Consider the following 112,500-nt stretch of genomic DNA (forward strand, 5'->3'; position numbering starts at 1 on the left):
TTCTGTCCTTAAATTGCAATACCAAGGCATTTTTTTTTTATGATGTCGTCTTGATGAACATTTTCTTTAAGATTCATCACTTTCAACCTCGCCATCGTCATCACCAGTTCAGCAGCTGGTATGTTTTTTAAATAGACATTTACCGTTTTTATGCATGTCGCTTTTCAGGATCTTCTCTGTTTACAAATGTGACAGACATTAATTTTTATTCCAGGCGAAGGAGTATGTTTCAAAATTTGGCGAAATAAATATTATCAGAAGAACTTCCATACAGGTGTGTAATTTTCATAACTTAAAGGCTTTTAAACTGTGATATATGTTTTTAAATTACAAAAAGTAAATATCTGACCTTTAATGATAAACCACCATTAAGCCATATAAGTTGGAAATGCCGAGGCTTAAAAAATAATCCAGGCTCCTTTAAAAAGAGTTCTTTGGCCAATGAATACCCTGGACACCATCGGAAGCCTCCTGCTAGACTTTTTTCGAATTTTCAATATGAATTGTATATATGAGACTGACTAGTTAATGACCTGGAAGTATTTTATGTAATTGATTAACTAATTGAGGGAGGCTGTAACTTTGTTTAAAGATTTCACCATAAAAATTAAGAACGTCACAAAAGACGGTAAAACACTACAAAAATCATCTTTGAGGTGGCAGAGGCCGTCGAGAAATTTGTTCTAAATTGTGGAAAGCGACACCTGAGTGGAATGAGGCCTTCAGCATGGATCGTTTTCCCAAAATTGGGTGAGGTTGCGGCCTTCAATCTCGTTTAGTTTCAAAGTCTATTCCTTTTTTACTTAGTAACTTGCTGACTGACCGACTTATTTTATTTCCTATAACTAGATGTGTAAGAACTCAGTTATAGAAACGTTATTGTTGAATGTCATCGATTCATCTTTTTTTTTTAATTTGTCTAATACTTTGATTTTTTGCGGCGTAAAAAAAATTCAAGGTATTCTTGAACAATCAACAAAAGAGAATCGGAATCCTTCAAATTGTGAAACCTTTCTTCTCGCTTTGTTTATTGAAACTTTTCTTAAATAACAGATTGGTGAGTAACACTTTACTAACTGAAATTGTCAAATCTGACAAATACTTTCCGCTTACTTCATACTATCAACTGAGCTCAAAATTGGCCTACATCTGCGATGCATGTAAATGCAAGCTTTTCAACAGCACTCGTAAAAACTCCCTCATGAACTCTATAGTTCTAGATCTCTAAGGAAACGGTTCGAGAACGAATTGAGTTTTCAAAATTTTAATCCGCCTAGTATAACTCACTGTTTCATAAGTTTTACACTGAATAAACGTTTTAAAATGGGATGAAATCGTCGCATACTAGACTCATAGTCTTTGAAGGGCAAATAAGATACGAACAATACTCGCCCATCCAATAACATTATGAAATATTTGTGTACATCGCAAAACGCATGTTTCTCTACACGTGCTATTGTAAATTTAGCCGTAGGTGTCTCCATTTGTCATATTTTTTTCCGACAGTTTTGGCCACTCAAAAAGCCTATCGCAAGGACGCTAGTAACTTCCACTTTGAGGAACAACGATAGCAAGCGAGAATCGATATCGCTTCTTCAAATTTTTAGGAAAATGGTTCGTAACTATTTTGGTAACTTTACAACATTTAACTACCTTAGTTTCTCCGATCGAAATTTCTCTATTGAAATAAAGCCTGCTATTAATGCGCTTTCTTAGTTAAGATATTTTATTTTATTTAATCATTCGCCTTCCTTCTAATGTCACATACCTCAGAGCCTGATAAAAATTTAAATTTTGTTTGTTCTTTTGTTGTTTTTTGATAACTTTTTATTGTTAATTCCCCAAGCCGGAGAAATTGCGAGACAATGTCATCTTAAAGTTTAAAAACCTAAAAGTAACATTAAAATTAGTTGCCATACTTTGTTTTGATTTATTCTGACAAGATAAAATATATTTTTAGGTCTTGACAGCAAAGAAGCGCTGTATGTTTTGGAGTGGCTTCAGCAAAAAGTAAAAAATTACAATATATTATTGTATGGTATTTATTCCTTCTCAAATTCAATTAAGTACGGAGGAGAAAGAATGAACTTTCTCAGATATTTTTGTCCAGATTGACACTTTCCTGTTGTCTTTTTTAGAGAGGGGAAGTCAGATTGAAATGTTCTCGCAACTAAGACCACAATGGAGGAAAAACTAAGCGGAAAATCGTCAAACATCACCTTTCCCCCCAATATAATTTGGGCACTTTGTTAATTTACTTTTTTTCAGGTCTGAGTGTGTTGTTGTTGCTTTTATATAATTTATTTTTTTTGTTTTTACAATTATTTTATCAGAGATGTTCGTCAACCTCTCTCTCAAACTCGATTGAGTGTTTCTATGTCCCTTGAAGCTGGACAGATCATCATCCTCGCCGGGATAAACGCCACAGAAAGCAAAGTTAGTGTCCTCCCTTTCTATCCATGGAATGAATTAACTCTTTGCACCGTGAATATCTTGTCGAAGGAGCAAGATGAGAATATAAAAAAACCTTTCACTTCACAGGCTGCCTGTGTTACAAAAGCAGCTCTGATGCAGTATTTCTTGATGGCCGCTTTCTGTTAGATGCTGATCAAGGGAATTTCTCTCTACTTCTCCGTTGCGAAAGTTTGCAACATCAACACTAAGATTTACATGTATCACGTCATTTCGTGGTAACTATAACCATGCTTTCGGATCACCAAATATGGTGTTGTCATGCAGTAAAGTGTTTGGATTTCCTTCCTTTCTTATGGGTAGGTCTTCCAGTGATCATGGTGGCCATTTCACTCGGATTCCCTGCTGGAAAAGAAGGGTTACAGAGCTATACGAGTGATAAATAGTAAGAAAAAAATTCAAGGGTTTCTTCTTGCTCTTCTCCTTTTAATATGTTGCATTCAACTCTTTGTTTTGTTTTTGTGTACATTTTGAGACAGGTATCATTTCATTTGCTGACAATTTGTGTTTCTTTCATGTCCCTCACCTCTTCGAGTTTAGTTGCTGGCTTTCCTCAACTAACAACCTGATCTGGATATTCATCCCCTTTGTGTCTTTCATTGAAGTTGTGAGTTTATGATTAGTGTTGGTGATTGTGATTGGTATACCTGGACTTATTGCTGCCACAGACTTTTATCTGTGCTCTTTAAAAAAGCAAATTAAATATTTATGATATGACCCCCCACAATATTTACCATTTCCCTTATGCCACTTACTCGCCAAAAACTGTGGACGTTGTTGGTATTTGCAAGGTTGCTGACCAATTTTAAGTTAATGATCACCTTCAATTGCGAGAAAAACCTCTCGAGGCAATGTCTTCAGAGGCGTAAGATAGCTTCATAAATTCTTCACCTTTTACTACATGATACGAAAAAAAGTCATTCTTCCCTCTCCTTGTTGATTTTTTCTTTCTATTTCACATTGATATGCCAAGATATGTTTTCGCCCAAAAATAACTAATAAAAAAACCTTGAAAAATATGAATGGAGCAGGAAGAGTAGAAGATTTTGAGTTTATATTTTTAACATGAGGCTTCACTTGGCGTGGTTCACCCAATTTAAATTTTAATGGCTCAGTATGTTGATGACTTCCCTTCAAACAAGACCACAGTCTGCTAGACGAGGCGGGAATTTATGCCAGGAAATCAAGACTCTTCTTTCTTTAAAAAGCGCGCTAACACGCAGCTTTAATTGAAAGTATTTATCTTTGATTCTTATGCGCTAGCTTTCTGTGCCTACTGCATGATTGTGTGATGTTCGACTTTTCACTTACTGAGTTTCAAACATCTCATCAAACACTGTTACTACTACTAACAATAGTTATGGGTATTTCTATAAGTTTCTAGAAATTTCTAGAATGCTGACAAGGAACTTTCTAAAGCATTTTATTAGGTTACGTAGCCATGGTGTAACGCTACCAAAATAGTTGTGTTGTAAGCTTCCAGAAGTTTCTGGAATACTTTGTATATAAGGACTCAGTCGTGCAGAAGCAGTACTTATTGTTGTAAGGATGGATTGACTTTTCGGAAAGTTATACCGAAAGAAAGCTGCTGTAAGAGATTGTTAATTTTGAGGAACTTTGTTGACAACTGTGAAATTGTGTCACTGGTAAGCTAAGATATAATCTGTAGTGGGCCTCAATAAGTTTATTTAAGGATAATTACTCTACTTCCTTTAAAACTTGCCCCTTAATAAGAATATTACAAGTTGTTTAATGAAGTAGTTGGATTTGTTGGAAAATAATGCTCTTCCTGTCAGTTAAATTGTACAGTAAAAATAATACTAATAGTCTTAGCAGCTAAAGTTGAGGTTCAGAATTGTTGCTTAATGAATAAATGGATGACTAATTAAAAAAAAAAACAAAAAAAGCCCCTAATGGCTAATTACATTTACCTTTTTTCCTGCATCCCTTTAATAAGGAGTATCGTTTTAAATCGTAAATACATCGATTAATTTGGAATTAAATTGGGGCAATGTTAGCCGGAAATGGCATAAACCAGGAGATCAAAAACTATTCGGCACATATCATTAAACAATAATTAAAGAACTTTTATACAGAGTATACAAATTAAAGGAAAAAGCTTAGCGATAGAAATGCGGAATATTGCCATGGATTTGGTCTTCAAATATCACTACAGCGGAGACGTAGCATTGAAGAGGAATTTCAACGAACCAGAGAAAAAGTCGATTATGTAGATGTGCCTAACAGTTTAAAACAGTCTAGGTTGCGTCATACACATTTATAAATAAACATGGATGACGAAGCGCACGATTTAGGCGGAAGAAATAAAAAAAAAGAATTATTCTAGAATATACAAGTACTTGTATACTCTCTACACTGCTAAAACGCGATAGGTCAAAACGCTTCAAGCTTCGATTGACTAAATATTGCAGCTAAGAACAGGGAATATTTTTATTCAAGAATAAATAATCAATTATTCCATGAGCGTGGAGAGATACTGTGAGAGCAGAATGTCTCGCCCACGAAGCACATCACAGTGACCCAGGAACGTCTCGCACTCAGACCTTTAGACCCCACCGCTCCTTCTAAAATGTTGGAATTGAAACATTTGGACACCAAAGTGATGGTCTACATGAAGCTTTTGCAGGGAAGAGTTGTTTTTGAGGCTGTACAATAAACTATGGCCGTTAGCCTCCGATGGTTTTCAATCAAAAAAAAAAACCGAGAAGAAATCCTTTGACTCTAAGTTTGCTGCGCTATTAATATAATGAATTAAAATGATGATATATGTTAATTAACCCATGAGCGAGTTAGTCCATCAAAGTTAAAGGCATGCGAAGTAATTATGCCCACAAACTGAAACGTGCAGCATGTCATCGGCGAGATGAATGAATAATAATCTTTTCCATTATTGTATGCATACGAACAGATGGCATACTAACTTTAGCTGCCAGTTGATAAAACAGAAGTTTGTTTAGACAACTTTCATTTAACAGAGTTCAAAAAGAAATTATCATTCTGAACATCAATTATTTTTAGCTACTTCTTTACAAAACGTCAACTACAAAAAGTGTTTTAATGCCATGAGGTTTTTCGATTGTATTAAGAAGAACAATGCTCCGCATCTGATTGCTTTATGTCTATTGGTCCATCTTTGACAGAAAAATAAAAATGAAGACTAACGCCATGAATATGCGATCACATATCATGATTTGCATTAAACTCAAACTCCTACGAAAGCGTTTCATGAGTATGCTGCAAATTCAAAACTCTCAAGCGGTGTGAATCACATTTAAGTGCAACGATAGCTCCTAAGAGCAACCTTTGCATATCTTGGGCGTGATGAAGTGGATGATAGATGGAGCTGAATCCGGCAAAATTTTCAAAACCCTTTTAATATGTTGGGTGCTGGGTAAGTACGACGCTAGTTATTCCGCATTGTTCTGCTCTAGCTACGAAACCGTCGAAACTAACTTTCCAATTTGTGAAACATTTATTTCCGTTTTAAACCTACGGAACTCTAATAACGAAACATACCAACTCTACACATGTCCTTTCTAAACTATTTTTAAATCATTATGGCAAAACTTTGGGATCTTTGCATCATCATAATTATCATTATTATTAGTTTCTCGATATTAATCACTTTCCTTACAATGCCAAATGATTGAAAAAGTGTAAAGACAGCTTACTGACAGCAACTTATAATAATTTCGTGAGCTTAATGAATTGTATGATCAGTTCAACTAAATCCATCAAATTGTGAAAAACTCATTTTAAAAGTTGTGCGCCAGGTAAGTACCACCTTAATAATATCTTGACTTTCCATTTGCAAAACATTTATATCGATTTTGGAATGTCCCGTGAAATTCAGCCAAACCAAACAGAGAAAAGATGTCAGGTGGCGGATAGTTATCTTTGTTAATTAAAACAAAACAAACCAGACTCTAAAGACGTCCGCATTAAACTCTTAGTTCATAATCAGAGAAGGATCTCTGATAAATTGGATTCCTGAAGCCTTTCAGATTCCTTATAGTGCAAAGTAATTAGAGATCAAATAGCATAGGCGAGACATTCATGCGGTGGTCATACGTTATGGTTGTCTGCACAACAGTTTTGACAGCCATATTTAGGATAACAGGAACACAATAGCTTAGTTTTTATCTTTCTTATGCCACAATGACAAGATGTCAAAGGGTAAAACGTCTACTCTTCAGATAGCTGCTTAACGTTCGACGTGCTTAGACAAGGGATCGAACTTAATCATCAGGGTCCGCTTAAAATGGCATTAAGTTAGACAGATACAAAGTTTAACATTCGATCAGGGGTTTGGAATAAAAATGGTTGAATTGGTGTACTTTTTCCTTTCTCATCGCAAGTTAAAACACCATTAGTATTTATGAATTTCGATAGCTGATTTTATGAATGAGCTGAGGGGGTTAAAGTGACTCGCACTTACAGAAAAATTAAACGATTTTTATGTATTAAAATTGAGCAATGGAACTCCCCACAGTCTCATGGAGACAGTCCCTTTCTTTTTAATTTTAAGCTTAATTAAAAAATGTTGCCTTTGGCTTCTAATGAAGTCCTCTAATTAGTAATGTTTAATGGATCACCCCGAAATTCTACGGGTACTCCGAATAGCCCGTTCAAAGATTTTTGTCCGAAAGACATTCACGAAAGTCTACCGTATCCTTAAAAATGTTTCCCACATGTAACAAGTTTTCAGCTGGTTGATAAATTGCGGAGATTCTGCATTGTGTAAAATTTCTTCGCCAGCTCTCTAGGGATGAGAATAAAAGTCATGGGTACATGTTCAAGGGCATGTAGCGAATAAAATGCAGTTGTACTTGTCTAACTCGAAATCTAGTAAACTTTTTCATTGTTTCAAATGTTATTCTTGAGATGGCAATCTATTTATTTGCTCATTTTCTCTACTACAGTCATCCTTCCTTTCTCGGTGGAATCGCCAGGAACAGGTAAGGCAGTGTAATTACAATTTTAACATTGATGTACCTTAACATAAACTGCAAAAAAAAAAAAAGATAATATGTGACTGATTATAATAATAATTAGTCATACACTTCCTGTTAGAATTACATGTGATTCAAAACGTAAGTTGGAAAGCAAAACAAAAAGGTCGTAGAATAACGTTGCTATTACCCTGATCTCCCTAATTTCCACTTTAAAAACCTAGCCTAATTTTAATTTTCGCTTCAGGGATGTAGAGGGTTTTGATGCCCATTGTTTGTTATGAAATTAATAGTGTCAAAAATACTTTCTCGTCCCCATCATTATCGTTATCCCAGTTGTTATGATCAGTATACATTTTTTCGTTCATTTATTTATTCATTTATTTCCTTCTCATAAAGTGCCAACCAACATGTTTCAAAATATAATTTAATCCCTCTAGAATTGCCCTTGCCACAAGTCACAAGGCGTGTTCACTGAGATCAGTGAGTGCGTGCATCTTTTTTTAACATAACACACCGAAGTAATTTTATTTTGTGCGTGTGTGCGCGCGTGTGCGGTTTTGCGTTTCTTGTACGAGTCAGTGATAAATATGTTATTCATTGAGTAAGACTGTGCCTAAGGTTTTGAGCACTGGTGCTTAGGACAGAATGCATAGTTTTTCCCAATACGGACCTTAAACTCAACGAAATGTTTTCAAAAATAACCCTGATTTAGGGCTATAATTACGGTAGGATCCTCCATAAACTGAGCAATTTTTGAGCGAGTAAATGGTAGTTGAAAAAGACTGAGGGAATGCAGATTAAAGAGAGGCTTTACCGAAATATTTATAGTTGTGTAGTGAAAGAGATGGTTTAAAACGCTTCCAAACAAACTTTGACACAATCAGACTCGTGTCAATTAGAGATTGCGTAAGAAAAAAAAAGCGCATGCACGCCTTAAAACAACAACACCAACGGCGCTGGTTTGGCGAATAAACTTAAGTGGAAAGTAATCGTAACTAAAATTAAATCTACGTTTTGAAGTTGTGGGAGTTTGCTCGTTTGTTTGGTACAGTTGCATGTGTAACTCTGGTCTTTCACCAAAAGGGGAATTTAATGCAGCGTTTTCTCGTTGAATTCCTTCGTTTACTGCTGTGAAATTTACGGTGCCAATGTCCAACTTGAACAGACTTGCAAAGACTGACTGAAAGCGTATTTGAAGTATAGAAGTTCACTGTTCTTCAAGGAACAAATTGTTTGAGAGAGGCTTCAGACATATAATGAATGAAACTTCCATTAATGAATTCAATTGTAAACAAATACCTCACGTTTTAACTTTCTGAGTTACTTCTGGTGACGGTTTAGTTTAATTACAAACGGTTTTTTAGGCAACCCATTTAATGACATATTTGCTACAAAAATGTATTTCAAAATCAATTGTTTTGCAGATAAACAAAGTGATTTGAGAAAGAGAGGATTAATAATTCAAATGATTGAATCAATTAATTCAAATTTTTGCTCTTTTGTCTGACATCCTTTCCCGTAATAACTGTATACGGTTAACCTAATATCTCCACTTGCATATTTATGAAAACTTAATAGTAAATAAAGTTCTTTGGAGAAAGGTTGTCGGAAAAAAGCGTGTCGGAAGTGCAGGCAATAACCCGAAAGGTATTGTGGGTATCTTTCAGGTATAGACTTGACCTCAGGATTTCTAAGAAATTGTCAGTTTAAGGAAGAGGCATCATAAGTTTGATGAACCCATTTTATGTATAACACTGACTCTAAATTCTAAACTGCTGAAAACGAAAACAAGAGCGAGCTTACTCAAATCGATTTATCTGTCTATATCGATTACCGTTACCCAGATAATCTTTTGAGATTGTTGCGCGCACTTGAAATGTTTGCTCTTTTGTCCAACAACTTTTCCCGTAACATGTGTATACGGTTAACCTAATATCTCCAGTTGCAAATTTATGAAAACTTACATTCACATTTAATTCTACTGTTCTTAAATCTGATTAGATGGGGGAAGAAGAATAGGATGGGGGGGGGGGGAGGAAGGTGTAAGTTCAACGAGGAACTAATTAATATTCGAAAACTCAACTACCAAAATTACATGAACTCACAGATAGTCTAGTGCCTTTGTCAGGGGTGATCTAAACGCTGTAACAAGAGGTCCTTTTACTAATTAGCGGCCTTTTTTCTGACGAGGTGTAAATAGGCGTCAGGAAGCAAAGCGCCATTGTCACGATTTAAAGGAGCGTGGTCGGAGTTGATAAGCCAAACCTCCAAACAAAGGCGCTGGTGGTAACGCCGATTAGTGGTGATAATTTTAGAATTATCCCACCCAATTGTATGGTTAGTTAGGCATGTGTGCTCCGACAAAGCTGAATTTGGCCACAGACTTTTTATGGCAAATATGGTGGTGAGAATCGAAAGCGAGGTATTTGTCGGTGTGGGTAGGTTTACGGTAGACACTTGTCTATAAGTTACCCTGAACCCCTCTGGACACATTTAAACCAAGAGAGGGCAAATGTCTATCCTTTTCACGCTTAAGGGTGAATTGGATCGACGGCTTTACTGAATTCAAATGCGTCAGGAGACGCTCCGTTTGTTTCCGGATACCGCAAAGATAACATCATCAACATATCGTTTAGCCGGTGAAGTGGCTAAGGCCCTTTGCTCCACGTCTTCCATTACCATGTTAGCAATGACAGCAGAGACGGGCGAACCCATAGCTGTACCAAAAATTTGTTGATAGTAGGTGCCATTGTATGCAAATTGCGTGGTTTTGAGGCAAAAAGACATGTACAGCAGATAAATAATATCCTCCACAGGCAAAGAAGTTCTTTGTCCTAGGGAAGCATCTTCTCTGAGTCTCCGCAACCTTAACGGCAAGATCAACTGGAATTTTAGTGAAGAGCGAAACAACGTCGAAATATACTAATTCTTCACAAGCGTTAAGAGTTTTATCACATGAAATCCGCAAATTCGCAGGAATTTTTGACAGTGTAATCAGTATTAATTAGTGATCATATAAAAGGACCTCTTGTTGCAGTGTTTAGATCACCCCTGACAAAGGCACTAGACAGGAGTGTCGAAACGTTGGGTCTGTGAGTTGTAACTTCTTCGGTTACATTCATTAAATCTGTAACGCAGAGTAGCATCAAACGATGTATTTTTTTTTGTATTTGTTCTTTAAAACGATAATTGGCATGTATCTTTACCGACACGAGTCACTAGCTCTTCACAGAAGATAACGCACTAAACATCATCACGCGTTATCATCTTACAAAGTAATCGGACTGATGATTCTTTGCAATTGGTATTCACTACCATTTTATTCAAATGAAGGGATATATTAACTACATGAAAAACATGTGCAGTGAGCGTAATAAACGGATCGTCCTGCATCTAATTCGAATATGGCGGGCATTTCGATCGACCTAGCAACCATTACTCTATAACGTGGTTAATAAGGGTTACGTCAATTCTTAAATGTCACGAGAGGGCGTAGATACATTTCAAAAACGGTCAATATTGAGTTGGAGTTGAATTCATGTTCTGCTCACCGAAAAGATAAACTAGGCATGTGTAGCGTTCAAGAGTTATTATTTTTGCTGAAAAGGTTGAGATAGGACACTTTCAGTTTTGTAACAGAAAAAGAGCATAACTTTTAAAGTAAAGAAAATATCGCATTACTTCACCGTGAAAGAAAACAAAAATTTAGCTGAACTCACACAGCTACTGTCTAAAAATCCTCTGCGCAAAAATAAAATGCATCGGTGCCACGTTTAACGTTGTCTTCTTTGCAGCTATTGTTTGGTCTCGATACATAACGCCTTCTATTCCCCGTTATAGAGAGAGCGCGTTGGCGATGGAATCTGATTGAAGGAATACAATTCATACACGTGAAAAATTGCAGTTCAATGATTGGGGATGTTTGCGCGTTTTTTTCATCGTACGTGACGGAAGTAAGTTGTTCGGCGTGTGCGTTGTGAGAAAAGGAGCGAATAAAACACCTTTGAACTTAAAAATGATACAAAAGGATGAATGCAAACCTTTCATATCCCGATAAATCTCGACCTCAATCGACGAGGCTCTTGCGAAAGCCACAAATCATTACACTTATTACATGAGTCCAAAATTTCTGGTTTACGTCATTCTTTGTGCACAGCTCCCTGATTCCATAACATCATTTACGAGATAATAATACCCGAACTCTGTGATTAGTGCAAGATATCCAAATGCTCTGATGTGATGGGTGCGAGATACATGCCCTAATGCAGCAACCTAATTAGTGTGAGATACATACCAAAACAGCGATAATCTGATTGCTGCGAAATAAATACTCCTATGCGGCGATATGATTAGTGCAAGCAACATATCATTCTACACGCAAAAATAATTATTTATTAAAAATTACTAACAAATCATTATTTCCGGTGCAGGTGCAAAGCAGCGCTTAACTTAATAACAATTAAATCCAAAGGAAATTCTCAAAGGACTTGGAAAACTATTAACAACTGCATGTCTCGTCGTCAGAACAATCAGATAGTAAAGGATGTGAAAGTATTTGTCATATCTATCTGTAACTTTAACGAGATTTCCAACGCCTTTTAACGAACACTTTTCAACTATTGGGCCCAGGCTAGCCCGTGACAACTCAGGTCAGAAAACTGCCTGCAGGTTGATCAACATAAAAGAATGCCAGCCTGTAAACATTCTCAGCACTACAATGAATTTCAAGTGCATTCTGAAAACTTTCTTAGATGCCTGTGACTATAATATTTCTGTTATGGCCACAAACGCTGTTGGAAGTGCACAAAGTCTAATTTACCTGCCATATATCTCTATAAGTTCAGGTATTTTTTTCAAAGTGCTTCTTCATTAATTTAGGATAATTTTAGTATTGCTAATAATATCACAATCCCCATAATGATTTCAGTCATTAAACCTTCAACTCCTAGAATCTGATTGTTAATTGTCTCATCCAGCTCAGTGTTACACATTTCCTGGTGAATTAGTTACAAGAATTTGGTGTTAGATCAAGATGACAGCTTCTGCCTGATAATTTTGAGTAATCTCATTACCTGTTTGCTGTATTAAATATTTTGATAATTTAACAAGACGTTACATGTTATTGTCACTGCTGGAAAATTAAAAGGTTAATGTTTGTCTTTCAGTTACACCCAAGCCTCCTCAAAATTTTAGTGTTGAGCGCACAGATAAAGAGGGTGAATTACGTGTGCGTTTGAAAGCCAGACTATCTTGGGCTCTAGCCGACCAAAATTATACAGTGCTCTATCATGCCAAAGGGGAGATTAAAAATAGGGTATGTTTAGGTAAACATTTTCTAACTAATATTTCACACATCACCCATTGTAAATGAAATGTTACTGACTAAGAGAACTGTCCTCAAAGCTTTAATGAAATTAAATGATCAAATCCAATTTACATGTCAAGATAAAAAACTGCATCAGTAATTTGTGAAGAAAGAGAGGGGGGAGGAGAGGAGTGGGAGAAGTTATAGCTCAAGACAGGTGATTGAAAATTGGCAGAAAGAGTGGGAGAATGAAAATTGGCGGAAAGAGTGGGAGAATGGAAATTGGAAGAAAGAGTGGGAGAATGAAAATTGGTAGAAAGAGTGGGAGAATGGAAATTGGCAGAAAGAGTGGGAGAATGGAAATTGGTAGAAAGAGTGGGAGAATGGAAATTGGCAGAAAGAGTGGGAGAACGGAAATTGACAGAAAGAGTGGGAGAATGGAAATTGGCAGAAAGAGTGGGAGAATGGAAATTGGCAGAAAGAGTGGGAGAATGGAAATTGGCAGAAAGAGTGGGAGAATGGAAATTGGCAGAAAGAGTGGGAGAATGGAAATTGGCAGAAAGAGTGGGAGAATGGAAATTGGCAGAAAGAGTGGGAGAATGGAAATTGGCAGAAAGAGTGGGAGAATGGAAATTGGCAGAGAGAGTGGGAGAATGGAAATTGGCAGAGAGAGTGGGAGAATGGAAATTGGCAGAAAGAGTGGGAGAATGGAAATTGGCAGAAAGAGTGGGAGAATGGAAATTGGCAGAAAGAGTGGGAGAATGGAAATTGGCAGAAAGAGTGGGAGAATGGAAATTGGCAGAAAGAGTGGGAGAATGAAAACTGGCAGAGAGAGTGGGAGAATGAAAATTGGCAGAAAGAGTGGGAGAATGAAAATTGGCAGAAAGAGTGGGAGAATGGAAATTGGCAGAAAGAGTGGGAGAATGGAAATTGGCAGAAAGAGTGGGAGAATGGAAATTGGCAGAAAGAGTGGGAGAATGAAAATTGGCAGAAAGAGTGGGAGAATGGAAACTGGCAGAAAGAGTGGGAGAATGGAAATTGGCAGAAAGAGTGGGAGAATGGAACGAAAACTTGTGGTCTCCTGGTCTGAGAAACCTATGTCAGTAGCATAAAAAATGATTTAAAAATTGTTTTTTATGTATTGATTTATTTTTCATGTTTCAAAATGGCTATTCACTGTTTTTATTTATGCACAAGTCAAACTATTTATTCATTCAGTTGGACATTTATTTCTTTAATCATCATGGCCAATTTTATCACGATTACTAAATTAGTTAATGTCATTATTATTAAATTAAGAGAATATCAAAGTTATTTTTTAAATTAATATTAATACACATACTTTTTAAATGTTTGTTTCATTTCAGACAAGCACTAGATCCAATGAAGAATTTACACTGCTCACTGGACTGAACGACTTTACAGAGTATTATGTTTATGTTGTGGTCAGATCAGATGAATCAGCCAGGAGTGAAGCCACTGGGCCAAAAATTGTCAGGACAAAAGCAGGCTGTATGTCTTTTTAATAGTTGTTGCCCTTGTATCTATGTAGTCCAGGCCATAATTTCTCATTTCTTCTACAACCCACACTTGGTTACAGAAATGTTCCCTGTTATTTGCAAACTGTTGAGCCACCTTGCACATTGTCTAAATATGAATCATTTTCATGGGTTTATTTGCAATGGCATCCAATATGAGTAAGCAATTCTTGTTTTTCTTGAGAGTATAAAGTGCCATGTCTCTTTAACCTTTTAAGTGCCATGTACCTATCATTATGCTCATTTTTCTCTTTTGCCATTGGTTACTCTGACTCTTCTTTTCTAAGGACTTCCTTATCACCCTCTCCCTCTTGTCTTCCACCTTCTTGCACACATTGCCTCTTTGTTTCTTTTCTCATCAGCTTAATTGTCTCGTGGGACCTGTTTCTCTAGAGCAAGTTCTAGCACCCTAACCAGTCCATTTTGTTTCTTTAGCTGATAGTTTTGTTTGTATAGTTTTAAAAACTTTTGAAACTCCCATCTGGAATGAAAACAGAACAGCCATAGGGGCCCATAAAGTACAAGGACCTTCGAGAAACAGGCCCCTGGCAGGTCACTTCCCTGTCTTGATTAACCCTTTCTCCAATCTCGCAATCCTTTAGCATATTCTTCCATTCCCTCCACCCCTCTACAGCTGTAGATGACATCAATCATTTTGATTACAGATCCAGTCAATCTTCCCAAGGTGATAAGAGATTATTCGATATCCTTTCCGGGCAATTCTGGTCTCAGGAATGTATCAGTGGAATGGGAGGTGGGTTTTAAACCTTAATTCTTGATACCTAAAATTTCTTTTTAGAACACATGTCTGGGTGTGTACACTTCAAACTGGACTTTTTTCAATTTGAAAATTGTTCATCATTGAGTCTGCTATACTTCAATTTGAAAATCATTCAGGCACAAAACTTGTGGTCTAAGGCTAAATAATCGTGGTAAATTCATAGTTTACAGGCTTTATATTTTTCTCTAATGATTGAGATAGTCTGAGTGATTTTTTTCTTTCGGGAAAGGCTTTTCTGAAAAAAAATTCAATATATTGTCTGAAGTAAAGCAAGATTTCATGGGTTTTGTTTTATCTATCCACTGTGATTAGTCTAGAAAAATCATGCCATTTTCTTTACTATTCAGATGCAAAACTAGAAACCAATGGTGCCTTGGCTACACACATTTCCAAGGCTTTTAACACTTTAATTGTTTTTACTTTGAGTTCTGATTTGCTCCTTGTGATTTTTTGTTCCATGATTGGGCAATTTAATTGTTATCACCGGTACTTGGTTTTGGTTTTTACCACACTCAGATGAGATGGGGCCCTCTTGGCTGCCTCATGAAATAATTTGTTTGTTTGTTCTTTGCTATTATTCATCATTCGATCTCTTTGGGAGGGGAGTGCTTCTCATAGTGATGTCTGGTAATAGAGATTTGATCTAATGCCACCATGATGATGACAAAAGGTAATTGTCTCTCAGCCGGCAGATACCTCATCATGGCGGGGCAATCCTGGTCAGTACGTGATTTCATGCGCATACCATGTTGACCAGAGGGAAGTTAAAGGTTGTAGTTATACTACTGATGCCAAAGCAACCAGCATTACTTTACCAAGATTGGAAAATGCGCACAGCTATGATGTCTTCATGATCATGCGTAATATGGAAGGAAAGTCCAGCACATGCATATTGTTTCATGTCATTAAGAAAGTGCAAGGTGAGTGATGAAAAAGAGCAGAATGTCATGTGGGGAAAATGCAAATGAAGTGCAAAGCATGAATCTTCATTGCCACTCACCCCTTGATATGATTCTTCTTTGCATAAATGTGGTATTACCTGCCTGAGTGTGATTGTTATGAGTTCAATGTTTTGGCACTGGCGACTCTACTCAGGATTATTGGTTAAAAAAAAAAAACAAACAAGTTTAATATCACAACAGCTACATAACATCCTGAATCCAACAACATGAATCACAATGAACCCTGGAATGTAGAAAAGTCAGCATATTTAACCTTATACACCCTAACTGGATCATTATGCATATTCTCCATTCTGTTTTCAATACATTACCTAAGTTCTAACAAGGAGAATTTGTAAAACCATCAAGAGCTTTCAAAATGAATTACCAAATGTAACCATATACATCTCGTTTTGACTTTCTAGGCACTTTCTGTGAACGATTAATATTAATTGCAGACGGTTTTTAGGCCGCTTGTCAACCAACGTCATGACACTACTGTTTAGACAAATTCATTCTGAAACCAATATTTTTCTGTCAACAAAAGTGATTTGAGAGAGAGAAAAAAGAAGGGATTAATAAGATATTTATCGGCTTGCGGTGGTGACCGACGTCCTTGCTCAAAAATACTACCCAGCCGGAAAAACGAGATTTATATATGAAAAATGGCAACGGAAGTAGGAATGTACTCATGGACTCACGAATGCGTTATCGTTGCCCGTGGGCAGAGATAGGAAAATACTGATCGGGTAAAGAACCAATCAGATTGCAGGATTCGTTACCGTGCCTTCTGAAAAAAAAAATAATAGGGCAATTTTTTGTAAGATGTGGTCGTGATCAACATTTTTCTTTGAAGATTCATCATTTGCAACATCGCCATCGCCATCGCCATCGCAATCGTCATCGCCCCCGCCATCGTCATTGCCCTCGCCATCGCCATCGTCATCGCCCTCGCCATCGCCATCGTCATCGCCCTCGCCATCGCCATCGTCATCGCCCTCGCCCTCGCCCTCGCCCTCGCCCTCGCCCTCGCCCTCGCCCTCGCCCTCGCCCTCGCCCTCGCCCTCGCCCTCGCCCTCGCCCTCGCCCTCGCCCTCGCCCTCGCCCTCGCCCTCGCCCTCGCCCTCGCCCTCGCCCTCGCCCTCGCCCTCGCCCTCGTCCTCGCCCTCGCCCTCGCCCTCGCCCTCGCCCTCGCCCTCGCCCTCGCCCTCGCCCTCGCCCTCGCCCTCGCCCTCGCCCTCGCCCTCGCCCTCGCCCTCGCCCTCGCCCTCGCCCTCGCCCTCGCCCTCGCCCTCGCCCTCGCCCTCGCCCTCGCCCTCGCCCTCGCCCTCGCCCTCGCCCTCGCCCTCGCCCTCGCCCTCGCCCTCGCCCTCGCCCTCGCCCTCGCCCTCGCCCTCGCCCTCGCCCTCGCCCTCGCCCTCGCCCTCGCCCTCGCTTTCGCCGTCGCCGTCGCCGTCGCCGTCGCCGTCGCCGTCCCTATCGCCATCGCCAGTTGAGCAGCTGGTATGTTTTTATAACAGTCATTTACTCTTTTTACACATCTCGCTTTCAAGGGTATTCTCTGTTTGAAAATGTGACAGTCATTTTTTTTTAATTTTAGGCAAAGGAGTATGTTTCAAAATTTGGCGGAATAAATATTACCGAAAGGACTTCCATGCAGGTATTTAGTTTTTGCAACTCAAAGGATTTTTAACTTTGATATATGTTTTTAAACCATAAAAACTAAATATCTGACCTTACAGGAAAAACCATCATTCTAGCCATATGAGGTGAAAATGACGAGGCTTAAAAATAGTCCAGGCTCGTAAAAGAGTTCGCTAGCCAATGAATACCCTGAACACGATTTGGGGCCTCCTGCGGGACTTTTTTCGCATTTCTAATATCAATTGTACATTTGAGACTGGCTGGTTAAGGACCTAAAATATTTTATGCAATTGTAGGAGGCTGTAACTGTGTTTGAAGATTTCATCATAAAAATCAAGAACGTCCCAAAAGACAAGGCCGACATGGAAGAGGTTAAAACTCTGAAAAAATCCATCTTTGAGGTGGCAGAAGCCGTCGAGAAATTTGCTCTTAACTTTGGCGAGCGACACCTAAGTGAAGGGTGGCCTTCAGAAAAGATCGTTTCCCCAAAAATGGGTAAGGTTGTGGCCTTCAATCCTGTTTAGTTTCAAGGTCTATTCCTTTGTTACTTACAGACTTGCTGACTGACCGACTGCGTTGTCAATTTTCCTAGATGATGTAAGGACTCAGTTATAAGCCCAACCTATTAGAATCGTTATTGTTCGATGTCATCGATTCATCTGTTCCTGTAATTTCTTTGATACTTTGATTTTTGCGGTGGAGAAAGAAATTCAAGGTATTCTTGAACAATCAACAATAGCGAACTAGAATCTTTCAAATTGTGAAACCCTTCTTCTCACTATGTTTACTGAAACTTTTCTTAAATAATAGATTGGTAAGTACACTTTACTAACTGAAATTGTCAAATCTTACAAATACTTTCCGCATACTTCATCCTATCCACTGAGCTCAAAATTGGTCTATCATCTGCGATGCACATAAATGCAAGATTTTTAACAGTACTCCTAAAAACTCCCTAATGAACTCTATAGTTCTCCAACGAAATAGTTCGAGGAGCGAATTGCGTTTTGACAACACCAGTCCGTCCAGAACTACTCACTTTTTCATCAGTTTTACATTGAATAAACGTCGTAAAATGGTTGAAATCGTCGAATAGTCGTTGAAGGGCAAATAAGATGTCGACGATAAATATCCATCCAATAAGATTATGAAATATTTGTGTGCACCGCAAAACGCATGTTTGTGTAGATGTGCTCTTGTAAATTTCATCGAAAGTGCTTTCATTTGTCATTTTTTCCGACAGTGTTGGCCATTCAAAAGGCCTATCGCCAGAATAAAAGTGGTTTCCACTTTGAGGAACAACAATGGCGAGCGAGAATCGATATCGCTTCTTCAAATTTTGAGGAAAATGGTTCGTATTAAATATTGTGGTAACTTTACAACTTTTAGTATTACCTTGGTTTCTCCAATCGAAATTTCTTTACTGAAATAAAGCCTCATATAAATGCGCTTCCTAAGTTTACATAGTTATCTTCTTTAATCATTCGCCTTCCTTCTAATGTCACATACCTCAGAGCCTGATAAAATTTGAATTTTGGTAGTATTTTTGTTCTTGTTTGAAAACACTTTTTGCTGATTCTTGGGGGGTTTAAAGGATCATTGGCAGTGGCGTTTGTGTACAAGGATCTGCATGACCTACTTCTAACAGATCAAGCCATCAGGAGTAAAACAGACAACCAAAGGTGACGTTATTTTCGCATTACTTCATGTCGTTTACCTCCAAAAACACGTAACACGGAAACACATAAGATCCACGTTCAACTAACCTGAACTTAGAAACTTTCCAAAAACCCTAACGAAGGTTGGAAGACTCCCTGCTTGTCTCTGACCATTCCACCTTTATGAAAAATCCGCTTGAATCTACCAAAATGACGTAATGTTGCTTCCTTGGTTTTGGTCCATTTTCAAATACAATTTCTTCATAGGTATATCAACTCCAGGATAATGGCCGTTACTATGGACCCCAAGCCAGAGACATTGAGAGAAAATGTCACCCTAAGGTTCAAAAACCTAAAGGTAACATGACAATTTGTTGCTATGCGTTGCGTTGATTTATTCTGACAAGATAAAATCTATTTTCAGGTATTGGCAGCGGAGAAACGCTGTATGTTTTGGAGTAACCTCAGCAAAAGGTAAAAAACTGCAATATATCATTGTATAGTATTTATTCCTTCTTCAATTAAATTTAGTATGGAGGAGAATGTTGTCCTTTTAGAGAGCGGAAGTCTGATTGAAATGTTCTCGCAACCAAGACTACAATGGAAGAAAACCTTAGTGCAAAATTGTGAAACATCACGTCTTCCCCAAACAATGAATCATTTTGTGTCCTATGTTAACTTTACTTTTTTTTCATGTCTGACAGCTTTTCAGAGGAAGGATGTCATGTAGTTATATCAAAAAGCAACTCAGAAGAAACAGTTTGCAGCTGCAATCATTTCACGCATTTTGCCGTCTTAATGGACTACGACGGTAGCACAAAGGTGATAATATTATATTTGCCTTACTGAATAATTTTATAGGCTCGATGAACTAACTCAATATTGTCCTTTAATTTTTCTTTTTTTGACACAGCTCACCGAGGAGGAGGAAACAATTCTGAAAATTATCACCTATGTGGGACTGAGCCTTTCCATCGTCGGGATACTTGTAACATTAATACTTTATTCTTGTCTCACGTAAGCAATGTACCTGAATAATAATTAGGTAGATTCTTAACTCCCCTCGACAAGGCTGGTGAGAAAGGAGATCTCAGTGCAAATCTCCATGCAAACAAGAATATGCATGTCAGATAATTCACAAATTCAAGCTACATTTCATGCCCCATCACAAACGCTTAAGCAACTCATGGTTTCACGGTGTGATGAATTGTTTAGGGCTTAGACATATTCTTGGTAATATTTTCCTGTTTTGTCTTTTCTGAAGCTATTTACTGACTTTTTTCTTTTCTTTGCTGTCAAGATGTAAATAATTTTTAGCCATATTTTTCTGAGTCTTTTAACTTAATTTTGTTCTGTTTTGTTGTTCTTGGTGTCTTCAGTGTGTTGTTGTTATTGTTGTTGTTGCTTTTGTCTCGATTATTCTTTGCGTTTTTTAACATTATTTCACCAGAGATGTTCGTCAACCTCTCTCTCAAATTCGACTGAGTGTTTCTATGTCCCTTGGAGCTGGACAGATCATCTTCCTAGCCGGAATAAACGCCACTGAAAACAAAGTAAGTGGCCTCTCCTTCAATCCATAGAAGCAATTTCCTCTTTGCACCCTAATTATCCTGTCGAAAGGAGCACGTTTAGAATTACACTGAAACTCTTTCTTTTTACAGGCTGCCTGTATTACAATAGCAGTTCTGATGCAGTATTTCTTGATGACTGCTTTCTGTTGGATGCTGATCGAGGGAATTTATCTCTACTTCTTCGTTGTAAAAGTTTACAACATTAACACCAAGATGTACATGTATCACGTCATCTCATGGGGTGAGTTTATTATTTTAAAACATACACTGGTAACTGTAACCATGCTTTCGTATCGCCAAATCTGGTGTTGCCATGCAATGAACTGTTTCTATTTCCTTCCTTTCTTTATGGGCAGGTCTTCCACTGATCATGGTGGCCATGTCACTTGGCATCGCTGCTGGAAAAGAAGGGTTACAAAGCTATACGAGTGATAAACAGTAAGAAAAAAATTCAAGGGTTTCTTCTTGCTTTTCTCCTTTCAATTTGTTGCATTTGATTGTCTGTTTTGTTTTTGCATATAGTTTGAAGTAAGTATCATTCAATTTGCTGAGAATTCGTGTTTCTTTCTTGTGTTTCACTTCTTCGAGTTTAGCTGCTGGCTTTCCTCGACTAACAACCTGATCTGGATATTCGTCGCCTTTGTGGCTTTCATTGAAGTTGTGAGTTTATGATTATTACGATTGGTATACCCGGACCACTTGCTGCTAAATATTTTTCCTCTGCTCTTTAAAAAACGAATTAAGTATTTATGATATGATCCCACACAATATTTATCATTTTCCTTTTCCTATTTACTCACAAAAAAACTTTGGACGTAACTGCTATTTGCGAGGATGCTGGTCAATTCTAACCTAGTGATGGCCTTCAATAGCGAGTAAAACCTGTTGACACAATGTCTTCATAGAAAAAAGATAGCTTCATAAATTCTCCAACTTTAACTAAGTTGTATGAGAAAAAAAAAACTATTCCCCTTCCTTGCTGATGTTTTCTTACACATTGATATAACAAGATATGTTTTTTGCGCAAAAAAAAACTCTTAAAAACACTGAGCAAGATTAAAGGAGCAGGGAGCAGTGAGCAGGAGATATTAAATTTATGTAATTTAACATGAGGATTAACTTTACATAGATCATTCAGACACTTCAGTTCACGATTTCTTTTGCTCATTTTAAGAGAATCAAAGCTCATAGTCTAGGTCCCCCGGTTGGGAGTTCTATTCCCTGTAAATGACACTTCATCCCATGTTTGTTACCAAGCTAGTAACGTCTTTGGCAAGGATCCTCTCCTGCTTTGGCTATTCGATAACCATATCCAAATAATACATTTATTTCTATTGTATTTTTCAGCTCAACATCTTGATACTCGCACGAGTCATAAAGGAGATGACAAACTTGTTGCAGCCAACAGGAGAAGACGACCATTCCCAGAAGATACGGTAAAATTCACAACATAAAACTAAAGCAAAATAGTGCAAGAAGTTGGCCTGCCCTCCTGCGAGGCTCTATTCGCCTAACTTCCTCATTTCCTAATTAGTGACGTCTTACGATACCTAAAACAGAAAATTCATTGTCAAAGGAAAATAAAGAAATGTTTTCTTTTTAATTCGTAGAATTGGCATTAAAGCATGCGTGGTGATGATTCCCCTGCTGGGCGTCACGTGGCTATTTGGTCTCCTCTCGCCTTTACATAAAGCTTTCGTTTACATCTTCACCATACTTAACTCTTCTCAGGTCAGTGTTCGATGGTAACTCTCAAAATTATTCAATCTCTATCATTATTTTACATTCTAACCAAGTGAGACACCATTACAATTGTCACAAGATATTTTTTGGAATTTTGAAAACAAAAATGCTATTAATTATGCAGAAAAAGACAGGCTTCTTTTTTAATCATAAGATATGACATTTTCTTTCCTCCCTGGAAATCCTAATAGATATTTGACTAATTTGTTTGCATATTGTAAAAATTAGTGATCTTAAAATCATTTTTATGCTGCAGGGTTTCCTAATTTTCGCTCTACATAGTATGCGAAACACTCAGGTAAGAAAAAAAACATGAAAAAGTTTATTAACTCCATATCTTCAGTCTTTAGTGTTTCGATAGATATCCGACTACTAGTGCTAAGAACTGTATTTCGTGTTGCTCGTCTATCTGCAGATCAGAGAGCGTTTCAAAAGAAAGATGAATATCGTTTTTCCATCCTCTGTAAAGAACAACTCCACAACGATGAGCTCACAGGTCAATCCAAGTGAGGCTGGGGATGTATGGGCGGTTGAATTGCAGTCGTGCTGAGTTTGAATCGAAATCGCACTTAACTTAATTAACTGGATCCAGCCGACCGGAAATGACGGTCAATTACTTAGTAAAATCACTTAGTTAACAGCAGTAGGTCGGTAAGGATCTATCTGACTTAAGATCTGCAGGTAAAAAGAGGTCTTTCTTTTCAATATTGTTTAAGCACTCAACTAGCTGTAAATGTAACCTATCTTCTCTATGATTATGAGATTATTTTCTAGGCGATCGCATATTTGCAGGAAAAATTTAACGAAATAAACCAATCTATAAATATAAATTTATAATGGCTCACTATGCTGATGACTGCCCCGCGAATGAGACCATAGTCTGCTACAGACGAGGCGGGAATTTACACCGAGAGATCACGACACTTCTTTCTTTAAAAAGTACTCTGGTGCGTAGCTTTCATTGAACATATTTATCCTTAGATTATTGCACGCTAACTTTCTGCTTTGCTACATGATTATTTCATATTCGATGTTTCCTCTTCCTAAACACTGTCATTACTTGTAACAATAAGCTGTGAAAATAACTGAAACTATAAGTTTCTAGAAATTTCGAGAATGTCTAGTCATGCGGAAATGCATACCAAAGAACTTTCTGGTGCATTTTATCAGGTTACATAGCGATGATGTAACATTACCAATATAGTTGTGTTGTAAGCTTTTCGGAATTTTTGTAAGGAGAAATGCTAAACTTCCTTTTGGAACCGCTCCTCGTCAAGAATATTACAAGTTGTTTAATAAAGTAGATGGGTTTGCTTGAAAAAAGTGTTCTTTCCGTTTGCTTAATGAATAAATAGATGAATGCGTAAATATTTGAATAAATAAACAACTAATTTAAAAGAACAGGAAAAATCCCTCACGACTGGATCTTTCCAATTCCTAAGATAACGAGTCGAAAATACAATTGGGGCAATGTTAGCCGGAAATGGCATAAATTAAGAGATTATAAACTATTTGGCACACATCATTAAACAACGACTAAAGAACTTTTACACAGAGTATACAATTTAAAGGGAAAAAGCTGAGAGATCCTTCTCTAATTATAAACTGGAGGTTTCTATGTAGACATCTTCAGAGTCTGGTGTATTGTTTTAATTAAGAGTGCCAAATAACCGCCACCAGAAATTTTTTTTTAATTAGAGAAGGATCTCTTATAAATTGGATTCCTGAAGCCCTTCATACCGGGCGAAGAAATCAGAAAGCAAATAGCACAAGCAAGACATTCATGCGGTGGTCACGTTGTTTGCGTCATGTTGTCTACACAACAGCTTTGGCAGCCATATTTATGATAGCTTAATTGCTATCGTTTTATGCCACTATGACAAGATGTCAAAAGGGAAAACACGCCTCCTCTTCAGATAGCTGCTGAACGTTCGATGTGCTTAGACAAGAAATCGAGCTTTATCATCAGGGTCTACTTAAAATGGCATTAAGTTAGACGGATACGAAGTTTAACATTCGACCCGGGAATTGGGGAAAAAATGGTTGAATTGGTGTACTATTTCCTTTCTCATCGCAAGTTAAAACGCCATGTAAGCTTAATTAAAAAAAATTTTGTCGTTGGCTTTCAATGAAGTCCTCTTATTAGTCATGCTTAATAGACTACGATTCTCTTATTCTACGAGTATCACTGGCGATGATATTACTCAACGCCTGGTGTTCCCCATTCCAGGGTCATGTACGATGAGTTCCAGCCTAAAGGTTCACCGAGAGCCTTCGGATGAGGCGGAACCCAAACCGTTTTAGCTTTCAAATTATTGTTCACTTATTAACACTCAGCGTAGATGACTGCTGACCGCTAGCCAAGTTGGACGTCATGGACAGTTAAAACATATTTCTCTTTTAATTTAATTTCTCTTTTATGTTGTGGTGTAAACCCATTTAATGGCATATTTGCTACCAAAATTCATTTCAAAACCAATGTTTAAGCTTGCAACCAAAGGGATTTGAGATAGAGAAACTGAGGATTGATAAGTTATCAATCGACTTGATTTGCTTTTAAATTATTTGCTTAAAAATACCGCCCAGCCAGCAAAACGAAGTGTATTTATTTAAAAAAAAAAACTGGCAACGAAGCTAGGGATGTAGTCGGAGACTTGTGCGAGCGATACCTTGCCCAAACCAAATAATAAATACAGTTCTTTCGACAAAAGTTGTCAGAAAAAGCGTGTCGGAAGTGCAAGCGATAACCCCGAAAGATATTACCGGTAGCCTATAGGTCATGGTTAGACTTGACCTCAGGAATTCGGGGAAATCTAGGAAAATGTCACTTTAAGGAGGAGGCATCACAGGTTTAATCAACCTATTTAATTTACAAGGTTGACAATAACAATCTAAACTGCGTGGAAATCGAAAAGAAAAAACCAGCCAACCCTAATTAGTTTATCTTTAATTTTTATGTCCATATCGAGTACCATCACCCAGATAATCTTTTGAGATTGTAGCGTGTGCTTTAAAATTTTTACTCTTTTTTACAACCACCTTTCCCGTAACAACTATATACGGTTAATTGCGTGTCTCCAGTTGCACATTAATTTTATGAGAACTTACATTCACATTTAATTTTACGTTTTTTTAAGTCTGATTAGATGGGAGGGGAGGAATTGGGCACCTTTTGATATCAGCAATTGCTGGCGGGTTTACCCCGGCTAAAGGTGTAATTCCTATTATTATTATTATTATTATTATTATTATTATTAGGGGACGGGATGGGGAAGGTGTGCCAGCTAAGCGAGGAACTAATTTATTATTCAAAAACTCAACTACCAAAATTACATGAACTCAATGATAATCTTAGCTCATGTGAAGTTAACTAATTAAGAAAAGCAGATCAGAGATAGCGGACTCCGTAGTGAACAAAGATGTATTCCATTAATTGACACTTATCAAACATAATATTAAAAAAAAGGAATCAAATAGAGAGGAAGTTACGTTTCCTATGTCATTTATTTTTCTCCTTTACTGTGATTGTGATTATAATCTTTTTATATTATCAAAATTATCATCATTATCAGTTTGTTTATCATCGTTGTGATAATTACTATTTTTGTATCATTTTATAGAATGCCTAAATATTACTTTTAAAAACTTCTGGTACATAATTTCGGTATATGGATGGTCCTGGCTCTGGAACAAAGAATGGGAGGGGACCTAGTTTCCATTGAAACCGAGGAGGAATGGAATTTCATCAATGATGAGATTCAAAGGCGAAATACTACAAATTATGACAATAAAAAAAAAAAAAAGGCCGGGAATTGGAGCTGGGTGAGTGGAAGAACGCTGACTATTTGCAAATGGGGAAAAGGGTATTTGCAAATGGGGAAAAGGGAAGCCAAGGGGTGAATACGAGGGGACTTTCATATACAAGCAGTTCAATAATGGCGAACGGGGCGTGTTTGGTAGTGATAATAGTGCAATTTTGAGAGCAGCTTATATGATTTCCAAGGGAAAGTTTCTTTTTGTTTCGTCTTTTTGTGTTATTATTATTATTATTATTATTATTATTATTGTTACAGTTTTTAGTAAACTTAAAGGTACCAGAGGTGCTTAGGCGTGATAAAGACATTCTTTGCTGACGTTTGTGATACTCACGACGTAATTTATATAAACCCTCTGACAGTCAGGATTAAGTTTACACTTACCTTTGCATAAATGAAAATATGTTTGAAACAATCTCAATGAACGTTTTCACGATATACACGTCTTACTTTTAACCTTGTGGGGAGAGCAAACTTACAGATAGTTCTGTTATTATCACTAATACGAGCAACAAAGCAATGGAACTTTCAATTATAAGTTATTTTCATGTAGCTGATTTATCTTTTCGATTGAATAAAGTGATGGTGCATACCAATTGAAAATAATCGTCAGTTCAATAGCTTTGTTAGATAATAACGCGTGATGATGTGAATTGCGTTATCTTTTGTGAAGAGCTAATGACTCATTTCAGTTAATGACTCATTTCAGTTAAGATACATCCCAATTTTCGCTTTATAAAGCAAATACAAGAGACTTACAAACTTATTTGTTCTTCTCATAGGGGAATCAATTTTATGTTTATTGTATTCTATTTCAATATGCGATCGTTTGAACTGTAAAGTTGTAGGGGCTAATTTCAATATGCAGTGAACATAATAAAATGACCATCCTCCGTCTAATTCGATGGTGGACATTTTGATCGACATAGCAACCAATACTCAATAGCGAGGTTAATAAGGCGTAGATACATTTTCTTGTTTAAAAAGTAGTCATTACTGAGTTGGAATTTAATTGATATTCTGCCTGCCAAAAAGAGAAACACAGACATACATATCATGCAAGAGGTATTATTTTGGCTGGGATGGTTGACATGGGACACTCTGTGTTCACACAACGCCCTCCATTCCTCGTCAGAGAGAGAGAGTGCGTTGCGTGACGAGACCAAATAACGGTTGAGAAAGAGACTACGCTTACTGCAGTTCTTCAGACAGAGAGAAAATCAACATTTTTCTTCCATAGTTAGTTGCCTCAAAAATATAATTTCACATAATTTCACAACGAAAGCAAATTGAAACTCTTTCGTATCTCCAATAGACTCCAGCCGAATATATATTGCGATCTCGAATAAGTGAAAATGCATTGAACAAGAAAAAAGGATGGTATTTTAAAGACGGCTCCTTGATTGATTGTTGCCTCTCTGGACTTTGCCACCTGAATTAACACGCGATGGAATTAAGTAAGCTTTTTCGAAGGATAAGTTCTGGTCGTTAGTTTTCGAATTGAAATTTGCGTTTCTAGAATTTTTAAGACACTGGAATGATTCAAAAACTACATTCTACTTATTCAACGAGGCTATTACACAAAGAAAAAGTCTTTATTAAAACTAATATGTAAATTAAACGAAAGAAAAACAGTTGTTACAAAAACAAAGGGAAAAAACTTAATATGCACTCCTGTCCCATTCCAAAAAAGCAAAAGTCAAATAAATTTGAAAGAACAACAATCCTACCTTTGGCGTTGATTATTTCACAGCTATCATTCTCAGCTTAATATCTCTCCAGTATCTCTACAGAATCTCAGATATAGGTTTAGGAAACATGGAACGTCGTTTCCATTTTTCCTGCTCGCATTTATGGCAGGGTCAGTTCAGGTCTTTAGCTGCTCGTGGGTGAACAGTACTTCCTATTCACCTCTGAACTGGCCAATCACCGTGGGTAAAATGTACTATTAGCTCGTCTAGTATACAAGGTTATATAAGTAAACAACATTTTTGGTTCAGTTGATCATACTGCAAAAACAGGCTGATGTACATACTTACTGCTTGCACTCCTTGGATGATTCCACTTGTGTCTACTGCCACTTTATGCGTACTACATCAACCTGTTGAGGATGAGATACACATCTCATATTTTGGTGGCGTAAATAGTGGACACTTCCACAAAGTCAACATGTTTAGTAAACTAACATACAAGTTCTTATACCAGTTGCTTGCACTCGCTGTCTTATTGCAAATGTTTGAATCCGCGCAGGATGAAAATAACATTTAAGCAGCCTCAAAAACATAGGAAACATTAGCAAAAGGGATAAATTTGTTGGAGGAAATTTCCCTCAGAAATGTTCGAGAAAAGAAGAAAATACAACAAAAAAGTTACACCATCATATATGATAGCAAAATTCTCCAGAATTGCATCAATTGATTATGGTAAATATTTACTTTTAGGAACCTCCTTGACGTCCATTGTGAAGACTAGTGTTCCCTTAAGACAGAATATTAAGCTCCAGAGTAAAACAGAAGCAAAATTTATTTATAATCAATACTGAAAATCTTCTTTTGGTTTTGTCGACGAGATTCATCTTTCAATAAAGATGAATTTTGCATAAGTGAAAAATAACTTTCCCTGAATGATGACATTTTGAACAGCAGGTCCCTGAAAATAGACAAAGACCACACCCAGGACCATGAGGTTTTTCTAGCCCTTTTCACGTCATAAAGTTGGCCCAAATAATGATATGTGTGCTAAGCTTTTTAATAAAAAACTTTCGTGAAACTCAAAAATAATTTTAACACCACTCGCTGTCTAATGTCCTGCCGCGATTCAGGATTTTGCCTAGCTGTACGGAATCTTCAACTCCGATAAGCGGGCGTAGTAGAAAATAATGGAACATTGCCTAACCATCCCTTCCTAGCTGCCAAACACAAACAAACCAAACATCCTGTCATTTTATAGACCAGAATTTCATTATCTCGTACCCAAACCCTATCTTGTGACTGTAACTGAAATGTTACAACTGCTTGGCTGTGAAAGGCCTGAGTACGAGCAAAAAGACTTTCCTTACTCTAAGAACATTTTCTCTAAAAAATTTAAAAACCAGAGAGTCACAGATATCGTTCTTCCAATAGAAAACTTTAGTCAGCTATAATTGTATCACAACCATTATGATCTACAATTTCCACTGGGCAAACTTGACTTTCAAAAGCCTTATCACATGAAATACAGCTTTGGGACACGTCGAATTCAACGTGTGATCAGAAGCCCATGTAATGGGCTCCTGGTGTGATGGCTTTTCTCAGTCACGTTTACCTCCTTTTCTACATAAAAATGTTGAGTGTGGTAATGTTAATTATAGTTTTCGTTACATTCAACTATTGAGATATTCTCCCCTCTCATCGCATAGTCAAAAGTTATTTAGAAAAATACTGAATCGAGTAAAAACCGTCAAAAATACTGACGTGCAGACATTAACTTTGTTTACAGACGTAACTACTTTCTGATTTTTTAAACCTAAACTTAATTTTGCAAAATATCCATAAAAATAGTTGCATATTCTTTCCTCCATTACGAAAATAACGTGAGAATATCAAAGTGCACTATATATCTTGAAACAGAAATATCTCCTCAGACATTCCAAACTGATCAAATATAATTTAAAACGTATTCTCTGATCTCAGTTTCTCTCCCACTCAAATATTTTACTTTGATGACGAAAAGCAGGGTTTCTACAAAAATGGATCTTTCGGTTTTTATGAGAATTTGGAATATATATTAGCATACAATTGGCCTTCTTCGTTTGGTGAAGAGACTATAATTATTCAGTCCTACACACTCGACGAAGCCTGTCATTTTAAATTACCTCAAGAAAATTTGCGTTGAAACAATCCGTTAAGTTATTCCCAGTGTTTTTCCGATTCTCTAGGGAGGGAGAAGCCCTGGGTAAGAAGCTGAAAAATCTCATATTCAAACCATTCACGATTGGCATCTAAAAAAACATCAAGAGACAACTCAGCTTCACTGAGCATGCGTGAAGGAGCACTTGTCTGACTCTTTCTTAGTTAGACTTGGCTCCTTTACTAAGAAGATAACTCACTGTCTCGGTAAGTCCAAGGCGCCGTGTCATCATAAGGGGGTTTCACCATCCTTGGTTTTGGATTCAATGTCAACTCACTGAGAAAGTGCTGTGTCAATAATGCCTTTGTTGCCCTTAAATGTAGCTTGAGGTAACAAATTCCTTCCTCAGTCGTCTCATTTTACCGCCTGTACTTTGCCATATTCAGCAGCAATCATTTGCAACGTCCTACCCTGGACATTTCTTTAGTCAAGATCAGTCATGTGACTGACCAGTTGCTCAATGACATCAACATGACCACGTAGTGAGGCGAAATGTAACGAATTCCATCCAGTCCTGTGTCTTAAAGCCAGATCAGCTCCTTTACTGATGAGACACTTCACGGCCTGTACTTTGCCATTTTCACCAGCAATCATTAGCGGCGTCCAACCCCAGGCATCTTCCGAGTCAATATCTGTCATGTGACTGACCAGCAGCTCAATGACATCAACGTGACCATACCGTGAGGCTATATGTAACGAATTCCATCCAGTCCTGTGTCGTAAGGCCGGATCAGCTTCTTTCATGATCAGACACCTTACCGCCTGCATCTTTCCATTTTCAGCAGCAAGCATTAGCGGCGTCCTTTCTTGTTTTTCTTTCTTTCTTGGGTCAATATCAGTCATATGACTGACCAGTAGCTGGATGACAACAACGTCACCACATAGTGAGGCCCAATGTAACGAATTCCTACCATTTTTGTCTCGCAGACCCAGATCAGCTCCTTTACTGATCATATACTCCACCGCTTGTACCTTGCCATTTCCAGCAGCAATCATTACCGGCGTCCAGCCTTGCGAATCTCGCGAATTAATCCAAATTCCACGAGAGAGCAAGGATTCCATTTCAGCGATATCATCTTCACTTGCAGCAGAGAAAAGCAGAACAACACTTTCCTCCATGTCTTTGTTCACAAAAGTGTCACCTACGATAGAGTTGTTAGGGAAGGAAAATGAGAGACAAACATTACTTAAAGAAGGCGAGATTGAAGGATTGTGGGAGTATTTCAGTTACTGTAAACATGGATAATGAGCATAAACAAACCCTCCAGGAATTGCTTTAGTAGTATAGTTAACTCAGTAGTCTTAAACCTATTATTAAACAACTAGGATAAAAATTACATCTCCTCTATTGACATTTGCAAAAAGATTTTTATAGAATGGGGGCTGAAAATTTCATAGCCATAAAAGTTTTTACACATACTGTATAAAATCTCTGAAGTCTGAGTTCTGTTCAATTTAGCATCTCTCCATTACAGTTTTGCTAACATTTAACTTCACATACTTAACTAGTGGAGAAGCCTTGACTGTGTTGTGGTCTGTTTTAAAGCACACAGGAAGCGGTGAGAGTACGAAATAAGAGTGGGGACAAACACGAGACGTAGTCTAATAGAGTGCACTCTTTCAACAAAAGACAACGCGCATTATCTCCGAACTTTATAATAAAGTATATTATAACAATAAAATTAAACAGCATAGTAAATGATGTGAAAGTAATCACATTTTAGCAGCACATCGCATTTTTGACCATTTCTATGTAATGTAAACACCGCCTTTCATGCATTCATTTTTTCTTTTCTTTTTTGTTGACAGTCTGTAGATCTGAACTTTCATGACTGGGCAATTGCCTTTTGAAACTCTTACATTGTCTCTGACAAAAAAAACCAATTGATACCCCCATTTTAACCCAGATTTTTAGTCTTAAAAAAGACAAAAAAAATCAAAAATCATAAAAGATTGATTAGGTCTGAAAAAAAAATACAAAATTTCAGACGCCAACCTGACTTTTGATTAAATTCTGATCATATGACTGGTCAAGAATCATACCCTTTGCTTCCACAGACAACAATGCACTGATCTTACAAGCCAGGGAAATTTACTTTCTTAGCGTATTAGAGGCCATATAAATCAATCTCAGTTAAATTGAGTGACAGCTTTTTCTCCGTGAAATAATCTGACTGTTCAGCTAAAACTACTTCTGGAAAGGTCTCACAATATTGGTGATAGCTGTGAAGTTATTATTAGTCGAGTGATTTGACTCTCAAGATGACATCTGCTAAAATTTTTAGAATATTAGTCTCAGCTGTCACTGACAACAATCCTCTACAGGAGTTTTTGTTTACCTCGAGGATCCTGCAAATAGGTAAATATTACATACCTGCTACTTGCACTACTTCCTTGTCTCCCTGTATTTGTTCTTTTGTTTCATTTGGGGTGCCTGGAGCTGCATAGAATGACAACACTGATGTTACAATCATGCCGTTCTTTAAGTACTATGATGATTTTAGGAAGTCAGCGAAAATGAAAAGTCTTGGGATTTTTATTATTAGCACTGAAAGGAAATGTTCATCTTAGAGTACTCTGTATATTTTAAGACCCAAACTAGAATATGTTAATCAATTTAAAACAGCTTCTAAATTTCTTATAATTTAATCCTACAGAAAGCTATGAAAGTAAGCAGCTGTGGACTTGTACACAAAATAAAGAAAAAGCTGACTTTTATTCAACTGTAGAGTGAGAATATGAACAATCAAAATTATCCCTGGGTTCAGAATGTTTATTTAAAGTTATGTAACCGATAACATTTTAAAAAAGGTAATTTCTTGCCTCCCTTTTTGTTTCTCTTGTTTAGCTAGTGTCATAATCTGCACCGGATTTAACTGATTTAAGTATATTTATAAACTGCAATTAATACACCTCCGTAACTCAGAGTATTAACTCTTTCCAGTAATTTTTTTTATTTATTTCACTGCTTTTAAAATTTAAAATTCCTTGGATCATTCCACCGATACTAAAAATACTGGACTGGTAGAGTATACAACAAGCCAACATTGGTTTCCCAAGAATATGTTGCCTCAAGGAACTGTTCAGTTTATGCACACTATATCATACTTTCTGTATGTTAACTCAGAATAATTCTTAATTAGTTTTAAATAGGTTGTGATTTCCTGATGAAAGCCAGGCAGCTGTTTACCGTTCACAAATCAAAGCAAGACCTGGCTCCATCTGTGGTCAAAATAATTAAATCATGCCCTCATATCAGTAGAGAGGATATCGAAATATCCTCACTAAATTGGGTCTACAAAAGGTACTGAAACAAGAAATGATTTGCATTTTTTTAAGGGCACTCTACAAAATATGTTAAATATATGTAGCTGCCCCTTGCCCACCTGTCTTTCTTTCTGTAGTTTGTTCTGCTTTTTTATTGAAAGTGTCTGGATCTACACAAGACAAAGTACAACAGTAACGCGTTTATATATCTCTAAAGGCTGCAGATAGAAATAGAGCTAGTTGTACAAACAGTCCCAATAGATTTATAGTATTAATTTCACCACGTTATATGAAAAGTGATACATGACGTTGATGGACATACCTGCTTGTTTTACACGTTGGCGGCTGCTGTTTATTTGTTTTGCTTTTTTATCTGAAGTTCCTGGATCTTAATTCAGAGGATGAAATACAAAAATGTAATAACATATTAATTCCCATAACAGCTGGTGATGAGAACAGACATAGCTTTTTCTGGCACACTAAAAAACAGGTTCACATGCATACCTATTGATTTCTCTCCTTCTTTTCTTCTCTCGGTTCGCTCTGTTTTTTTATTTAAAATGTTTGGATCTATTCAAGATGGAAATAAGATTCATCACTCATGCGGTCACAACCAATAAAGAAGCGTTCATGAAAAAAAAATCAAGAGGCATTTGAAAAATAGAAAATTCAAGCAACAGAAAAAAACATATAGCCATATGAATTAAATAATTAATACAGTGGCATGAATTCCATTATGTTTTAACATCATGTCATTTTGACGAAAACTTAATTTGGTCAAAATGAATTTTTTGGCAACACCATTACTTAAGCAAAATCTTAAACTGATCACGCACTTAAGAACATAGATTGTCAATTTAAGTCATTTGATAGTTTTACTTCAAAATTTTTTCATGCCCCAAATTCATTGATATTAGTGTTTCTTACCATTTGTTGCCTGTAATTACTGCCTGGCCCCATTCTTACCCCTTGAAAACATTCTTATGGCACAAATTGCACACCTGCGTTTAACAGCTCCCCGTCTTCACTTTTGGGAGATTGTACGTCATCTACTTTGAGAACTGCTTTCAGAGCATCCTTCAGAGTTGTTTTGTCTAATAATTGAATATTCCTGCATCATGATCAGATTATGTCCGCAGAGATACAGAGATCCCAGTAAAAACTCACGTCCACAGAGGACTCAGTGAATATACAATATACATCTTCACTTTTGAGGGCAACACATCAATCAACACAGTGGTTTTACTACACATACACAAAGTGTTTTTGTAATTATAAACATTACTTAGTAGGTTGAATTCAACTTAATGTTTAGAATGAAACATTTTTAACAATGATGAAAACTTGGAAACTGAAAAGGCTTTCATTTTCTGGGAACTGTGAATTTTATATGCGCAGATCAGACAAATTATCTCACCAGTTGATGCTCATAATTGAAGGTTATCCAATACACACAAACAATTTCCACTTATGAGAAAATTTGATTTATTCATAGGGGAATCTGAGCAATTAGGGTCAAATTGACTTCATTACTTGAAATTAAATCTGAGCCTATTCACAGACTTTCCAGTTGGAAGTAAATTTCTTAGTATTGAAGCATTTTGAGGTAAACTATGCAAAAACAACACAAGGAAAAAAATGCATACCTGTCAAACGAAGATTTAAGGGAATTTCATTTTGATCAGTGATTTTCACTAACTCAAGGATCATCTTCTCAAATTTCTTGCACTCTTTCTCCCACGAATACTTTAACTTATATTGCTCTCTAAGCCGCAAGGCAGTAATATGTCTGTCTCTTCGTGTCTGTTCTGACAAACGAAAGATTCTATTCGCCCATTCATCAGATACATCTGTTTTGACAACCACAGACATCCCATTCTCTAAGTCTTGAAGGGCTTTGGCAATTCCAGTTTCACTGGAGACAAGAACAGGCACACCAGCTGATATTGCCTCCAGCGCAACCAAACCAAAGCCCTCTGTGCGGGACGGCATGACGACTAAGTCTGCTTCACGTAACATTGTTTTAATTTGTTCATAACTGCAGAGGCCACGAATGGTTAACTGGTTACGTGATATTTTGGTTTCCTCCAGAAACCACGTTTCTATCTTCCGTTGTTCATCTTGTGCCGCACCGACAAATGTGAGCTCAAATTTTCTTTCCAGAGAAGCCACAGCCTTTCCAACGATGTCATATCCTTTGAGGGAAAAGTCCTCAAAGCTTCCACGACCGAACATAAATATACTGAAGTCTTCCTCTGATAATTCACGCTCGGGTTGCGTTGCAGCCGGATTGATATACTCTTCGAAAATCCCTGGAGTAATGACCTCTACTTTAATATCTGGCAGACTTCTTTGATATTTTCTTTGTAGTAGAGTGCCTACTGCAACAACTAACTCAGATGCTCAGCAGAGTTCGAGTTCTTGTCTGTTCTTCTCTTCGTTATCTGCAATCGCATCCGCCGTGACGCTACATTCCAATTTGTGTTTTCCAAGAGCTTCGCAATTGACATGCACGAAATGTATCCAACGGCAGTTTGTGATCATTTGAATGAAATAAGCGGCGCTACCAAATTTCCTCCCGTGAGACACCACAACATCAGGATTTAATCTATCTGACGGCGGAGTTTTTAGCCAATCCAAGGGATCGCTAGATCCTGGAGAGCGCTTAGCGGTGATAAGATTCACTCCTTTACTGCTTGCATCTTGCCTTTCCGCTTCGCTGCTTTCAGATACGTAGCAGTGAACCTTGATTCTGCCGTTTGATATATTTGCTAGATTCACAGCTAGCTCTCTATTGAACGTTGAGAGTCCTCCCTTTTTAGAGCCCCACTCACTACAGATGAACATAACATCGATGCACGGAGAGACAATGTCACCGAGATCAACCTCTAACTGCAAGCTAGGAAGTGGCTTCGCTCTTGATGTATCGTCTTTTCCGCGCTTGATTGTGATTTGTAACACTTGATTTTGTCCATCTGTGTTCACATCGCTTGGCTTCAAAGTTGTAGAGCCTGCCTTCCCCATTTATAAGTCTCGATAATCAAACAGAGATGATATATCAAAAGCACAACTCCTACTTCCGCATCCACGAAAAGTGACAAAATGATAGCTAATGACGTCAAATAGGGCGGCCCCCACCTCTCAATGCTTTGTTCGAGGAAAAAAATTTTAGGAAGATATTTATCTTTACTTAATCGCGTTCGAAAAACAACTCGCTTCTTTTCCTTATAACTCAAAATGTATTCAGTGGGGGATGTGTTGACGACTTGTTCGCTTTCTGTTTCTTCAAAAAGCTGTTCGCAGAATTTCTTAATAGGGAAAGGAAGGCTTTTACTTCAAAGTGTTTGGAGTACACACTTTCCTTTCATTTTTTTAAAAAAAATTGTTACTTATATTACCCTTGCAAAGAAAGGGGGTGACATACTTTCTAAGAGCGGTGGAAATGAATCGTGTCGCTCCCGGGCTCACTGTGACGGAATGATCGTATGATATGTCTGATATGTCTATTTTGGATCTTTAAGTTAACCACTAATTACCCTGCTAATGTTATTCAGTCACTGGATGACGTCAAGAGACAATCGAGGTATGTCTGAGATTGATGCAAATGGCTTGAACATTGTCAGAGATATCAACTGCTGGTTAAGATACGAGATTAAAAATGGAAGTGTTGGGTACTCTTCTAGAAACGCGGGATGTACTTAACAATATAGCGGCACTTTCAAAGAGGACTGCCGAAACTAGAAATTTAAGAAAACTTTCTGAGAGAAAAACAGTAATACTTATCACCATTCATGCGTAGTTTCTAGATACTTCAGGGTCATCGATAACACTTCTTGTTCTTGAACTTCCAGCCGTACGACAACAAGAAAAGTTCGCCGTAGAAACTGCTTAAACTTAGAGAGAACCGTCGATCGCGCAGCGCTGATAGTCCTGAAAAGAGCTAATGTCCATGAAAGTGATGGGCACCAGTTCCAATGTCTCGCTGAGCGGAATGGAGAGGAAAATTGTTATCACTTAAAATTAAGTTCCCTTTCCCAGACAATCATACTACGCTATCAGCATTAATATATTTACTTCTCAACTAATTTATTTATTAATCCTAGCTTTATTAAGGTGGTTTTAAATTATGGATTCTTCTATGAGTAACGTTTAAAACCCTTTTGGTTTGATTTTGATGGTTAAAGCTTCTAAATACGTTGAGTTTACTGATTGTAAATTAAAAATACAATCCTATCCTAGTCAGCGGTATATCAAACAGCTTACGACCTTCGTCGTTGTTCTAAATGTTTTGAGCAAATTTTAGAAGATAGGGAATGTTTCGTCTTCGGATGAACTGTATGAGGTCAGCATCAGTTGAAATTATATTCTATTGAGCGTGGCTTATAATTTCAATGTGGGAAAATGAGCGAAAATTGAAAGAAACGACGCTAAACTACTTTGCATAAGACATCCTGGTCGATTTAAGAATTTACACGTGAGTACGGAGAGTCAGTAAAACATTACGCCAGAATCGCATGGCCTTCTCTTATATCTTCTCTTGAAGTTGCCAGGTGCGATTGCTTGCCCCACCGCTATTCCCTAACGGTTCAACCTCCTCTATTTAGCGTAGAAACTTAAAAAGAAAAGTAATATTCAACTCTTGTTTGAACCTGTAATTTTTCAAATTACTTCTTCGCTTTTGGCTAATTTTGTGTCATGATTGTTCTCTGGCTTGAAATGCACGACGTCTTTTTGAGATTTTTTTTCTGTTATTTACTCCGGTAGCCTGTGTTGTAATCGCACATCATGTGGGTGTCTTTAAGGAAACTTGAGATAATACCTGGATTTCACTTTTACATCATAGAAATCAATTCCAAACATCAATCAAGTTTTCTCTTCAGTTTGAGAGTTAAGTTGATGTTTTTACTGGTTTTATTAAATAGGTTGAATTTACTGGAAGGTGGAGCCGTTGCAACATGTTAACATGAAGTGCAACAATAAAATTTATTGATATATAAAAAGTTTTCATTTGACTATCTACTGGCAAGTAGACCATTTTCCACAACTTTTATACACTATTACAAAATAATTATTCAGGAAAATGGAAAACTTGTGACATATACACCATGTTTGAAATGCCATGTCCATAATAAGCTATTAACAGGATTGAGGAGGACGTATGTGGGAATAGACTCTCTTGCCTGTATCATTAATATGCTTATCACTCCTGTTGGCAGATTTGATGAGTTTGGGCTGTCAGGGCAAAGGAACTGAGGATTTTAGAAGGAAGTGACTTTTTCAAACCTGGAAGCTACCATTGTGAAAGCCATACTAGTGCCTGGTAACTCATTCTTATTTTGATAAACTAGTTTTAGGAAGGATACAATAGTTTATAACATGGACTTGGTGCATAGGCTGTGAACAAAACTTTAATTTGACTATACTTTTATAGCCAATACCAGTCCCTTCACATATTAAATTATTAGCAGGATCAGAGGAAAAAAATAATATGCCATACATCTGCAAGATTTCATGTAATTATTTAACTGATACTAGGAGATCTAATAATATTCAAAAGAAAATAAAATTTGGTCAAAAATTAGAAATCAGCATGGGCTGGATAAACAAGATTCTTGGAAAAAGAAATGTGTGCTAATGCAAAACTAGGCAAACTTTTTTATAACACCTGCATGTTCCTGTGCAGCACGTAGTAAAGTCTTTTGAAGTAGTTATAATCTCAGTTTCATAATATGTTAAAAACACATGCACATGTAGATTTCCTAAAGACCAGTAGTTTACGCGTGCAATTCCCACCCTTTAAAACTCACATATCTTGAGACCAGTTCCTTATTTTAATGCTTAGTTTGGGTATGACCATTGATAAGAAACACCATGCATTAATGAAAGCTTTATCTAGTGCATTAAATGCAATCTAAATAATCATATTTCATGTTAGATTGTGGTAACTTACACAGCAAAATTATATAATCACACAATTCCAAACAAAGGAATCAGGTTATATTGGCTCACCTGCTTTAACTTTTGAAGGCTTAAGGTACAGAGAAGTAGATATGGTGAACAATTATAATTAATACAAAGTTGAAAGTTTGAATGCCAAAAGATGTACATTACAATCATCAGGCCTTATTGCATCCTTGCCAAAATAGGGTCAATTACCATCATAACTTCTCCTAAATGTTCATGCTCACAAGAAATCATTAATTTTTGTCACTAGGTGGTACCGTACTTACAGTAGTTCTACAGACATAAATGCTTTTCTCTATCTTCAGTTTGATCATCCTGTTACATGTGAAAACATCGAATGTTACGCACATATTCAAATAATTACCTAAATCAAAAGTTATAATTTTTATAATAACCTGCTTTTTTGTGCTCCAGAAAAACTAAATGGTATTTAACAGAAAGGAAGAGAGTTCTTGAAACATTCTATGTTAAATGAAACTCTCTTATGAATGTTAATTGTGATGGCAATAAAAACATCAGTGAAGCTATAATAACAATTACCTTTCCATGTAAACAAACCATCATGAAGCATGATATGAATAGATTAAATCTCACCCTGTTTGAATGTAGAATCCAAAACCTAATTAACTTACTGGTGAATAGGAGAAAGCTCAATGTGTTTTTCCTGCTTCTGTCATTCTAAATATCACAAATCAGTCATGCCACCACTAGCTTCAGTATGATTTTTTTGATGATGTGTACTTTTTCTTTTGGACATCTATTTTTAGTATCTATCTTTTACTGGCTGACATCTGAGAAGAATTCAAGTCCACACTGGCAATTTGACACATTGCAGGCAAACACTACAACTGATGAATCTTATAACTCTCATGAGTGACTAGGACAGAATTTCTCCTCACGATATCAATACAATATCAACCAGATAAGTGATGAGAATAAAAAAAAACTAATAGTAAGTAAGGGGATAATTAGTTGATCCAACACTAAATTTTCTGAACTAACAAGAATTGTATGGTTGACAGAAAGGAGGATTACAAATTTGATCAAGGAGTTAAAGAGTTAAATTTTATTTGATCGAATACATTAAAGGCAATAGAGGAAATAAGCTAGCACAATTCAAGTTTCCCTTCAGTTAAGGATATTCTTTGATGTTTTTTCTACCTTATGGCAAAGTTTACAGTTTCCCTCATTTCACTGTCTCCAGTTCATTTGTTTGTTTGCTTTCCTGACAATCTTGACAACTGTTGCCTACAAATGCAAGGAGTATATAAAACGTGTACTGAGAGTGACTAGAATCTAATTTCTCTTTTCAGATCACCCCTGAATCAAATATTGAGGTCATGAGAATAGAGAAAAGTGAGGCGGGAGTGGCCCAGTGGTCAGAGCGCTGGACTCTGGGTCGGACGGCCTGGGTTCGAGTCCTGGATGAGGCACTACGTTGTGGCCTTAAGCAAGTCGCTTCACTCACCTTGCTTCGTCTTCTCGGATAAGACGTTAAGCTGGAGGTCCCGTTTCCTGCAGGGTTTGGGGTAGGAGACGTTAATTCCCCACGCACGAGATTACTGTGTGATGGATGTCCTCCCCTGGGTTGGGTTGGGTGGATTTGTAACTTGTAAGGCGCAACTGAATATATTCATATAGATATTTGCACCGAATAAGTATTTATTTATATTACATTAGAAAATGAAGTAATCAACAGAATTAAGAACCTCTTGATTGTTAAACAAATTCTCCTTGCAAGCGCATTAGGAAATGCATAGAGAACATTATGGAATATATGCATACTGATGTTAGGGTGTAAAGGGTTAAAGGCATCATGTAATTAGTATGTGTAGAGTATTGTTTGAATATATGATTGCAGTCAGTGCAAGTGCTTATAAGTAAACATCATTCTATGGTCTTCTGATCTTCCACCTTAGAGGGTACCATGTGTAAAAAAATATATTAATTTATAAAGGCACCTCTACATTGGTAGGTACACACATTACTTGCATGTATGAGTGATTAGCATGTCAAGCATTAAGGTATGATTCTAAATTTGCTTTTTATTACTTGCAAACTGCTCATTTCTATTAGCTTTGAAAACTTAATATGTATCCTGGCTTTCAAAGAAAAGCATTTCCCATGAAAATTGAAACATTTAAGACATAAGCTACCAGCAACAGGTTTTTCCATTATAAGTGTTTCTTAACATCAGATTCTAATCACATTTTTTGTTACATTTGAAAGCATAAGAATAATTTAATCATTAAAATATCATGAAACCCCCCATTTTAAACCTTTTAAGTCCCACTAGTGACCTACACAGAATTTCTCCTCACATCATCAGTATGATATCAGGTAGACAAGTAATGAGAGTAAAGAAAAATATCAATTAGGGGATTATCAGTTGATCCAATTCCAAATTCTCCAATTTAGAATCACATAAATTGCATGGCTGACATTAGTGAGAAATACTCCAGAAATCTTGGGAATTAAGGGTTACGACACACATGGTAGTCATGTACCAGAAAAACAGCAAATAAACATAACATTATACTCCAGTATAGTGTTCTTATGTACAATGAAGTTTCAAACTCATTAAAATTAAGTTGACTTCGTGATTCAGATTATAGATAAAGAAATGTGTAATATCTCTTTACAGTTAGGATGAAGGGAATGCCATGTAAGAATTTTAAAATAGTAAAACTGCCAAAACTTAACGATGGAATCGAAAAAAGCTACTGAAATATGGCATATCCATTCAATGAGGTTTTAATCATTAGTGTTCTTATGTAGAATGAAGTTTCAAACTCATTAAAATTAAGTTAACTTCATGATTCAGATTATAGATAAAGAAATGTGTAATATCTCTTTACAGTTAGGATGAAGGGAATGCCATTTAAGAATTTTAAAATAGTAAAACTGCCAAAACTTAACGATGGAATCGAAAAAAGCTACTGAAATATGGCATATCCATTCAATGAGGTTTTAATCATTAGTGTTTTTATGTAGAATGAAGTTTCAAACTCATTAGAATTAAGTTAACTTCATGATTCAGATTATAGATAAAGAAATGTGTAATATCTCTTTACAGTTAGGATGAAGGGAATGCCATTTAAGAATTTTAAAATAGTAAAACTGCCAAAACTTAACGATGGAATCGAAAAAAGCTACTGAAATATGGCATATCTATTCATTGAGGTTTTAATCATTAGTTGCCACACAGATATAAAGACTATATAAGAAAGAGGCTTTGTGAAAAAAACCAGGGCAATAAAATCAAAGATTCAGGAGAGGCATATGACATTAATTGGTTAACTGATTGTCTCGCCTGAAATCAATGTGGAAAGAGAACTCTGCAACACTTCTTTTTTATCTTGAATTAAAACATGAAATTTAATTATTTGCGGGCAGGTTAAGGAGGAAATTATAGGAATGCATACATGTTACATGAAAAGGAACCCCTCGAAATAAAATAAAGCAGAAGCGTGTTGCCTATGCTTCTGAATTGACAGCTATAATATGTATTTTTCAAGTAATTATCTACATATGCAAACTGGGTGCAATATACGGTCATAAAAGCAATTTTATTATAACCTTCCTCCTTGAAGATTGCCTTGTGTATCAAATATATCAAGTTCAGTAAGTTTCCTGGAAAAACTGGATCAAGGATCAAGGATTACCGGACCAAGGATCAGGATTATGGATCAAGGATCTGTTCAAAATGAATGAAATAAATTAATAGGCATGAGTGATGGCTCATCTACGGGACTCAGTCAAGATCTCTCTCTGTTGACAGACGGGCGTTGTTTTTTAGCCCTTCCCCTGTCCGCCGACTTTCACGCCACTCTCGCGAGCGCTTGATCTCAAGTTAGATAAGAAACTGTCTATTCTTGATTCCAGTGTAGTTTCCAGGGATTTTCAATGCATAGACAACGCAAACTTCTGAAATTTTATTCTTTCGCTAGAGAGATGAAAATAGAGGGTTTTTTTTGTCATTCACACAAACCTTTCTTCTGCACTGAGACATTTGTAGACACGGCCAAAGGACAACAAAATCGCTATTATTTTCCAATTCTTTGCATTTTCACCCAAATATATATGTCATCTGTTCGCGAAAAAGTAGTTGAAAAATCACGTTTTTTAAAGCACTTCCGCTTTTGCGCATCATGCTTAACCATTGGTGCGGTTCCCCTGTTGAGGCTATCGAGAAACAGAGAATCGGCAAACGTCAAGGTCCTTTATTTTGTCGGAAGTGATCAAAAGTGTGGGACTAAATTTTCTGCCTGCCGTGCCCACTGATGACAAAAAAAAAAAGAAAAAACAGTTCTTCCTCGTTAGTCGTCAGGTACTTTATTTAAAAAAAGAAATCACGTAAGACGAAGAACAGATTTAATTCTCCAGTGTGTCCTTGAGATTTTCGACTTGCTGCTTCTGTGTATACTCCAAGGGACTCACAACAACATTTCAGTGGGGCGATGCAGTTTTATCACTTTCCGAATCATGTCTCTTGTCAAATCCTGTCGGAAAAACGACTGAAATGTCTTCTTCTAAGCAAGTGATTCTTCAGATGCATTCCATCTCTTTTCCTTTAAGGACATGACATCAGTAAAAATTTGAAGATATGAAATTAAAGGAGCTGAAGATTTGCTGTTCACTCCGGCAGTCGCTAAAAATGGCTTCATGTTCCGAAATTGCACCGAAAGTCAGATACGTAATCACATACCGATACTCGGGATAATTTAGAAATTTAATGTGAATATATTATGTGCTCAAGTGAACCCGCTCTGTATCTGTCGGTCTTCAATAACTGTCCTACGAGTTGGTAGACGAAAATTGGCACTTCTACAAAGTGTTATAGCTTTTTCAGTCTTAAGTATATCTATATTTATTATATCTATTAAATTTGTGCCGATTGTGCTTATTTTCGCTTGAGCATACGGGAGATCTTGACTGAGTCACGTAGATGAGCCATCACTCATGCCTATTAATTTATTTGATCTATTTGATTCATTTTGAACTGATCCTTGATCCTTATCCGGTTTTTCCAGGAAACCAGTTCAGTACCTCCAGAGTCACATGCCGGGCTTTTGGGTCTTCAGAATCATAAAATAATCAACGAGTTATGGCAGGCCAATTTAACGAATGCGACTCGAGCTACAAATACAAATTTACCGTTCTTAATTACTGAAATTCCGAGGGTGTGACTCAATTAATTCAGAAGAGGATATCAAAGCAGGTTACAGAAATGGTTCACGAATTGTAAACTATTAATGTGTCGACAAAACTTTCCTAAATTATGGTGCCGATACGAATTCATCGTTCATAATCGTTTAAGAAATTTCGAGACTGTACCTGAATGAATTCAACAGAAAATATGCAGGAAGTTTTCAGAAACGGACTCTCGAAAACTGCTCTTGAAAACTGCTCCCTTCAGAGATTGATTCTTCAGTTTCCAGCATTACGAAAAAATAATCGTATCACAAGCAGTTCATCATAACCCGAGCGGTAAGTACGCCTCAAGATGTTGAGCGAAGAGAAAATGGCTCCATATTTTGTGACAAACAATTCCTGAAGTTCGAACAAATCGAGTAGAAAGAAAACATAGCGCTGAAAAGTACGACAACCAATCAATGAAATTCACTCATTCCGCTGTAGCATCATCTCCATTTTACCCGTGAGTTTCTTTAAACCACACGTTTGACGGGTCCATTGCAGAATGTAGATCGTTCACAGGGGAAGCGTTAATGAAAACCTCACAGCTTGGGACAAATTTGACATGTGAGTCTTTTGTGTTCTAGTTTTAAGTTCTACTGTCCAATAAAAACACATTAGATGACCGACGTGTGATGTGTTATCACGTTTACATGGCATGTAGGAGCAACCAGGTATCTAACTGGCTGGGTGATTGAACAGTTAAAATATTGAAAGTTCTGAATCAAACGTAAACCTATGAACCAAATTTATCCTTTTTTGGAAACCAAATTTAAAATCACCATCGAGTAAAAGCAATTACTATATGCAATAACTTGATTTCAAGTGCAATGAAAAATGCATTAGTTTTTTAGCCATTCAGGCTCGCCTAATTATTAGTATCAATAATTAATTCAAATCCGTTGAATCACATTCATTCAAACTTTGATGGTTGCAGTGCCTCAAGAAACAAAGCTGAAAAAAGAAGCTGTTTTGCTCTTTATTTCAATGTGTTCTCATGTTTAAGTCCCGAAACATGCAAGGACGAAGATAAGTGCATATTTTCGTGCAAAATGGAATAAAATGAGTTTAATATGTTAAATGTCCTACAAACATTTTTGCAACACGCGGGAAAAAATGTGGATCTACAAACAGCATAATGTTCCCTAAGTGAGATGTTCAGTTTCAATAAACAAACAATCACGTCCCTTCTTCTGTAACAACCACAAATCTTGGATTAAATTTTAAATGAAGACTTTTCGTAGTGGGTGTAGGGTTTGAAAATTGGAGACTGTTACTTGGATCAAATCCTCAGATATTTCCCAGTTTTATCTGGAGCATATTCGGTCGCTTAGTTCGAGAGGGGCGCTTGTTTGACATTATGGCCTACTATGGAGTCGCTACCTAATCAGGGGTGGGCGCATTTTCGTGGGTGGGCACTTATTTGAGGAAATATAGTAACTGTAAATGGTTAATCGGCTGAGCCTCAATGGGGTATGACCTAATCATAGTGCTCAGTCGAAAATAGTCAATTTTGGGTTTCCTTCAACGTGGGTGTCTTTGTGACCTCAAAAAAACTCCATACTTCGTTATTTTCCGTGGATTGCAATTTGAGGAGATTAACTCTTCGTATCTTTATTGAAGTTTTCTTACAATATAAAGGATATAGTGTCTACCCGAAGATATACCAATCCTTGTTATTGTCGAGAATGTCGCCACTGTTGTATCTTTTAATTCTTCCAACCCTTTTTTCAGCAGGGTGGTTTGGGAGACGAGGTATAATATTAGCAAAGCACGTTTTCGTCGAAAAATATACAGCTCCCTCTTCCCTCTCCCCAACTTGGATCCGTCATCTTGGCTTCATATTTGCTTCGGCTGTGCCGTTTGTTTCCTTGTTTGTTTGCTTATTTATTTATTTATTTTTTATCTTTTAACTGCTTTACATCTACCTTTTCTCGTTAAATCATCGCGTTATTAGCGCGAAAATCATATTTAAAGAAGCTGAAGAAATTCGATTTTGTTTCTTTGATCGATAATTGCTTTTACAGTGAAGAAAAGCACACACAATATACTGGAGAACCCTTTTTTATTGATAATTTTGCACTAAGTTTCCAGTTTCAACTACGATGTAGCAACAGCTTGGAATTGAAGTTTATAAGAGAGTTTATAAGAGAGTTTTTCTTTCGAATGTTGATAGCTCATTGTACGCGCCCGTGGTCTTGCAAGTAAATTTGTGGAGAAAACAGTTGCGAATCCAATGGAAAGGTTTCAAAGACGTTGTGGACTCACCAGGCACAGCCGTGTGAGTTCGTAACAAATTTTGACCACTGTTATGACGAATATCGTTTCGATAAGAGTGCAGACCACGCTAATCCACGGCCGTTTTGTTTTTACCACTATGTCGACGTCAAATAAAACATTTGTTTCAGTGCTTGACAATAGCGTGACAAGTTGACAAGCAGCGCTACCGTACTCGCATCGACAACGGCAAACTGGCCAATCAGATGGCGACATTATTGCCAATTGTGTTAAAAAAAAAAAAAAAAACCTGTTCGGCTAACGGCGGCAATCTTTCTATTTGTGACAACTGCTTCCGTGAACGATTGAGGGAAAGTTGAAAAAGAAATCCTCAACCCTTGTTTCAATTTCTGCGATCACAGCGGCTTACACAGAAATGATCTTGGACGATACTTGCTTGTCACCTGCTCTTTCAGTAAAAATCTGCCAGAGCTGGTCGAATATGTTTAGGAAAAAAAACAAACTAGAAAATATTAGCAAAATAGTCTCAACAACGTACCGTTTTTACCATTTTCAAAGATCAGGCAATATCATTTCCATAATGTGGCAAAGCATGGAGACATTTCACAGAAAGAAAGTAATAATCTTAAAATATTTAAAAGAAAAAGGAATATATCTGCCTGTTGGTAGAGACGATGATTCCTTAAAAGGGCAAGCATTGATTGACAATGTGCACTTCTTCTTCTCCCATCTCATCACGTCGGAAATGACCAAAATTAATGTTGGCTAATAGTGGCTGCTATTCGTCAGTTACAATACCAAGCAATCACGGCTAAATTCTACTTTCGTTATCGCTGTTTTTGAAATTATGCGATGCGGTATGTCAGTTTATCAGAAATGTGATGGTCACTTGACCATGACCAGCCGTTTTGTAACAACAATCATTTTGCTGATTGTGTCCAACATTAAAGGATCCACCGCCACCCCCACAAGAATTCCCTTTGCCTTTTCCACTGCCTCCCCCAGAGTATCCGCCTCCTCCTCCTGCCCCTCCTGCTCTGAATCCGTGAGTTCCACCTCCTCCTCCAAACCCACCAACGATATCGTTATGCAAGGATCTTCCACCTACCCCTCCCTGAAGGAATCCCTTACCACCTTCTCCACCTTTTCCCTCGGTTCCGCCAAAATTTACACTACTTCTTCCACTGGAGTAAAACCCACCACCACCACCACCTGAAAAAATTTCAATAATAAACAAAAACGGAACTGTGTTAAACTGAAATGTTACGCTTCTCGATTATTGGCATTTTTATTGCGAAAAAACAAAACGCTCACATGCACTCATATCAGTGTGGTCAATCCTTTACGTGATGCCTTCGTATTGGGACGCGACCCGTTTGGTGGATACAGCTGCTTCGAGAAAGGTTGTCGGCCAAAAAGTGTAAAAGTGTACGCGACTACTCCGAGAGGTAATGTGGGTAGTTGTCAGGTCACGTTTCTTTTACCTCAGAATTACATGGAAATCTGAGAAAACTTCACGGTAAGCACAAGGTATCAATCAATTGATTTGGCCCATTAAAATCTACTAATTACCAGATACCAGATTAACTTTCAAGATTGTCGCGGCGTGCACTTTTGTCCTTTTTTTGCGACAACCTTTCTCAGACTTCTACAGATTTCTTCATAGCAAGTACGACGTAGGGATTTATATTCAAGAGTTAGAAAACTCGGAAAAACGAACGAGTGATTATATGAACGAGTTAGTTTTCCAAAGTTTTGCCACTCATAAACAAAATTCCGTATGTTACCTCAATATTGCGCAATTATGGCAGATGATTTACAATTTTGTGTCATTTCGAAGTATTTATTAATAGTCTTTAAAGATGTCGTGCAAGGCTTGATAAAACGAAACGTGAATAGTGTTCTCTATAGCTAAATGAGGAGCGGAGTTGGAAGGGATCATCGCAATATTCCGCCTTACCTGCCCATTGATCATCGGCAGTCTGTGCGCCATGTCCATTACTACCCCCCGGCCATGATTTGTATCCAGGATTTCCTGTTGTGTTTGTGCTGGCGTCGCATCCTCCATGTCTTGCTATAACACTTTGACCGCCTCCTCCGCCTCCAGCTATTATCAAAGGTGTTCTGCTTCCTCTCACTACAAAGGTGCCTCCACCACCTGCAGAGGACTTATTCCACTCGTTTATTCCTCCTTCTTGACCAACAAGTATCTGAATGACTTCACCCTTGTTTAAACGGAATGTTCCAATCATTTTCGCTCCTCTTCCGCGGTACTGAGAGCTGTTAGGTGTTGAATCATACCCTCCTGCTGCTCCTATTGCTTCTATTCTGTATTCGCCACTATAAGGCACAGTCCATTGTTGAATACCGCTGGATAATGTCGCTTGTCCGTCATGATCCTGACCTGTGTAATGACTGCCTTGTGTTGGTGGACCATATCTACCTGAGGCATTGTTATTTGTAAAAACGGCATTGAATGCTGTGGGGATAAAAAAAAACCCTTTAATCTCTTTTCCTATCTCTTGGCGTGTTATCGCATGACAAGACACAAGGACCCACAAGAAAGAAATGAAAACCACAAAAGAGATGAGAGGAACTCGAATCAACAGATGACACGAGGAAACAAACGGAACACGAGTGGATGAATAAAACGAAAACTACAAGGGATAAAGAGCGAGACGCGAATCATCAGATAAAACGAGGCAACACACAAAACACAAGTGAAGGAAAAAAAAAAAGAGATACAGACAATCGTGAAACGACAGGAGGAAACTTGAGTCCCTAAATGAAACCAAAACCAAAACGGGCACAGAGTGTGATACAGCACACGGAAGCAAGAGACATACGAGATCAAACTAAAATACAGTTACAAAAGAGACGCATAAATGCAATACTAAACATGATTTTTGGAGCTATCAGTACTCCTCACCTTTTTCACAATGCTTCCCCGTGTAACCAGCCCGACACATACACTTGTATTCCTTGTCTGTAAATCCAACTAGGCAAGTTGCATTGTTGTAGCACTTGTTGAAACAACATTTGTTCTGGTAAAAAAATATAGTTAGCCTTATTTGAAGAGAATATACGCACTCCAATTACTAGAAAATCCCTTAAGGTAGTATGAGAACACAGAAAAACTTGTACATGAATCGTCTCAGATTAGACGCAACAGATTTTTCCGGTGTTCCATTATTAATGGTAAAAGAACCGATTGGAGTCCAATTCGGTCTGTAATCATACGAATGATGAACAAAATAAGACGACCACGCTCGTATTACGCGTATAACAGCAAGTGTGAGTTTCTACACAACAAACCGAAATAATCTGCCTCCTTTTTTAGGCGCAATCTTTCCATGTTCTTTAATTTTTCACTTATATCATTTCCAAAACATTCATATTCGCTAAGCTTCTTTACGCCAACGTTATACCAGGAACTTGCTGCTTTCTTACACCATCGCGGCGAGTTTCATCGCCAGCGCAAATCGCAAGTGATCATTGAATGTTGTGGATTCATGCCGGACATACTTGAAAGTTTTGGTGTTTTCATTTTGGTCGATGGCGGTGTTTCTGGGCTTCTTTTGAAAAGTTTTTTGATGAAATCGCCCAGGCTAACTACAAGTGAGAACTCACAGAGGAGCAAGGAAAATATTTTGAACGATACCTAAGGCTTACAAGTAGACAAAAAACTCAAAACAAATATCATATCCTTACCTCCGTACCCCTGTACATAAAGTCTGCCATCGGTTTCAGATCATTTGGGTGTTGCAATTGGTCTGAGTCACTTATCTGACACAAAACTTTATCCCTTTTACTTGGTCCCATGTTGATCGATGTACATCTGTCTTCCATGATACACCAATTTCTGCAGCGACTATACATATGCATACCGACCGGTAATGAAATGTTTTTGAGGACATGACCCACCAATGCATATCCATACGTTGGTTGCAGGAACACGAGACGCCGACAGCTATCTGTATATTAGACAGGAGTGACGGAATGGTGGAAAAACAAAGCAAAATTGGTTATCTAATCGAAAGTGCTAGCCCCGGTTAGTATTTACATGAAAAAATTGAGGAAGTTACACCACTTTTCGCCGAGTCAACTCGGCTCTCAACGACGGTTGCTTGGCAAGGAGGGCTGGCTTGACTTCACTAGTTTTTTGGTGTAAAAGCCTACAAACGTTTACCCAGCATGGTAATTTAATCCGGGTTAAAAAGCAATCAGAGGTCGCGTAAAGAAGCCATAAAAATCCATTTAAACCATTGAGAGCATCTCTCTCTCTTATTGTTCTTTTCAATTATTGCTCCACCACTTTCTGTATCGAAAATATTTACGCGTATCGAAGATCTTTAAAATTGATAAACAATAACAAGGCGAAAAGTGCGTGGGTTGCCCTTGAACAGGAGCCAGCCACGCGTGTCATTTTCAAAGTCAAAGTCTCTAGATGTTTCCACAAACGTGATCTACCGCAGAGATCATTTTGATGTTTACAAAATTTGTTACATCCTGCTTAACATAACGTCACCGATAATCAATTAACTGTCTTTCTTTGAAACAGCCACGCCGACTTCATCCTCTCTTTGATTCATCATTTTATTAGCGTTTCCCTGCAAGCTCGATCTATTGGGGGCAAAACTAGTTGATAATGACCAAAAAATATTTTTTCCCCACAGAATTTTAGCTTCTAATACGTATATATTTAATTGTTTGATGGTAAAATTGATCTGAATAAGTTCTTCGCAAAAATAAAATTGAGGAAACTTCCCCAGGAAAGTGTTGAACAAATTTATTGCATTTTGTGATGAAACTAGTCTAGAGAGTTTCCATAAGTGTTTACTTCTCCTAAAATCTTGGTTCACTTAATTCGTGGACTTTTTTAGCTATAATTATCAACAAAATAACAAATTTGGTTGCACTCGACTTTCTTCGAATGATCACATTATGTTTTAAATCACAGCCCTATCGATGAGTTGAATTAGGACCGAATTTTCGGTTCAACCTTGCTTTCCGATCCGTCAATTGCGCACTCCCTCAGCTTTCTTTAGAACTTACTACGGTGTATATGTACTAAGTGTATATGTACTGAGTATAAGTGCGCATGTCTTCAGTAAAGGACTGTCCTTAACGTTTAGTAAGATTGTCCAAACAGTTTTCCGGCAAACGTTTTAACTCCTGGATAGAGAAAGGCCCTGTGAAGGTAGAACGCATAGCACAGTCGCCGGGCTGGTGCTCGAGCCCACACCTTCCGCTCTCAGGTCTAGCGCAATGATCATTGAGCCACCAATAGACATCAAACACACGACCACGAAAATTTAAAATGAAGATTGCCTTCAAGAATCAATAAAATTCTTGATCAACTCTCACACGCAAAGGAAAGTTAAAGTTAACTAACCTTGGTTTGCACCCGTCAAGATGTAAAACCAGCCTCCAAATAAAAGAAGTAGAAACAGGAAAGAAAGCACCGGACAGCGATAGAGCTTCATACTCAGAATCTTATAACAAAGGAACTTTTCAGCCTTTTTCCATGCGGTAATTCCTTGTATACGAGAATTTCAATAACGTGAGATAACTCTCGCACTGAGCAAAACGGCCAAATCTTATAGCTCATCATCGTTAATAATTAACCCAATGGAAAGAAGAAAACGAAACGACACAAAAAAGAAAAGAAAAGAAACTAGGAACTACTACAGAGAGCATGTCGTTTCTATTTAAACTGTAACTATCACTAATATGTCATTATTATCAAAATAATGACGATCATGTCTAATATCATTAAATAACCTCCCAGACGAAGACTAAATAATTTGAGCTTTGGGCTTGAATTAATTTTGATAATTGTAAGTCTTCTGTATTCTTGGTGGAATTGAAATTCAAAACAATCCCAAAGTTTTGTAAACTGACAGAATAAAAACAAAGAAAAATGAATGATGTGTTTTGTGTTTTCTTATTCCTTTGTTATGCAGGAGTTCAGACCATCATTTTAGCTTCGGTACTGTATTCGATATTTAAAAGATTACATTTCAATCGCACGTTTTGAATTAAACAAGGGAAACATCACGAAACGTGAATCCTTTTTTTAAATATACTCTTTTGGGGACTTTTCCACATTTTTAACCACCAAAACGAATAAAGCAGGCAAAAATGAATAACAAAAAAATCCTATGAATTTTTAGCGTGCAAAATTAAGTCTGTCTTAAGGCAGGTGTGAATAAGCACTTCAAACAAACTGCTACCATGACGACATATAACGAATAATATATGGGAGCGCGTGGATATCGAATTTCTCTTCGAGCGTTTACCTCGGAAGTGAGATGTCGAGTTGAACACGAGAAGAGAAATTTTATATCTACCAGCAACAATATATTATTTTGTTTATCATATAAACACAATAGCCCTTTACTGACAAGAAAAGTCAATTTTATTAATGAATGAAGGTAAAAGGATCGACAATCCCCGAATAAAGTGCGTACGCGCTACGGTTCAAGATGAAAAAATGCGTTAAAACACTACAAAAACAAACAATGGGCGTAATTTTCAGTACTCAAAATTCTCAGTTAGTGACTCGGTCCTACCGACAGATCGGAACAGAAGAAATATTTCAGGTACACGGCTACAATCAGCCTGTGGCAAATCTTCCCGTTGTCGATTTTCGTTCTCAGCCGATCTTGCCCAATACCAATAATCAAACAGTTTTTATTCTACCAGTATAAATTAAGCTATAGGTGTTTACATGGCCTTCCCTCGTAATTAAAACATTCCGATCAAGCAAGGGTATCAAAGAGGCGTCTTCTTAAATTATTACTTCAGTTTAAAGGGTGAACTCAACCGCTTAACAAAGGTGACCGCTTAATGGAGGAGAAAATGACAGTAATTAGGGGAACAATTTCGGGACTTTGATAACCGTCGCCTGATACGGTTCCGCTCAATACAGGTTCGAATGTTAATTGTGTTGTTTCTCTTCAAAGATGATCACCCGTGATCCCTTGCGTTTACGAGGAACTCTAATATAGAATTCCCGCTAACTTGAAAGGCTAATATACAGCCGTCTTTACTTTACACTTGGTCAATAACGCATTTATATTGAATATAGAGGCAAATTCAATCTTCAATGATGATTAAACAAGGGAACACTAAAACCCGTCCGTCATTTTACTGAGTTATTTACTGAGTTATTCAGTCTTTTTGTCAAACAGAGGCACTGTTTTGACTTCATTCGAACTCGTTTTGTTTTTATCATTGTTTTCTGTGAAGAGCCAAAACAAGAGACTCCTTACTGAATATTTCTATGCACAAATGACATTGGAAGAACTTCATAAACAACAGCCGCTTTGGGATTTATAACTAATCACAATAAGAGATAAAATTTCTCCTTTTGGCTCCATGCGAGAAATAAGCATCCTACGGGTGATATAGTTTCCACGCGCTTTTGACAATCTCCTTAAAAAGTGAATTACTGTCAAAAGAAAGCTAAGAATTTTCTTTCTGACAAACTCTGAAGATGAGGCGCTGTTGCCGCAACATGTTTTCTTTCTAATCTCTGATTTTTTTGCTCGGAGGCTAGTTTTACACCAAACAGTTGCAAACCATGGTGAGTTAACTTTAACATTCTTTTTCGCGTATTATATGAAAGTTTTTACTGATATTTTAAGGCTGGCTTCCCCTTTTTTGGTTGTTTGTCTGATTTGTGGGAGATGTGTTGACCCGGCGATCATTGCGTTCGACTTCAGATCGAAATGTCCGGGTAAGCGAAGTAGCACGGCCCTTGCACTATGTTCTTGAGAGAGATAATTTATCCTCACAATGCATTTCGCTATCCACACGTTAAAACAGGTACTGGCAACTGTTATGACAGTCTGACTAGATGTTAAAGGTTTTCATTCGGCTCTCAAATTAATTCTTAAGGACAACGTATTTTAAAGTCAATGATTACTTGTTCCTAAGAGATTATATGAGATATGTTATGATGACAGAACCCAATATTAAAAAGTTGTTGAACCTATATACATTACCATACAGTTAATTAATGAGCACTACAGGCAATTCGAGGCGAGTACGCCCTTTTATTTTGAAATATAAGAATTATCTAGATTAATTCCATCATTAAACTATCAATAAATAAGTATTGAGAGCTGAAATTCAGTGGAAAACAAAATGTTTCGTGGTCATCGTCAACGATCCAAATGTTTGTCCCCTAAACAATCGGGCCTGCAGAAAAACGCTGATAAATAATTGATCAGAATAGATATGACACTCATTAGACCTGAGTAACTTGAGAAAAAATTAAACAAATGGAATTACATATGAAACGAAACTTTTTTCGTTGTTCCGGTAAGAATTTCCCTTTGATTTCTGAAATGTACACATGTACATCGATCAACATGGTACCAAGAGAAAAAGATGAAATGATGTGCCAGCTGAGTGATTCGGACCAATTACAATACCCAAATGAACTGAAACCGACGGCAGCTTAATGTATAGAGGAACGGAGGTAAGAATTATTTGCCGTTCTTCAAACTTGTTTACCATTCAAGCGATTTTCTTAAACCCTCTGCGAGTCCTCATCGAACCAGATTAGGAGAATTCATAACAAAACTTTTCAAATTGGAGCCTGAGAACATTGCAATCGAAAAAATAATAAAAATAAAGATCGCTTTGGGTGCCCCGTAGGATTCATCAGCATAGATCGCTATCGATAACTACAGGCGTGTAATGAATCACCTGATCATCATGTGCCATTGGTTTAAGGTGGCTCAGCAATTATAAATATTCTGAAATAATCAGCTGTATTATTTTCCACCAGAATAAATGCTACTTCAACAAGTGCTACAACAAGGCAACCTGCCTGGTTGGATTTACGGACAAGGGATATCAGTGTATATATCCACCTGGATACACAGGAGAACATTACGAAGGTAAGGCTAGGCTGCACGTGCGCTGTCACAATCCTGTTTACTAATGCATGTATGCACCTCCATCGTTTCCGTTTTGGTCTCGTCTCGTATGTTTCTAAACGCCGTCTGATGACTTGTGAGTCATCTTACACACGTTGTGTCCAAGTTGAATTTGGAGTCTCTTTTATTGTCATAAACTTACTCACGTGCCGTTTGGAACCTTTCTATTTTGTTTTTCTTTGGTCTGCACTCGTTCAGGGTAAGTGTTTCCCTCTCGGAGACCTTCTGTCAGCGCTAAAAACCGACCAAACACTTAAACTGCGGTTCCACCGAAAGGTTTCATGGCCACGGAAAAAAAACTGTACCGGAAATAGTAAAATCTTAGTATCCATTTAAATTTTTCTACGCATACAATTTAGCTGATTCATAATCCTATATAATTTTTTTGGTGCTCGTCTAAACGTGACGAGTGTATGAGTGTACCAGCAGCGTCAACGATTTTCACAGACTTTTCATGCGTTTAATATTGCCGAGGGTGCAGTGGCTGTAGATGTTAAAAGAGGAGGAAAGACCGCAGGAAAACGCGAAATTACATTTAATTTTTATTTACAAGCAACACAGGTGGCTCCAGCGTAACTTGTGCAGTTTAGGGGTTGAAAGGTCATTAACAGGAATATCTAATGTATACGCTGGATATGAACAGGAGTCTCGTTGTCTAATGGTATTTAATCATTCTTCGGTTCACTGAGTCGATATACCGTTAGTACTGCACGATTGTAGGACAAATTTTGATTGAATTTAAGTCGTTTCAGTGTGCTGCAAATAACATGATAATAAGATATAAGGCGCCATAGCCGCCTTATCTCTTCAGGTTAATTTCAACATCATTTTGTCAACTTTGTTCGTACCGGGAATTGTGCATTATAAAGATAGGGAAGACGGGTCAGCTGAATAATTCCCGAGCACCAACCGTGGTCAATCCAAGACCAATAAATTCCACATCAGTCGTCTGATCTCCTTCAAATTGAATAAGTGCAAGAAATATCCGTAGAGGTGCTTTTCTGGTGACATTAGTAATGCCTTAGATGCTGTATTAAAGATGTCGACGAGTGCCAAAATGGTATCCATGAGTGCATGAAGGATGTGGCAACATGTGTAAATCATTTCTGATCCTAGTATTGTATTGTACCATATGTATTTTACCATGGATATACAGGGGACGGAAAAACCAGTTGCATACCTGAAGGTGAGTTATTTTTTTATCACGTACGAGAAAAATATGAGGAAGATAAATATCGGAAAAGTTTAATTCATAAAACCAATATTTTTTTCCAATGACTGCATCTCCTCTTTTCGCCTTCTGTTTCTATTTAGTTCTTTCACATGCCAAAGTTAAAAAATAACCAAGTTTGAGCTAACTTAATTAAAGCACTGGAGCATGCGCAGTTCTCGATTGAGAGTCGTAAAGCCGAAACTAAATAAATCAAAATCACTGACGACAGCCAATCACAAGAAAAGAAAACACCTATATGAGCCAATGATAACTCAAAGTAGAAACAACTAAATTGCCTGAAGAGCGGGCATCTTAACGATTGGTTTTAGGTTTTTTTTCTGATTGTTTGGGAGAGTGTTGCGAGTTGTCTAAACCAATCACAAAGCGAGGTAAAGCAAAGCAATGCAATCCGGGTTACTCTCGACACTCCATTGAAAAATGGTCGAAAAGATAAAGATAGCATTTGTAATAATCAATTTGCAATTAATGATTACTTAGAATGTCGAAGATACACAATATGACGGACAAGACCAGGAAAACCGTATACGTCACCAGAAGAAAAAATGCGACAAAAATCTTGGTCCCGGCTGGTTTCGTTTCCAAGAAAAAGCGGGAACAAAGCTGCCGACTAAATGTCTATCCATGTCGAGATGTGGTACTTATGAAACAGGTTGGCTGCGCGGCACTCATCCATCAGTGGCTGAAGGCGCAGTTGACAGAACAGTTTGCTTCCGATATCGTAGTTGTTGTAAATACTCCGTTATTATTCGAGTGAGGAACTGTGCGTCGTACTATGTTTACCATCTGATTAATACCCCAGCCTGTACTTTAGGCTACTGCGGAACTGATTGAAAAAGATCAGAGCTAAGGCGTGATTACCGTATACCCTTCAAAATTTGATTTCCCCTCATTTCTCTGGCCTTTGGTAGTTCCAGAGAACATTTTAAAAAATCGTATTCAGTGTTCACACACAATACACCAGTCGTACTTTTGGAGCTCGACAATTTTGCATCTTCCTTAGAACAACACGCACCTCTGTCTTTATCACTTTCGTTACATTAAACTTTAGATAGCCATGAACATTTACGTTTACGTCATTGAGAGCATTTCTCTCTCTTATTTTTCTTTTTCAATTATTCCTCCACCACTTTCTTTATAGAAAATATTTACGCCTGTAAAAGATCTTTAAAATGGATAAACAACAACAAGGTAAGACTACAACACCGGCAGCTGCATTCCTGACTCTTTGCGAGAGGCGCATGGGTTGCTCTAGAGCATGAGCTAACCACGCGTGTTATTCTGAAAGTCAAAATCTCTAGATGCTTCCACAAACGTGATCTACCGCAGAGTTCATTTTGATGTTTACAAAATATATTACAGCCTGCTTAACATAACGTCAACGATAACCAATCGACTGTTTTCTTTAAACAGCCACGCCGACTTTATCCTCTCTTTGATTAATTATTTATCAGCGTTTTCCTGCAAGCTCGATCTTTTGGGGGCAAAACTTCTGGATAGTTGATAATGACCAGAAAAAAATTGTTTTCCCCACAGAATTTTAGCTTTTAATACGTATTTACTTAATTGTTTAATGGTAAAATAGATCTGAATAACTTCTTCGCAAAAATAAAATTGAGGAAGTTTCGATCCCAGGAACCGCATTTTGTGATGAAACTAATCTAGAAAGTTTCCACAAGTACTTACTTCTCCCAAAATCTTGGTTCACTTTAATTCTTGGACTTCTTTGAGCTATACTTATCAACAAAATATCAAATTTGTTTGCACTCGACTTTCTTCCAATGATCACAATACATTTCAAATCACAGCCCTATCGATGAGTTGAATTAGGACCGAATTTTCGGTTCAACCTTGCTTTCCATCAATTGTGGACTCCCTCAGCCTTCTTTATAACTTACTCTAGTGTATATGTACTAAGTGTATATGTACTGAGTATAAATGCGCATGTCCTCAATAAAGGACCGTCCTTTACATTTAGTAAGATTGTCTAAACACCTTTCCACCAAACGTTATAACTCCTGGATGGAAAAAGGCTCTGTGAGGATAGAACATATAGCACAGTCGCTGGGCTCGCTAGAGCCCACACCTTCCCCTTTGAGGTCCAACGCAATGATCACTGAGCCATCGATAGCTCTCAAACACACGACCATGAAAATTTAAAATGAATTCTGCCTTCAAGAATCAATAAAATCCTTCATCAACACACACACGCAAAGGAAAGATAAAGTTAACTTGCGCTGGGCGCTCGTTTGATTTTGAAATCAAGCGTATGACTTCAGCCCAAAGTGCACTCCACTCAGTTCAATTACCGTCATAGACAGTATTTCGAAATTTAGTGCCAGGAGGGAGAACAAACACTAATACGGCTGCCTCAAAAAGTATGTTGGTGTTCATGCCTCAAGTTGCGTTTCAGGAGAAGGCGATTGTTAAAGAGTGAAGAAGAGAATCTCATGAAATTTCAAAAGGGGACAAAAGAATAGAAATCCAGAAAGTGAAAGGAGAAAGCCCTCCACTGAGAGTTTCTCAGCAAACAGCTGAGATGTCGCCAAAGTGGATTCCTGAGTATGACTTAGGAATGGATGTTTTGTGAAGAATAGAGAGAGGGCTTGACTGTAACTGCTCGAGAATAAGCTTTAAGGACGAACTCAATCAAGCATACCAAAGAAGAGACAGAAGGGACAACACCATGTAGATTGTGCGTGTGTGTGTGTGTGTGTGAGACTACTCTGAAAAAGTACGGCTCATTTTAAGTGGATGCAAGAAGCTGTCCTAGAGAGTCCAAAAAGCACCTCGACAAGATAACCCTAAAGGCACGCTGGGGAATGGCCAGGTTAGGAGATTGGGACCATAGGCAGACCACAACGATGACGGCAACGAAGACGAGGAAAAACAAAGGAATTAATAGGATGAACAATAGCTCAGCGAGCACGTTTTAAAATTCTTTAAAATAAAGTTCGGATATAACGCGCGCTGTCATTGAATGAAAGAGCGTGATCTATGAGAGTATAGAGCATAGAGCTTAGCTAAAGCTGTCACGCCATCTGCCAAATTGTACTATGTTCGACCTTTTCCGCGACTTCTTTTTAGCTTTTTTCCGATAATTGAAAGTGAAATCTCGGAACAAGCGAGCCGGCAAGTAGCAACAGAAGAACCAAACAAAGGTTTGTGAACATACCAGGCGCCGTAATTTACGTTATTTAAACGTGAGCAGATACGAAAATCCTCAAAGGAAAAAAAAAATAGACATTCCGAGTTTTAAAGATTTTCACGCTCAGTTAGATTGCAAGCTTAGTACGTACGGAAATAAAAATCAAACACAGCTAACACTCGTATAGTATATAAAGTTCAGTGTTCAAATACAAAACTGAACAAAACAGAAATGATGAAAAATATAACCAAACTGGCATAATTGTTAAAATTCATTCTAATCATGACGGTGTTTGCGCGAATATGATCATGCTGAAGTCCATCGCGGCTCGCTTATCATGACGATCTCCGGCCATCACAGTAAAGCAAGCCTCAGTAACTACATCGGCCGCCCTTCGAGTAAAAAAATAAGAGCTTGCTCTAATATCCTTTCCGATGCGTTGAGTGGAAAGTCACATCAGTCACTGCAGCCGAGTTTTGCAGTGCTGTCATCCCGAGCGATCTTCATGTTCCGGTGAATTCGGCTGTCGTTCACTCAAAATACACTCGCCTTGAACAGTTTTTTCCTACCTTGTCATGTGAAAAAACTCGCGTATTTTTATGAGCCATAATTCGGCTGAAGTTCACCGAACATTTCACTTCAAGATTTTGTATTAGAGACTTAACTTCAGGCTAAAGTGTTAAATTCGACCCGCCGAACTATTTTAGTTTGTAAACTATCGCAAAATGTAAACTTTGATGGTTTTTGAACTTTGATGGTTTGACACTTTTTACAGCTTTAGTCTTGTACAGCCAATCAGATTACTTGAACCATTCTGACATTCTGATTGGCTTATTGAAGCGTGCTTTATGAGAGTATAGAGCATGCTGACGACACTGTTGTTCGCTTTGGGAATAAAATTTGTTTTGAAAATTGAAAGTAATGCTCGGGGAATTTAATGGATTCTTTATTATAAAACAAATAGAGAAGCCTTGACTGTGCTCTGTTCTGTTATAAAGCACTTAGGAAGCGGCTAGAGCGCTCAAGAAGTGGGAAGAAACACTCGACTACGTCTCGTGTTTCTCCCTACACTTCTTTCGTGCTCTAGCCGCTTCAGAACAGATCACAGTCAAGGCTTCTCTATTTGTTAATTAAATTTTGTAGCCGTCCTTTTCAAAGCAACAACGTGAAATCACTGCGCTTCGTTCGCTTACGTTGTAGAGCGCTGAACTACGGTGCAGGAGGTCGAGGGTTAAGTCCCAGACTGGACCAACACTCAGGGTCTTAAAATAACTTAAGACAATGTGCTGCCTTTTACACTGATATCGGCAAATAGTAAGACATTCTTATCCTCTCAGATATGAACGATAAACGTAGACGCCCCGTCTTCTGCATATACTCTGTACTGGTTAGCAAGGGCATTATAGAACCTACACTCTTCTTGAAAAGGGTAGGGAACGTAGTTCCCGGTGTTGTTGTCTGGTCTTGTCATTGTTTACACAGGCCCACAATTTAACCACCTTTGAGCTGAATTGGGTCAGCCTGTCTTAATATTGCAAAAACACATACATACATACATGCATATAAAATTTGGATGCTCTAAGAGCGCAAATTATTTAAGTGTTCAACACTTTATGCTTAAGTTAATGTTTAACGCCTTAAGAGACGGAAACACATCGAGCCGAAATGATGTGTAGAAAAGGCGGAACAGCTTGTACCGATAAGTGGTAATTAAGTGGTACATGACGGCAAATCAAGCCTGGGGATGGTTTATGATGTTTAATAAGGATGAATGATATCTAACGACGGTTTGTGATGTTTAATGAAGGTAAATTATGTATGTTGACTGGGATTCAGGGTCCTTGACGGACAATGATGTCCAATGACTTATTCAGTTAAATCCTCCCAGCAAGCGCTTCCTGTAATTGTGGTAAAATTACTGTCCCCATGAACAAAAGGAAACTGCCAAATCTTCATTTGTCGTGAAAAGGCTACATATATTCGTGCTGTAAAAATTTTGCGATCTTGTCCTACCTTAGTGCTAAATTGTTACTGTTTAGTACCCACAAAAAAATAAATAAATAAAGCAAAACAAAAGCGTTGAGTTCCCGTACAAACCCTTTAAATACAGTCCATGTAACCATAGTTAATCGAGGGGACTCGATTAACTATGATGTAACGGAGCATCCTTCGCAAGCATAAGACAGGATAACATTCATTTATGGCACGATTGAAGTATCTGTGACACTACAACTATTTTAAAGGGGAAATGACGTTTATATAACCACGGGCACTACATATACCTCGATATACCCCCTACCAAACATATTTAGAGTATACATACATCTGTACTCTTCAACTCAAAAAAGATCATTCGTTTGGCTGGGTGAAATTCTATATGAATTCACAAAAAGGGGCATATTTTGTACTGATGTGAATTTTAAGCAGCCACTGTAGAAAATTATCTCATAATGGGATGAAAGTATTTGCCCAATACCAATAATCAAACAATTTTCATTCTACGAGTATAAATTAAGCCATAGGTGTTTAGATGGCCTTCCCTCATACTTAAAACATTTCTATGAAACAAAGGTATCACAGAAGCGTCTCTGTTAATTTTTTACTCCAGCTTAAAGGGTGAACACGACCGCCTAATAAAGGTGACCGCTTAATGGAGGAGAAAATTGCAGTAATTAAGGGAAACAATTTCGGGACTTTGATAATCGCCTTCTAATACGGTTCTGCTAGATACAGGTTTGACTGTAAATTGTGTCGTTTCTCTTCTAAAACTATCACCCGCGATCCCTTGTGTTTACGAAGAACAGTATTGTAGAGTCCCCGCTAGCTTGAGTTGCTAATATCCAGCCGTCTTTACTTTACACTTGATCAATAACGCATTTATCTTGAATATAATGACAAATTGAAGCTTCAATGATGGTTTTACTCCTGCGGGCCAATTATGCCATTAAACAAGGAAGCGCTGAAACCCGTCCGTCATTTTACTAAGTTGTTATTCAATCCTTTTGTCAAACAGAGGCACTGTTCTGACTTCATTTGAACTTGTTTTGCTTTTATCATTGTTTTCTGTGAAGAGCCAAAGAAAAAAAAGGACTCCTTATTAAACACGCCATTGGAAGAACTTCATAAACAGCCACCGCTTTGGGATTAATAATTAATCACAATAGGAGATAAAATTTCTCCTTTTTCTTATTGCGAGAGATAAGCATCTTATGGGTGACAGTTTTCACACGCTTTTGACAATCTCTTTAAAGAGTGAATTACTGTCAAAAGAAGGCTAAGAACTTTCTTTCTTACAAGCTCTAAAGATGAGGCGCTGTCGCCGCCGCATGTTTTCTTTCTCATTTCTGTTTTTTTTGTTCGGAGGCTGGTTTTACACTTTAACAATTGCAAACCATGGTGAGTTAACTTTAACATTCTTTTCGCGTGTTCTATGAAAGTTTTTACAGATTCTTTAAGGCTGGCTCCTTTCTCTTGGTTGTTTGCCTGATGTGTGGGAGATGTGTTGTCCCAACGATCATTGCTTTCGACTTTTAATCGAAATTTACGAATACGCGAAGTAGCACGGCCCTTGCACTATGTTCTTGAGAGATATATTTTATCCTTACAGTGCATTTCGCAATCCACACGTTAAAACAGGTGCTGGAAACTGTTATGATAGTCTGACTAATTGTTAAAGGTTTTAAATCGGCTCTCAAACTAATTCTAAAGGACAATGTATTTTAAAGTCGATGATTACTTGTTCCTAAGAGATAATATGCGATACATTAAGATGCAAGAACCCAATTTGAAAAATTTGTTGAACCAATATCCATTTACATGCAGTTCATTGACACTGAAGGCAACTCGAGGCGAGCACGCAATTTTTTTTAAATGTAAGAATTTATCTATATTAATTCCACCATGAAACTATCGATAAATATTGAGAGCTAAAACTCAGAGGAAAAAAATAATTTTTCGTGATTATCGTCAACGATTCATATGTTTGTCCTCTAAACAATCGAGCTTGCGGAAAAACACTGATGAACAATTCATCAGAACAGATATGACCCTCATCAGACTTGAGTAACTTGAGAAAAAGGAAACAAATAGAATTATATTTGAAACGAAAGTTTTTTAGTTGTCCCGGCAAGAATTTCCCAGTGATTCTTAAAAGTAAATCATAATGTTAGTGTACGCAACTGGTATTCAAAGTCTGAGAGGTACCACACATCGTCGCATATCATTGTTGGACTTTAAATCGGTCTTCACGCACTACAAAATTAGACTGTTCTTTCAAATTATCGTCTAGAAAACGAACAAAGCCAGTCTCAAGAAATGCTTCAAAGGTGTTGCCAGAAAATTCTGACTAAACCTGAAAAAAAACCGCGTGGATGGTTTCGCTTAGTCCAAAGAAAATACGACTACACATGCATTTCATTAACGTGCAAAACCACCAAATGTCTCATTTTTAACTCGTGAATTGCGCGCATGCGCAAGAGCGAGTTATAGATACGATGTGGGGAATGCCATTCGCTCGCTCGCTCGCTCGCTCGCTCGCTCGATTGGTCGATTCCTGTAAACTTTTTTTAGATTTTAGGCTTTTGAGTGCATTTGATAGTTTTTGGCGAGCAATAAACAGACGAAATGGCGACCTTTGTTGCTAAGAATAGTGGTGGGGTGAAAAAGAAGCCAATGATAATCTTAAAAGAGTTTTTTTTTTCGTTTTAGTTTCAACAAGCGGCGCCAGCGACTGGCAGGCATGCAAGGATTCACACTGAAATAACAGAACAACCTTCGTTTTTCATAAAATTGTAATTTACAATCCTTGAACTTGAAAACAATCCGGAGATTCATTGAAAATGTCACTTACTGCGAAGCGCTCCGAGTTTACAGATGTTCAAAAGCTTTTTCTGTTATGGCGTGAGATTTAGGACAAAATTAATCATTACGTTTCGTCGCGTGTGTTTTTCCTGTGTGAAGCAACAGAAGTGCCGGCGACTGACGAAATAACAAGTTAACACGAAAATCAAATAACACCTAAACAAACAATTTGAGCTACCGATTTTCAGTGAATTTTTAAAGAACAATTTTCTTTTCAGTTTCAAGACAATTTGAAGATTCAACATACATACAACGTACTAAAATGCGAAAGTTACACACCACAAAATAGATAAATAGGCCTGAAATGAAATTCTATCTTGTTATTGATTATACGTTGCCTAGCACGTGACTTAAATCTACCCAGGCGGAGATCCAAAATGACGGTGGCAGGCTTGGCTCATTTGTATCACTCAAAACTCATTCCCGTTTGTCTCATTTGATAAAGAGGGAATCGTTAATGTTTTCATTAAGACAGTATTGCCTTGATTTTCTAATATTTACAACGAAAGACAGTAAATTTCACTTTTCACCCACATTTACTTCCAACCTTTTCTTTTGAACCAGAAACAAAAATGATAGACGTTTAAAACACATGACATCATCCACCTTGTCAAATGTACTAGCATGATCATTTCAATTGTAATGCCTTCTTATCCCAACGTTACTTTGTTTCTTTGCTACATTAGCGAACACTGAACTACTGCTCGTACTCTAGATATGACAATCAACCACAAAATTCCCTAAACCAGATAACATTAAACATAGTGTAAAAAATCAATTGTCAATTCACGAGTTTGCTCACAGAGCACTTTGATTTCGTTTACGTTCCTTTTTAATTTTTCTTAGAGTGAGGTGCTTGTAAGAACTTTGACTTTTTCTAAAAAAATTTTTGTATCTTCTGCCAAAGGTTTTAGCTTTTCAAAAATCACAATAGAAGGTAATCATGGACGTTTTTGAAGATTCATTATCTGTGCCATTGTGCTTCCAAAAAAAAAACCAATGGCAAAACAAAAAAAAAACATAAAAACAAACTCGTCAAAAGACTGCATGGGTTGAAAAATTATGAATCAGGCTCCGGTTGTTCGAAAGATGAATAACGCTATCCACTGGATAAATCTCAATCTGTTGGAGAGCACAATATGTTATATAACATAGCGCGTGAATTTCTCTGATCAAATTCAATTGCGTGAGCATGCTTCATATTCCTATTGTGCACGCTCATGACGACAGCTACCAAATCCCTCGAGAATTTTGTAATCAATCAGAAAATAAAGTTTATTTCCACGCATGATTTCACCTGTCGGTTTTTTGACCAATCTAAGACAAGATCGTTTATAGTGTAGCGAATTGTTTTCCTAAAACAAAATTACCAACGCGCAGAAGCGTAGCAGAGGGAATATTAACAACATTTAAACCATCAGGTTAAAATTGTTATGAAACGTCAGTGGTGCGTTCATCGAGATATGAAGCACTTGGGAAGTTTGGAGAGCACAAAAGATGCGTAAGAGTTGCTCGAGGCGTAGCCTCGAGCACAAAAGATGCGTAAGAGTTGCTCGAGGCTACGCCTCGAGCAACTCTAGCTTCTTGAGTGCTCTCCAAACTTCCCAAGTGTCTCTAAACTTTCCAATTGTGAGTTGTTCACACTTTTCCGCTGCATAGCGATTTACCAGCTGGATAGAGTTATCCACCCTTTGAACAACTGGGCGCAATTGCTTTTTACTTTGCCGCTGAACGTAAGTGATCCGATCCCTATCTTGTGCACCCCTGCCTGACTTATAGATGATTGTCGACGTCTCAAGTTTCTGGAGCCAATAGATGGATTTGCATTGATAGGCCACGTCATTAAAAACATTTCATTACCAGTCGGAATGCATATGTATAGTCACTGCAGAAACTGGTGTACCATGGTAGACAGATGTACATCGATCAACATGGTACCACGAGAAAAAGATGAAATGATATGCCAGCTAAGTGACTCGGACCAACTACAACACCCAAATGATCTGAAACCGACGGCAGGCTTAATGTATAGAGGCACGGAGGTAAGAATTGTTTGCTGTTCGTCAGCCTTGTTTACCTTTCAAGCAATTTTCTTAAACCCTCTGCGAGTCCTCACCGAACCAGATTAGGAGAATTCATGAGAAAAGTTTTCAAATTGGAGCCTGAGAGCATTGCAATCGAACAAATATTAAAAAAAGATAGCCTTGGGTGCCCCGTAGGATTCATCAGCATAGATCACCATCGATTACGACAGCCGTGTAGTAAATCACCTGATCATCATCTGTCGTTAGTGCAAAGTGGCTCAACAATTATAGATATTATGAAATAATCAGCGTGAAAAATCAAAGAACCTCTAGCTATATTATTTTCCACCAGAATAAGTGCTACTTCAACAAGTGCTGCAACAACGCAACTTGCCTGGTTGGATTTACGGACAAGGGATATCAGTGTATATGTCCACCTGGATACACAGGAGAACATTGCGAAGGTAAGGCTAGGCTGCGCGTGCGTTGTCATAATCATGTTTACCTATACGTGTATGCACCTCTACTGTTTCCGTTTTGATCTCGTCTCGTATGCTTCTAAACGCCGTCCAGTGACTTCTGAGTCATCTTACACACATTGTGTCCTTTTAGTTTTAGTTTTCTTTCACAAGTTGAATTTGGAGTCTCTTTTATTGTCAAAAATTGCACTCGTTCAGGGTAACTGTTTCCCTCTCGGGGACCTTCTGGCAGAGCGCAAAACCGACCAAACACTTAAACTGCGTTTGCAAGGAAAGGTTTAATGGCTATGGAAAAAACTGTAGAGATCACAATGAAATCTACCCATCTAAATTTTTCCAGGCATCAAATTCAGCAGATTCATAGTCCTATATTATTTTTTGGTACATGTCTAAACGTGACGAATGTGCGGGTGCACCAACAGCGTCAACCATTTTCACAGACTTTTCATGTGTTTACTATTGCCGAGGGCGCAGTGGCTGCAGATGCTAGAAAAGGAGGAAAGGCCGCAGGAAAACGCGGAATTACATTTAATTTTTATTAACAAGCAACACAGTTGACTCAAGCGTACCTTGTACAATTTTGGGGTTGAAAGGTCATTAACGGGAATAACGGGAGCCTCATTGTCCGTTGGTATTTAATCACTCTTCGGCTCACTGAGTCGATATTCCTTAAGTAGTGAACGACTATGGGATAAATTTAGATCGAATTTCAGTCGTTCGCGTTTGCCGTAAATAAAATGAGATAAAACAAGATAAATAATCATGTTAATAAACGCGCCATAGCCGCCTTATCTCTTCAGGTTAATTTCAACATTATTTTGTCAACTTTGTTCGTACCGGGAATTGTGCATTATAAAAATAGGGAAAGCAGGTCATTTCGAGCACCAACCGTGGTCAATCCAAGACCAATAAATTCCACATCAGTCGTCTGATCTCCTCCATATTGAACGAGTGCAAGAAATATCCTTAGAGGTGCTTTTCTGGTGACATTAGTAATACCTTAAATGCTGTTTTACAGATGTCGATGAATGCCAAAATGGTATCCATAAGTGCATCAAGGATGTGGCAACATGTGTAAATCAACTTGGATCCTACCATTGTATTTGTAATCATGGATACACGGGTGACGGAAAAACCAGTTGCATACCTGATGGTGAGTTATTTTTTATCACGTACCAGAAAAATATGAGGAAGATAAATATCGGAAAAGTTTGATTCATAAAACCAATATTTCTTCCAATGACTTCTTCTGATTGGTTGAGAGAGTGTTGTTAGTTGTATGGACCAATCACAGAGCGAGGTAAAGCAAAAGCAATGCAATCCGGGTTACTCTCGACACTCCATTGAAAAATGGTCTTAAAGATATAGGTAGTGTTTGTAGAAATCAATTTGTCATTAATGATTACTTAGAATGTCGAAGATACACAAAATTGACGGACAAGACCAGGAAAACCACGTACAAAACCAAGAACAAAAAATGCGACAAACACCTTGGTCCTGGCTGGTTTCGTTTCCAAGGAAATGCGGGAACAAAGATGCCGACTAAATGTCTATCCATGTCAAGATGTGGTACTTATGGAACAGGTTGGCTGCGCGGCACTCATCCATCAGTGGCTGAAGGCGCAGTTGACAGAACAGTTTGCTTCCGATATCATAGTTGTTGTAAATTCTCCGTTATTATTCGAGTGAGGAACTGCGGGTCGTACTATGTTTACTATCTGATTAATACCCCAGCCTGTACTTTAGGCTACTGTGGAACGGGTTAAAAAAGATCAGAGCTAAGGTATGATTACCATATACCCTTCAAAATTTGATTTCTCATTTCTCTGGCCTTTGGTAGTTCCAGAGAACATTTAAATAAATCGTAAAAATAGAGAGGGGTGGGGGTGGGGGTGGGGGTGGGGGTGGGGGTGGGGGTGGCAGGGCTTCCTTGACCTCCCGCTTTCTCCCCCTTAACGTAGTGTTACCCTAGCTTCACTTAGTTTCAAACTTGAATGATAGAGTACAAATTAAAGGCAAGTACTTGGAATTTTTGTGGTATTGTCTACTCATGAATATCTTCTTACGAGTATGTACTGTTGTAAAGCCTTCCAAAATACTCTGCTTCAGCTCTATCAAACCAGTCCTTAGTCGCTTTTAACATAACATCGAGCTCGCAGCACGCATAGCGAAGTCCCATACTTATCAAAAATGGTAACATTAGTAGCAGCGGAGTTCACAGCGTGCTCAGCCTAATTCGCTCAAATTATAAGAGACGGTTAGTCTCACAAAATTTGCGACATGCTTGGATTCTGATGAACGATAATTTTGCTGCTGGTGCAGGAAACTTCATAATCAGCCTCTGTAATTGAAAGTCATAGCAGTTTGAAAGCGTCAGGTGTGTGTTCGTGTTTTGTGCCCACAAACATGCAGGTAACCACTCGATGAGAAGCCTTGAAATTTTTCAATTCTAGGTTAGCGTATCGATTACACCGATCCAATTGTCCCATCGAGGTATGTATAGCGCCAAACAGATTGCTGCATTAGTGTATGTATCTTGCGCTGATCAGGTATGCTGGCTGGAATCAGTTTCATGTCTATCATGTCATGGCAAAATGTTGTACAGAATTAAAACAACGTTTTTTCACACTTACAATGGCATTAACGAAGAATTGTTTGCTCATCTACCCAGATTTATGGTTCACATGTCCTTCGTGAGAACCTTGTCGCTATCATCTGTCAGCATTAGAAAGGTCGGCTGGGAATTTTTGAACCATTTAGAAGTTAAAACGTGGATTTTGCACCACTCCCTAGGTTACAAAGCAAACGCCATGCAGCGTTTGTTTTAGAAGGGCTAGTTTTGCTGACTCTGCAAAGCACTTGCCTAAGGCATATTTGATAGATTGTCTTGTTTTTGCCTCGTTGTTGCTCGTTAGACAATGATAAAAAAGACGAGCAAGCTCTATTCACTTTCTGCTTCTGCTTCGATGTTTCACAGCCTTCCATTTTATTTATTGATATTTTATATATTGCCACTGATATTTTATATATTGCCACTATTGATTGCTCTTTGCCCTATTAATTGGCACTCTTCTGGCAGACAACCTTGGCTCTACGACATAGTCTAAGATATAATTTTCTAAATAGTTGCCGTAACACTACATTTAAAACCACTTCATCATGGCCAAATAAAAAAAGTCAATCATGATTGTTTCACAATGGCCTCTCGCTGACGCGTGATAAGGAAACAAAGCTTTCCTTGCAGAAAAAAAACTGATAAATGCACTCAGTGTATTGAATAAATATCTTATCTCTGGAGATACTGCATTTTACTGTTTTTATCAGCGAATTATCCCTAGTAGAACAAATATATAAATTAGCTTCTCACGATCATGTCACAGTGGCCTCTCGCAGATAGACAATGAAAAACAAATGAGTATGAGCATTAGGATGAAGATGGGGATGAGCAGGGGATGAGGAAAACAATGAGAATGAAGGTGAGGATGAGATGAGGATGAGGACTAAAAAGATGATTGGGATGAGGTTAGAGATGAGCATACGAAAGGATGAACTTAGGAACTCCAAGACCACATAACTGATTTTATCGGTGTAATATAGTTTGCATGACTAAGAGCATAATATAAACCCCCCAATATACATCTGCACTTCAACAATTTTTATCTTTAGGCTGACGCAGACCTGGTTGAATGAAATTTTACGTGATTTCCGCTAAAGGCTAAGTTTTACGTTGCTATGGTAGAGAAAGATCCCATAATACCAACAATTAAACAATATGTTTTGTCGTACTTGTGCAGATAATGTTACAATTGGTTATATGGCCCTCTCTCATACTTCAATGACCATGCTGGATTCTTCGTTTTCATCGCTAACTTGTTCATCAGTTCTCTGACAAAATTAGGGGTTGTCCTGGTGTACCGGTACACGGGGGAATTCCTATTGTTTTCATATCCATACATGCAGTTGTGACGCAGTTCGTTAATGTTTCGCACCTTTGCGTACCGGTACGCGAGGACACAACCCAAAATTACTCTATAAGTAATGAGCAAATACATGAGATGCTTCTGAGATGCCTTTATTTCATGGAAATGTTTTGTATTCCTGATTTTATTACGACCAGTTTTACGGTCTAGTAAAATTCCTTCAAATAGCTGGGAATAAATAAATAACACCGTGCAGTAAACAGATATCTCGAGAAAGTTTGTCAGAAAAAGGACGTGAAATTCTCGAAGAGTAATCTGGGTAATATATTAATTTTTAGAAGTCAAATAAATAAGTAAATTAATCAAACCTGCCTTGCTTCGTCCTACTGTGACGTTTTCTGATCTGATTTTTAATTCTCCCCTCTAACACTTCCTTGTAAATAAGTAATAAGAGTTTTTTGTTAGATCAAGATAACAACTTCTACTTGATAAGTTTGAATATTCTCATCATCTGTTTGCTGGATAATGTAAAACATCAGAAGAAGAAGTTTCATGTTGACCACTTTTGGGAGTTAAAGAATTAAGGAACCGTGACCCGAAAAGAACCCACAATGCCTATAGGGTTTGTTGCGTGCATTTGTATGCTTTTTTCATATATACATATATGGTTTTCAATCTATCTGATCTGCTTTCCAGTTTTTCACTCTACGTCAAATAACTCAAATATCATCAAAACACATCTTTGAATTCTTCTGAAGTCATTGCATTGCTACCTTTGTTTGACGTTTTGATGCACTATCTCTCTTTCTGATATTATTTTGACGTTGTACAAGTTTTCTTGTGTGTTCAGGGTTCAACACATTACACCAGTCGTACTTTTGGAACTCGACAACTCTGCATCTTACTTAGATCTTACTCACATCTCTGTTTTTATCACTTTCGTTACATTAAACTTTAATAACCATGATGATATATAAAGAATAATACATGGGCGCGCGTGGATATCGAATTTCTCGTCGAGTGTTTACCTCGGTAGCTCACGAGTGAACGCAGCCAACAAGTGAGATGTCGAGTTGAACACGAGAAGAGAAATTTCATATCTACAAGCAATCATATATTATTTTGTTTATCATATAAACACAACAGGCCTTTACTGACATGAAAAGTCAATTTTATTAATGAATGAAAGTAAAAGGATCGACAATTCCCGAATAAAAATCGTAAAGCAGGTAGGCGCTAAGGTTCAAGATGAAAAAATGCGTTAAAACACTACAAAAACAAAACAATGGGCGTAATTTTCAATACACAAAATTCTCAGTTGTTGACTTGGTCCGTACCGACAGAAGAAATCTTTCAGGTAAACGGCCACAATCGGCCTGTGGCAAATCTTCCACTTGTCGATTTTCGTTCTCAGCCGCGGGAAATGCCATTACCAAAGCCACTTAATACGTAACTTTCGGTTTTTCTCTCCGTATTTTGGTTTTCTTCCGTCTCTGAGAAAGTATGAACGTCACTGTCTGTAAGCGATACAGATGTCTCTGTTTTAAGAGCCTAACCCTAATCAAATTCCGACAAACAATCTTGGATTGAGAATGGCGAGGGCTTTCTCGTTCATTCATTAAACTGACCAAGTGGTGCGAAAGGCGAGTGACGTGTCAACAACTGATTGGTGATATCAAACACACGTGAAAAATACGATATTTTTTCACGTCTGTTGTTACGGCTCTTCTAAGGGCTGGAAATCCTTGTATAACACCGTAGTTTATATGATTTATTGCGCCCATTTTGAAATCACTGGTGGTCCCTGTAATCTGATTGGCTCTCATTGCTGCCATTTATTCACGAATCACACCAATTTTTGCTTTAAACTGCATCTCTTTCCCAGCCAATGAGGAGGCTCCACTAAACACATAATAGCCGATCAGATTTCAAAGAGAGTATCGTGTGACAAATTTTGCAACTTTTGTTTCAAGAACCCTTATTCCCCCTCCCCTCCCAAAATGGATGAATTTAATTTCAAACTGGCTCAGTACTGCATCAATGAAATATTTGAACTAAAAGACAAAGAGTATCGTGTGGCAAATTTTGCAACTTTTGTTTCCAGAACTCCTATTCCCCCTCCCCTCCCAAAATGGATGAATTTAATTTCAAACTGGCTCGGTACTGCATTAATGAAATATTTGAACTAAGCGAGTCCTATTTAGGCGATTTCAAAATGGATGTAATAAAGTGGTGATTGAACCTCGTGTGGTGCAATTTTTGTCTGAAATCCTACTTGTTATTTCAAATCGAACTCGCGCTGGGCGCTCGTTCGATTATGAAATCAAGTATGTGTTTTCAGCCCAAATTGCACTCCACTGAGTTCAATTACCATTATAAACAGTATTTCGAGATTTAGTGCCAGGAGGGGGAACAAATACTAATACGGCTGCCCCAAAAAGTATGTAGGTGTTCATGCCTCAAGTTACGTTTCAGGAGAAGGCGACTATCTGCGATTGTTAAAGAGTGATGAAATTTCAAAAGGGGACAAAAGAATAGAATCCAGAAAGTGAAAGGACAAAGCCCTCCACTGACAGTTTCTTCAGCAAACAGCAAAGATGTCGCTAAAGAAGATTCCTGAGTATGACTAAGGAATGGATATTTTAAGAAGAATAGACAGAGGGCTTGACCGTAACTGCTCGAGAACAAGCTTTAAGGACGAACTCAATCAAGCATACCAAAGAGACAGAAAGGGCAACACCGTGTAGATTGTGTGTGTGTGAGACTACTCTAAAAAAAAATACGACTCATTTTAAGTGGATGCAAGAAGCTTTCCCAGAGAGTCCAAAAAGCACTTCGACAAGGTAGCACTAAGGGCACACTGAGGAATGGCCAGGTTAGGAGATTGGGACCTTAAGCAAACCACAGCGACGACGGCAACGTAGACGAGGAAAAAACAAGGAATTCATAGGAAGAACAATAGCTCAGCAAGTACGTTTTAAAATTCTTTAAATTTCGTAGCCGTCCTATTCAAAGCAAGAACGTGAAATTACTGCTTCGTTCGCTTACGTTGTAGAGCGCCGAACTGCAGTGCGGGGGGTCGAGGGTTCAAGTCCCAGACTGGAACAACACTCATAGTCTTAAAATAATTGAGGAGAATGTGCTGCCTTTACACTGATATCGGCAAATAGTTAGACATTCTTATCTTCTCAGATAAGAACGATAAACATGGGCCCGTCTTCTGCATATACTTTATATTGTTTAGCAGGGGACATTAAAGAACCCACACTTTTCTTGCAAAGAGTAGGGAACGTAGTTCCCGGTGTGGTGTTCTGGTCTTGTCATTGTTCATACAGGCCCACAATTTAACCAGCTTTAGGCTGAACTGGGTCAGCCTGTCTAAATATTGCAAAAACACATACATACATACATGCATACAAAATTTGCCTGCTTTAAGACCGCAAATTATTTAACTGTTTAACACTTTATGCTAAAGTTAATGTGTGACACCTTAAGAGGCGGAAATACATCGAGCCAAAATTTATTTTTTAATCGAAGTCTTCCTGAGAGTTTACGTCCTGACTGTTTAAGGTCCCTGATGTGCAGAAAAGGCGGAACAGAGCCTACCGATAAGTGACAACTACGTGGTACATGACGGCAAATTAATTCTGGGGATGGTTTATGATGTTTAATAAGGATGAGGGATATCTAATGACGGTTTGTAATGTTTAATGAAGGTAAATGATGTCTGTTGACGGGGATTCAGGGTCCTTGACGGACAATGATGTCCTATGACTAATGTACTTTAATCCTCCCAGCCAGCGCTTCTTCTAATCGTGGTAAAATTACTGTCCCCATGAACAAAAGAAACTGCCAAATCCATTTGTATTGAAAAGGCTACATATACACGTGCTGTAAAAAATCTCCGATCTTGCCCTACCTTAGTACTAAATTGCTACTGTTTAGTACCCACAAAAAATAAATAAATAAATAAAACAAAACAAAATTGTTGAGTTCCCATACAAACCCCTTAAATAGAGTGTACGTAACGCAGCATCCTTTGCAAGCACGAGACATGACAACATTCATTTGTGGCACGATTGAAGTGCCCGTGACAATACAACTGATTTTAACGGACATCATATATACCTCGATATACCCCCTACCAAACCTGATGTATTTGAACCTGATGTATTTATTTAATTTAAAGAAATATAAGGTTTACAAAACTTCATGTCCTGCAAATAGCTACAATGCTAATCTAGGCAGGACAAGACTTTAACTAAAGGCGTTATTAAATTACATAAGAAAAAAGAAAAGAAGAAATACAAAAACATACCGAAAGAAACACCTTACATATTAATTCAAGTACAAGGGATTTTGTTATTTGAAAAAGACTAAAATTACAACTAGAGGTATATACAATATATCAGGTTAACTTCACAAAATATTCTATTAAAAAATTAACATTCAAATAATTATCTTCATTACCTAGAACATCAAGGAGTAGTGATTTAATTTTTTTACGAAAATTAGAAACGTTGAGAGTCTTAACAGAAAGTGGAATAGAATTCCAAATAGACACACCGATTCTAGTAAAAGATTTTTTCATTTTTTCAGTTCTAGAGAATTTGACAGAGAAGCATTCTTTCGCAGATAATCGCGTATTATAATGATGTTCTGTATTGATTTTCGCAAACTTATCGAGAAGACTTTTAGGAGCTGTCTTAGCATGAACGTCATACATTAAATAGCTTAACTGTTGAAAGAACAAAGACCACAAAGGAAGGCAGTTTGATTCAATAAAAAAAGGGATTGCATGGTCTCTGGGTTTAGAAAAATAAATCAAACGCAGAGCACGTTTTTGCAGAACAAGTATCTTATTGAGGTAGGTCTGTGGACAGTTGCCCCATGCACAGATACCATAATTTAAATAAGGAGAAATAAGTGCATGATATAAATTCAAAAGAAGACGCCGTGGAATGTAATGCCTCATTTTAGCAATTATTCCAACCGATCTACTAATTTTGTGACAGATAAAGTCAATATGATGCTTCCATGATAGTTCAGAATCAATCATTATACCCAAATATTTAACAAAGTCCTTCATCTCTAGAGTTACTCTAGTATTTAAAGTTGGATTAAAAATCTTAATTTGAGGAATGAAAGGCATTCTTTTTTGGTGGGGACGAAAAATGACATAATTAGACTTTTTGACGTTGAGCGTTAGTTTGTTAGCATTAAGCCATTCGCTTACTTTCTCAAGTTCATTATTGACAGTTAGTTCAAGAGTACGTAAGTTGTCATTTGCATAAGTTAGACTTGTATCGTCTGCGAAAAGATAAAAAGTAAATTCCTTGGAAGATTTATGGATGTCATTAATATATAACACAAATAACAAGGGTCCAAGTACAGAGCCTTGAGGTACTCCACATACGATCGTTTCAGTTTCAGATATGCATTTGTCTATTTCAATAGACTGTCGGCGATCTGAAAGATATGATCTAAACCAAGAATTTATAACTCCTCTTATTCCATAGTGTTCAAGTTTTGTCAAAAGAATCTCATGGTTTACAGTATCAAATGCTTTCTTAAGATCTATAAAAATTCCACATGAGTACTTTCTATTGTCCATATTAGAATGTATGGTGTTCACAATATCAAGAGTCGCGTGCTGGGTACTATGTTTATTGCGAAAGCCATATTTTAAATCATAAAGAATATCATTCTTGTCTATAAACTTTATCAGTCTACGATATAAAATTTTCTCAAATAAACGATTATAAATTGATAACAAAGAAATTGGCCGATAGTTTTCAGGTAACGTCTCGTCTTCACCCTTATAAACTGGAATTACTTTTGCATTTTTAAGTTTTGCAGGGTAAACCCCAGTTAGTACAGAGTGGTTAAAAATTTTGGTTAATAGTATAGATATGACTGATTTAGCAAGTTTTAACAGTTTAACAGGGGTAGAATAAAGCCCCAGGGCTTTATTGTATGGCTAATTTCTGTTTCAATTTCTTGCGGTATAATTGGATCAAAATAAAAACTGTTCTGCAAAAGCGGATCAAGATAATCAGAAAAAGTAGTGTTAACTTCAGGAATATTGGTTGCAAGTTGATGCCCTATCGACGAGAAGTATTTGTTGAGTGTGTTACCAATCGTTTTAGGATCATCTGATAAAACGCTATGCTCGTTAGAACGAATGAAGTTAATTCTTTTTGATTTTTTCCTTTTCTTCGCATCTCCTAATATTTCGTTAATACCTTTCCATGTCGATCGCGTATTTTTTATGTTAGAGTCAAAAAACCTCTGATAGTGACGTTGTTTACTCAATCGAATAAGGGTTGTTAGCTTATTTCTATATATTTTATATTTCGGCCAGTTTGATTCAAAGAACAATTTATTCTTCACCTTTATAGATTTCCTTAGTCCAGCAGTTAGCCAAGGTTTAGTTAGCATTTTTAGTTTTCTCACTGAAGCATCCCTGAGCGGTGCATGTTTATTAACTACATGATTTATAGTTTTATAAAGGTGAGAGAACGACTTGTTTACGTCGCAATTACCAGAAACCTCTTCCCAATTAATTGCACTTAGGTCATTCATGAATTCATTAGCATGAAAGCTGGAATAATCCCTAAATTTAGTCTTTTTTGTATGTGGTAATTTTTGCTTGTTTACGTTGACAATACAAACTTGCGAAAAATGATCGGTTGTGTCGGTGACGATATTGCCACTAGAAATATTATTCGTCAGGTTATTTGTGAAGATATTGTCAATTAAAGTCGCTGAGGACCCATACACTCGCGTTGGTTTATCAATTGTAGGAAGCATAGAAAAACTTTGCATACACTGAAGCAGTATCTGGCTGTATTTATAGTTTTCATATTTTAGCAAGTCTATATTGAAATCTCCCATGAGATATATATTATTATTGTGATTACTGAAATACTCGAGGGAATCCGAAAGATAGTCAAGAAATTGATCTGCATTATTATGTTGTCGGTAAACAATGCCGCAGATATTTTTCTTGTGATTTGGTAGTGAAATTTCAATCCACAAGGCTTGATAAGAGGAATTAGTAGAGCGTTCTAAGACTCGATATTTATAGTTTTCATTAATAAAAAGACCAACACCACCGGCAGACAACGGGGTTTTAACAAATTCAAAGCAATAGCCAGGTAGTTGTGGTATAAAATCAATAGATGCGCCTACGCACAGTTGCGTTTCTGTAACACCTAATACCGTGAAATTATGTTTTACCTCACTGAGTGCGTGACACTGATAATGTTCAATATTTTTTCTTAAGCTTCTTATATTAGTGTGCAAAGGGACTCCTTACTAGACATTTGTATACAGAAATGACATTGGAGGAACTTCATAACCATCCGTTTCAGGATTAATAATTAATCACAGTAACAGATGAGATGAAAGCACCTGATGGGTGATACAGTTTTCGCACGCTTTTGAAAGTCTCTATAAAAAGTGAATTACCGTCAAAAGAAGGCCGAGAACTTCCTTTCTGACGAAACTTTGAAGATAAAGCGCTGTCGCCCCATGTTTTGTTATCTATCTCTGCTTTTTTTGTTCGGAGGCTGGTTTTACAGCTTAACAGTTGCAAACCATGGTGAGTTAACTTTGACTTTTTTTTCACGCGTTATCTGAAAGTTTTCATAGATTCTCAAAGGCATGGCTTTTTTTCTAAGTTTGGTGGATGCGTTTGCCCAATGCGTTTGACTTCTGGTCGAAATGTGCGGGTACCCGTACTAGCAAGACCTTTGCACAATGTTCTTGAGAAAGATACTTTACCCTCACAGTGCATTTCGTCAACAAAGGTGCTAGAAACTGTTATGACAACCTGGCTAGATGTTAAAGGTCTTCTAACGGCTCTTTAGGACAATGTATTTCAAAGTCAGTCATCACTTGATCCTGAGAGATGATATGCGATATGTTAAGATGCCAGAACCCAATTTGAAAAAGTTGTTGAACCTACATACATTCACATGCAGTTCATTGACACTGAAGGCAATTAAGGGAAAGCTCGCAATTTCTCTTTTTTTAAATAAGAATTTATTTAGATTAATTTCTTCTTTAAACTATCAATAAATAAGAATTGAGAGCTGAAATTCAGTGGAAAAAATAATTTTTTCGTGGTTATCGTCAACAATCCAAATGTTTGTCCTCTAAACAATCAAGCTTGCAGAAAAACGCTGATGAATAATTGATCAGAATAGATACGACCTTCATCAGACCTGAGTAACTTGAGAAAAAAAAATTAGACAGGTGGAATTACCATCCAGGCATATTAGAAACGAATACAAATAGAATTACATTTGAAACGAAAGTTTTTTCATTGTTACGGCAAGAATTTTCCATTGATTTCTTTAAATAAATCATAATGTTACTGTATGCATTTGGTATTCAATGTTTGAGAAGTATCACACATCGTTGCATATCTTCTTCAAAAAGTGTTGGACTTTAACTCGCTCTTCCTACGCTACAACACATGAATAAGACTCTTAATTCTTTCAAATGATCTTCATAAAAACAAAGAAAGTTAGTTCAAGAAATGCTTCAAAGGTATTACCTAAAAATTTTGATTGAAGCTGAGAAAAAAACGCGTAGATTGTTTTGATTAATCGAAGAAAACACGGCTACACGTGCATTTTATTAATGTGCAAAACCGCAAAATATTTAATTTTTTGTGTTTACGTTCTCTTAAATTTTAACGTGGTCATCTTTATGAGATAATGGGAACTCGTTTTTTCCTCGTCGTTTGCCTCTTTAAAAAAAAGGTATACAGAATGATTGCTAAAAACCTCGTCAGAAAAAGCAATTAGATCGAACGATGCAACTTTGACAAATGTAAAAAACAAATTAAATATTTCATTGCAGAAAAAATTAGACGCCGGAAACGTACAATCAGTCGCGCGAGTAAAAAAACAAATCGCGAAAAAAATTGCTTTCAGTGCGGCAGCTCTTAAAGTGAAGCGCTTCTAAGAACTTTGACATTTTCCAAAAAATTTGATATCTTCTGCGAAAGGTTTTAGCTATCCAAAGATCGCAATAGGAGGTAGTCATGAAAATTTTTCAAGATTCATTATCTGTGCCATCGCGCCTCCGAAAAACGATGAAAACAAACCCGAAAAAAGACTGCATGGGTTGAAAAATTATTGATTAGTTGTTTTTTACTTTGCTGCTGAACGTAAGTGATCCGATCCCTATCTTATGCACTCCTGCCTAACTTACAGAAGTTTGTCGACGTCTCAAGTTTCTGGAGCCAATACATGGATATGCACTGATAGGCCACGTCATTAAAAACATTTCATTACCAGTTGGAATGCATATGTATAGTCACTGCAGAAACTGGTGTACTATGGAAGACAGATGTACATCGATCAACATGGTACCACGGGAAAAAAATGAAATTATATGCCAGCTGAGTGACTCGGACCAATTACAACACTCAAATGATCTGAAACCGACGGCAGGCTTAATATATAGAGGAACGGAGGTAAGAATTGTTTTCTGTTCGTCAGCGTTGTTTACCTTTCAAGAGATTTTCCTAAGCCCTCTGCGAGTCCTCACCGAATCAGATCAGGAGAATTCATAACAAAACTTTTCAAATTAGAGCCCGAGAACATTGCAATCGAACCAATAATAAAAAAAGATCGCTTTGGGTGCCATGTAGGATTCATCAGCATAGATCACTATCAATGACTACAGACGTATAATGAATCATCCGATCATCACGTGCCGTTAGCTCAAGGAGGCTCAGCAATTATAGATATTCTGAAATAATCAGCGGGAAAAGTTAAAGAACCTTTAGCTCTATATTATTTTCCACCAGAATAAGTGCTACTTCAACAAGTGCTACAACAAGGCAACTTGCTTGGTTAGATTTACGGACAAGGAATATAAGTGTATATGTCCACTTGGATACACAGGAGAACATTGCGAAAAAGGTAAGGTTAGGGTGCGATTGCGCTGTCATAATGTCATTATGTTTACTAATGCATGTATCCACCTCTATCGTTTCCGTTTTGGTTTCGTCTCGTATGCTTCATGTGTTTACTATTACCGAGGATGCAGTGGCCGCAGATGTTAAAAAAGGAGGAAAGGCCGCAGGAAAACGCGAAATTACTTTTAGTTTTATTTACAAGCAACACAGGTGGCTCAAGCGTACCTTGTGCAATTTTGGTGTTAAAAGGTCATTAACAGGAATATCTAATTTATACGCTGGATATGAGTGAGGGCCTCATTGTCTGTTGGTACTTTTAAAATTACTCTTCGGTTCACTGATTCGATATTTCTTAAGTACTGAACGATTGTGGGATACCTTTAGATTGAGTTTCAGTCATTCGCGTGTGCTGTAATTAAAATGAAATAAAATAAGATAAATAATAATGTTAATAAACACGCCATAGCCGCCTTATCTCTTCAGGTTAATTTCAACATTATTTTGTCAACTTTTTTCGTACCGGGAATTGTGCATTATAAAAATAGGGAAGGAAGGTCAGCTTAACCAATCCCGAGCACCAACCGTGGTCAATCCAAGACCAATAAATTCCACATAAGTCGTCTGATCTCCTCCAAATTTATCGAGTGCAGGAAATAACCATAGAGGCGCTTTTCTGGTGACATTACTAATACCTTAAATGCTGTATTGCAGATGTTGACGAATGCCTAAATGGTATCCATGGGTGCATCAGGGATGTGGCAACATGTGTAAATGTACTCGGATCCTACTATTGTATTTGTAACCATGGATACACGGGGAACGGAAAAACCAGTTGCATACCTGAAGGTGAGTTATTTTTTGTCACCTACGAGGAAAATATGAGCAAGATAATTATCGGAAAAGTTTAACTCATAGAATCAATATTTCTTTCAATGACTGCATCTCCTCTTTTTTGCCTCCTGTTTTTATTTAGTTCTTTCACATGCTAAAGTTAAAAAATAACCAAATTTTAGCTAACTTAAAGCACCGGAACATGCGCAGTTTTGGATTGAGAGTCGCGAAGCCAAAACCAAAGTAATCAAAACCACTGACGACAGCCAATCACAAGAAAGGAAAACACATATAAGAGCCGATGAGAACTCAAAGTAAAAACTACCAAACTGCCTGAAGCCCGGGCGACCAAGTTTCGGTTGGTTTTAGGTTTTTTTCTGATTGGTTAAGAGAAATCACTGAGCGAGGTAAATCCGGGTTACTCTCGACACTCCATTCAAAAATCGTCTAAAAGATAAGGAGGTAGCATTTTTAGAAATCAATTTGCCATTAATGATTATTTAGAATGTCGAAGATACACAAAATTGACGGACAAGACCAGGAAAAACACGTACGTCACCAAAAACAAAAAATGCGACAATCACCTCGGTCCCGGCTGGTTTCGTTTCCAAGGAGATGCGGGAACAAAGATGCCGACTGTATGTCAACCCATGTCGAGATGTGAGACGTATGGAACAGGTTGGCTGCGCGGCACTCATCCATCAGTGGCTGAAGGCGCAGTTAACAAAACAGTTTGCTTCAGATATTATGAGTGTTGTAAACATTCAGTTACTATTCGAGTGAGGAACTGTGGGTCATACTATGTTTACTATCTGATTAATACCCCAGCCTGTACTTTAGGCTATTGTGGAACGGATTAAAAAAGATCAGAGTTGAGTTATGATTACAATGTACCCTTCAAAATTTGATTTCCCCCAACTTGTCAGGCCTTCCACAGTTCCAGAGAACATAAACAAAAAACCGTAAAATAAAAGACTACCTTAACCTCCCGCTCTCCCCGCCTAAAAGTAGTGTTGCACTAGTTTCACTTAGTTTCAAACCTGAATAATAGAGTACAAATAAAAATAAAGGCAAGCACTTGGAGTTTGGAGGTACTGTCTCTCCATGAATATCTTCTTTTCAAGCTTCCCACAATCTCTCAAACCAGTCCCTAGTCGCTTTTAACATCAAACATTGAACTAGCAGCGCGCATCGAAGCCCCATACTTATGAAAAATGGTGTGAAGCGTGCGAAGCCTCATTCGCTCAAATTATAAGAGACGGTTAGTCTCACAAAACATGCGACATGCTAGGATTATCGATATGATAATTTTAATTTGCTGCTTTTGCAGTAAACTGAATGATCAGTCTCTCAAGCGTCAGGTGTGTTCGTTTTTTCATTGTGCCCACAAACATGCAGCTAACCACTCGGTGAGAAGTATTGAGATTTTTTTTTAATTTTACGTTTATAACCCAGTATATCGATTGCACCAATCAAATTGCCCTATTGGGATACGTATAGCGCCAATCAGCTGCATTTGTGTATGTATCTTTCACTGATCAGATCACAGCATTGCATTGGGGTATACTTGATGGAATAAGGATGTTTTCCTTCATGTCAATCATGTCATGACAAAATGTTGCACGGAATTAAACCCACATGTTTGCACATAATGATTTTAGATATATGAAATTCATATATTTGCACTGCGGTGAAGAAACGAATGTAAGAGATCCTCGCAGTTAAGAACACTACCGAAAAGAATAGTCGAAAGTAGGACCAGCTGTTTTAAGAAAGTTTGTCAAAAAAAGGACGTGACAATCTCGAAGAGTAATCTGGGTATCTGGAAAGATATTGATTTTTAGAAGTCAAATAAATAAGTAAATTAATCAAACCTGCAATGCCTCGTCCTTCCTGCGACGTTTTCTCAGATTTCCCTGAAATCCTGAGTTTAACCCTTTAACTCCCAAGATCTGATTGTTATTTCTCCCCTCTAGCTGTTCAAAATTTCCTTGTAAATTAGTAATAACAGTTTTTTGTTAGGTCAAGATAACAACTTCTACTTGATAAGTTTGAATATTCTCATCATCCGTTTGCTGGATAATGTAAAACATCAGAAGAAGGAGTTTCATGTTGACCACTTTTTGGAGTTAAAGGATTGAGGAACCGTGACCCGAAAAGGACCCACAATGCCTTTAGGGCTTGTTGCGTGCATTTGTATGCTTTCTTCATATATACATATATGGTTTTCAATCTATCTGATCTACTTTCCAGTTTTTCACTCTACGTCAAATAACTCAAACATCATCAAAACACATCTTTGAATTCTTGTGAAATCATTGCATTGCTACCTTTGTTTGACGTTTTGATGCACTACCTCTCTTTCTGTTATTATTTTGACGTTGTACAAGTTTTCTTGTGTGTTCAGGGTTCACACACAATACACCAGTCATACTTTTGGAGCTCAACAATTCTGCATCTTACTTAGAACAACTCACATCTCTGTCTTTATCACTTTCGCTACATTAAACTTTAATAACCATGATGATATATAAAGAATAATACATGGGCGCGCGTGGATATCGAATTTCTCGTCGAGTATTTACCTCGGTAGCTCACGAGTGAACGCAGCCAACAAGTGAGATGTCGAGTTGAGCACGAGAAGAGAAATTTCATATCTACAAGCAATCATATATTATTTTGTTTATCATATAAACACAATAGCCCTTTACTGACATGAAAAGTCAATTTTATTAATGAATGAAAGTAAAAGGATCGACAATTCCCGAATAAAAATTGTAAAGCAGGTAGGCGCTAAGGTTCAAGATGAAAAAATGCGTTAAAACACTACAAAAACAAAACAATGGGCGTAATTTTCAATACACAAAATTCTCAGTTGTTGACTTGGTCCGTACCGACAGAAGAAATCTTTCAGGTACACGGCCACAATCGGCCTGTGCCAAATCTTCCAGTTGTCGATTTTCGTTCTCAGCCGCGAGAAATGCCATTACCAAAGCCACTTAATACGTAACTTTCGGTTTTTCTCTCCGTATTTTGGTTTTCTTCCGTCTCTGAGAAAGTATGAACGTCACTGTCTGTAAGCGATACAGATGTCTCAGTGTTTTAAGACCCTAACCCTAAGCAAATTCCGACAAACAATCTTGGATTGAGAATGATCAGGGCTTTCTCGTTCATTCATTAACCTGACCAAGTGGTGCGAAAGGCGAGTGACGTGTCAACAACTGATTGGTGATATCAAACACACGTGAAAAAATACGATATTTTTTTACGTCTGTTGTTACGGCTCTTCTAAGGGCTGGAAATCCTTGTATAACACCGTAGTTTATATGATTTATTGCGCCCATTTTGAAATCACTGGTGGTCCCTGTAAACTGATTGGCTCTCATTGTTGCGATTTATTCACGAATCACACCAATTTTTGCTTTAAACTGCATCTCTTTCCCAGCCAATGAGGAGGTTCCACTAAACACATAATAACCGATCAGATTTCAAGGCTTGTTTAAAGTAACCACTCACATTGCAGGAAAATGAAGACAAAGAGTATCGTGTGGCAAATTTTGCAACTTTTGTTTCCAGAACTTCTATTCCCCCTCCCCTTCCAAAATGGATGAATTTAATTTCAAAACTGGCACAGTACTGCATCAATGAAATATTTGAACTAAGCGAGTCCTATTTAGGCGATTTCAAAATGGATGTAATAAAGTGGTGATTGAACCTCGTGTGGTGCAATTTTGGTCTGAAATCCTACTTGTTATTTCAAATCGAACTCGCGCTGGGCGCTCGTTCGATTATGAAATCAAGCATATGTTTTCAGCCCAAATTGCACTCCACTGAGTCCAATTACCATTATAAACAATATTTCGAGATTTAGTGCCAGGAGGGAGAAGAAATACTAATACGGCTGCCTCAAAAAGTATGTAGGTGTTCATGCCTCAAGTTACGTTTCAGGAGAAGGCGATTAGCTGCGATTGTTAAAGGGTGATGAAATTTCAAAAGGGGACAAAAGAATAGAAATCCAGAAAGTGAAAGGACAAAGCCCTCCACTGACAGTTTCTTCAGCAAACAGCAAAGATGTCACTAAAGAAGATACCTGAGTATGACTAAGGAATGGATATTTTAAGAAGAATAGACAGAGGGCTTGACCGTAACTGCTCGAGAACAAGCTTTAAGGTCGAATTCAATCAAGCATACCAAAGAAGATACAGAAAGGGCAGCACCGTGTAGATTGTGTGTGTGTGAGACTACTCTAAAAAAAAAAATACGGCTCATTTTAAGTGGATGCAAGAAGCTTTCCCAGAGAGTCCAAAAAGCACTTCGACAAGGTAGCACTAAGGGCACGCTGAGGAATGGCCAGGTTAGGAGATTGGGACCTTAAGCAAACCACAGCGACGACGGCAACGTAGACGAGGAAAAACAAAGGATTTCATAGGAAGAACAATAGCTCAGCAAGAACGTTTTAAAATTCTTTAAATTTCGTAGCCGTCCTATTCAAAGCAAGAACGTGAAATTAATGCTTCGTTCGTTTACGTTGTAGAACGCCGAACTGCAGTGCGGGAGGTCGAGGGTTCAAGTCCCAGACTGGAACAACACTCATAGTCTTAAAATAACTGAGGAGAATGTGCTGCCTTTACACTGATATCGGCAAATAGTTAGACATTCTTATCTTCTCAGATAAGAACGATAAACGTAGGCCCCGTCTTCTGCATATACTTTATATTGTTTAGCAGGGGACATTAAAGAACCCACACTTTTCTTGCAAAGAGTAGGGAACGTAGTTCCCGGTGTGGTGTTCTGGTCTTGTCATTGTTCATACAGGCCCACAATTTAACCAGCCTTAGGCTGAACTGGGTCAGCCTGTCTAAATATTGCAAAAACACATACATACATACATGCATACAAAATTTGGCTGCTCTAAGACCGCAAATTATTTAACTGTTTAACACTTTATGCTAAAGTTAATGTGTAACACCTTAAGAGGCGGAAATACATCCAGCCAAAATTTATTTTTTAATCGAAGTCTTCCTCAAAGTTTACGTCCTGACTGTTTAAGGTCCCTGATGTGCAGAAAAGGCGGAACAGAGCCTACCGATAAGTGACAATTACGTGGTACATGACGGCAAATCAATTCTGGGGATGGTTTATGATGTTAAATAAGGATGAGGGATATCTAATGACGGTTTGTGATGTTTAATGAAGGTAAATGATGTCTGTTGACGGGGATTCAGGGTCCTTGACGGACAATGATGTCCTATGACTAATGCACTTTAATCCTCCCAGCCAGCGCTTCCTGTAATTGTGGTAAAATTACTGTCCCCATGAACAAAAGAAACTGCCAAATCCATTTGTATTGAAAAGGCTACATATACACGTGCTGTAAAAAATCTCCGATCTTGCCCTACCTTAGTACTAAATTGCTACTGTTTAGTACCCAAAAATAAATAAAACAAAACAAAATTGTTGAGTTCCCATACAAACCCCTTAAATAGAGTGTACGTAACGCAGCATCCTTTGCAAGCACGAGACATGACAACATTCATTTGTGGCACGATTGAAGTGCCCGTGACAATACAACTGATTTTAACGGACATCATATATACCTCGATATATCCCCTACCAAACATACTGTTTGTACATCTGTACTCTTCCACTCGAAAAAGTTATTCGTTTGGCTGATTAAAACCTGGTTGAGAGACATCTTATATGATTTGTGAAAAAGGGGCAATTTTTTGTGCTGATGTAGATTTTAAGTAGCCACTGTAGAAAATTATCTCATGATGGGATGGAAATATTTGCCCAATACCAATAATCAAACAATTTTTATTCTACCGGTGTAAACTAAGCTATAGGTGTTTATATGGCCTTCCCTCGTAATGAAAACATTTCGATGAAACAAGGATATCACAGAAGCGTCTTCCTTAAATTATTACTTCAGCTTAAAGGGTGAACGCGACTGCTTAATAAAGGTGACCACTTAATGGAAAAGAAAACTACAGTAATTAAGGGAAACAATTTCGGGACTTTGATAACCGCCGCCTAAGACGGTTCCGCTTAATACAGGGTCCACTGTAAATTGTGTCGTTTCTCTTCTGAGATGACCACCCGTGATCCCTTGCGTTTAAGAATAACACTACTGTAGAATCCCTGCTAACTCGAACTGCTAATATCCAGCCTTCCTGACCTTACACTTGGTCAATAATGTATTTCTATTGAATATACTGACAAAAGTTCAATGATGGTTTTTACTCCTGCGGGCTAATTATGCAATTAAACATTAAAACCCGTCCGTCATTTCACCGAGTTATTATTCAGTCTCTTTGTCAAACAATGGAACTGTTTTAACTTCATTCGAACTTGTTTTGTTTTCTGTGAAGAGCCAAAAAAAGGGAATCCTTACTAGACATTTGTATGCACAAATGACATTGGAGGAACTTCATAACCATCCGTTTCAGGATTAATAATTAATCACAGTAACAGATGAGATGAAAGCACCTGATGTGTGATGCAGTTTTCGCACCCTTTTGAAAGTCTCTATAAAAAGTGAATTACCGTCAAAAGAAGGCCGAGAACTTCCTTTCTGACGAAACTTTGAAGATAAAGCGCTGTCGCCCCATGTTTTGTTATCTATCTCTGCTTTTTTGTTCGGAGGCTGGTTTTACAGCTTAACAGTTGCAAACCATGGTGAGTTTACTTTGACTTTTTTTTTTCACGCGTTATCTGAAAGTTTTCATAGCTTCTCAAAGGCATGGCTTTTTTTCTAAGTTTGGTGGATGCGTTTGCCCAATGCGTTTGACTTCTAGTCGAAATGTGCGGGTACCCGTACTAGCAAGACCTTTGCACAATGTTCTTGGGAAAGATACTTTACCCTCACAGTGCATTTCGTTAACAAAGGTGCTTGCAACTGTTATGACAATCTGTCTAGATGTTAAAGGTCTTCTAACGGCTCTTTAGGACAATGTATTTCAAAGTCAGTCATCACTTGATCCTGAGAGATCATATGCGATATGTTAAGATGCCAGAACCCAATTTGAAAAAGTTGTTCAACTTACATACATTCACATGCAGTTCATTGACACTAAAGGCAATTAAGGGAAAGCTCGCAATTTCTTTTTTTTTTAAATAAGAATTTATTTAGATTAATTCCTTCTTTAAACTATCAATAAATAACAATTGAGAGCTGAAATTCAGTGGAAAAAATAATTTTTTCGTGGTTATCGTCAACAATCCAAATGTTTGTCCTCTAAACAATCGAGCTTACAGAAAAACGCTGATGAATAATTGATCAGAATAGATACGACCCTCATCAGACCTGAGTAACTTGAGAAGAAAAATTAGACAGGTGGAATTACCATCCAGGCATATTAGAAACGAATACAAATAGAATTATATTTGAAACGAAAGTTTTTTCGTTTTTCCGGCAAGAATTTTCCATTGATTTCTTTAAATAAATCATAATTTTACTGTATGCATTTGGTATTCAATGTTTGAGAAGCATCACACATCGTTGCATATCTTCTTCAAAAAGTGTTGGACTTTAACTCGCTCTTCAGACGCTACAACACATGAATAAGACTGTTAATTCTTTCAAATGATCTTCATAAAAACAAAGAAAGTTAGTTCAAGAAATTCTACAAAGGTGTTACCTAAAAATTTTGATTGAAGCTGAGAAAAAAACGCGTAGATTGTTTTGATTAATCCAAAGAAAACACGGCTACACATGCATTTCATTAATGTGCAAAACCGCAAAATATTTAATTTTTTGTGTTTACGTTCTCTTAAATTTTAACGTGGTCATCTTTATGAGACAATGGAAACTCGTTTTTTCCTCGTCGTTTGCCTCTTTAAAAAAAAGGTATACAGAATGATTGCTAAAAACCTCGTCAGAAAAAGCAATTAGATCGAACGATGCAACTTTGACAAATGTAAAAACAAATTAAATATTTCATTGCAGAAAAAATTAGACGCTGGAGACGTACAATCAGTCGCGCGAGTAAAAAAACAAATCGCGAAAAAAATTGTTTTCAGTGCGGCAGCTCTTAAAGTGAAGCGCTTGTAAGAACTTTGACATTTTCCAAAAAATTTGATATCTTCTGCTAAAGGTTTTAGCTATCCAAAGATCGCAATAGGAGGTAGTCATGAAAATTTTTCAAGATATCTGTGCCATCGCGCCTCCGAAAAACGATGAAAACAAACTCGACTAAAGACTGCATGGGTTGAAAAATTATTGATTAGTTGTTTTTTACTTTGCTGCTGAACGTAAGTGATCCGATCCCTATCTTATGCACTTCTGCCTAACTTACAGAAGTTTGTCGACGTCTAAAGTTTCTGGAGCCAATACATGGATATGCACTGATAGGCCACGTCATTAAAAACATTTCATTACCAGTTGGAATGCATATGTATAGTCACTGCAGAAACTGGTGTACTATGGAAGACAGATGTACATCGATCAACATGGTACCACGAGAAAAAAATGAAATTATATGCCAGCTGAGTGACTCCGACCAATTACAACACCCAAATGATCTGAAACCGACGGCAGGCTTAATATATAGAGGAACGGAGGTAAGAATTGTTTTCTGTTCGTCAGCGTTGTTTACCTTTCAAGAGATTTTCCTAAGCCTTCTGCGAGTCCTCACCGAATCAGATCAGGAGAATTCATAACAAAACTTTTCAAATTAGAGCCCGAGAACATTGCAATCGAACCAATAATAAAAAAAGATCGCTTTGGGTGCCCTGTAGGATTCATCAGCATAGATCACTATCAATGACTACAGGCGTATAATGAATCATCCGATCATCACGTGCCGTTAGCTCAAGGAGGCTCAGCAATTATAGATATTCTGAAATAATCAGCGGGAAAAGTTAAAGAACCTTTAGCTCTATATTATTTTCCACCAGAATAAGTGCTACTTCAACAAGTGCTACAACAAGGCAACTTGCTTGGTTAGATTTACGGACAAGGAATATAAGTGTATATGTCCACTTGGATACACAGGAGAACATTGCGAAAAAGGTAAGGTTAGGGTGCGATTGCGCTGTCATAATGTCATTATGTTTACTAATGCATGTATGCACCTCTATCGTTTCCGTTTTGGTCTCGTCTCGTATGCTTCTAAATACTGTCTAGTGACTTGTGAGTCATCATTGTGTCCTTTTAGAGTCTCTTTCATTGTCATAAAATTGCTCACGAGCCGTTTTAAACCTTCCTATTTTGTTCTTCTTTGGTCTTCACTCGTTCAGGGTAACTGTTTCCCTCTCGAAGACCTTCTGGCAGAGCTCAAAACCGACCAAACACTTAAACAGCGGTTGCAAGGAAAGGTTTTTAATGGCCACGGGAAAAAACTGTACCGGTAACAATGAAATCCCAGTATCCATCCAAAGTTGTTTTGTTGTTTTTTTTTTTTAGTCATATTTTATCTTTTGGTACATCTCTAAACGTGACGAGTGCGCGAGTGTACCAACAGCGTTAACTATTTTCACAGACTTTTCATGTGTTTACTATTACCGAGGATGCAGTGGCTGCAGATGTTAAAAAAGGAGGAAATGCCGCAGGAAAACGCGAAATTACCTTTAGTTTTATTTACAAGCAACACAGGTGGCTCAAGCGTACCTTGTGCAATGTTGGTGTTAAAAGGTCATTAACAGGAATATCTAATTTATACGCTGGATATTAGCGAGGGCCTCATTGTCTGTTGGTACTTTTAAAATTACTCTTCGGTTCACTGAGTCGATATTCCTTAAGTACTGAACGATTGTGGGATACATCTAGATTGAATTTCAGTCATTGGCGTGTGCTGTAAATAAAATGAAATAAAATAATATAAATAATAATGTTAATAAACACGCCATAGCCGCCTTATCTCTTCAGGTTAATTTCAACATTATTTTGTCAACTTTTTTCGTACCGGGAATTGTGCATTATAAAAATAGGGAAGGAAGGTCAGCTGAACCAATCCCGAGCACCAACCGTGGTCAATCCAAGACCAATAAATTCCACATAAGTCGTCTGATCTCCTCCAAATTTATCGAGTGCAGGAAATAACCATAGAGGCGCTTTTCTGGTGACATTACTAATACCTTAAATGCTGTATTGCAGATGTTGACGAATGCCTAAATGGTATCCATGAGTGCATCAGGGATGTGGCAACATGCGTAAATGTACTCGGATCCTACTATTGTATTTGTAACCATGGATATACGGGGGACGGAAAAACCAGTTGCATACCTGAAGGTGAGTTATTTTTTTTGTCACCTACGAGGAAAATATGAGCAAGATAATTATCGGAAAAGTTTAACTCATAGAATCAATATTTCTTTCAATGACTGCATCTCCTCTTTTTGCTTCCTGTTTTTATTTAGTTCTTTCACATGCTAAAGTTAAAAAAATAACCAAATTTGAGCTAACTTAAAGCACCGGAGCATGCGCAGTTTTGGATTGAGAGTCGTGAAGCCAAAACCAAAGTAATCAAAACCACTGACGACAGCCAATCACAAGAAAGGAAAACACATATAAGAGCCTATGAGAACTCAAAGTAAAAACTGCCAAACTGCCTGAAGCCCGGGCGACCAAGTTTCGGTTGGTTTTAGGTTTTTTTCTGATCGGTTGAGAGAAATCACTGAGCGAGGTAAATCCGGGTTACTCTCGACACTCCATTCAAAAATCGTCTAAAAGATAAGGAGGTAGCATTTGTAGAAATCAATTTGCCATTAATGATTATTTAGAATGTCGAAGATACACAAAATTGACGGACAAGACCAGGAAAAACACGTACGTCACCAAAAACAAAAAATCCACTTGTCATGCCTTCCACAGTTCCAGAGAACATAAACAAAAAACTGTAAAAAAAAGACTACCTTAATCTCCCGCTCTCCCCGCCTAAAAGTAGTGTTGCACTAGTTTCACTTAGTTTCAAACTTGAATAATAGAGTACAAATTAAAATAAAGGCAAGCACTTGGAGTTTGGAGGTACTGTCTATCGATGAATATCTTCTTTTCAAGCTTCCCACAATCTCTCAAACCAGTCCCTAGTCGCTTTTAACATCAAACATTGAACTAACAGCGCGCATCAAAGCCCCATACTTATGAAAAATGGTGTGAAGCGTGCGAAGCCTCATTCGCTCAAATTATAAGAGACGGTTAGTCTCACAAAACATGCGACATGCTAGAATTATCGATATGATAATTTTAATTTGCTGCTTTTGCAGTAAAGTGAATGATCAGTCTCTCAAGTGTCAGGTGTGTTCGTTTTTTCATTGTACCCACAAACATGAAGCTAACCACTCGGTGAGAAGTATTGAGATTTTTTTACATTTTACGTTTAAAACCCAGCTTATCGATTGCACCAATCAAATTGCCCTATTGGGATACGTATAGCGCCAATCAGCTGCATTTGTGTATGTATCTTTCACTGATCAGATCACAGCATTGCATTGGGGTATACTTGATGGAATAAGGATGTTTTCCTTCATGTCAATCATGTCATGGCAAAATGCTGCACGGAATTAAACCCACATGTTTGCACATAATGATTTTAGATATATGAAATTCATATATTTGCACTGCGGTGAAGAAACGAATGTAAGAGATCCTCGCAGTTAAGAACACTACCGAAAAGAGTAGTCGAAAGTAGGACCAGCTGTTTTAAGAAAGTTTGTCAAAAAAAAGACGTGACAATCTCGAAGAGTAATCTGGGTATCTGGTAATATATTGATTTTTAGAAGTCAAATAAATAAGTAAATTAACCAAACCTGCAATGCCTCGTCCTTACTGCGACGTTTTCTCAGATTTCCCTGAAATCCTGAGTTTAACCCTTTAACTCCCAAGATCTGATTGTTATTTCTCCCCTCTAGCTGTTCAACATTTCCTTGTAAATTCAAGATAACAACTTCTACTTGACAAGTTTGAATATTCTCATCATCTGTTTGCTGGATAATGTAAAACATCAGAAGAAGAATTTTCATGTTGACCACTTTTGGGAGTTAAAGGATTAAGGAACCGTGACCCGAAAAGGACCCACAATGCCTTTAGGGCTTGTTGCGTGCATTTGTATGCTTTTTTCATATATACATATATGGTTTTCAATCTATCTGATCTGCTTTCCTGTTTTTCACTCTACGTCAAATAACTCAAATATCATCCAAACACATCTTTGAATTCTTCTGAAGTCATTGCACTGCTACCTTTGTTTAACGTTTTGATGCACTACCTCTCTTTCTGATATTATTTTGACGTTGTACAAGTTTTCTTGTGTATTCAGTGTTCACACACAATACACCAGTCGTACTTTTGGAACTCGACAATTCTGCATCTTACTTAGAACAACTCACATCATCCGCTGTCTTTATCACTTTTGTTCGATTAAACTTTAATAACTTTGATGATATATAAAGAATAATACATGGGCGCTCGTGGATATCGAATTTCTCGTCGAGTGTTTACCTCGGTAGCTCACGAGTGAACGCAGCCAACAAGTGAGATGTCGAGTTGAACACGAGAAGAGAAATTTCATACCTACAAGCAATCATATATTATTTTGTTTATCATATAAACACAACAGCCCTTTACTGACATTAAAAGTCAATTTTATTAATGAATGAAAGTAAAAGGATCGACAATTCCCCAATAAAAATCGTAAAGCAGGTAGGCGCTAAGGTTCAAGATGAAAAAATGGGTTAAAACACTACAAAAAAAAAACAATGGGCGTAATTTTCAATACACAAAATTCTCAGTTATTGACTTGGTCCGTATCGACAGAAGAAATCTTTCAGGTACACGGCCACAATCGGCCTGTGCCAAATCTTCCAGTTGTCGATTTTCGTTCTCAGACGCGAGAAATGCCATTACCAAAGCCACTTAATACGTAACTTTCGGTTTTTCTCTCCGTATTTTGGTTTTCTTCCGTCTCTGAGAAAGTATGACCGTCACTGTCTGTAGGCGATACAGATGTCTCAGTGTTTTAAGAGCCTAACCCTAAGCAAATTCCGACAAACAATCTTGGATTGAGAATGGTGAGGGCTTTCTCGTTCATTCATTAAACTGACCAAGTGGTGCGAAAGGCGAGTGACGTGTCAACAGCTGATTGGTGATATCGAACACACGTGAAAAAATACGATATTTTTCACGTCTGTTGTTACGGCTCTTCTAAGGGCTGGAAATCCTTGTATAACACCGTAGTTTATATGATTTATTGCGCCCATTTTGAAATCACTGGTGGTCCCTGTAATCTGATTGGCTCTCATTGGTGCGATTTATTCACGAATCACACCAATTTTTGCTTTAAACTGCATCTCTTTCCCAGCCAATGAGGAGGTTCCGCTAAACACATAATAACCGATCAGATTTCAAAGAGAGTATCGTGTGACAAATTTTGCAACTTTTGTTTCCAGAACTCCTATTCCCCCTCCCCTCCCAAAATTGATGAATTTAATTTCAAACTGGCTCGGTACTGCGCCTCCGAAAAACGATGAAAACAAACCCAAAAAAAGACTGCATGGGTTGAAAAATTATTCAGTAGTAGTTTTTCACTTTGCTGCTGAACGTAAGTGATCCGATCCCTATCTTATGCACTCCTGCCTAACTTACAGAAGTTTGTCGACGTCTCAAGTTTCTGGAGCCAATACATGGATATGCACTGATAGGCCACGTCATTAAAAACATTTCATTACCAGTCGGAATGCATATGTATAGTCACTGCGGAAACTGGTGTACTATGGAAGACAGATGTACATCGATCAACATGGTACCAAGAAAAAAAGATAAAATGATATGCCAGCTGAGTGACTCGGATCAATTACAACACCCAAATGATCTGAAACCGACGGCAGGTTTAATTTATAGAGGAGCGGAGGTAAGAATTGTTTGCTGTTCGTCAGCCTTGATTACCTTTCAAGAGATTAAGCCCTCTGCGAGTCCTCACCGAATCAGATCAGGAGAATTCATAACAAAACTTTTCAAATTGGAGCCTGAGAGCATTGCAATCGAACCAATAATAAAAAAGATCGCCTTGGGTGCCCTGTAGGATTCATCAGCATAGATCGCTATCAACAACTACAGGCGTGTAATGAATCACCTGATCATCATGCGCTGTTAGTTCAAGGTGGCTCAGCAATTATAGATATTTTGAAATAATCAGCGTGAAAAATTAAAGAACCCTTAGCTCTATATTATTTTCCACCAGAATAAGTGCTACTTCAACAAGTGCTACAACAAGGCAACTTGCCTGGTTGGATTTACGGACAAGGGATATAAGTGTATATGTCCACCTGGATACACAGGAGAACATTGCGAAATAGATAAGGTTAGGGTGCGATTGCGCTGTCATAATCCTGTTTACTAATGCATGCATGCACCTCTATTGTTTCCGTTTTGGTCTCGTCTCGTATGCTTCTAAACGCCGTCTAATGACTTGTGAGTCATCTTAAACACATTGTGTCCTTTTAGTTTTAGTTTTCTTTTCCAAGTTGAATTTGGAGTCTCTTTTATTGTCATAAAATTGCTCACGAGCCGTTTCAAACCTTCCTATTTTGTTCTTCTTTGGTCTGCACTCGTTCAGGGTAACTGTTTCCCTCTCGAAGACCTTCTGGCAGCGCTCAAAACCGTCCACACACTTAAACTGCGGTTGCAAGGAAAGGTTTTAATGGCCACGGGAAAAAACTGTACCGGTAACAGTGAAATCCCAGTATCCATCTAGATTTTTCCAGGCATCCAATTCAGCAGATTCACAGTCATATTTTATTTTTTGGTACATGTCTAAACGTGACGAGTGCGCGAGTGTACCAATAGTGTCAACTATTTTCACAGTCTTTTTGTGTGTTTACTATTACCGATGGTGCAGTGGCTGCAGATGTTAAAAGAGGAGGAAAGACCGCAGGAAAACGCGAAATTACATTTAATTTTTATTAACAAGCAACACAGGAGGCTCAAGCGTAACTTGTGCAATTTTGGGGTTATAGGAATATCTTATGTATACGCTGGATATGAACGGGAGCCTCATCGTCTGTTCATTCACTCTTTGTTTCACTGAGTCGATATTCCTTGAGTACTGAACGATTGTGGGATAAGTTTAGATTGAATTTAAGTCGTTCGCGTGTGCCGTAAATAAAATGAAATAAAATAAGATGAACAATAATGTTAACAAACGCACCATAGCCGCCTTATCTCTTCAGGTTAATTTCAACATTATTTTATCAAATTTGTTCGTACCGGGTATTGTGCATTATAAAAATTGGGAAGGCGGGTCAGCTGAACCAATCCCGGGCACCAACCGCGGTCAATCCAAAACCAATAAATTCCACATCAGTCGTCTGATCTCCTTCAAATTCAACGAGTGCAAGAAATACCGTTAGAGGTGTTTTTCTGGTGACATTACTAATACCTTAAATGCTGTATTACAGATGTCGATGAATGCCAAAATGGTATCCATGAGTGCATCAAGGATGTGGCAACATGTGTAAATCAACTTGGATCCTACTATTGTATTTGTAATCATGGATACACGGGGAACGGAAAAACAAGTTGCATACCTGAAGGTGAGTTATTTTTTATCACTTACGAGATAAATATGAGGAAGATAATTATCGAAAAAGTTTGATTCATAAAATCAATATTTCTTCCAATGACTGCATCTCCTCTTTTAGCCTCTTGTTTTTATTCAGTTCTTTCACGTGCTAAAGTAAAAAAAATAACCAAATTTGAGCTGACTTAATTAAAGCACTGGAGCATGCGCAGTTTTGGATTGAGAGTCGTAAAGCCAAAACCAAAGTAATCAAAACCACTGACGACAGCCAATCAAAAGAAAGGAAAATACGCATAAGAGCTAATGAGAACTCAAAGTAAAAACAACCAAATTGCCTGAAGCGAGGGTGACCAAGTTTCAATTGGTTTTAGTTTTTTTCTCTGATTGATTGAGAGTGTTGCGAGTTGTCTAAATCAAGCACAGAGCGAGGTAAAGCAAAAGCAATGCAATCCGGGTTACTCTCGACACTCCATTGAAAAATAGTCTAAAAGATAAAGGAAGCATTTGTAGAAATCAATGTGCAATTAATGATTACTTAGAATGTCGAAGATACACAAAATTGACGGACAAGACCAGGAAAACCACATACGTCACCAATAACAAAAAATGCGACAATCACCTTGGTCCTGGCTGGTTTCGTTTCCAAGGAGACGCGGGAACCAAGATGCCGACTACTTGTCAACCCATATTGAGATGTGATGCGTATAAAACAGGTTGGCTGCGCGGCACTCATCCATCAGTGGCTGAAGGCGCAGTTAACAAAACAGTTTGCTTCCGATATCATAGTTGTTGTAAATACTCAGTTATTATTCGAGTGAGGAACTGTGGGTCGTACTATGTTTATCATCTGATTAATACCCCAAAGTGTAATTTACGCTACTGTGGAACGGATTGAAAAAGATTAGAGCTGAGGTATGATTACCATATACCTTTCAAAATTTGATTTCCCCTATCTTCTTAGGATTTCAGCAGAGGACATTTAGAAGGGGGTGGGGGTGGTAAGACCTCTTTGACCTCTCTCTTTCCCCAGCTGTGCGCACCGTGCCTAAAGGTAATGTTGCCCTTGCTTAACTTAGTTCCAAACTTGAATAATAGAGTAAAGAATAAAATAAAGACAAGTACTTGGAATTTTAGAGGTACTGTCTGTTCATGAATATCTTCTTACGAGTATGTACTGTTCTTCAGCCTCCCACAATACTCTGCTACCAGTCCTTAGTCGCTTTAACTTATCTTTTAGCTCGCAGCACGCATAACGAAGCCCCAAACTTATCAAAAATGGTAACAACAATAACAGCGGAGTTCGCACCGTGTCTCACTCGCTCAAATTATAAGAGACGGTTAGTCTCACAAAACATGCGGCATCCTAGGATTATGATGAACTTGCTTATGATACGATCGTTTTGCTGCTTGTGCAGGAAACTGAATAATCAGTCTCTGTAATTGAAAGTCATAGCAGTTTGTAAGCGTCAGGTGTGTCTTCGTGTTTTGCGTTGTGTCCACAAACACGCAGGTAGCGTATCGATTGTACCAATCAAATTGTCCCACTGGGGGACACATAGCGCCAATCAGCTGCATTGGTGTATGTATCCTACATTGATCAAACGATTATAATTATGAACCTTCCCAAAAAGGCTGTTTGGTCTCATTGTTCAAAGGTTAACACATACGTTGTGAGGAGAGACATTAGCAGACAGACAGAGAGACAAAGAGGATAACACATAGACAAAGAAACAGGCAGTGCTTACACAGTCAATGAACCATGATGACGTGATAATGATGATAATGATGATGAAATGACCATAACCACGACTGCAACCATGACAGCAATAATGACGAAGATGATGATTATGGTGTTGATGAAGATAAATAAGGATCTTATTTTATGGTGAAAATGGTAGTAATACTTATGGTAGTGCCAATAATAATTATGATTGATCAGAACTGGATTTATCCTAAGTCGTTTTGAAAATTTTAGAATGTCCAAGTTTTGCAGCAAAAGACAGTTTTAGGCAAATTTCTAGTAAACTGATTTCCGTTCAATTACACGCTTGCGTAGCTTATACGACAATTGATGGAGAACTTTATCATGGTTTTGTTTATTTAGTCGATTTTACCAAATTTTTAACATGAGACAAATTTTTTTGGCACTACATTTGAAGATTTGTCTGCTTTGGTCAAAATTTGTCACGTCGGGACAAACCATCTGCACTTGTAAAATGTTGGCGATGACAAAACATTTGTCTAAATAAACAACTTTGTCACCAGTGTGGAAAGGCCCTGACACAGACTCAAAAGAGCAGACAAAGCAAACAGATGATTATTATTCCTCCAAACACAGCAGAGGTGATGGCACAACCCATAAAAGCAGCAGCCTGAAGAAATCAAAACACAAAAGAAATCAAGTAACAATCCTCTAATCGATACTTTTTTCAAATTCTCATCATTTGTCTGCTTGATATTGTACTGATAATGAAAGGAGAAATTGCATTTTAATCACTAATGGAAGTTAGGGGGTTAAGTCCCAGAAGTGATATAACTGGTAACTTCTCCCCATAGTATCCCTAAGGAAACATTATCTAGCAGAGGTAATGATAATACTCAAACTTATCAGGCAGAAGTTGTTATCTTGATTAAACACCAAATTCTCCTAATTAATTTAAAAGGAAATGTGTAGCAGCTAGAGGGGAGAACTATAAATGAGAGCTTGAACCTTAAAGGGTTAAAAACCATGGAGAATTACAACATTTTAATAATTAGATCTAGTAAAAATTCTAACTCTCAATATCATTTTCAAATTCATTAAAGACCCAGTTTTTACCAGTATGCATTGCGCACGACATTCGCTATTGGTGGCCATTAACTTGATGGTGAGTATTTCATGAGCTTTGGTAAAACAATACATGCTTTGCTCTTGTAGAAACCTTTACAAAATCAGAGCCGCCCAATGCATAACGGATAATATTGGATCACAAAGAAGAAATGGTTGTTATAGTCAAAGTAACAGAGTAATAAGGATAGACATACCATAAAGTGTTAATATTAAAATATAATATCACTTTCAAATTCATTAAAGACCCAGTTTTTACCAGTATTTATTGCGCACTACATTCGCCGTTTAATAAAGGTGACCGCTTAATGGAAGAGAAAATTACAGTAATTAAGGGAAAAAATTTCGGGACTTTGATAACCGCCGCCTAATACGGTTATATGCTAGTATTCAGCTGTACACTTACACTCAGTCAATAACGCATTTACATTGAATGTAGTGACAAACTAAAGCTTCAATGATGGTTTCTATTCCTGCAGGCCAATTATGCAATTAAACAAGGAAACGCTAAAACCCGTCCGTGATTTTACTGAGTTTTTATTCAGTCTGTTTGTCAAACAGTGGAACTACTTTGATTTCAAACGAACTTGTTTTGTTTTTACCATTGTTTTCTGTAAAGAGCCAAAACAAGAGACTCCTTACTGAACATTTCTATGCACAAATGACGTTGGAGGAGCTTCATAAAAATTCGCTTCAGGATTAATAATTAATCACAATAAGAGATAAAATTTCTCTGTTTTGCTCCTTGCGAGAGATAGGCATCTTATGGGTGATACAGTTTCCGCACTCTTTTGACAGTCTCTATAAAAAGTGAATTACCGTCAAAAGAAGGCTGAGAACTTCCTCTCTGACAAAACTCTGAAGGTGACGCGCTGCCGCCGCATGTTTTCTCTCCTATATCGGTTTTTTTTGTTCGGAGGCTGGTTTTACAGCTTAACAGCTGCAAACCATGGTGAGTTAACTTTAACATTCTTTTTCGCGTGTTATAAGAGAGTTTTTATAGATTCTCTAAGGCATGGCTGCTTTTCTATGTCTGGTAGATGCGTTGGCCCCATGCGTTCGACTTCTGGTCGAAATGTCCGGGTACCTGTAATAGCACGACCTTTGCACTGTGTTCTTGAGAAAGATACTTTGCCCTCACAATGTATTTCGCCATATATTCGTCAACAAAGGTGCTGACAACTGTTATGATAATCTGACTAGATGTTAAAGGTCTTGTATCGGCTCTCAAATTAATTCTTATGGACAATGTATTTCAAAGTCAATGATCACTTGCTCCTGAAAGATGATATGCGATATGGTAAGATACCAGAACCCAATTTGAAAAAGTTGCTGAACCTATATACATTCACATACAGTTGATTAACATCTAAGGCAATTCGAGGCGGTCACGCAGTTTTTTTGAAATATAAGAATTTATTTAGATCAATTCCACCATTAAACTATCAATAAAAAAGTCTTGAGAGCTAAAATTCAGTGGAAAAAATAATTTTTCGTGGTTATTGTCAACAATCCAAATGTTTGTCCTCTATACAATCGAGCTTACAGAAAAACGCTGATGAATAATTGATCAGAATAGATATGACCCTCATCAGACCTTAGTAACTTGACACAAAAAAGTAAACAAATCGAATTATATTTGAAACGAAAGTTTTTTAGTTGTTCCGGCAAGAATTTTCCATTGGTTTCTTAAAAATGAATCATAATGTTAGCTTAGGCAATTGGTATTCAAAGTCTGAAAAGTACTGCATATCGTTGCATATCATTTTCTCAAGTGTTGGACTTCAACTCGGTCTTCATGCACTACAAAATAAGACTGTTCTTTTAAATGATCGTCTAGAAAACGAAGAAAGCCAGTCTCAAGAAATGCTTCAAAGGTGTTGCCAGAAAATTCAGACTATAACACGAGAAAAAACCCGTGGATTGTTTTGATTAGTCCAAAGAAAACACGGCTACACTTGAATTTTATTAATGTGCAAAACCACTAAATATTTTACTTTTTCGTCTACGTTCTCTTTAAATTTTAACGTCATCATCTTTAAGAGAGAATGACACTCGCATTTTCATCATCATTTTCCTCTTGTAAAGAGGTATACAGAATTAGAGTTGAAACTTCATTAGAAACGGCAATTAGATAGAAAGGAGCAACTTTTCCATATGTCAAAACAAATTTATTTCATTGCGAAAAAAATTAGATTAAAGAGACAAACAGTTCGATCAGTCGCGCGAGTATAAAAGAATAGTGTTAAAAAATAAATTATAGCGCGGGAGCCCTTAGAGTGAAGCGCTCGTGAAAACTTTGACTTTTTAAAATATTTTGATAAATTCTGTCAAAGGTTAGAGCTTTTCATAGATCGCAACATGAGGTAACCATGGACGTTTTTGAAGATTCTTTATCTGTGTCATTCTGCTTACAAAAAAAAACAATTGCGAAACAAAACAAAACGAAAATAGACTGCATGGGTTAAAAAGTTATCGATCAGTTGTAATTTACTTCGCCACTGAGCGTACGTGATCCGATCCACTCCTTTCTAACTTACAGATGGCTGTCGACGTCTCAAGTTTCTGGAGCCAATAGATGGATATGCATTGATAGGCCACGTCTTTAAAAACATTTCATTATCAGTCGGAATACATATGTATAGTCACTGCAGAAATTGGTGTACTATTGAAGACAGATGTACATCGATTAACATGGTACCAAGGGAAAAAGATGAAATGATATGCCAGCTGAGTGACTCGGACCAACTACAACACCCAAATGATCTGAAACCGACGGCAGGCTTAATGTATAGAGGCACGGAGGTAAAAATTATTTGCTCTTCTTCAGCCTTGATTACCCTTCAAGCGATTTTCTTAAACCCTCTGCGAGTCCTCACCGAACCAGATTGGGAGAATTCATAACAAAACTTTTCAAATTGGAGCCTGAGAGCATTGCAATCGAAAAAAAATTAAAAATAAAGATCGCTTTGGGTACCCCGTAGGATTCATCGGCATAGATCGCTATCGATAACTGCAGGCGTGTAATGAATCACCTGATCATCATGCGCCGTTAGTTCAAATTTGCTCAGCAATTATAGATATTCTGAAATAATCAGCGTGAAAGCTTTAAGAACCTCTAGCTACATTCTTTTCCACCAGAATAAGTGCTACCTCAACAAGTGCTACAACAACGCAACTTGCCTGGTTGGATTTACGGACAAGGGATATAAGTGTATATGTCCACCTGGATACACAGGAGAACATTGCGAAGGTAACGCTAGACTGCGCGTGCGCTGTCATAATCGTGTTTACCTATACATGTATGCACCTCTATTGTTTCCGTTTTGGTCTCGTCTCGTATGTTTCTAAACGCCGTCTGATGACCTGTGAGTCATCTTACACACGTTGTAACCAAGTTGACGAGTTAAACTACGGTTGCAAGGAAAGGTTTAATGGCTACTGAAAAAACCTGTACAGTGAAATCTATTCATCTAAATTTTTCCATGCATCAAATTTAGCAGATTCATTATCCTATATAATTTTCTTGGTACTTGTCTAAACGTGACGAGTGTATTAGTGTACGAGTGTACCAAGAGCGTCAACGATTTTCACAGACTTCTCATGTGTATATTATTGCCGAGGGTGCACTGGCTGCAGATGTTAAAAGAGGAGGAAAGACCGCAGGAAAACGCGAAATTACATTGAATTTCTATTTACAAGCATCACAGGTAGCTCAAGCGAACCTTGCGCAATTTTGGGGTTAAAAGGTCACTAACAGGAATATCTAATTTATACGCTGGATGTGAATAGGAGCCTCGTTTTCTGTTGGTATTTAATCATTCTTCGATTCACTGAGTCGATATTCCTTAAGTACTGAACGATTGTGGGATAAGTTTAGATTGAATTTAAGTCGTTCGCGTCTGGCCTAAACAAAATTAACTAAAATAAGATAAATGATAATGTTAATGAACGCGCCATAACCGCCTTATCTCTTCAGGTTAATTTCAACATTATTTTGTCAACTATGTTCGTACAAGGAATTGTGAATTATAAAAATAGGGAAGGAAGGTTACCTGAACCAATCCCGGGCACCAACCGTGGTCAATCCAAGACCAATAAATTCCACATAAGTCGTCTAATCTCTTTCAAATTGAACGAGTGCAAGAAATATCCGTAGAGGTGCTTTTCTGGTGACAGTAGTAATACCTTAAATGCTGTATTACAGATGTCGACGAATGCCAAAATGATATCCATGAGTGCATCAAGGATGTGGCAACATGTGTAAATCAACTTGGATCCTACTATTGCATTTGTAACCATGGATACACGGGGGACGGAAAAACCAATTGCATACCTGAAGGTGAGTTATTTTTATCTCGTACGAGAAAGATATGAGGAAGATAATTATCGGAAAGGTTTACTCATAGAATCAATATTTCTTCCAATGGCTACATCTCCCCTTTTCGCCTCTTGTTTTTATTTAGTTCTTTCACATGCTAAAGTAAAAAGTAACCAAATTTGAGCTAACTAAATTAAAGTACTAGAGCATGTGCAGTTTTGGATTGAGAGTCGTAAAGCCGAAACCAAATAAATCAAAATCACTGACGACAGCCAACCACGAGAAAAGAAAGTACATATAAGAGCCAATGAGAACTCAAAGTAAAAACAACCAAATTGGTTGAAGAGCGGACGTCTTAACGGTCGGTTTTAGTTTTTTTTCTGATTGGTTGAGAGAGTGTTGCGAGTTGTCTAAACCAATCACGGAGCAAGGTAAAGCAAAACAACGTAATCCGGGTTTCTCTGGACACTCCATTGAAAGATAGTCTAAAAGATAAAGGTAGCATTTGTAGAAATCAATTTGCCATTAATGATTACTTAGAATGTCGAAGATACACAAAATTGACGGACAAGACCAGGAAAACCACGTACGTCACCAAAAACAAAAAATGCGACAAACACCTTGGTCCTGGCTGGTTTCGTTTCCAAGGAGATGCGGGAACCAAGATGCCGACTAAATGTCAACCCTTGTCGAGATGTGATGCGTATAAAACAGGTTGGCTGCGCGGCACTCATCCATCAGTGGCTGAAGGCGCAGTAAACAGAACAGTTTGCTTCCGACATCATAGTTGTTGTACTTACTCAGTTATTATTCGAGTAAGGAACTGTGGGTCGTACTATGTTTACCATCTGATTAATACCCCATCCTGTACTTTACGCTACTGTGGAACGGGTTGAAAAAGATCAGAGCTGAGGTATGATTACCATATATCCTTCAAAATTTGATTTCCCCTCACTTCTCAGGCCTTCGGCAGTTCCAGAGAACATTTTCAAAAATCGCAAAAAAACGGAGGGGGTGGGGGTGGAAAGACCTCTTTGACCTCTCTCTTTCCCAACCTATGCAGGGAGATGAGGAAGCTTCATTCACTTTCTGCTTCTGATTCGATGTTTCACAACCATCCGTTTTCTTTATTGATATTTTATATCTTTTTTGCTTTTCGAAGTCCTCCTTGATTTATATTCAGTGTTTAACCGGTATTTGACTGATATAACTGAGTGGTCACTTGCCACTATTGATTGCTCTTTGCCCTATTTATTGGCATTCTTCTAGGAGACAGCCTTGAGTCTACGTCATAATCTAAGATATAATTTTCTCAGTGGTTGCCGTGAAACTACATTGAAAACCACTTCATCCTGGCCAAATAAAAGAAGTCAATCATGACTGTTAACGTTTCACAATGGTCTTTAGCTTACGCGTGATAAGGAAACAAAACTATCCTTGCAGAAAAACCTAATAAATGCGCTCAGTGTGTTAAAGAACTATCTTTTCTTTGAAGATACTGCATTTTACTGTTTTTATCAGCGAATTATGCCCAGCAGAACCGAATATATATAAATTAGTATCTCTTTTGTTTTACAAAATGAATTTTGAAACTATCGAGAAATCCCAGAGAGAATCTGTGAAAGGCTGGAGTTGGAGAGGTCTTACTTTGTTAGGAAGAATACTAGTAATCAAGTCATTCAAAAATTTTGTATCGAGCATCTCTTATTTCAACCAAGAAAGACTTCATTAAAAAAATCAATAATCTACTATATTCATTCGTTTGGAAGGGCAAGGACAAAGTTAAGCGAAAAGGACTGATAAACTCCCTCGAAAAAGGGGGGTTAAAAATGCCCGACATCGAGTCCATGATTAAAACTCAAAGAGTACTCTGTATTAAGAAATTTCTAGAAACCAGCTCAGCTGGGTGGAAATTTTTTTTGGAGTCTTACCTCAAAAAGGTAGGAGGTAAATTTTTGTTCCAATGTAACTTTGATTTTACAAAGTTACCAATAGCTCTTCCAGACTTCTACAAAGAATGCATTTCAACTTGGTCTTCTTTGAACGAGGACAACCCTTCCTCGCTTTCAGATATAGTAAATCAGGTCTTATGGAACAACAGGTTTATATGCATTGATTCCAGATCAGTTTATAGTAAAAAGCTTTTTGACGCAGGATTAATAAAAATTGGCAACCTCTATGATGAAAATGGCGAGCTTAAATTGGATTAGGAGCCATGGCCTTCATCTCTCTCACCGGTCGATCGCTTCCTAATTTTCCGTCTCCTCAATGCTTTCCCACAAGAGTGGCGTAGAGAATTGAAACTAAATAGGACTTCTATCTACGGAAAAACACAATACCAAAATCTAAGTAATTTCTCCCTGTGGGTTGATGGTGAACAGAAGACTTTACAGAAGCTTTATTCAAAATCATTGTACCAGATTTTCGTCTCTAAGATATCTAGTATACCAACTGCAATGAAGAAATACGACAAAGCATTTAATACAGACACTTTTCATCTTGATTGGGAGAATATTTATTCACTGCCTTTTAAAACAACTTTGCATACCAAACTAAGGGAGTTTGAATATAAAATACTAAATAGAATCTTATACACAAATGTTATGTTGTTTAAATTTAAGAAAGTAGACTCCCCATTGTGTTATTTTTGCGAAAAGGAGTTAGAGACTTTAGAACATTTGTTATTTTATTGTCCAAGAGTGCATGCTTTCTGGGATGAAGTCACTGTCATGTTAAGCTCACAGGGCATTACTTTGAAGTCTCCTGATAATAAAGATATTGTTTTTGGTTTTTTTGAGGCGCCTAATCATGAAAATGACGGAATCCTTCTTAGTTATATTGTACTAGAAGGTAAATATTTTATTTATCGCACCAAGCTAAATAAGACTTCTCTATCCTTTAAATCCTTTTTCGAAAGAATTAAGAGTACGTTTCAAATAGAACGTTTTATAGCCAGAAAGAGTAATAAACTTGAGATCCATTACAACAAATGGAAACCCCTCCTTCAACTGATAGAACAATAGCTGAACTAATTTTTTATTTATATCAATACGCGATGCCTCTTTCTTTTCTTTTCTTTTATTCTCGTGGTCCAGTGTAGTGGTATTTTCTTTGTGTAATAGAGTAGTGTAATGTAAATTTATGCATGTAGAAATTTGTGATGTATCTTGCGTACTTGTAAACAAATAAAATACAAAAAAAATCTCACAATCATGTCACAATGGCCTTTCGCAGACATGCAATCAAAAACAAAATGAGTATGAGTTTGAAAATGAGGATAACGTTCAGGATTAGGATGTGAATAAAGGTGAGGATAATGATGGAGGAGGGGATGAAGACAAGGTTGAGAAGGAGCATAAGGATGGAGATAAGGATGGGGATGATTTTCGGGAATGACGATGAGGTGAGAATGTGGATGGGGGTGAGGATAAAATGAGGATAAAGATGAGGATGAGGACAAGTATGGAGGAGGATGACAATGAGGGTAAGGATGGTGATGAGGATGACCATAAGTATAAAGATAAGATGGGGATGAGCCTGGTAATGAGGATAAGAATGAGGATAAGTTGGGAATGAAGATAAGATGAGAGTGAGGATTGGGATGATGATAAGGATGAGGACGAGGATATGAGTTAGGAGAGATGAGAGTAAAGAATGAGGACGAACGAGAATGAGGATAAAGGTGCGGAAAAGGACAAGGATGGAGGAGGATGAAGATGAGGGTAAGGATGAGGATAAGATAAGAATGTACCTGTGGATGTAGACTAACGTGGGGATGAGAGTAAGAATGAAGATGAAGACGAGGATGAGGGCAAGGATGGAGGAGGATAAGAAAAAGGGCAGGGATGAGGATGAGGATGACGATAAGTATGGGGACGAGCCTGGGAATGAGGATAAAAATGAGGATAAGAAGGGGATGAAGATGAGATGACAGTGAGGATTGGAATGATGATAAGAACGAGGACGAGGATATGAGTAAGGACGAGATGAGAATGTAGATGTGGATGAGGTTGGAGATAGGAATAAGGGTAAAGATAAGGATGAGGGTAAGGATGAATATGACGAGGATGAGGTGAGGTGAGCATGGTAATGAGGATAAAAATGAGAATGAAGGCAAGGGTGAGCGTAGGCATGTAGGAGGATGTGGATGATGATAAGTATGAGGATGAGATGGAGATGCGGACAAGAAAGAGATGAGGTTGAGGATTGGTAAGGGGATGAGAATGAGGACGAGATAAGAATATGGATGTGGACGAGGATAGGAATAAGGATGAAGATCAGGATGAAGGCAAGGATGGATGAAGATGAGAGTAAGGGTAACGATTCGAACGAGATGAGGATAGTGACAAGCATCAGGATGAGATGACGATGAGGATGAGCAATGGGATGAAGATAGGGATGAGGAGGGGGACGAGGATAACAATGAGAGCGAAGGTGAGGATGAGGACAAGGTTGGAACAGAATGAGATGAGGGTAAGAATGATGATGAGATGAGGATGAGGACTAAAAAGACGATGGGGATGAGGTTAGAGATGAGCATACGAAAGGATGAGCTTAGGAATACGGAATGTAAGATGGAAAAATTCCAGGACAACAAAACTGATTTAATCGGAGTGATAAAGTTTGCATGACTGAGGCAGGGCTCGAAATTGCGACCGATGCAGTCGCCAATGCGACTAAAACTTTTTAACTTGGCGACTAAAATTTTGCGTTTAGTCGCCATTTTGGCGAATATGTTCCTCTGATTAAACATTAAAGGTGAGAAACGGTTTCCCTAGTCTCGTTTCTGCTTTTCTGCAAAAGGATATGCAAATTTAGTCTGTTTACCTTTACGTTAAAACTTGAAATCGCCTTAAGATCGCAACTTCCGAGACGACAATATAGCAGCTTCTACATGGTGATCGCGGACGCAATGTTTTGTTGAAAGGTCGCTGAATTTAAAAGCGTTCTGTAGCAGATTCTGTCACAAGGAGTCGGCTTTCAAAGCAGGTGCTTTCTTTCACCATGTGCTAGATCAAGTGCAACGAATCTACACCGAAAGGCATGAATCATTTATCACAAGAGGATACACTGAGCGATTTTCGTAATTTGCTGCAGTCTACAAATAACCAGGAAGCAAGATCGTTGTTAGTATGCAAACAAGGAACGTTTCAAAGCCTTTCAAAAACGTTTGTTCGGAGCGTGAATCTCATGCAGTAGCTACCGGAGGATGAAATTTTTGCAAAGTGTTTAGTCCCAGAAGCCGAACAACTATGCCAATCAAATGGGGCTCTGATCTGAGTTTCTGTTCTTGTACTATCTGGCGCCTTCATTTTTGTATTTGGCGACCATTTTTTTCTTTGATAGTCGCCAATAGGCGGCTTGGTTTTTTTTTAATTCGAGCCCTTAAAGGGCATAACATATACCCCCAGTATACATATGCCCTTAAACAATTTTCTTCTTCAGGCTGAGGCAAAACCTGGTTGAATGAAATTTTACGTGATTTGCGCGAAAGATACTGTGCTAAGTTTTAAATTGCTATTGTAAAAAAAAAAAAAAAAAAAAAAAAAAAAGCTGAAAAGTTTTACCCAATACCAACAATTAAACAATGTGTTTTGTCTTATTAATGCTGCTAACGTTGCATGCTGGATTCTTCATTTTTATCGGTAAAAATTATTATCAGTTCGTTGACAAAATTACACCAAAAGTAATGAGCAAATAGATAAGATGCTTTTGAGATGCCTTTATTTCATGGAAATGTTTTGCATTCCAGATTTTATTACGACCAGTTTTACAGTCTAGTAAAATTCACCAATTAGCTGGGGATAAATAACACAGTGCAGTGAACAGCTGTTTTAAAAAAGTTTGTCAGAAAAAGGACGCGACAATCTCGAAGAGTAATCTAAGTATCTGGCAATATATTAATTTTTAGAAGTCAGATAAATAAATTAATTAATTAACCAAACCTGCAATGCCTCGTCCTTACTGCGATGTTTTCTCAGATTTCCCTGAAATCCTGAGTTTAACCCTTTAACTCCCAGGATCTTATTGTTATTTCTCCCCTCTAGCTGTTAAACATTTCCTTGTAACTTAGTAATAAGAATTTTTTGTTCGATCAAGATAACAACTTCTACCTGATAAGTTTGAAAATTCTCATCATCTGTTTGCTGAATAATGAAAAACATTAGAAGGAGAAGTTTCATGTTGACCACTTTTGAGAGTTAAAGGGTTACGGAACCGTGGCCTGAAAAGCACCCACAATGCCTTTAGGGCTTGTTATGTGCATTTGTATGCTATTTTCCTGAGCACCTTTATCAAAACAGCCGCATTTCAATCTATCTTATCTACTTTCCAGTTTTTCACTCTACGTCTAATAACTCAAAGATGACCATTCAAAATACATGTGTCACTTTTGCCACGTGTGGTGCATTTAAACAATAGTGAGCATCATCATCCGTGCTTGTCCGTTGATCTCCACAAAGAGCTACAAAAAAAAGAATTTCTTGTTTGAGAGCAAGTCTCTATCTCACCATTATGACCACTTTTATAAACATTGCCACCCCACAGCCCTGTAAAGAGTGCGCTGGTGTGATGTTTCACTAATTCTCTCTAAGCACTGCACGCACACAAGAACATGAATAAACTTTGTGGAGAAGACTATCTAGCAAGATGTCTCAAAAATGGCTTTTCACACTTTGAGAGACAAATAAGTTAGTCATAGTATTAAAAGTACTAACAGGAGTGATTCTACACCAGACACCCAACAACAAAAAAGGAAAATAGACAACTCAGCAAAGACAATTCACGGAGTAGTTAACAAGTTATGTCAAAGGATTTAATTGGACTCACCTATTGGAACCTGCAATTAGTTAAGGAAGTGGTACCTTCTCTTCTGGCACTGGTCCATCAGTGGTGACCCTGACAAACTCAGGAGGTCCTTGGGGATTTCCTGTTGGTGGAACCTGGACCATTGGAGCTGGACCTCCCTGAGCTCCAGATGTTGGTACCTGGACCATTTGGGGCTGCATGCTCACAGCCCCAGCTCCAGATGTTGGCACCTGGATCATTTGAGGCTGCATGCTCACAGCCCCAGATATAGGAGCTTGGTACATTTGTGGCTGAGTGACTACTTGCATTACACCACCTCCTGGCATTTGAACTGTTTGAGGATGGCCTCCTACACCCCCTGAAGAGGATACTGGAACCATTACGACACCACCTGCTGTTTGCACAGGAATTCCCATGGGAGCACCCCCAGCACCATACACCATGCCTTGGTTGCTCACATAAACCATTGAGGGTGCCTACAAGTGTAAGTTTACATATCATCAGATGTAGTAGACACTTGATAATGCAAAAACCTTGACAGCTGAAAAGCGTTAACAATGAACAATGAAACTTTACAGCTTTATGAATACACAAATTGTCCATGATAACCACAGTTACACACTTTCCTTACAGAAAAGAATTATCA

General features: G+C 37.7%; 6 protein-coding genes, 2 long non-coding RNA genes and 1 pseudogene across 9 annotated transcripts in view; 6 read left to right on the forward strand and 3 right to left on the reverse strand.

Annotated features, from left to right (window-relative positions):
• Positions 1 to 5,706: 5,706 nt before the first annotated feature.
• On the forward strand, positions 5,707 to 14,279 carry LOC136280797 (uncharacterized). The gene is made up of 4 exons (XM_066166497.1): positions 5,707 to 5,884; positions 7,416 to 7,451; positions 12,614 to 12,762; positions 14,121 to 14,279. Exons 1-4 carry the CDS (start codon positions 5,815 to 5,817, stop codon positions 14,277 to 14,279), a joined length of 414 nt encoding a protein of 137 aa, XP_066022594.1. The 5' UTR covers positions 5,707 to 5,814.
• A 677-nt stretch (positions 14,280 to 14,956) lies between these two features.
• LOC136281286 (uncharacterized) lies at positions 14,957 to 16,969 on the forward strand. The gene is made up of 3 exons (XR_010717650.1): positions 14,957 to 15,045; positions 15,758 to 15,992; positions 16,870 to 16,969. It is a non-coding gene; the product is annotated as an uncharacterized lncRNA (long non-coding RNA).
• A 1,020-nt stretch (positions 16,970 to 17,989) lies between these two features.
• Positions 17,990 to 26,115, forward strand: LOC131781708 (adhesion G protein-coupled receptor L4-like). The gene is made up of 15 exons (XM_066167666.1): positions 17,990 to 18,152; positions 18,901 to 19,008; positions 19,252 to 19,339; positions 19,583 to 19,673; positions 19,740 to 19,789; positions 20,020 to 20,137; positions 20,229 to 20,332; positions 20,766 to 20,868; positions 20,977 to 21,127; positions 21,243 to 21,324; positions 21,480 to 21,546; positions 22,234 to 22,322; positions 22,497 to 22,617; positions 22,886 to 22,927; positions 23,045 to 26,115. Exons 1-15 carry the CDS (start codon positions 18,020 to 18,022, stop codon positions 23,177 to 23,179), a joined length of 1,482 nt encoding a protein of 493 aa, XP_066023763.1. The 5' UTR covers positions 17,990 to 18,019; the 3' UTR covers positions 23,180 to 26,115.
• Positions 21,142 to 36,669, reverse strand: LOC131781709 (uncharacterized; annotated as a pseudogene).
• Positions 36,670 to 37,861: 1,192 nt separating this feature from the next.
• Positions 37,862 to 43,035, forward strand: LOC131781720 (uncharacterized). Of its 2 annotated transcripts, XR_010717647.1 has the most exons (4): positions 37,862 to 38,073; positions 38,816 to 38,919; positions 40,331 to 40,515; positions 40,877 to 43,035. It is a non-coding gene; the product is annotated as an uncharacterized lncRNA (long non-coding RNA). The 2 variants fall into 2 exon arrangements; XR_009339985.2 differs by having other exon boundaries at positions 40,331 to 43,035.
• A 4,378-nt stretch (positions 43,036 to 47,413) lies between these two features.
• On the reverse strand, positions 47,414 to 52,607 carry LOC131781710 (leukocyte tyrosine kinase receptor-like). The gene is made up of 5 exons (XM_059098425.2): positions 52,393 to 52,607; positions 50,709 to 50,971; positions 49,927 to 50,041; positions 48,958 to 49,476; positions 47,414 to 48,209 (listed from the first exon to the last, which is right to left on the reverse strand). The coding sequence occupies exons 1-5, from the start codon at positions 52,481 to 52,483 to the stop codon at positions 47,860 to 47,862; spliced, it is 1,338 nt and encodes a 445-aa protein (XP_058954408.2). The 5' UTR covers positions 52,484 to 52,607; the 3' UTR covers positions 47,414 to 47,859.
• Positions 52,608 to 66,976: 14,369 nt separating this feature from the next.
• On the forward strand, positions 66,977 to 69,519 carry LOC131781722 (uromodulin). Its single transcript, XM_059098435.2, has 4 exons — positions 66,977 to 67,232; positions 67,567 to 67,678; positions 68,712 to 68,846; positions 69,104 to 69,519. The coding sequence occupies exons 1-4, from the start codon at positions 67,059 to 67,061 to the stop codon at positions 69,457 to 69,459; spliced, it is 777 nt and encodes a 258-aa protein (XP_058954418.2). The 5' UTR covers positions 66,977 to 67,058; the 3' UTR covers positions 69,460 to 69,519.
• A 32,071-nt stretch (positions 69,520 to 101,590) lies between these two features.
• Positions 101,591 to 108,443, forward strand: LOC131781711 (protein lin-12-like). The gene is made up of 6 exons (XM_059098426.2): positions 101,591 to 101,678; positions 103,269 to 103,531; positions 103,868 to 103,979; positions 104,934 to 105,068; positions 105,588 to 105,802; positions 108,342 to 108,443. The coding sequence occupies exons 1-6, from the start codon at positions 101,609 to 101,611 to the stop codon at positions 108,441 to 108,443; spliced, it is 897 nt and encodes a 298-aa protein (XP_058954409.2). The 5' UTR covers positions 101,591 to 101,608.
• A 2,319-nt stretch (positions 108,444 to 110,762) lies between these two features.
• The window catches only part of LOC131781719 (uncharacterized), a 7,937-nt gene continuing 6,199 nt past the window's right edge, over positions 110,763 to 112,500 (reverse strand). The window contains exons 4-5 of the mRNA XM_059098434.2: positions 111,876 to 112,330; positions 110,763 to 111,510 (exon numbers count right to left, since the gene is read on the reverse strand). Coding sequence (XP_058954417.1) covers positions 111,896 to 112,330 — 435 coding nt within the window. The 3' untranslated portion in view covers positions 110,763 to 111,510; positions 111,876 to 111,895. The remainder of the gene's footprint in view (positions 111,511 to 111,875; positions 112,331 to 112,500) is intronic.

Source organism: Pocillopora verrucosa, chromosome 5 (assembly GCF_036669915.1).
Source record: "Pocillopora verrucosa isolate sample1 chromosome 5, ASM3666991v2, whole genome shotgun sequence".
In the NCBI taxonomy this organism is placed as follows: domain Eukaryota; kingdom Metazoa; phylum Cnidaria; class Anthozoa; order Scleractinia; family Pocilloporidae; genus Pocillopora; species Pocillopora verrucosa.

Excerpts from the sequence above, each read along its gene's own strand:
- LOC136280797 (XM_066166497.1), top strand. The coding sequence starts at position 5,815 with ATGAAGTGGATGATAGATGGAGCTGAATCCGGCAAAATTTTCAAAACC. Across the intron at positions 7,452-12,613 it reads GGTGGAATCGCCAGGAACAG|TTACACCCAAGCCTCCTCAA; the intron begins GTAAGGCAGTGT and ends TTTGTCTTTCAG. Across the intron at positions 12,763-14,120 it reads AAGGGGAGATTAAAAATAGG|ACAAGCACTAGATCCAATGA; the intron begins GTATGTTTAGGT and ends GTTTCATTTCAG.
- LOC131781708 (XM_066167666.1), top strand. The coding sequence starts at position 18,020 with ATGGAAGAGGTTAAAACTCTGAAAAAATCCATCTTTGAGGTGGCAGAA. Across the intron at positions 19,009-19,251 it reads TTCAAATTTTGAGGAAAATG|GATCATTGGCAGTGGCGTTT; the intron begins GTTCGTATTAAA and ends GGGGGTTTAAAG. Across the intron at positions 21,547-22,233 it reads TTGTGGCTTTCATTGAAGTT|CTCAACATCTTGATACTCGC; the intron begins GTGAGTTTATGA and ends TGTATTTTTCAG.
- LOC131781710 (XM_059098425.2), bottom strand. The coding sequence starts at position 52,483 with ATGAAGCTCTATCGCTGTCCGGTGCTTTCTTTCCTGTTTCTACTTCTT. Across the intron at positions 50,972-52,392 it reads CTTGACGGGTGCAAACCAAG|ATAGCTGTCGGCGTCTCGTG; the intron begins GTTAGTTAACTT and ends TCTAATATACAG. Across the intron at positions 50,042-50,708 it reads TTATGTACAGGGGTACGGAG|AACAAATGTTGTTTCAACAA; the intron begins GTAAGGATATGA and ends TTTTTTTACCAG.
- LOC131781722 (XM_059098435.2), top strand. The coding sequence starts at position 67,059 with ATGCATATGTATAGTCACTGCAGAAACTGGTGTACCATGGTAGACAGA. Across the intron at positions 67,233-67,566 it reads TAATGTATAGAGGCACGGAG|AATAAGTGCTACTTCAACAA; the intron begins GTAAGAATTGTT and ends ATTTTCCACCAG. Across the intron at positions 68,847-69,103 it reads AACCAGTTGCATACCTGATG|AATGTCGAAGATACACAAAA; the intron begins GTGAGTTATTTT and ends ATGATTACTTAG.
- LOC131781711 (XM_059098426.2), top strand. The coding sequence starts at position 101,609 with ATGTTTTCTCTCCTATATCGGTTTTTTTTGTTCGGAGGCTGGTTTTAC. Across the intron at positions 105,069-105,587 it reads AACCAATTGCATACCTGAAG|AATGTCGAAGATACACAAAA; the intron begins GTGAGTTATTTT and ends ATGATTACTTAG. Across the intron at positions 105,803-108,341 it reads CATCAGTGGCTGAAGGCGCA|GATGTGAATAAAGGTGAGGA; the intron begins GTAAACAGAACA and ends GTTCAGGATTAG.